This window comes from Anabrus simplex, chromosome 2 (assembly GCF_040414725.1).
Source record: "Anabrus simplex isolate iqAnaSimp1 chromosome 2, ASM4041472v1, whole genome shotgun sequence".
Classification (NCBI taxonomy): Eukaryota; Metazoa; Arthropoda; class Insecta; order Orthoptera; family Tettigoniidae; genus Anabrus; species Anabrus simplex.
Window position 1 is genome coordinate 593,078,606 of NC_090266.1, and position 144,179 is coordinate 593,222,784.

The window sequence follows — 144,179 nt, forward strand, 5'->3', positions numbered from 1 at the left end:
ACTGAGTCAGAACTCCACTCAAGATCCAGTGACCAATAGCATGCAGTGGGTTGCGGACATAAGAGACCGACACCTCTACTCTTATGGAAACTCAGGATACGGGGTCAGGGATCCAAGAAAGCATGAAGGTAGATGAACAACCAATCAAAGAAGCCGCCATGGCGAAAATCACACCGAAACTAAAAACACAACGACATTCTCGGGAAGAAACGCGTAAACCCTACACGTCAAGAGATCTGCGTCTACAAGGGAGTAGAGCTGCAGAAAGAAGATAGTCCCCCCCCCCCCAAACCCTGACCCTTCCACCCGCTTACCACTCTGCTTTCTGCCCGACCAGGAAATGTTACCTCTGATAACGCGGTTGTCAACCTATACCCTGAAGACAACAATACTGAATGGAACACCAGATAGTAAACAATAAACCCACTGGTCCAAGAGTAGGACGCATACTCGTCAATTACACTTCCCAATAATAACTCGGAAGACGACATACAATGGTCACTCTTAGGATCATGCAGCTGACTTACACGATACTATCTCTTAACATAAATTGCATCCAGGCTCCCAGTAAGCAGCTCTTGTTACGGCAACTTATGCGTGAACAGGACGTTGATATTGCTCTTCTTCAAGAATACAACAAAAAGTTCAGTTTAAAAAAAAATATAAAGTCACACGTTGCTCAAACATGATGCAATAGGCCTTTCACGTTGAGCGCCATGATGCACCCGCTCACTTCCTGAGTCCCAGACTAGCATTTATCTCAGGGGTGATCAGTTCGAAAACGATAAAAAAATTATATAAAGAAAATCAAATTATATATCGACGCATCAAATGAACACAGGGATGAACGGGGCATGCAAATTAAGGTTACGGGGAACGACTCATTCATGGATACAAATTTTTGACTCCACAATAGGACTGGGAAGTGACAACTTAAATTCCATGGGCATACTGGACTAACTACAATAAAAAGATATGGAAACTGTTTCCTATTGAAATTGCAATGAGGAGCAATTTATTCACTTATTTTGCATACTACACATGATGACAATTATTACATTGGGACACTTCCATCCTGAAAAATAAATGACATACTACTTGGATTTACCTCACTACTCTGGTAGTGTAAACATCTGGTGAATTCGCCCCAATTGGTTACAGGGGATCGAATTCACATCCGTATGAGTGGACGTTTCACCGCTGGAGATCATCTTTCGGAGACGAAGGCATGACAGTAACTTTTTACCGTCATCTCCTCGTTCCGTTTGGACATGAGACACTTCCGGTATGTACATTCTGGTGAGCCGGACACCCACGGTGGAAATGTTATCGCCTCGAAAAACGGAAATTTATAGTTCGGACCAACTCTAGCCTATTATTTCCAGATTCAAAAACACGCCAGGTAGAGTTCATTAACTCAAAGCCTATTTTAATATTTACACTTGTCAATACGAGAAGACGTGCGGAAAGGTTTATTACTATGCTCTGACCATGAAGACATGTGCCGTCCGTGGGTTATTTACGTATCTACCGCTAACAATCTCCCCGTGAAAACCCAACATCTGGTTCTGAGCAGTTCGACACAGGACGACTGTCCCTATCATATCCTCCTATGATTATTAAATAATATCATTACCATTCTTTATCTGATCATTATCATATTCTGTGACTACCATCAATTAATTTATTATTATCATTAATTTCAATTATAATCCTATATTTGATTATTATCATTTGTCATCCGGGATGATTATATGCCAACCCTTGCCGACGTTTCACGCGAAGGGTCGTTCTTCCTCGTAATTTATCCGCACCATTTAACGATCAGCTTCCTAATAAATATTATTATTATTATTATTATTATTTTTCTTCTTATTGTTGTTATTATTATATTCGTAACAATGAATCATCGCCCATTAAATATCTTAATTTCCTTTCATCATAATTATTATTCTCAAATTACTATTGCAAGTTCTTCATCTTCTGCTTCTTCAACTTTTCATTATTATTATTATTATTATTATTATTATTATTATTATTATTATTATTATTATTATTATTTCACGTTTACACTACCGTTAGCGATATTTATGGTTAAATGCATAAACCTTTACAATTTCAGTCTACTTTGGCACTACGCAATTGATTTAAGACAAGATTCACTTGGAGTATGATTATTATTATTATTAAAAATGGAAAGATGATATTTTAATTTCCACTCTTTAGAATTTAGTCACATATGTTAAATCCCGTTATGAACCACTAAGATCTGCTTTATATCGGTCGGGACAACACGGTATTCGGGACCGTACCTTCAGTTTCGTACTGCCGTTAATTTTATATAGGCACACACGTCCTCCCAAGACACATCTCACAACCTATGGCACATCGCGGCTGGGCAAATACCTCCAATGCCGGCGATTGCTAAACTATTCCTTCCAATTTGAAGTCCATTTCCTTTTATCGGAACTCCTCAAACATTTAATTCATAAATTAATCCTCGGTGCGTGGATTCTGCCACTAATAACACCGGAATATGCATTTCATATCATCTTAGGCCTTGAGATTCATCTATTTCATCATTACAAACAATACGGCTCAATTTATTTCACGCCGGATATTCGTCCCTCATGACTTCCAACTCTAAATATGGGCTCAAACCACTCTGGGCTTTTAACATATCGTGACCATTCTAATTCACGTGCCTCTATCGCTTTTAAACAAATTTTAATGGTTAAATTAAAGTCCAAACGTGAAATCAACAATTTACGTAAAATCAAACTGACTACCCGAATTTATGTCTTTAACGCTGCAGGTCATCTCCACATTGATTATTATATTTGCACTGGCTAACTCACGAAGCACTGTCATTATTATTATTATTATACTTTAACTTGCAAACGTACAAAATATTATTATTATTATTAATTTACTTTCCTTTGCAACTCACAAACATTATTATTATTTCTTTCTCGCAAACACACCGAGCATTATTATTATTATATAGAACTTACAAACGCCCATAGCAGATTGAACATCATTATTATTATATAGAACTTACAAACGCCCATAGCAGATGGAACATTATTATTATGTGTGGAATTCGTGATTATCGTAACCCGTAATCACCCTCGCTATAATACTTCAACTTCTCGCTCTTATTATTCTTAACAAAATATAAAAATAAAAAAGTAGCTTCCTTTTTTATTCTTCTTCTCCTTCTTCAAATATTCTCATTATTATTATTATTATTATTATTATTATTATTATTATTATTATTATTATTATTAGTTTAAAATCTCAAATTTTTCATTTCAACTCCCAACATCATTATTATGTCCAAAATATAAAAAAGTAAATTTTTCTTCTTCTTCTTCTCCTTCAAATATTTTTATATTATTATTATTTAAAAATCTCAAATTTTTCATTTCAACTCTCAACATCGTTATTATGTCCAAAATATAAAAAAGTAAATTCTTCTTCTTCTTCAAATATTTTTTATTATTATTATTTTAATTACCTTCCGTACGCAACACAAATTTTACATCCTCTGGCACTTTCATAATCTGGCTGTCTGGTAGAAAATATTCCTAACTAACATACAAATAATCACCGCAGTGATTGAAATCAAATAAATGGGTTAGCACAAATAGGAATTTAGCACTTGAAATGAACTTAAGTCAAAGTATTACAAACAGCATGCATTAATTGAAAGAAATATATCCCATATTTACATTATATACAACAAACAAATACTCAAATTAATTAATCTAACCCATTATTACGTTAATATAAATTAGTTCGTCCGTCTAACAAAAAAATAAAATCATGGACTCGGGAGGCGGACCATGTTAAGTAACCATAATCAATCTACATTGAACCCCGTTTAGTCGCGATAACATCCCCAAATATTAAATTTGTGTACTCATTCCTATGTAGAATTCCATTGTCTGGTAGCGGGAGATAGGCCTCACGGCCCCATGGTGATTTACTCGTCCATCATGTCGCACAATATAAAATTAACACAGCAAAACACTTCAGTGCGAATACCTATGATTAACACCTTATTAAATAATTTACACTATTTTATACAAGAATACTAATTAAAAAAACACTTATAGGTGCGCCTAGACCCCTGACACTCGCACAATATATTCTTCATATAAGCCCGAAACACACGTCGTGACACATTACGACGAAGTGTCGTTAATTTGAACCGGCGCGTATCGCGTCTTCAACCGGCACTTCCTGGTTTATTTCTAAGCCGTCTTGATAATCGCCTAGCTCCTATAGTTCCCTGCTCGAATAGTTATTCACCGTCTATCTTGAGGTATTTACTTCAGGCTCCGCACACTGCCTTCCAAAGGTACTATCGGCGTTCCGTTAATTATTTATTATTTAATCACGTGACATTTATTAAATTCAACATACAGTTGTACTGATTATTTACACTCGGTACTATGGATAATCTCACTGTTCGTCTTCATTCTCCTAATAACTCACGCACTTTCAGCTCTAACTGACTTCGAATGCGTCCCGAGGTACTGACTTACAGAGTCAACGTGTCAGAGTCTCAACTACTTCATACGACTGACACGACTGGTGACCGATAACAACTGGTGACTGGTAAGAACTGGTGACTGGTAAGAACTGGTTGATGTGAGGTCCCACTACTGGTTATTTATGGACGACATGGTTTCCCGCCGGGGTCATCCGCGGTCATCTCCTAGGGAGGGGGGTTGGTTATCCTAAATTGGCATATGCAGGTGGATTATGATCCCTTGCTTTATCCTACTTAATAAACTGGCGATACACATTCATGTGTCGTATTCTGAACTCATATCGTTCGGTGATCATGGAAATATCACTTAATTCCTGTCCTCTACATTTCGCGCGCTAACTCGGCGTCCCTGATGGCGTGCTCATCTTGACCAATGGCGAGATAGCGTGGGTCATTTCCACGAATTCATTACTTTAATTTATTACGATTACAATTAATCAACATGGGAATGATATCCCAAAAATCCCCTCTATTCAATTATGTGGTTGGAATAATTTAATTTTTTTATCGGAGAAGCTAACTGGAGTTCACTCTGAGTTTTTCTTATGTTGGTTTATCTGCGGGCCTATGATGAATTTTTCCATTGGTCAACACCGCATCGGTTAGTTTAAAATCTCTTCCTTGCAACATGACAACACAAAATGCCTTGAGGCAGTGTAAAATAATGGTACGTCATATTCTCGGTATTGGTGCTGCACCTGCTTGCCATTGTTCCGAAATACCTACTCTTTCACTTCCTTGTAGTCATTATTCTGTTCTTGTGAGCTCTAGATTTAATCCTCTTAGGTTCTGACCAAGAAACATTCTCCCCATAATGACAAGCTTAACTGTGGCGACGGACAGTCGCGATATGTCTAGCTTATGTTGAAAACCTCCCGTCCACACAAAACTGACACTGTATTCCATTTAATATTCCTATATATCTGTATTTATCTTATAAAAAAATCAAATCATGAAACTAGGGCCTACCTCATCCGGGTACATTTTCCTGTTGCTCGGTAAAAATAAATCATGTGATAATCATGAGATTTTTTTTTTGCTACATTCGCATCATACTTTCATCACGATTTGATTACTGCTTTCATTCCTTTTCGATGGTGACTGATCTCGTTCCGCAGATTCTGGTTATTGAGTCTCAGTTCTTCATTCTCTCGTTGAATCAGGTGGATCCTGTTAACAAAATCTTGGACATCGCTGTCGGGCTCTCCGCATTCTGGGCATGGTCTTGCTTCTATTTGCCTATGGATCAGTTGGACTGCTTCTTTCCTTCCGTCTTCTTCTTCATCACCCTCTCCTTCGTCCTCATCGTCTTCTTGGTCATCCTCTGCTTTATTGAAACTCTCTCGTTTTCCTCCTAGCTCCGAGTTGTCGTTCGTCCTCGAATCTAGGGGCGTTTGGATTTAGCTGGCTACTATCTTGATATTCTGGCATCGGAGCGTTCCTTTCCCCGTTGCGACCACTATTAGCCTCCTTCTTCCATTTGTCTTCTAAATATTGCTTGGTCTCCTGATGTAGCTGCTCCATAGTTTGTATCGTCGCCTCTATGTATGGTTTCCCATCGTCTCGGTTCCGAAAACTATATGGCTTGTCATCCTTTCGGTCATGATTTTGGATTGCTTCCTTCCATTTCCTCTTCTTCAGCTCATCGAGGTACTGCTGGGTTTCTGGGTGTCGATCCTCCCCATTTCTACGGTATTCCTCCGTGTAAGGCCTTCGGTTATTCTGATTTCTTCCGTGGGATGGCTGAATTTCGCTCCTTCCATTCCGATATCCACGGTATCCCCTTTCGTCATGGAATTTAACATGCTTCGTTTGCCAGTTGCTTTCCGCAAATCCTCCTCGATTATTCCATTGTCGAGGTCTCCATCCTGGATCATACATCCTCTTGGGTTCTGGATCGGTACTCGTTCCTTGACTTCTAGTACTGATGGTTTTAGTTTCCGTCTGCCTCTCGACGTTATTTATCTGCTGCTCTCTAGGCCTGGGTTGCCTCGGTTAGAGTGATACGTGGTCTGATCTAATTGACGCAACAGAGCTTCCGCTTGTACTGCCGTCTGAATATTCGACGCAATCATCATCCGCTGGACCTCAAATGGCAACTGCTTCCCGATAGCGCTAATGAGTTCTGTCTCAATGACCGGATTGTCTAATTCCCGCATCTTATGAAATTGGGCTACGAAATACTCTGAATATTTAGTTGGGGACGATGTTGAATAACGTCTAGAATACAACTCCAACCTAAGATCTTGCTGTTCTTGGATACTCCAGAATTTTTGCAAAAACGCCTGTCGGAATCCCATGAAATCCTCGAATGTGTATAAGAAGGCCCTGAACCACATTGCAGGTGCTCCGTCCAAAAACTTCTCTACAGTTCGTAAATGCCGCTCCGCCGGAATTTTATTTTCAGTAATATTGTTAGTGATCTCGCGGATGTAGCCTTTAGGGGTTATATGTCCTCGAGCGTCGTATCTAGGTGGTTTGTCGTCTGACGTTTTGATGACGTGGACCACAGATGTCGGAAGGGCATTTGATGATGATGACGATCCATCTCCTACTTCAAACTTAAGTCCGGTCGTATCGGCTTGTGACATGCCTTCCTTTTTATGAAAGCCCTGATTGTCTGGGGTCTCGAACTCTCGATACTGGAGATGGAAGTCCTGAACTGACTCTGGCTGTTCTAACCTGGCCTTGACCTGTTCCAGATCCTTTCTAATTTCTTCCAGCCTTTCGGTATTACTGTCTGACATTTGCTTGGACACTGAATTCTGCCCCGTGTGGACCTTAAATTGTTCCACTATTCTGACCTCTGTATCAGCGATCGTGTGGCTTTGTTCCGCCAACCCATCAGTTTTTCTGAACAATGCTATATTTGCCTCCTCACACTGTGTGAGTCTACGGCTACGATCTTCCGAATTCGTCTTTATATCCCGAATTTCATTTCTGAGACCGGCTACTAGTACTAGGGTACGAACAGTTTCACCTCGTAACTCATCGATTCCCTTTTCGTGCCTGTCCAAAGTACATGCAGTATGCGCACCTTTACTTTCCATGTGGCTTCGGATGATATCGTTTTCCTTGCGACATTCACCCCTCACCTCTTCGATGTGCGCCTTTAAATCTTCGCGGTCGACCAACCTCTGAGCCGAGATCTCCTGAATACTGGCCTTTAATTTCTCCTTAATTTCGTTACGTTCTAGTAACGCCTCATCAATGAATCGGTCAACCTTTTCATTGACACTAATAATACAAGAGTCGATATGCCCTTTCAATTCGTCTTTAGCGAAATGACACGCCTCCTGGACTTGGGACATTTGGTCCCGTAATTCCTGTCCCAGTGAAATTCTGGCGGCATGAACCTCGGCTATTTGTTTCGTGAGTTTCATTTTATTAATTTCGCATGCGGCCTGTACCACATCGACTTTATTTTCCAAAGAAACACTAGCGGCCTGAACCTTGTCCACTTTATTTTCTAGCGCACCATTAGCGGCCTGAACTATAGATGTCAGTTCCTGTTTAGTAGAAACACTAGCGGCCTGCATCTGTTCCGTGAGTTCTTGTTTATTTATAACCTTAATTCGCATTAAGTCTTCCAATGTGATAGCTTTCACCTCTCCCTGTCCTTCTAACTGTTCACCTTGGGGACGCTCCCCACCTTCGTCTGACATATCAAATGAGAAAAGAGGGCCGATCAGCCTCTCATCCTATCGCACACGATTACGACAATTTTGGGTCTAGGCCCTATCATACGGTTATATCCTCGTTAATATTTTCTAAAATTTTAAATTTCCAAATTCAAAACCAAAACAATATTTTTCGCTTTCACATAGCGAATAATTATATAACGTAATTCAAATTTGCATATTAATTGACCTCATGTGTTTGTTATGCCTGAAATTCATATCATTAGTCACTCCAGACTATGACAACAACAACAACAATCGATAATACAACGATGGAAAATTTGAAGTCACCTGTCTTGAAATAATTTACATTTAACTTACACAGTTCCATTATCCTTTTATTAATACTTGAATCTGGTTCTCAGTCACATATTTAGCAAATACAGTATTCCTAATAAATTTGGCCTATATAAAATTCCTGCCCGTGGATAGTTACATTTATGTGGAGTCTCAATAAATCACAATCAAATTTTGATTTCATAGAATAGGGAATTATTAATTTAATGAGCCTTTATAGCAATAAACTACTATTGTATAATTATCAAGTCTAGCCCCGTTCGAAACTAACCTTACTTTAACATGAATTACTATTTGACATATCTAAAACCACTATTTAACTTAACCGTGATGCGGTCAAAATTTAATTAAATATCCCGATTGGGTTTACATTTAAGTTAAACATCTGGGCCTATCTATAATGCAATCGGGCACTGAGCTGGTCGCTCGTGATATCGCCGCTAATACAACCAAAAGTTCAGTTTTTTTTCTTCAAAAATAATATAAAGTCATACGTTGCTCAAACATGATCCAATAGGCCTTTGACGTTGAGCGCCATGATGCACCCGCTCACTTCCAGAGTCCCAGACTAGCATTTATCTCAGGGGTGATCAGTTCGAAAACGATAAAAAAATTTATATAAAGAAAATCAAATTATATATCGGCGCATCAAATGAACACAGGGATGAACGGGGCATGCAAATTAAGGTTACGGGGGACGACTCATTCATGGATACAAATTTTTGACTCCACAATAGGACTGGGAAGTGACAACTTAAATTCCATGGGCATACTGGACTAACTACAATAAAAAGATATGGAAACTGTTTCCTATTGAAATTGCAATGAGGAGCAATTTATTCACTTATTTTGCATACTACACATGATGACAATTATAACATTGGGACACTTCCATCCTGGAAAATAAATGACATACTACTTGGATTTACCTCACTACTCTGGTAGTGTAAACATCTGGTGAATTCGCCCCAATTGGTTACAGGGGATCGAATTCACATCCGTATGAGTGGACGTTTCACCGCTGGAGATCTTCTTTCGGAGACGAAGGCATGACAGTAAGTTTTTACCGTCATCTCCTCGTCCCGTTTGGACATGAGACGCTTCCGGTATGTATATTCTGGTGAGCCGGACACCCACGGTGGAAATGTTATCGCCTCGAAAAACGGGAATTTATAGTTCGGACAAACTCTAGCCTATTATTTCCAGATTCACAAACACGCCAGGTAGAGTTCATTAACTCAAAGCCTATTTTAATAATTACACTTGTCAATACGACAAGACGTACGGAAAGGTTCATTACTATGCTCTGACCGTGAAGACATGTGCCGTCCGTGGGTTATTTACGTATCTACCGCTAACAATCTCCCCGTGAAAACCCAACATCTGGTTCTGAGCAGTTCGACACAGGACGACTGTCCCTATTATATCCTCCTATGATTATTAAATAATATCATTACCATTCTTTATCTGATCATTATCATATTCTGTGACTATCATCAATTAATTTATTATTATCATTAATTTCAATTATAATCCTATATTTGATTATTATCATTTGTCATCCGGGATGATTATATGCCAACCCTTGCCGACGTTTCAAACGAAGGGTCGTTCTTCCTCGTAATTTATCCGCACAATTGAATGATGAGCTTCCTAATAAATATTATTATTATTATTTTTATTATTATTATTGTTATTATTATATTCGTAACAATGAATCATCGCCCATTAAATATCTTAATTTCCTTTCATCATAATTATTATTCTCAAATTACTATTGCAAGTTCTTCATCTTCTGCTTCTTCAACTTTTCATTATTATTATTATTATTATTATTATTATTATTATTATTATTATTTCACGTTTACACTACCGATAGCGATATTTATGGTTAAATGCATAAACCTTTACAATTTCAGTCTACTTTGGCACTACGCAATTGATTTAAGACAAGATTCACTTGGAGTATGATTATTATTATTATTAAAAATGGAAAGATGATATTTTAATTTCCACTCTTTAGAATTTAGTCACATATGTTAAATCCCGTTATGAACCACTAAGATCTGCTTTATATCGGTCGGGACAACACGGTATTCGGGACCGTACCTTCAGTTTCGTACTGCCGTTAAGTTTATATAGGGACACACGTCCTCCCAAGACACATCTCACAACCTATGGCACATCGCGGCTGGGCAAATACCTCCAATGCCGGCGATTGCTAAACTATTCCTTCCAATTTGAAGTCCATTTCCTTTTATCGGAACTCCTCAAACATTTAATTCATAAATTAATCCTCGGTGCGTGGATTCTGCCACTAATAACACCGGAATATGCATTTCATATCATCTTAGGCCTTGAGATTCATCTATTTCATCATTACAAACAATACGGCTCAATTTATTTCACGCCGGATATTCGTCCCTCATGACTTCCAACTCTAAATATGGGCTCAAACCACTCTGGGCTTTTAACATATCGTGACCATTCTAATTCACGTGCCTCTATCGCTTTTAAACAAATTTTAATGGTTAAATTAAAGTCCAAACGTGAAATCAACAATTTACGTAAAATCAAACTGACTACGCGAATTTATGTCTTTAACGCTACATGTCATCTCCACATTGATTATTATATTTGCACTGGCTAACTCACGAAGCACTGTCATTATTATTATTATTATACTTTAACTCGCAAACGCACAAAATATTATTATTATTATTATTAATTTACTTTCCTTTGCCAACTCACAAACATTATTATTATTTCTTTCTCGCAAACACACCGAGCATTATTATTATTATTATATAGAACTTACAAACGCCCATAGCAGATGGAACATTATTATTATGTGTGGAATTCGTGATTATCGTAACCCGTAATCATCCTCGCTATAATATTTCAACTTCTCGCTCTTATTATTCTTAACAAAAAATAAAAATAAAAAAGTCGCTTCCTTTCTTATTCTTCTTCTCCTTCTTCAAATATTCTCATTATTATTATTATTAGTTAAAAATCTGAAATTTTTCATTTCAACTCCCAACATCATTATTATATCCAAAATGTAAAAAAAAAGTAAATTCTTCTTCTTCTTCTTCTTCTTCTAATATTTTTATATTATTATTATTTAAAAATCTCAAATTTTTCATTTCAACTCTCAACATCATTTTTATGTCCAAAATATAAAAAAGTAAATTCTTCTTCTTCTTCTTCTTCAAATATTTTTTATTATTATTATTATTATTTTAATGACCTTCCGTACGCAACACAAATTTTACATCCTCTGGCACTTTCATAATCTGGCTGTCTGGTAGAAAATATTCCTAACTAACATACAAATAATCACCGCAGTGATTGAAATCAAATAAATGGGTTAGCACAAATAGGAATTTAGCACTTGAAATGAACTTAAGTCAAAGTATTGCAAACAGCATGCATTAATTGAAAGAAATATATCCCATATTTACATTATATACAACAAACAAATACTCAAATTAATTAATCTAACCCATTATTACGTTAATATAAATTAGTTCGTCCGTCTAACAAAAAAATAAAATCATGGACTCGGGAGGCGGACCATGTTAAGTAACCATAATCAATCTACATTGAACCCCGTTTAGTCGCGATAACATCCCCAAATATTAAATTTGTGTACTCATTCCTATGTAGAATTCCATTGTCTGGTAGCGGGAGATAGGCCTCACGGCCCAATGGTGATTTACTCGTCCATCATGTCGCACAATATAAAATTAACACAGCAAAACACTTCAGTGCGAATACCTATGATTAACACCTTATTAAATAATTTACACTATTTTATACAAGAATACTTATTAAAAGAACACTTATAGGTGCGCCTAGACCCCTGACACTCGCACAATATATTCTTCATATAAGCCCGAAACACACGTCGTGACACATTACGACGAAGTGTCGTTAATTTGAACCGGCGCGTATCGCGTCTTCAACCGGCACTTCCTGGTTTATTTCTAAGCCGTCTTGATAATCGCCTAGCTCCTATAGTTCCCTGCTCGGATAGTTATTCACCGTCTATCTTGAGGTATTTACTTCAGGCTCCGCACACTGCCTTCCAAAGGTACTATCGGCGTTCCGTTAATTATTTATTATTTAATCACGTGACATTTATTACATTCAACATACAGTTGTACTGATTATTTACACTCGGTACTATGGATAATCTCACTGTTCGTCTTCATTCTCCTAATAACTCACGCACTTTCAGCTCTAACTGACTTCGAATGCGTCCCGAGGTACTGACTTACAGAGTCAACGTGTCAGAGTCTCAACTACTTCATACGACTGACACGACTGGTGACCGATAACAACTGGTGACTGGTAAGAACTGGTGACTGGTAAGAATTGGTTGATGTGAGGTCCCACTACTGGTTATTTATGGACGACATGGTTTCCCGCCGGGGTCATCCGCGGTCATCTCCTAGGGAGGGGGGTTGGTTATCCTAAATTGGCATATGCAGGTGGATTATGATCCCTTGCTTTATCCTACTTAATAAACTGGCGATACACATTCATGTGTCGTATTCTGAACTCATATCGTTCGGTGATCATGGAAATATCACTTAATTCCTGTCCTCCACCTTTCGCGCGCTAACTCGGCGTCCCTGATGGCGTGCTCATCTTGACCAATGGCGAGATAGCGTGGGTCATTTCCACGAATTCATTACTTTAATTTATTACGATTACAATTAATCAACATGGGAATGATATCCCAAAAATCCCCTCTATTCAATTATGTGGTTGGAATAATTTAATTTTTGTTATCGGAGAAGCTAACTGGAGTTCACTCTGAGTTTTTCTTATGTTGGTTTATCTGCGGGCCTATGATGAATTTTTCCATTGGTCAACACCGGATCGGTTAGTTTAAAATCTCTTCTTTGCAACATGACAACACAAAATGCCTTGAGGCAGTGGAAAATAATGGTACGTCATATTCTCGGTAGGTGCTGCACCTGCTTGCCATTGTTCCGAAATACCTACTCTTTCACTTCCTTGTAATCATTATTCTGTTCTTGTGAGCTCTAGATTTAATCCTCTTAGGTTCTGACCAAGAAACATTCTCCCCATAATGACAAGCTTAACTGTGGCGACGGACAGTCGCGATATGTCTAGCTTATGTTGAAAACCTCCCGTCCACACAAAACTGACACTGTATTCCATTTAATATTCCTATATATCTGTATTTATCTTATAAAAAATCAAATCATGAAACTAGGGCCTATCTCATCCGGGTACACTACTGACAGTGAATATTTATGCACCATCGGGCTCGAACGCCAGACTCGAAAGACGGATCATTTTTACGACAGAAATCTTAACCCTTCTGCAACACAACGGTAATATGATCCTCGGAGGCGATTTTAATGCCGTAATTTCGCCTGAAGACCAAACAGGTCAATTTCAGGGCTGCCCTGCTTTAGCTGAGCTGATACAAAGTTTAAAATTGAAAGATACGTGGGAACTGAAGAAACCTCATATTCCTGGAATATACATATTTTTACCACACGGGAGCATCCCACTTGGACCGAATTTACATAAGTCCCCATTTACAAGGAGATCGACGCGAAGTTGATTTATGCCCGGTGGAATTTTCTAATCACAGTGCTTATATTTGTAAGATACGACAGCTGGCTATGGGACCGGCCCGTGGACGAGGTACATGGAAATTAAACTGCAATATTTTGCAGGAGGAGGAGTTACAGGACCAATTCTCCACTGAATGGTCCAGATGGAAACGGCATATCCACAGATGTCAATATATATTAGATTGGTGGTTGATATACCAAACCTCGAAAAATAGGGTTATTGAAGGCATTCAGTTCCGGCTGCTTAATCAGACTACGGACTTTTATTACAGAGGTTTACGTCAGCTCTATACTGAAGATCCTACGAACCCGAAAACGTACCAGCGAATCAAGCAGATACAAGCTCAGCTTTTAATACTGCATAGAAGACACCAAGAAGGTTTGACAATTCGCGCTCGAGACGAATATTATAACAGTGACGAGGCTCCTTCCATAAATCACTTACTTCGAGAATGTCGCAGGGGTCGACAGAAATATATCCATCAGCTTACTACCCAGGACGGACAATTTGTTCAAGACCACCCACGGATACCAGTAATACTTGAAAACTTCTTTCAAGACTTGTATGGAAGAGGCGAAGTAACACATACTGATCACCGACACACGTTTTTCGATGGAATACGTGGAAGGATTCAGCGCCATGACCAAGAAAGTCTGACGGCTGAGTTAACGGAAGACGAAATATATCGAGGAATCAAGCAGATCGCGTCACATAAATCACCAGGAATAGATGGACTGGGGAAGGAATTCTATGTACAGCTCTGGCCAATCATAAAATACAAAATTGTGCTGATACGCAACACCGCCCTGCAACCTGGAAGGAACATCGAAAAGATGAAGAAAGGTCAAATAGTTCTAATCCCAAAGAAAGAAAAACCAACCACAACAGCCAATTTTAGAGCTATCACACTCCTCAACTTTGTTTACAAGTTACTCAATCGATGCTTGAAACAACGGCTCAATAATTTCTTAGCAGATGTTACTTTCAGCCAACAATCAAGAGCTGTTCAGGGTAGAAGCATTTTGAACACTGTCTGTGCCATTCGCGATATGATTAGTAGGTCACTCGTAGAGAATAAACCGAGACAGCTGATCTCCTTGGATTTTGACCACGCATTTGATAGAGTCAACCATGGTTATCTGATCGAAATATTCAAAGCATTAGGATTCACTATTACCTTTACAACTCTGATAGGTAAGATACTGACTGGCGGCTCTTCTAAAATTACTGTGAACGGTTATCTTTCAAACCCTATCACAATGAAACAAGGGGTACGGCAAGGTTGTCCCTTATCAATGATGCTTTTTGTGCTCTCCTTGGAACCTTTTATTACCAATGTATCACGCACCTTTCCCCCGGTATGATTGACATCATTGGCTACGCTGACGATGTCACATTACATATGGATCGCAATGCTGACTACCAGCGTCTTTTCACCGAGCTAGACACTTATGGACAATATTCCGGTGCACATCTCAACTTCCAGAAAATTAAAGTATGCGGATAGGGCATCGAAGCAGGGCCCCAGGAAATGTTCCCACATGGATCAAGATCACTGATGAGATTAAAATACTTGGTATCCTGTTCTCTAATAGCATCCATCAGATGATTCAGAAAAATTGGTCCCTTGCACTTGCATCTGTGAAAAGTATCCTGCAACAGGTTAAATATAAATTCATGGTGTTACAACAACGGGTGCAATATGTCAATATGTATGGTCTAAGCAAAATCTGGTATTTAAGCCAAATTTTACCAATGCCAAGAGTAGGTGGCATCCGTATAGCTTCAACAGTAGGCTGGTATCTCTGGCGAGGATCACTTTTCCGCATCGCAAGATCTACACACATGTTAGCTACATCGGGAGGAGGTCTTGGTCTTATTGATGTACAGATTAAAAGGAAAGTGCTCTTTTTGTTACGGAATCTCAGAATGATGCAAGCAGCAGGAAACCGTCGCTCCAACGACTTGATACTGGAAATGTGTAACCCTGAAGAGATTAAGAACCCGCCAGCATTTTATGATATCCACCACCACGCGCCACATGCACGATATATGCGCTGTGAGATGAGCTACGTTCCACATGATCTCCTCTTATCTCCAGTCATAACAACGAAGAAACTTTATAAGTATATACATACACAGCAGTAAAAGCCCCGAAAATAGTTCGGACAGCGCTGTTAATAAACTGGTCTCGAGTCTGGAGGAACATCTTAAATCTCATTCTCTCTCCAACAATATATGATACTTGGTAAAAGGTAATTCATGATATCATTCCTACAAATAGGAAACTCCAACGCATCCATATGCAGGAAAACGAAGCCTTTTGGTTTTGCCAAGCTCCTAAGGATACAATTCAGCATAGACTGACGCAATGTGATGTCACACAACAGATGTGGAGTGACTTCATAGTGAAACTTAAGTATGTCATAAATCAGCCCAAGATCTATATTGCCTCCGAGTGGACTATTAGACCTACCTTTAGCTTGAGACCAGCTCAGCTAAATAATACTATAGTGCTCCTATTAGGCAGTTATGTACATTGTGTGTTACAAGCCAAGAGACCATACACCTAACAAGAATTATTTGCGGACATCAGTATCAGTGTACACGACGCCCTCGCATCCCCCCAGAAGAAACTATATAATGGGGAGTATATTAATACACTTGTAGCAGTCATCTAACACCGCACTTGTGTTAATAGTTCCTACTATAAAATTTCTCATCTCTGTCACAAGAAGTGTCATTTAATAAGCGAACTTAAACAGTTGTAAACGAGTCACTATGTTATTTAGGTTGTGTTAGTTATTAATTCTTTTAGCTCCTATTGTTGTGACGCCTGGTTGTTTGGTATCTTGGGCTTAGTACACAGAGCGTGTGTATCTGATGGAAATTTTTGCTCATTTATCCCAATTATTGTACAGTATATTGTGTCCGATATCATTTTACCCCACCTAGTCCTTCAATCACAGACTGCATGTGTTTGTTGTTTCCGAATCTCAGTTTTGAAATATAATGGTATTTGCATTATATGTATTGTAATATAGTATGTTGACAATAAGAAAAACGCAATTGTCGTTTGTTTTGCCGGATACGGTATTTTCTTACCGCCGTTTAAAAGTAGATATCAACCAACATGAACATCTAGTAATTTGTATTCTGTATGTCAAATTCTTCATCTACCCTTACTTTTAATGTAACAGAAAACTGTATGTACGATTAAACGGTTTAATCATGCTGGGATGCACTCTATTAGAGTGAAATAATATTAATGCCTGAAGGAATGCTCTGACTTTGATCTGAATTAGTAGCATCTAGGGCGAGAAGCGGAAAAGTGTGGGAAGAGATAAGTTGGGAGGAGCTGGAGATAACGGCGGTCTATAACTCAGACAGGACGTTAAGACCGTGTTCACACTGCCTTTGCCTCAAGAGGACAGTTGTTCCTACATGGCCGGAGATCTAAAGAGGCAATCCTTATCATGATGGATAGGTCAGCTATAGAAGTATTAGGTCAGAATGTTTAACCCTAAATATGTCCGTGGAGCAAAGATAAAATATTATAGTTGTTGTCGGACTCCTTGGCTGCATGATCAGCGCAGCGGCCTTCAATTCAGACGGACCGGGGTTCGATTCCCGTCCGCGTCCGGGATTTCAACTTGTCTGATTATTCCTCTAGCTCGGGGACCGGAGTTTTTTCTGTGGGGAAAGCTCCGGAAGAAAAAGAACAAAAACAACAAAGATGAAATGAAGAAGATTTTAATATTATTGTACAGTGTGTGTGTGTGTGTGTGTGTGTGTGTGTGTGTGTGTGTGTGTGTGTGCGAATACATAACCAACTTATGGTCATAAATTCACACTTATCGCACAATGGCCAGGGAGGCTACGCAATGTTCACGCTACCTTAGACAACTTACTTCTTCCCCAGCTTTGCTTTTAACGTCATGGAACGTATCTTCCACCACAATAACATCAAGATAAACAAACATTTTCATGTGTTTCCTCATTCTCTTATCCCACAGTCTATAATGCATCATGCACTTACGAACAATTTTCTTTATTGTAATTAGAGTCGGACTGCAGCCACTTGTCTTCGCAGCTCGAAATACCCTCATTGCAGTAGGGTTAAGGTGAGTTAATAGACATCTTAGCCAATGCTGCAAGTACAGTAACAATCCTCGTGCATTTTAATTAATATACAGAGTGTGACAATATTCAAATGGCAGGAAAAAAGCTAAAATAATTTAGTTAATGTATCTATGAAAGTGAGTTCTCCGTGGCTCAGCCGGCAGGGGGCCGGTTCCGCGACATTAATGCGTATATCACAGTCATATGAAAAACATAATACCTGCTCCTTTATGGCCTCAGTACCTATACCGTTCATATAACGCTCGCAAATATGGTAGAAATCATTGGCGACAGTGTTAATTCTATTATTTAAACCATGAAGAATGTGTAAAACGATCACAGCTGCGAATAACACTATCCTACGTTTAGGCAGGAAGTACACATAAGCTCTACAACGTGCTAGTTACGCACGACGGCTCGCGGTAGCTGAGGTGGCTAAATCACGAATCACTACCATCGTATCAGCCAAGCAGTCTGATAGTAGGTTCGATTCACTTTATTTTTCGATTACCGCCATTTATAGCGACTGTAATACGGCCAGAGGTCATCCTGTTCCAAAGAGTGATTTTTGTTGGTCCTGAAAAGGACCATTTTCATCCGATGTTACGTAGCTAGGTTGGACTACGACATGATGGTCAGTAGGTAGGAAGTGCGGTCCCTACATACTCGTGTAACAACTGTTCGAAATATTGACCACCTTGGTTTATGCAGATTTCAACACGACGATTCAAAGACATTCTTGCATGTTGTATTACGGTTAAGGTGGAGTTTAACAGCTTGTCACGCCTCGGTGATCAGTTGCTGAAGGTGACCAGGATCTTTCAGGCTCCTGTGCATACACTACCTGCTTTAAGTGACCCTACAGGAATAAGTCAAATGGCTTTAGATCGGGTGATCTGACGGGCTAGTGAACGGGTCCACTCCTTCCTATCCATTTATTTGGATATGAAACATGAAGATGGTTCCGGATGACTACTGATCAGTGAGGTGGAGCCCTTTCCTGTTGAAACCACATTCGTAATCACTCGCGCAGTGGCACGTTCTCCAGCAACTGTTGGAGTTCATCTTGAATAAAATGAGGGCAGCGTGCTCCAGTTAGATGTCCTTCGACGAAATATGGTGCGATGAGATAGTCAGCCAAGATCCCACACCTGACATTTACTCCCCAGTGTACTTGAAATGTCTTACCCTGTCTTACCCAATGGGGATTCGCCGCAATTCTATAGAGCATATTTTGCCGATTCAAGACGCCATTCTTGTGAAATGGTGATTCATCTGAAAACAGGACTGTTGACAAAATGGGTGCATTATTGGTCATCCTGCGTAATGCCCATTGAATAAATGTTACTCTAGCATTGAAATCACGTCCGTGGGGTGGCTAATGTAACTGCAGATGATATGGGTGAAATTTATTGTTATGCAGTATGCGCATGACTGATGACGGCCTTTGTTAGTCTGTTATGCAAGTGTCCGAGTACTAGTATAAGGGTTATTATGGACAGCGTCCAAAACAGCCTCTTCACTTGGACCAAACGATTTAGGAGCATCTCTAACATAAGTTACCCTTCCAAGCGTCCCAGTTGACTGCAATCTTCGTTCAGGATTTCGGAACGTAGTCGGTAGTCGGTAGTTGGTAGTCTTCTTGTCAGGAAAACGCTCGTGATAGAGACATTGCGACTGGACTCAGTACTGCCTTGTTTCCCAACAAACGAACAACATATCAATGTACTCGTCTCTGGATTACATCGTGAGTGAATGAATACGTGCTGTGATGTGACTTGGTAAGTGTGCATAATCATCGTGTGTCAGTTGAAACGGGTCTGTCGGTCAAAAATAAAAAATGCATACGGTTGGAATCGAACCACTGCATTACCGATATTCAGACACATTGTGTCACCGGCCCTTAAGCGTCTCAGACACAAGTACAACATACAAGACGCTCTCCAAAGGATTATGACTCAACTATGGCCAATCGACATCGAAAGAAAATATTCGTGCAAAGTGGTCAATCATGCTTTACAGCGTTCATTTAACTTTTTACCATTATTGAGCAAGTGGCATACATACACTTAAGAAAATGGAAATTGCAACAAATGAAGGCATTGGTCGTTTGTGTTGATTTTCAAGATATGGAACGATGCCTTGTAGGTATGTAAACGATCGAAGTCTCAGACCCATTGGATTGTTGCTACAAGTCTCCCCACGTGATTGGTCGCGGAAGAATCAACTACAGTATAGGGACTCTGGTGTAGCGTAGCTGACTCGCAGTCTGTGCAGTGAAGTGTTCCCCGTCAGACATGCCTCGACGACAGAGAAGAGCACGCTATCAACAACTGTCGCCGTTTGAGAGGGCTCGGATAATTGGGCTGTGTAAGGCTGGATTATCGATAAGGACTGTCGCTGCACGTGTTGGCCGACAGGCATATACGGTACAACATGTATGGCAGCAGTGGTCAAATGAAGATACCCACACTCGTAGACCTGGCACAGGCCCAGCGCAACAGACAACTGTGAGAGAGGATCGCCGCATCATTCGGATGGCCCGGATGGAACCCCATGCGATAGCAGCGCAAATTCGAGCAGCTGTGGCACCCCACGTTACACAACAAACAGTTGGTAATCGCCTGTGTGCAGCTGGCTTACGAGCCCGTGTATCTGCAGAGGGTGTTCCACTGACCCCACAACAGCGACGTGTAAGGCTGGCCTGGTGTCGAGAAAGATCGACATGGGTCGACGAATGGCATAGGATCGACTTTAGTGATTAATCGCGCTTCTGTCTCGCCCACAGTGATCGCCGGAATCGTGTGCGCCGACGTACCGGGGAGATTGGCCGCCCAGATCTTGTTGTCGAGAGGCACACAGGGCCAACACCAAGCATTATGATCTGGGGAGCTATTGGCTTTAATGTGAAATCACAATTAGTGATTGTTGAGGGCACTATGACTGCTCGCCAGTACATTGATAGGGTACTCAATCTAGTGGTTGTCCCTATGATGGCGAACATTGCTAATGGGATGTTTCAGCAGGACAATGCCCGGGTTCACACTGCACGCATCTCCAGAGAAGCTCTCCACGACATCACAACCTTAGAATGGCCCGGCAGATCCCAGGACCTCAGTCCTATTGTGGATGTGTGGGACATGATGGGTCGACAACTGGCCAACCGTCCTCAGCCACCCACAACTCTGGAACAACTGACCAGTGCAGTGCAGCAAGCATGGGCCACAATTCCTCAGGAAGCGATCCAGGGCCTTATTGACTCCATGCCTCGACAAATTCATCAATGTATTGCAGCTCGTGGTGGGCATATCTTGTATTGGTTGTTGTCCAAACTTGCGGTCAGATGTACCTGAAAGTGTAATTATTGAATCACAATCGAACACTCGTCCTGTATGTTCATTTGCAGTAATGTAGCACCACTCCTTCTGGGTGTTGCAATTTCCATTTTCTTCAGTGTATTAATTCGACTGTACTGTCTCCATAAATTAGCAGCAACTCAACATACTCTTCATAGCAATACAGCGTAGAAAATGAATAAGTGTTGTGATGTGCCCCCGTAGGTGTTAATTATTACTTTTCTCCGTTAGACTCGGGAGGGTGTGGATTCAAATCCCATGCTGGCCGTCCTGAAAATGGTTTTCCTCGGTTTCCCATTTTCTCTTCCCTTCTTAATGTGTTTACCCTCCAGGGTTGGTTTTACCCTCGGACTCAGCGAGGGATCCCACCTCTACCGCCTCAAGGGCAGTGGCCTGGAGCTTCAGAATCTGGGTCGGGGGATACAACTGGGGAAGATGACCAGTATCTCGCCTAGGCGGCCTCACCTGCTATGCTTGAAAGGGGCCTTGGTGGGGGATGGGAAGATTGGAAGGGATAGACAAGGAAGAGGGAAGGAAGCGGCCGTGGCCTTAAGTTAGGTACCATCCCGGCATATGCCTGGAGGAGAAGTGGGAAACCACGGAAAGCCACTTTCAGGATGGCTGAGGTTGGAATGGAACCCACCTCTACTCAGTTGACATCCCGAGGCTGAGTGGCAACCGTTCCAGTCCTCGTACCACTTTTCAAATGTCGTGGCAGAGGAGGGAATCGAACGTAGGCCTCACGGCGTTGCAGCCAATCACACTAACCCCTACACCACTGAGGCAGACCCCATTTTCTTCACCAGGCAAATGCCGGGACGGTACTTAGTAAAAGGCCAAAGCCGATTTCCTTCCCAATCATTCCCCCATCCGTCCATAAGGGAAAGTTGCCAAATCAAAGAGCATGCCTTAAAACGAATAGGAAAATATTGATTATTATTATATTCCCCCTAAAATGGAGCATTTCTGTCGTTCAAAAAATATGCCTTACACTGGTTTCTAACCACTACGCTGCCTATACTCACACACCTTATACTCCAGCCGTTAGCCGATTCGGCCACGAAGTCTGCATTCATGATACGTGCTGGAGGTTTAGTACTTAAGAATGGCCGTTCTACCTCGAAAGTTAATATCCGTGTCATAGTCTTCAATGATGTTTTACAGTGTTCATTTGACTTCTTTAAATTACAGAACACGCGGCATAACCTATTAATTCGATCGTATTACGGGTACCCGTTTTATTTCAAGGCGCACTAAATCACATGTTTGTAGAATGGTCCTTAGTGTTTGGCGCGAAAATGTGCATAATATTTTTTGCTTTGCTAGGCCCACGGATCAATTTACAGTGATGTCACACAGAGAGTGGATAGCCTTATCGACCATAAGGAGAAATTTCAAGCTATTTGGTGTTCATAAAACTAAATTATGAGGATCTATAGGTTATACACGTTATTTGGGTTCCCTGCCTACGAAAAAAAGTAAGGGCTGGTGAACCACCCGGTATGTCTCATTAGGAGATACAAAATTTATTAACACTGATATTTAGAGATACACAAAGTCGCAACCAGCGAATGATTAACAGAAGAGAATTTCAAATATCCATGCTCTTCATGCCTTGTCAATCGTGAAATTACCAGCGTTTCACCCCAATGTGACAGTGGGCTCGTCAGTTGGATTGCCACACTTTTCCATGACGCTAGTGGCTAGTGCACCGTTGAGACAGTCCTGAAAACTACCTTTTGCAGGACAATACAGTGACGAAGCACTAGGGGAGTTACCGTCGTTGCGGCTGCGAAAACCGCTATATGAAAATGTTTTGGGAGAAACCGCATCATCGCATATATCATCTAGAGAGTCAATTCTTTGACATTTTTCGCACAACATTGAACGTTAAATGACAGAAACTTACCAACGAAAGTTCTAAGCTAAAATATTTCACGTATCGGTCTTCGCAACTTCAACAACGATATGTACTTCCACTAGGCAGTTCCCTTCCAGGAACCTTGTTCTTGAAATAAAAACCAAAGGTAGGCATTTATGAAAGTGTAGGCACATACCCTATATCCCCTAATCCTCTGTCACTGGACTATCCTACAGAAGGCGGCTTTAATTAATGGCTCAACCGGGCACTAGCCACCTGAGTCTTGGAAAGGTGTGACAATCCAACTGAAGAGCCCACTGCCAACTGGGGCTAAACCTTGGTAATTTCTCGATTGAAAAGGCCTAAAGGCTCGAATATTTCAATATTCGTAGTCGATGAAATTAAATTATGGTTTCCTTCAGGGAAGTTATTTTTTCGTAAAAGAGAATTTATCATGAACGCAAGAGGAGTCTGAGTTCATAGCACCGAATGACAAGCTTAAGAGAGTCTAGGATGTTTTTAAAACTGATTCATTTAAGGTGGTTTCAGCATCGTATTAAACAATTCAGGAACTTAGTGCGACATGACACGTGTGTGTCTGATGCCCATTTATGTCTACTCCTTAGTCCCGTTTCCTGACACAGGGTCGGGGAAGAAGTAAGATGTAATTATGGCATGACATTACAGTCGGATAACCTTCCTGAGGCCAGCTATAATTAAGGAGCTAAATGATATGAAATACATGGTGGTGAATGAAACTGGGTAAGGAATTGGAAGGAATCGTCTGTGGCTTGTGAATAGGAACTGTCCCGGCATTTTCCTGCAAGTTAAAATAGGAAACCACAGACAGACATTCTCGGGACAGCCGACGGTAGGTTCCGAGCCCACTCGTCTTCCGAACGCAGAATTTGGCTCCATACCCGTAGCGCGTTAAGACGTGCGGCCACTCCGCTTGGTCATCTATTGCTGTGTGTATTTGTAATACATTAATTTGGACTATGATCTGGGTTTCTTTAGCCGTGATAGCTTAAATTGAAACAGCTGTAAGTACGCCATGCTAGGAGCAAAACAGCCTTAGTACACACGGGTCCGCAAACGAGTCGTTGTGGAGATAATTTTGAATTGGTGGTTACCAGCCACCATTGACTTGATTGCGTGTAAACGTCATCCTAGTTAGAAAAAGCTACCAATGCAACATAAGAAACGTTATCAGATACTCTGGTAGAAGTGCAGTTGCTTTTAATTAACAAGAGAACAGTATTGCTTAGTATGTTACAGTTACAATGACGGTGCAGTGTACTTATTCGTTGTGTTCAAAGTGTCGATCTGTTATCTTGCTCATTAAAAACAACTGTACTTCTACCAAAGTACCTAATGACGTTTCTAAATGTTGTGTTGGAACCTTTTCCTAACTAGGATGACGTTTATACACAGTTAAGTCAGTGGTGGCTGTAACCATAAATTCCAAATGATCTCACAAACGGCTCGTTTGCGGACTCATGTTTACTAAGACCTTCTTGCTTCTAGTACCGTGTACTTACAGTTGTTCTAGTTTGCGCTATCAATTATGATACACCCTGTATATCCAATGTATCATTCTAACATTCACCAGCAACTGAAGTGGAAAATCACGGAGAACCATTTCTACTCGTACAGTAATCGAAAGTTAACATCTCATTACATTCCTGTTCTCAATGGAATTCCCGAGGCTGAGGCCACAACATCCCTAAAAAGACATACATTCGTGAAAGAACCTAGAGTAGTACCCAGTCAGTTACTACGCGGTGGTGGTGAAAGCCAAAGGAGTGAGTGTGGATGGCCGTCGACTGTGTTTAAGGCAAGAATTTTTTTCTGCCCAGTGCTCCAAAAGAAGCAACAGGTGATAAATCAGCCAAGTAGTGGCAAAGATCATGAATAGCATGGGCAAATAGCAGGCACCACAAATACATTAAGGCAACACCTTTTCATTTGTACCAGACGTATAAAAGAAGTCTGTGAATTATTTTTATGATCTAATTTCTCATCTAGTTCTGTGTAAATACAGTAACATAAGCTTGCGGCTTGATAGGTTTGGAAGTCGTATAACGAAATCAGTTTTTCAGCTTGCTTGTTTGTTTGTTTGTTTGTTTGTTTGTCTGGCTGTGCCTCCATCTCTTGCATTATTAATTACACTGTATAACGATCAATATACAAATATTCGTTTTACCGGTGCATTGTCGATACATCTGTAGAGTGTTAACAAAAATTATACAAAAAAGAAGTCAAATGTGCCAATGACAAGCAGAACTGACAACAGCTTACAAGAGTGGTGGTGGTGGTGTGATTATTGTTTTAAGAGGAAGTACAACTAGGCAACCATCCTCTACAGCTTACAAGAACTTTGATAACAATACTGTAAATTAATTCTTGATTCCAGAGTCTGTTTGAACCCTCAAATAGCACCACCAAAATTATTATTTATGGTGAAACCGCAAAAAAAAAAAAAAAAAAAAGAATGGTGGCGCTTAATGAGGCGTAAAAGGCATCGTGACCTGTGAGGTAGTTTGTAATTGCTTTTCACAGTGGGCCAGAAATATTTATTGCAGCACACTTCGCACTATGAGTAGCAACTTTCTTAATACTCAGAATGTCATTACTCAGTACCGCACATAACTCATCAGCTTCTACAATGAGATGGAGACTTCGGTGGAAACTACATTCCGTGCCAAGACACAGATGTAAATATACTACACACTTAAATAAACACCAACACGTCCAGCAGGTAGGAAAATAGCTGCCATTAAGATTTTTTCTAAAAGTGACAGTTTCTATAATCAGAAGTACAGAAAACCAATAAAAGGAACAAGCCTTATTCATGTTAATGTATACGTGTTTATGTTTAAAGGAGATTCCAAATATCAATTTTCATGTCTGTAACATCTTCAGTTTTTGAGATATACGTATCATCATAAAAGGTATTAAACCAATTTTCTCCCCATTTCGCCACCCTTAATGAGATTTTGCGAAAACAAAAAACACGTATTTCCTTATTTTTAAAGGAGATTCCAAGTAACAAATTTTACATCTGTGAACTTTTAAGTTTTTGAGATACAGATATCCTCATTAAAAATGTCACCCCCTTTTCATTCCCTTAGCAACAAAAATACGTATTTTTTTATTTTTAAGTGAGATTCTAAACACCAATATTTACATCTGTAAACTTTTAAAGTTTTGAGATATAGATACACTCATTATAAAAATTCAAAAATTCACCCCATTTGTCACTCCTGTTTAACCCCCATTAATTGGATTTTCCAAAAAAAGAAAATTCTTCTTCCTTCATTTTTAAAGGAGATTCCAGTTACCAATTTTCATGTCTGTAACATCTTTAGTTTTTGAGATATAAGTCTCTGCATAAAAGGTGTTCAACAAATTTTCCCTATTCCCCCCCCCCCCCCTTAATGGGACTTTCCGAAAACAAAGAAATAAGTGTTTCTTTATGTTTAAGGGAGATTCCAAATACCAAATTTCATGTCTTTAAACTGTTCAGTTTTCGAGATATAGATACACTCATTTTAAAAATTTACCCCCCTTTCCACAGCCTTAGCGACGGAATATCCAAAAATCCTCCCTTAGCGAGCACTTAAATTGTAAAATGAATGTCTTCCCAAAATTTCATTCCTAAATGTCCAGTAGTATTGGCTAGGCGATGAATAAATCAGTCAATCAGTGAAGACAAGTTATTTTATACATATATATAAAACACTAGCAATTACCCGCGGCTTCGCTCGCGTGGATTTCGTAATTTGATCAAAGTAATCGTTCCTCGGCATTGTACTAAAACATTATCTGAAGTTCCTAAAGTATAAAAACTCACCCGGAAATTGAGTTTCATTTACCCCAGAAATTCTTTGTAAACCATGTGTGTCGGATTACGTTTTGGGGCTAATACGACCATGCAACATAGAACTGTACACGTGAGAAACAGCTTTCTCTCACGTCGAAAAATTAATACATGTTTTTTTATTCTTAAAGGAGATTCCAAATACCTATTCCCACATCTGAAATATCTTCAGTTTTTGAGATATACGTAAGTATCCCCATTAAAGAATTCAACCCCTTGATCAGTCCTCTACCCCCTACCCCCCACTCTAAGTGTATTTTCCGAAAACAAAAATACAAGTTCCTTTATTTTTAAAGGAGTTACCAAATACCAATTTTCACGTATGAAACATCTTCAGTTTTTAAGATATAAGTATTCACATAAAAAATAATTCACATTTCACTTCTTTTCACCCCCAGTTAAGTGCCTACTCCGAAAACAAGGAGATACAGATTCCTGTGTTTTTAAAGGACTTTCCTAATACCCAGTTTCTTGTCTCTAACGTGTTAAGTTTTTGACATATAATATAGATATATCGGTAATCATTTTAAAAATTCACCCGCTTTTCCAATTCCTTTAAGTCCTTAACTGGATATTCCAAAACAAGAAAAATACGTGTTTCATTATTTTAAAAGGAGATTCCAAGTACCAGTTTCATGCCTATACGTCTGTATCACCTTCAGTTTTTGAGATAAATGTATACTCACAAGAATAATTCAACTTCTGCATCTTGACTTCTTTCCACCCTATTCCCGCCTTAAGTGGACTTTCCAAAAACAAAAAATACGTGTTTCTTTATTTTGGAAGGAAATTCAAAATACCAACTTTCACGTCTGTAACAGCTTCAGTTTTTAAGATAAATTATCCTCATAAAAATATTACAACTCCTTATTTACATATCTTAAACTCCACTCCCCTTACGTCGATTTTCCGAAAAAACAAATGCGTGTTTCTTTATTTATAGGTCTAAAGGAGATTCCAAATAGAAAATTTCACGTCCGTAATATCTTCTGCTTTTGAGATATAAGTATCCCCTTAAAAGTAATTCAACTCCTTTTTCACCCCGCTTCCTACCCATTAACTTGATGCCCCCGCACCCCAAAAGTGCGTGTACTTTATTTTTAAAGCAGATTCAAAATACCAATTTTCACGTCTTTAACATCTTTAGTTTTTGAGATATAAGTACCTCACACATAGAATTCAAGTAATTTTTCAATGTATTCACCCTACTTAATTGGATTTTCCGAAGATAAAAGAACACGTGTTTCTTACATTATAATACATTATCATTATTGACTGTTATGCCATTCAGCGTTCAGTCTGCAAGCCCCTTTGAATTTACTAAAAGTCGCCACAATCCTCTATTTGCAACTAGTGCTGTGGCCTTATTTAGTTCTATACCTCTTATCTTTAAATCGTTGGAAACTGAGTCTAACCATCGTCGTCTTGGTCTCCCTCTACTTCTCTTACTCTCCATAAGAGAGTCCATTATTCTCCCAGGTAACCTATCCTCCTACATTCGCCTCAAGTGACCCGACCACCGAAGCCGGTTTATGCGTACAGCTTCATCCATCGAGTTCATTCTTAAATTAGCCTTTATCTCCTCATTCCGAGTACTCCCCTGCCATTGTTCCCACCTGTTTGTACCAGCAAAGATTCACGCTACTTTCTTGTCTGTTACTTCTAATTTACTAATAAGATATCCTGAGCCCACCCAGCTTTCTCTCCTGTAAAGCAAAGTTGGTCTGAATACAGACCGGTGTAAAGATAGTTTCGTCTGGGAGCTGACTTCCTTCTTACAGAATACTGCTGATCGCTACTGCGCGCTCACTGCATTAGCTTTGCTACACCTTGACTCAATCTCACTTACTATATTACAATCCTGGGAGAATACAAAACCTAAATACTTGAAATTATCGACCTGTTCTAGCTTTGTATCACCAATCTGACATTCAATTCTCTTGAATTTTTTACCTACTGACAACAATTTAGTCTTCGAGAGGCTAATTTTCATACCATACTCATTGCACCTATTTTCAAGTTCCAAGATATTAGACTGCAGGCTTTCGGCACAATCTGACATCAAGACCAAGTCGGCAGCATTGGCCAGACTGCTTACTACATTTCCACCTTACCGAATCCCTCCCTGCCATTTTATACCTATCAGCAGATGATCCATGTAAACTACGAACAGCAAAGGTGAAAGATTACAGCCTTGTCAAACCCCTGTAAATACCCTGAACCAAGAACTCATTCTACCACCAATTCTCACTGAAGCCCAATTGTCAGCATTATGCCTTTGATTGATTTTTATAATCTACTTTTAATTCCATAGTCCCCAGTATGGCGAACATCTTTTCCCTCGGTACCCTGTGATATGCTTTCTCTAGATCTACAAAACATAAACACAACTGCCTATTCCTCTCGTAGCATTTTTCAGTTACCTGCCGCATACAGAAAGTCTGATTCTGACAGCCCTTCTGTGGTCTGAAACCACACTGGTTTTCATCCAACTTCCTGTCAACGACTGGTCGTACACTCCCTTCCAAGATGCCAGTGAATACTTTGCCTGGTAAACTAATCAATCAGACACCTCGATAGTTGTTGCAATCCTTCCTGTTCCCTTGCTTATAGATAGGTGCAATTACTGCTTTTGTCCAATCTAAAGGTACCTTACCAACACTCCATGCTAATCTTATTATTCTATGAAGCCATTTCATCCCTGCCTTCCCACTATACTTCACCATTTCAGGTCAAATTTCATTCATTCCTGCTGCTTTATGAAAATGGAGTTTATTTACTATCCTTTCCACTTCCTCAAGCGTAATTTCACTAACATCATTTTCCTCCTCCCCATGAGCTCTTCGGAACTCCTCCAGGAAGATTTACTTTTACGTTGAGAAGATGATCAAAATATTCCCTCCACCTCTCCAGTGATTCCCTGGTATCTGTTATGAGTTCACCTGAATTACTCATAACACTGTATAATCCTTTTTCCCTCCCGTCCTAATATTCTTTATGACTGTCCAGAAAGTTTTCCCTGCTGCTTGACCTAGCCTTTCCAGGTTATTACCAAAATCTTCCCATGACTTCTTTTTGGATTCAACACCTATTTGTTTTGCTCTGCTTCTTTCACCTACGTACAAATCCCTGTCTGCCTCGGCCCTTGTTTGGAGCCATTTCTGATAAGCCTCCTTTTTAAGTTTACAAGCTGCTCTCACTTCATCATTCCACAAAGATGTTCGATTTTTCCCATCTTACACACAGTTCTTCCTAGGCATTCCCTTGCTGTTTCTACTACAGCTTCCCTACTACTACAGCATTACTTTGAAAGAAAATTCCAAATACAAATGTTCATGCCTCTAACACCTTCAGTTTTTGAGATACCGGTATAAGTAACCTCATAAAAAGAATTCAACTACTTTTCCACACCAACCCGTTAAGTGATTCACCCCCCACCTCTCCAAATAATTCGTGTTTGTTTCTTTCTAAGATGATTCCAAATGCAAATTTTCACGTGTATAACCTTAAGTTTCTGAGATGTAAGTTTCACCAATAAAAGAATTAAATTTTTTCACTTCCTTTCACCCTCCCCACTTAAGTGAATTTTCCGAAAATCAAGAAACTTGTTTATTTATAAAGGCGCTTCCAAATGCCCATTATCACGACTGTGACATCTTCAATTTTTAGATCTATATATCCTCATAAAGACAGATAAAAACTCCTTTCTCACCACTCCCGCCCCAAGCCCATTTCCCCTACCCGAAAATGCGTGTTTCTTTACGTTGTAAGGAGATTTACAAATACTAATTTTCACGTCTTTATCATCTTTATTTTTTGAAATATAAGTATCCTCATACAAAGTATTCAACTAACTTGTCAATTAATTCACCCCCTTAAGTGGATTTCCCAACGACCAAAGGTTACGTATTTCTTTACTTTGAAAGAAAATTCCAAATACAAATTTTCATATATGGAACATCTTCACTTCTTAAAATATAAGTATCCTCCTAAAAGGAATTCATCTCCGTTTTCATCCCCCTTACCAAGTTGATTCCTCCCCCAAATGCGTGTTTCTTCACTTTTAAAGGAGACTCCAAATACTAATTCCCAAGTCTGTAACATTAAGTTTTCAGATATAAGTTTCTCCAGAAAAAGGATTCAATATTTTTACTTCATTTCACACTCCCCACTCAAGTGAATTTTCCAAAAACAAACAGTACCCGTTTCTTTATAAGAGATTCCAAATACCAATTATCACGACTGTAACATCTTCAGATTTTGAGATATATGTATCCTCGTAAAAGGAATTCATCTCCGTTTTCATCCAGCCCCCCCCCCCCCACCTACCAAGTTGATTCCCCCGCAAAAGGGTGTTTCTTTTTTATTAAAGAGATTCCAAAGACCAGTTTTCACGTTTGTAACATCTTCAGATTTTTTGGTATATATGCATACGTTATCATACAAATAATTCAACTAATTTTTCAATTATTTCGACCCCCCCCAATCCCCGTGAAGGCTCTTTTCCGAAAACCAAAAAATACGTATTTCCTTATTTTTAAAGGAGATTATAAATATCAATTTTCACGCCTGCAACATGTTAAGTTTTTGAGATATACTGTAGATACGCTGATTTTAAAAATTCACTCCCTTTTTCAGTTCCCTTTAAGTGGATTTTCTTAATAGAATATTAATGCTTCTTTACTTCTACAGGAAATTCCAAATACCAGTTTTCAAGTATGTAATATGATACGTGTCTGCGATAATTTTCAGATATAGTCTTTTTAAAAATTCATCCCGTTTGTCACTCCTGTTCACCCCCTATTCATCGGATTATCCATAAACACCAAAATACGTGTTTCTTATTTTTCAAAGGAGATTCCAAATATCAATTTTCATGTCTGTAACAGAGTCAGTTTTTGAGATATATATCTCCTCATAAAAGATGTTCAAACGATGCGTGTTTTTTTTTAAGGGAGATTCCAAATACCGATTTTTACGGCTGTAAACTTTTAAGTTTTTGAGATATAGGTATCCTCATTTTAAATATTCACCCCCTTTTCACCCCTTTTAGCGACGGAATATCCAAAAATCCTTCCTTAGCTAGCACCTACATATTAATGTGAATGTATCCCCAAAATTTCATTTCTTTATATCCAGTAGTTTTGGCTCGGCGATGATGAGTCAGTCAGTCAGTCAGTCAGTCAGTCAGTCAGTCAGTCAATCAGGACAAGTTATTTTATATATATGGATGTTCTGTCCTATATCTCATAAACTTAACAATTTAAAGATGTGAAAATTGATATTGGTAATCTCGTTTCAAAATAAGGGAACACGTATTTTTCTGTTGTTGGAGAATCTCTTTAAAGTGGTGAAACAAGGATAAAAATGGATGGAATACCTTTCATGAGAATGCCTATATGTCCAAAGCTGAATATGTTGCAGATATGAAAAGTGGTATTTGGAATCTCCTTTATAAATAAAGGAAGACGTATTTTTCTGTTTTTGAAAAATCCAATTTAAGGGCGGCGTGTTGAACAGGAGTGACAAAATGGGGTGAATTGAAAAAAATCTTTATCTACAGTATATCTCAGAAACAGCACATGTTTTAGACGTGAAAATTGGTATTTTTATCTCTTTAAAAAGGAAACATATATCCTTCTGTTTTCGAAAACAAACACTTCAAGGGGGTGAAAGATTTGAATATTTAGTTGAATTCTTTGTATGAGGGTACACATATTTAAAAAACTAAAGATGTTGCATAAGTGAAAATCGGTATTTAAAAATAAAGACACACGCATTTTCGGAAACAATCAACATGGGATAGGGGGGGGGGCTGAAAAAGTAGTTTAATTTCTTTTATGAAGGTATATATATATATATCTCAAAACTGAAGATGTTGCAGATGTGATAATTGATACTTGGAAACACCCTTGTAAATAATGAAACACAATCGTCGTCATAAGACCTATCTGTGTCTGTGCGACGTAAAGAAACTAGCAAAAATATAAAAAACGTCTTTTTTTTCGGAAAATTCACTTAACGGGGAGGGTGAAAGGAAATGAAGAAATTGAATTCCTTTTATGGGGATACGTGTATTCCAAAAATTGATGTTTACGGACGTGGAAGTTGGTATTTGGAATCTTCTTTAAAAAAGAAAAACTCACTTTTTTGGGGGGGGGGGAAATCAACTTAAAGGTGGGAGTGGTGGGTGGGGTCTCAAAATTGAGTTGATTTATTTTTATTGGGATACTTATATCTCAAAAACTGAAGATGTTGCTGACGTGAAAATAGGTATTTCGAATCTCCTTAAAAATAAAGAAACACGCACTTCTTGGAGGTAAATCAACTTAACGGCGAGTGGAGTGGGGTGAAATTGAGTTGAATTATTTTTATAAGTATACTTTCATCTCAAGTACTGGAGATCTTACAGACGTGAAACTTGATATTTTGAATTTCCTTTAAAAATAAAAAATGCGTATTTTTTGTTTTCAGAAAATCCGCTTAATGGAGTGAAACGAATTTAAAAAGCGGGTGAATTTTTAAAATGATTACCGGTATATTCACAGTATATATCAAAAACATAACCTGTTACATACGGGAAACTTGGTGTTTGAAAAGTCCATTAAAAATTAAAGAAACATGTACCATATTTCCTTCCTGCTTTCGGAAAAGGCACTTAACGGGCCTGAAAGGTAGTGAAAATGACTTGAATTATGTTCACGAGGATACTTATATCTCAAAAACAAAACATGTTACAGACGTGGATATAGGTATTTGGGATCTCCTTTAAAAATAAACAAACATATAGTGTGTTCGACTTGATGGAAGACTGTCTCTCACATGTGCAGTTCTATGTCACATGGTCATCTTAGCTCCAAAAGGCAATACCACAACCGTGGTTTACACAGAGTTTCTGGGGTAAATGACAATTTCTCGGTGAGTTTTTATACATTAGAGATTTTCAGATAATGTCTTAGTACAGTACCGAGGAACTATTACTTTTATTAAATTAGGAAATCCACGCGAGCAAAGCCGCGCGTTACAGCTAGTAGATCATAAGGTACATAAAATAGATGCTCACACTGGTCTTGGGCAAATGTACTGAGTGGTTGCGTTCTGTTGACACAGTTTAATAGACTATATCGTGAAAAGAGCATACCACAGAGTCGGCAGGTACAGTCCTCCTTTGGAGAGTGGAATCCGCAGGTTAGACGTATCTTCCTGTGGAACCCGTGGACGCCGAAGCGTGTGTGTGTGTAAGTAACGTAGCTAGACGTAGTTAGACCCTCTCTAGAGACTGGTCTTCACTACTTCCGTACTAACTACCCTGGAAACTACTGAGCCTTCTGTCGTCTTTATCCTATTACAACAATCGGTGCGGTAGTACCAGGGAAGCAATATGTGAATTTTATATCCTCCTTGGCTATTGCACATGCCACTGGATTTTAAGCATATTTTGAAACCTGTAGGACTCATTTCAGGTATCTAGCCTTTATGTTTTCCAGTCTGCTTAGGTTTGTTACATTTCACATAAGAATGAGTTACATTTCATATATGAAAACTCGAACGTTGTGTATTATGCAAGGATATATTGGTGATGATCACTGAACTAATATACCATTCCTGATTCCTCTCTGGAATCAAGGAAGAAGTCTATACTTCGAAAGTAGAATATAAATAAATTCTGCAATACCTGTAAATATGAGTGCATCTTAAACGTTTGTAACATAAGTTACCCTAGTTGCCGACTTAAAATATTATAGATACATGGAAATATACGACGAGTGGTTATTGGGAATGAGAAAAGGAAGAAAAGTTTAGGTTCCAAAATAAAAACGGGATATTAGCAGAACAGGACACTTCCCATTAATGTGGTAAAACATGATACGAGCTCTGAGTTCACACTTCTGAATTGAAGTGTAAAAGAAATGTAGGTTTCATCATATACGTAATAATTCTTGTAAAATTAAGAGTAATCTTGCGTTCTATGACAATGGCGAAAAGTATAATTTTTGGTGAATACATTAGGCCGAGAAAGACCAAAATTAAGTCAAGCTTTAGATCACTTACATAAATCCAGTGTTTCAAAGCTATCAGTTCTCTTTTCGTAAACACTTGACTACTATTTCATGGCAAAAAACGAACACCATGAGCAAGTGAGGTATGTCGTAGGCCTATATGGAAGTAATTAATGTGTCATCGCTTTTATTTTGTAACAATTCGCCCAAAATTTTACATTTAGTACTGAAAATAAAGGTAGCATAATTTGATAATAGCCTTTAAAATGTTGGTATAATAATGGTATATACATTCACACCAGTGACGGAAAGAAAATGGTATCACAGTTGCAACGCCTTATCTGAGGAAGTAGTGTCAGGAATCGGAATATAATTATGTGCATCTATTTCGGAACTATATGTTTCATGTCTTCAGATTCATCTTTATGTCAAGTAATCAAAATAAAATCAAACATATTCCCTTCATTCATCAAAACATCCTTTTACTTCACTACAGTTACTTTTACATATTTTTTTAATCCTCCACTTTTCTACAGTGATTCTTAACACCGTTTATAGAACAAAGAACTTAGGTCAGGCAATTAGAGCTAAGAGATCTCTAAATTTATATACAAATAATAACACAATTCGTCATTTCGCTCCGAAACGTTTGTTGGTATCATTCTATCATTAACAATTACTTTAAGAGCCAGTAAAAATTATAGAATTTTACAACTTCCATAATGAACGATATTTTGATGATTTCTTGGACAATGAAATGGCTTTCAATACCATACGAAAATGATCTCGTGGAAGCCACATACAGCCTATTCAGTACGTCCAATCAACTACAAAACTGAAAATGAGCGTTGTGTTTCCTGTGGCTTTTGTATAACTGCCATAACTCATTAGGAGCATTCAGTGGTGCTTAATACTTTGTCTATAATACAGAGTGTTACGAGAAATGTACCATACATTTTTATAACAATTTGTCTTACGTCGCACCGACAAAGATAGGTCTTTTGGCGACGATGTGATAGGAAAGGCCTAGGAAAGGGAACGAAGCGACTGTGGCCTTAATTAAGGTACAGCCCCATAATTTGCGTGACATGAAAATGGAAAACCACAGAAAACCATCTTCAGGGCTGCCGAGAGTGGGGTTCGAACCAACTATCTCCCGGATACAAGCTCACAGCTGCGCTCCCGTAATCGAACGGCTAACTCGACCGGTTACCATAATTGTAACTTTAATTCAATAAATGTAGGAAATTCACCGTTATAGTATAAGCATATGGTAGGCCTATACTAAGACTCCTCAAGTGTTATCTTCCCATACTCTCCTATTAACGACGTGTTCATAAGGAGCTAACACTGTGCATATGAACTACACGTTGGGTGACGCTTTCAACTATAGCCTATAAGCACGTTAAGCTTTCCTGACTTCAAAGTGAGTTTGGGTTCCTCACCAGTCCTTCCGTGAGTTACGATCGGTTACACATGAAAAACCGGCCCTTATATTCTCTTATCTGATGATACGCTTAAGCACTACTTGGCAAGAACACGTACTCTAGAGTAGTATTGCTTATGCACGATTCGGGGTAGTTTCCGGAAGAATATAAATATACAATTGACGTTAACATCAACAGAAGCTGACAAAGTTGTTTACGCACGCCTTGGATACAAAACCTTATCATATAACAGATATCCAGTTGAGAAATGGAGTGGTGTGCAAGAGAGTATGATAAGGTTGGAAAGAATGCACGGAAGAATGAATAAATATGTCAGGCCTGAACTACAGAGAAAGAGATGAAAAGCCACAAAGAGTTAGACTTGAGACGGAGGCACTTACGAAAGGAAAGAGAAGCAAAGAGAAAAAGAACGATTGGCTCGAGGATAGCTACAGTGACGGAGACATGCAAATTGTGAGGATTTGGTCGCATGATAAATACAGAAGCCTTGCAAAAATAACAAGGAAGAGTTTCCAGCCGTTCTGATGTCTTAAAGCGAACGTCTTCACATAAAACGGCATATCACACTTCAATGAAATTCATATGAGGATGAATGGTAATAAAAGTAAGTTTTTATCGGCTGTTATGCTGTTTGTACAATAACCGATAGTTTTTAAAATAAGAAGCATGACATCTGTTAGCAAATTGTTTCACTTAGGAGGCGAGTGAATATTTACTTGTCTCTTAGCCACCATGCTACAAGCCATCCCAAACCACACTAATTCCAGGGAATTTCGTAAAAGCAATGCGGAAGAAATTTCACTTTACTACCAATGACGTCGATCTCGCTTATGTTTCTACATATGCACACATGTATCGCTTTCTATGGAAATGAAACAAAAGGGAAAAGGGGAGATTAAAATCCTGGTATGAAATCTGGTGAACACTGACGGAGCGCGCTTAGACCCGTAATGGCAACTGAGGCAGGAAGGGATATATGGGTATATTATCCTACTCACTGTCATTCTTGGTGTAATATTCCCCGTGCTACCATAATCAACTACAGGCCCCTGTGATATCTCAATTACAGGCTTCGAACAAATCATTGCTGAACCTAACCCTAATTAATTGCAAACACACATTGGTATATATACCTCAGCCACTGAGCCTTCATACCGCGATGTCCCAAGCACTTGAGATGAGACGGAAACGACAAGTACAGCTAACTTGTCCACGCCGTAACAGGTCAAATGAATCACAGACCAAAAGTAATTAGCTAAATGGAATTAAATGGTAACTGCATAGTTTACCAATCATGCCGTCCCTGTGAGTGCAGAGAGAAATACAGTTGAATTAGAGATAGCTGCCGTGCTGTGCTCGGTCCGGAGAATGTAATAGTAGGTCCTGGCATGTAACAGCAAGAACGTCAGAACTGAATAAAGTTGACTACATGGTGGTAAGGCAATGTACCTCAGCGAATTTGATCGCGGCCAGATTGTCGGCGTGGTGTTAGGCAATGTACCTCAGCGAATTTGATCGCGGACAGATTGTCGGCGCTAGACGTATGGGCAGCCACTTGGCTTTCCGAGGACCACCGTATCAAAACAGTACAGTAAGTACGTGGATTCGGGAAAAACTACCACCGCCATGATCAACTTTCTTGGTGCACAACGCGTGATGACAGCGATTGATGTCGGCTAGCTTGGATCATAAGAGCGGATAGACAGGTCACACATCATTCGTCATATGTGTAATGATTGGGTACAGAAGCAAGCGTCCCACGATGGTACCTCTGCTTCAACACCCGTCACAAGGCACATTGACTGACACGGTCAAAGGAACACAGCCATTAGACGCTTGAAGCACGGAAAACGGTCGCTTAGACAGTTGAGTGGAGGTACCAGCCGTTACATGTCAATAGCCATGTACGAGTGCATCGTCAACCAAATGAGGCAATGGATCCCTCTTGCCAGCATGGTACAGTTGGTATCCTCGTATGGAGACTGTTCAGGTGGAATCAGAAGGGACGCCTAGTAAATCTGACAACGTCCCTCATGTACGAAAGTTACAGGAAGTTGATTGCAGATCATCTCAACCGCTTTGTTCAACCCCAGCACTCTGCTGATGACCTGTACCTACAGCAAGAATATGTTCCAGCCCATCGCTCCCAAACAATGGCTGACTGGTTTGATGAGCACTCCACAGATGAATGTAAAGGTGCTTACCTGTACCACGAGTAGCCCCGATCTCAATCCCATTCAGCACATCTGGGGTGCTGTTGAGAGGGGTGTGGACCCTGCTCCGACCAATCTTCATGGATTATGAGAGGCTCTGCAGCGATCATGGATCAGTATGGCTCCCCAACGCTTCCGGTGTCTTGTGGAACACTCAAAATTCAGATTAATCCCGTATGAGTGTAATGTTAAAGATTCTAATGCATCTTGTCATATTTACTACCAATGCAGAGAGAATAATTCATAATTGATATGTAAAATAATAATCAGTACCAAATTATCATATCAGATATATTATAAGTTTCAATTATTCTCCTGACGGCGACATGATAACTGAGTGGTTTAGTCGCTGACTTCTCACGGAGGTAATGGTGCAAATCCCGGCCAGGGGATCTAGGTTTTTGTAATGAAACGTCACGTCCCTGTGGAACGGATTCCACGTAAAACGGAACACGATATAAACAGTCAAGTATAACTACGAACTTGCTTGCTTGTTTTCTTTCCTAGTCCTGTTTATCCTTCCCGTGTTTATTAATTCCAACTATTATTACCCCTAGAATATTGATGGGCGTACTGAGGGCCTAGATGAATTCAGGTTTTAATTACTTTAGAGTAAAATCCCAGGCTGATTGGCTCAGATGACTGAGTTGCTGGCCTTTTGAATCCAGGTTGGCAGGCTAGATCCTGACTAGGTCGGTGTTACTTGAAGGTGGTCAAATAAGTCACTCTCGTATCGGTAGATATACTTGCAACTAAGAAACCTCCTGTGTGACAATATTCCAGTATTTTGAAAGTTGCTTTACGTCGCACCGACACGGATAGGTCTAATGGCGAAACGATGGGACAAGAATAGGCTAGGAATGGGAAGGAAGCGGCCGTGGCCTTAATTAAGGTTTACCTGGTGTGAAAATGCGAAACCACGGAAAACAAACTTCAGAGCTGCCGACAGTGGGGTTAGAACCCACTATCTCCTGAGTACTGGATACTGGCTGCACATAAGCGACTTCAGCTATCGAGCTCGTTAATTCCAGTATCTAGCCGTATCTGAAGACCGTAAAAGTTAGGAGTACGTAAAAACCAATACAACTATTATTACTTTACATTAATCTTCCAGCGTTCGCATTTTAAAATTGTTAGCGTTTTCAGTTTATTTTGTCCTCTAACGTGTTCGTTGAAGACAGGACAAGTAACAGCGTAAGTGACGTAAATGTCAAAAAATCATATTGTAGTTACACTGTTAACAGTTGGTTTCTTGTGTTTTCTACTTTCACGCCAAATACCTCAACTATATCTTAATTAAGGCCACCGCGTTACCGTCCTATTCCAGGTACTCTCTTTTCCCAACGACATCGGAAGATCTGACGATGTTAGTGCGGCGTTAAACAAGTAAAACATAATATGAAGAAGGGGCCTGATTAGTTACTGTTTTTTCATAAAGGCGGCCGATGTGTAAATACCCGGTGAATCCCAGCCTAAAATGTTCACCTAAATATCATGTAGCGTCAGAAAGAATATCCGATATAAGACCTCCGAATAAAATAGAGAAAATGGCAGAGTTGATCTGCTGTCAACTTGTAACATCATCAGCTTACCTGTTGACGCCACTCGTCTCAGTCGTTTTCTACGTGGGTATTCTCTATCTCCAGTCTGCTGATCCGTAATTATTTTACGGCACCTCAGGAACATTTTGCTGGACCTGGCCTAGCCCCATCTCCGACTGATACCTTTGCAACACGACACCGTACCTCGCCCGCATTCAACTGAGTGCTTGCCGGCCTGTGATCGCCGGAACTGTGACGTCAACTTACCCCTCTTAGTTCTCGAAGCATCTAATTTCCTACATGGCCTGCCTTGGCATTGTATAAATACTGCGTCGCGTGGACAGGAATATGGTCGTCGGCTGCAGTGTACGCTTCGGCCTACAAGTGGCCACGGCTGATCCGTGGTCCGACAGCTCTGCACTCCGACCGACCGACCGACCGACCATCCGAGCAAAGAAGGGGTGGCCATGGCTCTACCGTAGCTCTACACCTCTGTATTCGGGAGACGGATAGGAGCTGGTCCCCACCGTCAGCTGTCCTGAGAATGGTTTCCCGTGGTTCTCCATTCTCCTGCACTAAGTGGAATGCCGGGACAGTTCCTTGTATAGGCCACGGCCACCAACCTTTCACATTCTCCGGAAATCTCCTTCACCGTAACAAATCTCCTGGCTTGAGAAAACGGCGCCAACGTCTCAGAAAATATTAGTAGTCTGTCTAAAGTCTACATAGTTCTTATAATTACCTATTTTGGACTCACGCGTTCCTTGAATTAAATGTTCACGTTCCTCCTCTTGTTTCGAGTATAATTACATTTAACTCCCTAGCTATATCAATAGATCTCTCCACGGTCAAGAAAACTTTTGATATCATTGGTATACCGGGCGAGTTGGCCGTGCTCGTAGAGGCGCGCGGCTGTGAGCTTGCATCCGGGAGATAGTAGGTTCGAATCCCACTGTCGGCAGCCCTGAAAATGGTTTTCCGTGGTTTCCCATTTTCACAGCAGGCAAATGCTGGGGCTGTACCTTAATTAAGGCCACGGCCGCTTCCTTCCAACTCCTAGGCCTATCCTATCCCATCGTCGCCATAAGACCTATCTGTGTAGGTGCGACGTAAAGCCCCTAGCAAAAAAAAAGATATCATTGGTTAAGTGTTGTGATAACATATTCTAGTCTACATTGAACATATTTTAATCCCTTTTCTTTTTAATTCACTGTAATCTATTGTGCCGGCCCCGTGGTGTAGGGGTAGCGTGCCTGCCTCTTACCCGGAGGCCCCGGGTTCGATTCCTGGCCAGGTCAGGGATTTTTACCTGGACCTGAGGGCTGGTTCGAGGTCCACTCAGCCTACGTGATTAGAATTGAGGAGCTATCTGACGGTGAGATGGCGGCCCCGGTCTAGAAAGCCAAGAATAACGGCCGAGAGGATTCGTCGTGTTGACCACACGACACCTCGTAATCTGCAGGCCTTCGGGCTGAGCAGCGGTCGCTTGGTAGGCCAAGGTCCTTCAAGGGCTGTAGTGCCATAGGGTTTGGTTTGGTTTGTAATCTATTGTAACTGTGTTGAGGAACAGTAGTAGGGAATGTCCGATTCTAAATCACTTGCGTCAGCATTTCTTGTGCGGGCAATAATTCCATTGTGGAGATTTATCTCCCGTATGCAGTTATCAGACTGTGCCTCTTACATGGGCTTCTGGTAAGTTCACCTGCACACACCCCAGCGTCAGTGGGTAGGGTCTGACACATCCCATTCTGATGAGTCTAGTGTCAGACCTAAGACGAAACGCTGGTTAATAGAGCAAACGCCTGAAAAACCTTACATCTGATATGTTTTTTGACATTTTTTAAATGCTCTATAGTGAAAAATATCTAATTCCCTCCATGGGAATTTAGAATTTTCCATTCCAAAACTCGAAGACTACCGGTACTGACGAGAATAATAGAGGTTACGTTTAAATCAGACAGAACGGTAAATGTGTCACACAGACTTCTTTTAGAGAATAACAGAATTAACTTCAGTAACACTCATGATACGTACAAGAAACATTTTGTAAAAAATTAACATCAGTTATCTGTAGGTAAGAAAGGTGATAAGTTTGCAAAACATGATTCCGTGTCCCACGTGACTCCCAGGTTCCGATCCTGGACAACGCTTGAGGTTCAAAATGAATTCAGCGTTTATGGCCTTTCATCCACTCTACTGCACACCTATATTTGATGTTTTGATTCAGCTTCACTACCACTCACCTCAAGTCGGCACCTTAGAGTTACTGTACATTTCCATGTCCTGGGATATCAACAAACAGAATACTGGAAAAGAAGATATAGTGTGGTGGAATGATGGCTCAAAGACTGTGGATGGCACATGAGGAGTGATCAACGGGGGAAGACCTGAGAGATCAATCCAGATGAGCCTGGGCAGACACACTACATTCATTCAAGCTGAAATGATAGCTATCACAACATGTCTTGAAGAAAATCTGAAAATGAACTATAGGAATAACAACATTTTCATTTGCACGGACAGCCAAGCTGCCATTAAGGCACTAGAGGCAGTCCGGATAATATCCAGAATTGTATTGCCACTCACTTCTCCTGAAGCTCTCAATTTACAACATTGTCAAAATAATGTGGGTACCAGGGCATACAGGTATAGAAGGAAATGAAAAGGCATATGAATTGGCCAGGAAAGGGGCAGAAACACATTTTGTAGGCCAAGAACCTGTATGTGGGATTTCCTACGGACTACCTCGATACTACATAGGAAAATGGGTACAAAGGAAACAAATGGAAACTGTAAAAATACTCAAGGATGCAGGCTTACAAAGGAAGCGATAAAAGGACCAAGCAAGAAGCATACTAAAGAACTGTTGAAACTCAGCAGAGAAAATATAAGATGGGTAAGGATTGTTGACAGGACACTGCCATCTAAAAAAAAAACACCTAGACAATCTAGGGGGGGGAATTAAGGAAAAAACATGGTAGCAAAAGATCTTAGAGGTCGACGCTACTTAGGAACTAATATTTAGAGGCTCCATGAAGAAGAAGAAGAAGAAGAAGAAGAAGAAGGACATTTCAATGTCACCAATTCAGGGAAGTCCTTGTTATTTGGAGAATACTCCAGTCATTATATCCTTTCGGTGTACCAATTGTCTTGATGACACCGAGACACGCACACCGAACTAAGGGAATCCAGTCATTTTCCGTTAAATGTACGAGAACTGTAAACAGAGAAGTGGCAACGTAGTCCAGACATTCGCAAGAGATTTGGCATGCGCTATTAGGACATGGGAGCGGTTATGTGGCGCTGTCGTCAATGTGTAGTGTGCAATTGACGGGCATCCAGTTAGGAGTGTGTTGGTGTGTGGTGTTGAAGTGAAGAGTGTCGATTTCACCGCCCTAAAGCATGTTGTCAAAAGGTGAGCAGCGTTCGTAGTTTAAAATCGATATTGTCCATGGCTAAAAGGCATCAGAATGTTATCGAGGATTACGTGAAGCCTGTGGCGAGAATGCATTACCATATAGGACGGTTGCACGATAGGTCAAGGCGTTTCGTGCGGTTCGAAATGAGGTCTTGGTACACCCTCCGTACTCACCAGACATGGGTCCTTGTGACTTCGACCTTTTCCGAAGTTGAAGGAAACCCTCCGAGGCCGCCGAATTCCTGACGTAGGATTTGTAGTCCGCTCAATGGGGCGCTCCGTCGCTGTCATCAACAGAGAACGCCTCGTCCACGGTTCCCAATGGCTTCCCGACTATTGGCAAAAGGTAATAGACTTTACGGGTGACTACACTGAAGGAATGTAATGCATTTGTAATTGTTCGTTCATTAAACGGGCCGATGACCTAGATGTTAGGCCTCTTTAAACAACAAGCATCATCAGTTCATTAAATATTGCGTTCTCTGAATGGTTCCCCTACTTTATTTACAGCCCTCGTAAGTCACGGGTCAGAGGTATCAGTAGGTTTAACACTGTGAACTTAATTTTGAATGTAGTAGTTCCAAATCAGGAAACCGCCTAGGCGAGAGCACAAGACCGTGTCATCCGAAAAGACATTGATTCAAATCCTGGGCAAAAAGTTGACCAGTTTAGAAACAAAGCTACTACTTTGGAGAGGCACGAACGCTTGGGGTCCATTCAGCCTGCAACACATTTGAGTACAGTGAAGGTGATAGGACATTACAATGTATTTCACTTCAAATATCCAAGTCAGAGTGAATGGATGACTTTACTCTTCTTCTTCTTCTTCTTCTTAATCTGATTACCCTCCAGGGTCGGTTTTTCCCTCGGACTCAGCGAGGGATCCCACCTCTACCGCCTCAAGGGCAGTGTCCTGGAGTTTCAGACTTTGGGTCGGGGGATACAACTAGGGAGAATGACCAGTACCTCGCCCAAGCGGCCTCACCTGCTATGCTGGACAGGGGCCTTGTGGAGGGATGGGAAGATTGGATGGGATAGGCAAGGAAGAGGGAAGGAAGCGGCCGTGGCCTTAAGTGAGGTACCATCCCGGCATTTGCCTGGAGGAGAAGTGGGAAACCACGGAAAACCACTTCCAGGATGGCTGAGGTGGGAATCGAACCCACCTCTACTCAGTTGACCTCCCGAGGCTGAGTGGACCCCGTTCCAGCCCTCATGCCACTTTTCAAATTTCGTGGCAGAGCCGGGAATCGAACCCGCACCTCCAGGGGTGGCAGCTAATCACGCTAACCACTACACCACAGAGGCGGACTGACTTTACTTTTCACTCCTCAAAGGCCCTTTAAGTCATTTTCAGGGTTTCTTCTTCTTAGTTATACTAATTAAATGACATGTGGCCTCCGGAGAGACCTGGTGCAGGTTTTTCAACTTGAAGCCAATGGGTATCCTGCGAGTCTGTGAGGATGAAGCCCTAGCTAGGATGAATCTAAGACGGCAAAACCACCGAACTCCCGAGGCAGGAGAATTATCCCATGAAGCTTAAAACACGCAACCAGGCCAGGAATCGAACCCGGGAATACTGGACCAAATGTCAGCATATTAACCGTTATTCTCGGAGACCGATACTTAGTTTTTCTGATTTAGTCTACATCGTTGCCTCATTCATACACCTTTCCATTGTCCTTAGGATAAAATTAACACAATATTGCTCTCGACAGTGATTTTTGTGATGGTGCCACTGTTCACCTCACTTACTTCGGAGGCATGGTAGAGATAATGGCAGTGTTTGTCCTAATGCTTTGAATCAATCCTTCATCATGTGCTTTCCGTCTGTTCACCCTTGTCATAATTCAACGATACCTTAAATTAATAAATAAACCTACACTGTAAGCTAATGCTCGAGTAGCGTGCCCCTGGCCCATTACCTTGACATTAGAAGTCAGGCTACAGCGCATGTGGCCTGTGGCTTGCGGAGCGTCTTATTATTACTTAAAAGCGTCGTGGCGTTGATGGAAGCATTCGACATACAGGATCCAGTGTCCGGAGTTTTCCTGCAGTTGAGATGCATTCTCCGGTTAGTCAAGGGATCAGTCGACGGAAATTACTCAGTTGACATTCTTTTCGCTTCTAGGACACGTCATATTTATTTTGATGAAAGTTAGTATAAACAGCATCGCGACGTATACGTGCTTCAGGTGAATATAAGCCAGCATTCCACCAATGAAGCAGAAATGTAGTTCAATGACTGTGATAAGGTGTCAAATTCCTACACCTCGATATCATCTGGATTATCATTCCATGACCCGAAAATTGGTTGAACTCAGAATAGTTATAATTGTTATTATTTTGCACATATGAATTAAAAATGAAGTGTCACGCCTCTGTGATACGGATTACACGTAAAACTGAAGGAACCGCGATTATGATCACGATTTCAGCAATCCTGTAAAACTACGAGTAGGCCTATGATGTGTTTATTATTTATCATATTAATAAAGTATATACGGTGTTATATAGGTTACTCCAAAGGTCTCCTCATATTATATGGTCTGGATATTGTGGGTAGTAGTCCCCTTTCATCGACTGCACGCTCTGGTTTACGTTTAAATCTTATCTCTCTACCTGTGGGACTTGAACTTTCTCTTTATCTGAATACCCGGGTACCATCTACACTGCTTAAGGTGTTGAACTGGAAAGAGAAAAGGCTAGAATTGACCGGTGGTGGCCATGGATTTAATTAAGGTGTGAATATGGGAAACCGCTGAAAACCGTCTTAAGAACTGCATGTGATGGGATTCGAACTCATCATCTCCTTAACTGAAGCTCAGACCTAGCCGTTATTATTATTATTATTATTATTATTATTATTATTATTATTATTATTATTATTATTATTATTATTATTGAAGTAAAGGTGTCGAAAGACCCATAAAGATAATTCCAGCGGCTATCCCAAATGACTTTATTTTGAGCTTTCCGATGTATTTTCCAAGTGAATACAGGAATAACTACGTCCTTGTCAAGGAATTTCCTCTTTAAAAAATAAGGGACGTTGTTCTTCAAGACAAGTTTATAGTGGCCTTCCGTGAACACTTCTTGAATGGATGCCACTGACCTGTTGGTTAACTGTTGAAGGAATGAATGAAGGAACGAATAAATAAGGTGAAGGAACGATATTTTTGGCTACTGATCGCACTAACATATCGAAGGACTTCAGCGACGGAAGGATGGAAAACGGCTAGGATTGGGAAGGTAGCGGTCATATCCTTATTAAGGTACATCCCCAGCGTTTGTCTGGTATATAAAGGGAAACCGCAAAAAACCATCTTCAGGTCTGCCGGCGGTGGGATTCGAACCAACAATCTTCCGCTAACTGCTCGGCTAATTGGTGGGTATCAATGAATTTAGAGTAGGCTATTTACTATTATTGATGCATTGGTTGCCAAAGAATTATTATTATTATTATTATTATTATTATTATTATTATTATTATTATTATTATTATTATTATTATTATTATGGGATGAGGGGTGGGTAATTACAAGCAATAAAGCCATTTAAGTTGATAATCGCGCTGTCATAAGAATTGATAGTATTGTGAGTTCATGGTTGAAAGTAGGTAAAGCGTTTAGACAACGTTATAATCTTTAAGCCTATTTCTAGTTCATACTATACATGGGTCATGTGCCGAAATGTACGGAACAAGGACGTCATTCGATAAGAAACTATAAACTTTTAATACCATACTGTGCAATACTGTAATAGTTACGAACAAATTAGTGCCGTCTGCGATTTGAATCTAAAGCAGTGAACAGTTCGGCACTAAACCTGGGATGTACCGGTAATGAACTGAACGTATTGGGAGCCGAAATGAAACCTGAACGAAACCTTCTCACTAAACTACGGCTTGTACGGATATGCACAAAACTGAGCTGGGCGACATTACTGAAACTTTCAAAACTAAACAGGATGGCTTAAAAGGGGCCTTTCGGATTCATTTAGTCTGCGTTTTTCCAGGCATCAAGCATTATTCGAAATATTGTCAACCCGCGGCCTCACCGTCATAAAATGTTCAGGGCGATGACTACAACGGGCTGGGTGGAGCCGTGGACGTAGACATTCCAGATCAACAGAAAACAGCAATGAAAATATTCTATATCGCATTTACAATGAAACAAAGCTTCGTCAATTGTTCCGTCGGCTGTTATGTCTCAGCAGGTTAAATTGCATTAACTGATTGGTACAGTTAACGATAATTATTGTCATAGGTTGCAATAATTAAATGAGGCCAAATCGTTCCAAATTGGGGTTATAATGGTCAACACGTCTGTACTTGTACACGCGAGCACAGAAATGGTGTCCCGGTATAAACAAAACATGGAATACCCCCACCTTCACGCTTAACGCATTGCTGCAGGCAAAGAGAGGCTGCAGGTAGACAGCCCGCTACAAGACTGTTGTGATTGAAAGGGGCACAGTGGTGGATGTATAGCAATACACACACTGTGCCTTCAGCACTACCCGTTCACTTCCTGCCCTCCTTTCCGGTACTGGAGTGGCCTTCGACACTACCCCTTCACTCCCTCACCTCCTTTTCTGTACTGGAGTGGGGCAGCGTTGATTGTTTACGTCGGGACACCATTTCTGTGCTGCATGTACCCCTCCCTGACACGTCGCTGTGCGTGCAACAGTTTCATCCTGATTGACAAACGGAAGCCGACCGGTCTCCTTACAACATCGTAAAGTATCAACTTCCCTTACCGTGTTTAACTTCCTGTTGTATAGCAGTCTAGACCTATTTTAACGTTTACGTGCATGTACTGTAGTTTGAGGGTTGTAAACCCATTTCAGACAGAGAGTCCTGTTGGAGTCCTACATTCACAAATCCCTATCGCACACCCCTGAATGGATTGAGTGCATTATTGTATTAATATTAGTACCAATTTAAGCCTCATAAACAAATCAAATTCGATGAGTTGCGGTTCGTGCGGTTCAAAAGAGATTGGGCACAATATTTCAGGTCTTTCTGTTTAGCAAAATGGTGAGGTACTTAATTGACACCCACATATCCAATTCCATTTTCATTCATATTGTTTATAAAATGTTCTATTTTCTTCACCTGAGTTATGCGAAATCGGGTCGTGGTTGACCCAATTCCTTTACAAGTAATCGGTTCTCGTAATTCATAGTTATAGTTTTCAAATATCGCACCTGATTCATTTCCCTTACTGTAACTTAAAAATCACACACAATTAACACGTGAATATTCACAAAATTAATTTCTAAAACGAATCGAATTGCGACATGCACCGTAAACGAACGTTAGGATAAACAGTAACCCTGTGTTTACTGCCCTGTTATCACTTGTATTCGGTTAAAACTGGCCAACACAATAGCATGGAAAACCGACAAGCACGAAACAAAATTCTGCTAAATTCCTTTATCATAATTTAAAATATATGTTTCTATGCTGTTAGAAGAAATTAAAAGCACTAAATCCCTACATGAACATACATTTAAAAAATTAAACTGCTAGAACATCTCGAATCCTCCAGGTCCAGCGAAAAATTTGTTACTACTATTACTACCAGTAAATGTTTCCAATCCTTCCCTGAAGGGGGAGGCGGGCCTGTTAGATAGTGACGTCCCTCAGGCTAGGAGATTTTTTACAGTGAACGAGATGTTCGGAGAATGTGAGGGTGTTGGAGATAGTGGGCTATACTAGGAAATATCCCGGCATTCGCCTTAGCGCAGGATAATGGAAAACCACGGAAAACCATTCTCAGGAGAGCCAACGATGGGGACCAGCAACTCTCCGTCTCCTAAATAAAGAGGCGTAGAGCTACGGTAGAGCCGTAGCCGCTCCTCCTCTGCTCGGTTGGTCGGTCGGAGTGCATAGCTGTCGGACCAAGGACCAGCCGCGGCCACTTGTGGGCCGAAGCCTAGTCTGCAAACACCGACGAAATTGTTGCATGGACACCACTGGTTTTATTCACTCTAAACCAGTAAAAGCTAATCCCGCAGAAACGTTCCCCTTTTCGGTTTATATTTTTCTCATATTATTTTTGCTTGTAGTTTCACACATTTTCTATCATTAGAAAGGTTTTATTCATTGATGACAAGGAAGTCAATCTTTCTAGGGAAAAAAAGGAAATTCCCTTTGGATCTACCAGACTGCTCTAAAATGTTAACGAAACTCTTACTGTCACCCTCTAGTGGACAGAATATCAATTGTTTGGAGAATTTGTATTATATAGCTGAAGTGTTCGATCTGAAAATCTTTGTGACCTTAGTAAATGTATTTTACCGTAACACCCACCCCCCTCCAAATTGCCTCCTCTCAGAGGTGCAAGGGTGGATGTGGTGCTGACGAATGAGATAGGAAGTCCACAACTAGAATGTGACCATCGCTATGTTGTCAAAGTTCCTTCTGGTGCACGAGAAAGAACTGTAACGCATAAACGATACAAAAGGCATCTATTAAAGAAAACAACTTCATAAATACGTGTTCTCTTCAGTATTTCATTGATGGTAGGCCAAGTAACCGTGTGTACGAGGGTAGAAACCCGTCTACATGCGACCGACCTTTGTTAGGCATAATAGGGTAGGAACTCCGTTAACCGTACTGTAATACTGTAGGCTCACTGACAGTCTGTAATGTGTCTAGACGTGTATAAAACACTTCGAAATTTTTAGACAAATGCCGTTTAGCAAGCCCCCTGTTGAAAATATCAATGTCATACCTTCGAGGGTTTTTACTACAAATCCCGGCGGTACGTCAGTTTGTTTGACATTCTTCCCAACAATTGGAGTCTTATGAAGAAATTACATCCGATTGAGCCCTGTAAGAACCTAAGGGTAATAGATTCACTATTTGAATTGTAACTAAGGATTGTTTCGCGATGTGGGATCGCCGCACCGTTTGAACGCGTAAAAAGGCAAGTGGAGAATTATAAACAAATGTCTGCCGGGAGGCTCACGGAGGGAAGCAAAGGCATGCACCACGCTGATTCAGCTTACATGTGCTGATCTGGCTCGCTGATCCGTGGATGATAGAAGTCAACTGCTCGACAGGGTGCATCGGTTCTTTGCTTGCCAGATTTTTAATTTAGATGTTATGTGTAGTGATTTTCAACATTACACATTCACTAACTTTGTTATAAAAATTCACGTCTTATGAACAACGCATTTATTAAACAAGACAAGAAAGCAAAGGACAGAATACAATGGAGAATTGTGACGGCATCGTAAGTGTGAGTTTTCCTCTTAAATTCAGGCGTTTCCAAAATATCTTGGGAAGAAGATTCGAGTTCCTCCTCCTCCTCCTCCTCCTCCTCCTCCTCCTCCTCCTCATAATCATCAATGGAATCTAAATCATTCGAACTGTCGTGAACTGGAAACTGTTCACTCACGCTTGAGCTGGAATCGTTTCACTTGTCATTTCCTTTTGCTGGATGCAGCTGATGGTTCCTGATTTCGCGAGTCTTCTTCCGGCTGAGGTTCAGTTGGCAAAGCTTCTAGTGGAACACGCTCCTGCGTAGAATGCGATGGAGCGAATGCACTTTCTAGAATGATGTTTGGATTAAATGGATGAATACCTGTTTCACGGAACGCACAGATAACATTTGCTGGGGACGTTGCTTTCGGCCTCACTTTACTGAATATATTGCCCAACACTCGCCTGCCGATTTCTTTATTTTCATCTGCTTTGCTATTTTTGGATCAGTGGAAATGAATTTCGTCATTCCAAGTGGTTTAAACACTGATTTGTTAATAGGTAAGTAGTGTTTCTGGGCAAGCAGAAGAGTCTGGCGTCATGTTCATGAACAACATCGCGAATATCTGGATTAAAATGCGATGACGTTCACTAGAAAAGCAATTACAATTTACCTGCAGGTTGTTACTTTGCCAAATGGCCCAACAATTTCATAAAGGTTTCAGTGTTCATCTAATCCTTATCCGTTATTTCTGCCTGTGTTCCGGGAGGGAGATAGTCTTCTCATTCTGGTTTACGGCGTTGGAGGTTGATGACGGACGGACATTGGATGTAAGTGGATAAACTACTTCCGCAAGACGAAAAATCCTCTGGCAAAGTTATTTTTCCTATGCAGCATTCAAACAAGCTTTCTGTCCTAGTTTCTTAACAGCATCTCCAGAATCAACATGATTGCGTAATTCTCGCCTGGGATATCAAAATTCCTCGATGCTGTCCTGATAGACATTCCTTCCGCAACATCCATCTTCAAATCATCTTCACTCAAACATGCACGTATTTTATTGAGTGAATTAATTTAAAATAAGAAGGAATGTGCAAATTCTCAAACGGTAACGGTTATTTAATAAATGTTACGGTAAAAATTTTGCTAAATTACCCATTTTCAAATTTTGTTTAATCCGCTTTACGCCCTCTCCCACCTAAACCACTCCCCCAACAGAAAATTAGTTGAAATGTCCTTTTACTGTAATACCGTGGGTTAAAAACACCAGAATAGTGTTTAATGCGTGAAAAGACTATATATGCCTAATAAGGCCCACCCGGGCCTTATTTGGAGTACTAAGTGTGGGCCTTATTGTGTGCCACCAGGTTTGAGCGTAGTTACAACACATATACTGTTGGTAAATTTTAAATAAAAACTTATTTCAGTAATTAAACCCATAGCCTTGAAGGGCATAATTTACTCTACTGCTAGACATACTTACAAGGGCACCACTTAACTGAAAGCGTTTGTTATGAAGTGAATAATCATACGTTGCATTGAGGGTTGTTACAAAACTGCCGAAGAAGTGACCGGCGCACGGGGTGCCATGGAAGTAGTTCCTGCCCTTCTCACAAGGTGTCAGGAGTTAACGGAATCGCGGGGGAATTACGTTGTAGTTCCATTTATGACGCCAGGGTGGTGGAGTGGGCCTTATATGGAGCCGGGCCTTATTTAGTACAGATACCTTTTAATATATCGGAGTTTGAAAGGATGCGCAGCGACTCAGCGAGCATGAAATTTCCAGGACCTAAGTGATACCAGTAGCAATGAAATTTCGTGTGGCTTGGTACAGCCCTTGTAAGGCAGAACCTCCAACCAGGGTGGGTGGCATCTTCCTTGTATAGGAAACGGCGTGTTATTGTGATGGAGGTTAGTGTTGTGTGTTGAGTATGAGTTACAAGGATATTGGGAACAGCACCAACACGCAGTCCAGGAGCCAAGGGAATCAACTATTTAAGGTTAGAATCTCCGACCCGGTTGGGAATCGAACACGGGTTCCTCTGAACCGAAGAGCACTACGCTGATCGTTCAGCCATGGAGCTAGATATCTCACAATCAGTAGTGAAGAAACCTAAGAGAATTTAATGACGAGAAGGAAATTTGAAACTGGAATAGGTAGATCGTTAAAAATCTTTAGGATTTGTATTCTCCCAAGATGGTAGTAAACTAAGGTAGATTGGATCAAGATGTAGCTAGGCCTAAATTAGCAAGCTTCCAGTTGTGATCGTCGGGATTTTGCAAGAAAGAAGTCTGCTCCCGGACGAAACTACTTTTACATCGGTCTGTATTCAGACCAGCTTTACTGTACGAGAGTGAAAGATGGTGGAGTGAGATTATGTTATTCATAAGTTGGAAGTAACGGGAATGAAGGTATGAGAATTATTCCAGGTACAAAGAGGTGGGAGCAATGGAAGGAGGGTACTCGAAATAAATACATCAATGCTAAGTTAGGAATTAACACGATAGATGAAGCTGTAGGCCTACTTATAAACCATCTTTGGTGTTGGGGTTATGTGAGACGAATGGAATAGGATAGCTTACCAAGGAGTGTAATGGAATCTGCTGTGGTGGGTAAGAGAACTAGAGGGAGACTTAGGGGACGATGGTGAGACTGGGCTTTTAATGATTTTATCATAAGTGGTGTGAAATTAACCGAAGCCACGGAGCTGCTTGGAAAAAGAGAATTATGGAATGAGCGTAGTCCATTCATGGAGGCTTGCAGAATGAACCATTAAATGCATAAAAGTCCATAACGAAGATGAATGCATGTGTATGTTTGTATAATCAATTGAAAGTTATAATTTGCTTCTGTGGAAAACAGTTTCCGTGAACCGATACGTTCATTATTTCTTCAGAAACTACTTGTTTACAAGCTATTTTTGGCGGAAAGCAGTTTTGCAGAGCAAGTTATTCTGGCGAAGATCGTAATTCAATACAGTCTCTAAGATGAAAATCTGTGGAAGGGCAAGTGTTAGCGCAGTAAAAGGATGGGAGAGCGGATAACGCATCTGGCAAATAAAGGAAACCTGCCGGATACATAAAACGTAGCCATCAAACAATAGCAGACGACGGGAGCACAAACCCGCGACAAGGTATAAAGTGGCCACATCTTGAACTGGTAATGCATTGCTTGTAATTGGCTCGGTTGGCTGCCCTGCAGACAAACCCACAAATGGTGCTGCCGTTACTTTATTAATTCTCCCCTCCCCCATCCTACCTCTCTTTATACCGCAAGCAGGCGCTGCCTCTCAGCCCACGATGTTATTTATACGAGGGCACAGAATGTTTCGGTGTTTGACGTTGTGCGCTTACAAAGTAGTGTTAAAAATGTATAACCTCTACCCATTTACAGAAGGGCTTATACACTAAATATGAATGACATTAACAATAAATCCAGAGACGACAAGAGACAAATGGTTTGAATGCTACTCAAAGCTGCCATTAGTTTCTTTAAAGCCGGGGTACAACACAGGGTCATTAAACGCTAACATCTGATGGATGAACGTTTTATTATTTACAAGTACGGCTCAAAACACATGTTGTGGTGCGGCATGTGGATTGCAAATTACGAAGTTTGGGTCAGCCAACGTTGCGTGCATCTTTTCAGTGAATGAACAATACTACAGAGCTATTGTTGACACAAGACGAGTGGACTAAATAAATGTCCGTTCTAATTGCTAGCGGTGTTAACAGAATTCTGTCCGACTACGCGGCTAACTGGTCAGCGTGCTGGCGTTTGGCCCAAGGAATCCCGGATTACATTCTCGGTACCTGTCCGGGATTTTCACCTTCGTTGGTTAATTTCTCCTACTACTGTAGACGATTGGGTGTTTGTGTTGTCTTAGAAATTAGATTTCATCCTGGGTAAGACCCGTCTGCGTAAGTGCGCACGTGGCTCATGAGCGCTAACCTCGAAAGATCTGCACCAGGACCTCTCAGGGCGTCACATACAATTAATTAATTAATTAATTAAATTAATTTAATTTTATCAGGGGTCGAACCCATTATCCTGGGTAGAGGACTCCAGGAGGAAGTCTATTACGTCAATGAGTTGGGCAATTTAAAAGTCTGACATCTTCTATTAATTATCTTATAATAACTTATGTATTTAGATCCATATTGATGCGACATTTATATCTCGGTCGTCTTGTCAGACAGTCTGACGCCTACACTACTCCTTTATCCAGGCTTAGGACTGGCACTACGGTGTCCGGGGTACACTCTTGTGGCAGAATATTCGCTTCGTTCCCATGATGTTTCTGAGGCTTTTGTTCGTTGGGTACCACACGTTTATAACAACACCAGCACCAGTTCTGTTCACTGCATTGCTGGTGTTACTCAGCCGTTTAGAATTCGAGTGGGCGTCCATCAAGGTACAGCCTCATCACCGTTCCTGTCAATTCTCTGCATGGTCTATGTGACTACAGATATACAGACCACTCTGTCATGGTCACTGCATATGCTGATGATGATGCTGTGATGGCTAGTGACTCTCGGGACAGACGTGATTGAACAACTTGTGAACCAGTGCAAAGGAAGAATCTAATCGGACTGAGGCCTAACCTGTCTAACGAGTAAGACTTACTGTAACACCTGGAATGTTGCATTCAAAAAACGGCACAATTCTGGCCAGTGGAATTCCTCTTGTGAAGTCTCGCATATAGATGTTATATATAAAAGTTATCTTAGTGAATATATTGAATCCTATGGGGCTACTTCCGTTGGAAGGCTGCTCTGAAAAAGTAAATATATAAATAAGTATAGGACTATAATAATTTCGTGTGGCTATTTCCAGCCGAGTGCAGCCCTAGTAAGGCAGACCCTCCGATCAGGGTGGGCGGCATCTGCCATGTGTAGGTAACTGCGTGTTATTGTGGTGGAGGATAGTGTCATGTGTGGTGTGTGAGTTGCAGGAATGTTCGAGACAGCACAAACACCCAGTCCCCGGGCCATTGGAATTAACCAATGAAGGTTAAAATCTCCGATCCGGCCGGGAATCGAATCCGGGACGCTCTCAACCGAAGGCCAATACGCTGACCATTCAGCCAAGGAGTCGGAAAGCATAGGAATATAACACGCCGGTACAGTCAAAATAGATCAGTGCAATAAACAACCATGGTTAGAAACGTAATAATTAGGACCCATTAAATAAGAAATGAAGCGGAATGAAAATGAATATAATGAAATGTTTACGGTGATTGAAATTTAGGTAAAGGATTATAGTTCCCCTCAGCATGAAGTACACAGTTTAAGAATGTGAATCCTACAAATTTTAACTTCAATGATATGCAGCAGAGTTAGAGGTGTTCTTTGCCAGTTCTAAGGACCAACCAACGAACTCCAGAAATATATATTACTTCTATAATAAAATGTCCGACTCGTTGGCTGAATGGTCAGCGTACTGGCCTTCGGTTCAGAGGGTCCCGGGTTCGATTCCCGGCCGAGTCGGGGATTTTAACCTTAATTGGTTAATTCCAATGGCCCGGGGGCTGGGTGTTTGTGCTGTCCCCAACATTCCTGCAACTCACACACCACACATAACACTAGCCTCCACCACAATAACACGCAGTTACCTACACATGGCAGATGCCGCCCACCCTCGTCGGAGGGTCTGCCTTACAAGGGCTGCACTCGGCTACAAATAGCCACACGAAATTATTATTATTATTATTATAATAAAATATCAGAAATCGTGCGACATTTTCCATGCACCCCGAGTAAAGAACCACTGCCATTGGCCGAAACAGATATTGCATGACTCCCATAAATGGATTCCATTACTAATGAAGGAACAATAAAAACTCCTACCGTTGGCCAAATAGCCTACTTCATCCGTTAAGTCGTTTTTAACTTTTTATTTATTTATTTATTTATTTATTTATTTATAAAGTGGCGAAATAAGGGCCCTTGGTTCTATATTACTCTTAACCACATACAATGAATCAATTACAACGAAACCAAAAATATTTCAATTACAGACTGCTAAAAGCTCGACGAGGGGCAGAGAGAATTATTTCTCGGTGGAAATTATTTCTAAAGCCTTTAGAAACTCAACCAAACACTGTCGACGTCGTGCTTGCCTAAATTTGTTTTCGTAACATGCTGTGTCTAAAAATCCTGTTACCGAGCTCGATAGCTGCAGTCACTTAAGTGCGGCCAGTATCCGGTATTCGGCAGATAGTGGGTTCGAGCCCCACTGTCGGCAGCTTTGAAGATGGTTTTCTGTGGTTTCCCATTTTCACACCAGGCAAATGCTAGTGCTGTACCTTAATTAAGGCCACGGCCAGTTCCTTCCCACTCCGAGCCCTTCCCTGTCCCATCGTCGCAATAAAACCTATATGTGTCGGTGCGACGTAAAGCAACTTGCAACAAAAAAAAAATCCTGTTTTCACACGAACCGAATAAACCGTGCCCAGAAATGTCCGCTCTGCAGATTTTGTAACTGCTTAAGAGAAATCCTTTACAGGAGATTTTTCATATAACAGAACATTTCAAGAATTACTTCAAGTTCCCTGAAGACTTGTGCCATGTCAATTACCAACCCTTCGTGCTGAATTAGTGAAGAAATTAACATTATACACTGATCACTAATTCAACATGATAATTTTCATAAGTACATTCATTTCAATTGTTATATTTAACTTATAATCATTTACTATTGATAACCATTATTTGTATTGCTATAATTATTATAATAAATGCAAGCCGCTATTCAGATCCACTGAAGACCTACTAAAATATTTGATAATAATAATAATAATAATAATAATAATAATAATAATAATAATAATAATAATAATAGTTGTTTTTACTTTCACTAACCATATTTCGACGATTTTCGGAGACGCTGAGATTCCGGAATTAAGTCCCGCAGGAGTTGTTTTAAATGCCAGTAAATATACCGGAACGTGGCTGACGTATTTGAGCTCCTTCAAATACCACCCGACTGAGCCAGGATCGAACCGTTCAAGTAGGGGTCAGATGGCCAGCGCCTCAACCGTCTCAACCCAGCTAAAATGTTTTCGTTTTAATGCTACCAAGCGAGTTGGCCGTCCGGTTAGGGGCGCACAGCTGTGAACTTGCATCCAGGAGATAGTTGGTTCGAACCCGACTGTCGGCAGCCCTGAAGATGGTTTTCCATGGCTTCCCATTTTCACAACAGTAAAATGATCGGATGTACCTTAATTAAGGACAAGGCCGCTTCCATCCCACTCCTAGCCCTTTCCTATCCCATCGTCGCAATAAGACTTCTCTGTGTCGGTGCGACGCAAAGCAAATTCTAAAATTTCAGTGCTCATCTGTGATATTTAATTCTTATTCTATTTTACCCTAGGCCTCATGCCTCATTTGCTGGTCTGGATAATTATTTCAACCTAAATTCTTATGCATCAGCACTTTCCATATCGCAAAAAAGAAACTGCTTCTATCCACATATCACGACGCCAGGTATGACCTAGAGCAGAAAATTGTGCTTCACGCGAGGAATGATGTCATCTGATTCTACGTCACAATGGTTAGACAAAGTTACCAGCTGTGACATGATCAGGGTTACCAGTTTAGCCATTACCTGGCTAGACCTGGTTACTTTGAGTATTAAGTCAACCAAACATTTTCGAGAAATATTCTAGGAATATTTTGGACACTATATTTTCTAACTTGGCCATTTCTAGCCATACTATTTCGTCGCTTTTGTAATGATTTTTAGTATACGTATAGATTTTTATATTGTTCGTTTGGGCAATTATTGGAAAACGGTAATTATCATATTAATGATAATAAAAGTAATTGAATATCCTTGTTTCTTAAATAACCACCAAAATTTCCGATTCGAATTTTCTCACATATTCTATCTATCTATCTTGATTATTCAGTTGAGAATGAAATGAAAAATTCCAGGTTGTCACATGCCACCAAAGAAAATTTAAGGAATAAGTGTTTAAACATTGAAAACATAAAATAAAATTAAACGAAATTCACAATCGGCTCCCTCATGACATTGATATTCTCAGAAAAAAAATGTAAGTATAACATGTGAATAAACTTTTAAACACATTTAAAGACTTAGGTTTAAGATTTGAAAGAAGTATTCACAAAACTGAAAATCAGTGGAGAAATATAGGTTTTCAGAAATAGGTAAACAGGTCCTCAAAGGAAGGAATTCTGGCTAGAATATAATCAGTATGAATGTGCTAAAGGAGAGAATACTTGTTAAGACCTAGTCTCGTTTGCTCTTTCGGCACTGACTGTGCCCCATTAAAAAACAGCAGTCGTGCAGATGTTCAGTCAGGTTAACATCGTTAAAAAACTAGGAGACACACTGAGAAAACAAAACCTTATCAGCTATTTTGAGCGTAGGATTTTGACTTAGCCGTACGGAAAAACTGTATAACGTCTCGTCGGAATTTCTGCGATTCGTTTGGAAAAATGGGCAACTTACCTGACATCAGAAAAATCATCGAGCACCCAAAGTGTAATTGATGGGGATGAGGATGGTGTCTATTTTGTTAGGTGAGTTCGACGTCCTCCTTCTCTCTCAGCTTGTACACTTATAAAACAAGATGGGTGTGTGTGAACCTACAGTGTCTTTTTATTTACACTCATATAGCGGCTACATGAAAATTACTAAATACCTATATTTAGCCATTTCTGGCCATTTCGGCAATTAGTTTTACCTACCATTCGTCATCAAGTGTTAGCAGCACTGAACATGAGCAGCACAGATCACACTATTGTCAGTTTCTGGATTCTGTGGCCGTGCTAGACGGGTCGTACCATCTATAGAGGGGAGAGAGAGAGGCAGTCTACGTGCTTGTGTCAGCGTGACATCGGAAGACGTGTAGGAATTTTTATCTGGCGTATGGTGTGTTATTTTTTAACACTCGTGCAATATTTGCCGACTGAGCAGTACCATGCTCTCACCATAGCATGAACAGAATGCGGCCTGCAACGTCACCATTTCTTTGCCATTCCACACGACCAAAGATCCCACATTTTTTTGTGGTGAACGCATAACACATATTTCCTCACAAATCAGATAGCGTCACGATACGCATGAGATCACGAAACTTGATGATAATGTGTTTCTGCCTTTAATCCAATCATGAGCAATCGGCGGGGTGCAAGGCAATACTCTCCCACTTCATGAAAAATGTGGGCTGAAGTGGGAAAATCCACAAGAAAAGTAGGTTGTGTAACATGGAACGTAATTTTATTCAATAGAACAAAAATGCAATGCATAAATTTAATAATAATTGAATCAGTACGGTAGAACATTGTGTCCCGTTTTATTCAGTAGGACAGAATGCGTCTGCAACAGTGAATTTAACGCAATGAGCAATTATGTGACCACAACGGGCGATTAGCCCATGTCATTGATTTCCAAATAATGGTATTCTTCTTCTTCTCCTTGTTCCTGGCCTATCCCCCCATTGCCTGGGATCGGTACGTTGTACACATAACCCATTGGTAAGGGCGGATGCCTTTCCTGACGCGAACCCTGTATTTGCTACTTCTGTTGTGGTTTGTAGCGTTATGTTCTGAGAATAAACGAAAACGAATACAAACCCGCAACCCCGAGATACAAGAATTAACCAGACGAAGTTAATATCCTGACCAGGCCGGCAAACGAACCCGGGGCCCTACTAACCAAAGGCAACTACGCTCACAATTCAGCCAAGGAAAAATAGTGTCATATATGTCTTCGTAACAACACTACATAAAATACGAACCTGTAAATGCAACAATAGGTTTAATGATAATAATAATAATGTTATTTGCTTTACGTCCCACTAACTACTTTTCCGGTCTTCGGAGACGCCGAGGTGCCGGAATTTAGTCCCGCGGGAGTTCTTTTAAGTGCCAGTAAATCTACCGACACGAGGCTGACGTATTTGAGCACCTTCAAATACCACCGGACTGAGCCAGGATCGAACCTGCCACGTGGGGGTCAGAAAGCCAGCGCCTCAACCGTCTGAGCCACTCAGCCCGGCAACAGTAGGTTTATTTACATTCGTATTTAGAATCTCTCATTAACATAAAAACCATCTTTAACCAATAACTAAGAAAAGTACCTCTTGTTACTCAGCAAAACCGTACTAGAGCCCCGCATTTACTCCATATAAAATATTACGTGGGGCATGATTCGCTCAGTGACTCCGCTACTGGCTTCCTACCCGGACGGCCTAGGTTCGAATCCCAGTAGATTGTGGTATGAATTTTTCATCTCAAAAACACGTGGCGTCAGTAACCAAGATGATCCAAATCCAAAAGAAGCCTGGGTGGTTCCAGCGACCCCATAAATAACTGGGATAGGCTTAAGGAAAGAATAAAGGGAGAAAATTGAGTAAATATTAGTAGACATAACTTGCAGTAAATTGATGTGCATATGTTAAACTATAAAATGCCCTAAAACACGTAATTCTGGCTTGAACTTTTAAAAATCACTCAACCCCACCACCATCACTGGCACCTCCACAAACAGACCGCGCTCGGAGCAGCACTCCACTGTTGGCGCCAATGATTCCAATGAGGTAGAGAGAGCTCGTGCCTCTGTGGGGTGTGCCAGAGGATATATATATTTGCTAATTGCTATTTGCCTTACGTCGCACCGACACAGATGGGTCTTATGGCGACGTTGGGATAGGGAAGGCCTAGGAGTGGGAAGGAAGCGGCTGTGGCCTTAATTAAGGTACAGCCCCAGTACTTGCCTGGTGTGAAATTGGAAACCGCGGAAAACCATCTTCAGGGCAGCCGACAGTGGGATTCGAACCCACTATCTCCCGGATGCAAGCTCACTGCTGCGCGACTCCAACCGCACGGCCAACTCGCCCGGTAGAGGAGATATTAGAAGTGGTTTCGGTCAAGGGACGACCCTGGTATAGTACAAATTTGCTGCGGCTAGGCGCTGTTTACATTGCGCTGTAGTATACGTAATAAGAATATTACACACGTTAAAATAACTACTCTTTTACGAGGTTTGGTGACACCGAGGTTCCAGAACCTTTTTCCCGCTGGAGTTGACGTGTCAGTAAATCAACCAACACATGGAATATTTGACAACCGTCGCATACCACAAGACTGAAGCATTTTTTCGTGCTGCAGTAAGAAACAAACGGCAAGGCAAAAATTAACATATTGATCCCAATCCGCATAAAAAGATCCAAAATAAGAACGACTGATACGATTTATACAAATGTCCTCATCTGGAGTCCTCTTAAACCAACTTCAAATGTAGGTTATATATCTTGTAAAAGAAACCAATTGATAAACAGCCACTGCAATTCAAATATTTAGCATATACTAGAAATATGTTTTGTTTATAATTACGATTTTCGGGCGCTTTGACTGGATTGTGAGCGCAGCTGCCTTCACTTCAGAGGACCCTGTGTTCAATGCCTAGCATTTTAGCCAAGTCTAAATAGTTCCTTTGTTTCGGGATCTGGGTGTTTCTTTTCATCTTGTAATTTATGTACGTTTTAAATATTCAAATTATTTCAATTCTTTCTTTAGCTCATCTCATCCACAGCATTGAAAGTACCCAGAAGGTGTCACGTATTGAAACTAAGAGACCAATCTTTCAGCTAAATGTACTAAAGTAAGGTATGCGTACATTAATTCACAGAAATGGACCTGTAGAATGTTACAGAGAACATAAGGAGAGGAGATGAGGCAACTGGACCGAGGCAACATTTTACGTCACTACGCTTTACTCTCCTAACCACAAGCGTTTTTAGCTACTTTCAATTTATCGGTTTCGATTCCTGGCTCTGCCATGAATTTAAGATTGATATAAGTCATGACTATACAATGCCTCGTGAAACAACAGGCGAGAGACCACTTTCGAAGAAGTTTCCGGTAATTTCCCGTAATTTTATATTTCAATTGCAGGTAAATGAGTTGGTAACTACCATTCAGACTAATGCTGCTTCCTTTCCAATTACAACCTCAGTTCGTTACAAATTCACAAACCATTCCAGCCATACATTTGCATTAGAACACATTAAGTCCATAAGACTCTTTTGTCCATGATGTCTCAAATCCCTTAAACGCAAATCACAAATAATTACAAATTATTTCATTACACAAACAAATTCATGAAATTCTTTGTTCTATTCCGGATCATTTAAGAATTTAGCCACTGAGGGTCGAATAAGTGAACTCAAATTTAAAGACTTATTCTGAGTGCTACAGAGTTTATATTTTATATTTAAATTTCAAATTAACTTTTTTTTTGCTATTTGCTTTATGTCGCACCGACACAGATAGGTCTTATGACGACGATGGGACAGGGAAGGCCTAGGAATGGGAAGGAAGCGGCCGTGGCCTTAATTAAGGTACAGCCACAGCATTTTCCTGGTGTGAAAATGGGAAACCATGGAAAATCATCTTCAGGGCTGCCGACAGTGGGGTTCGAACCCACTATCTCCCGGATGCGAGCTCACAGCTGCTCGCCCCTAACCGCACGGCCAACTCGCCCGGTTCAAATTAATTTCGAACCTGAATAGTCAAGTCGAGTATATTCAATTTAGGGTTCAGGTCATGTCCCATTCGACTGCTTTACGATCAGAGAGGAAGGTTAGAGCAGAATTCAGAGGGTGAAATGTTTTCTGCAAGTAGCATCAGATTTGTTGGTTTAAACTAGGGACATGTTAACCCGGTAGCAGCAATCCTTGCGTAACAAGATGCAATCGATAGCACTTGGCTTTCTCGGGCACGTCCCTGGCTGACCGGGACGAGGTACGGTAAACAAGAGCTCCGCCACGGTACACTCTGCTCTCATCAAGACAAGACGCCGTATACAATCTAGCTTCGAGGTTGAGTGCGCCAACGCAGCGGTACCTTCTATGGCTCTGATCCTACCCACAAGAAGATAATTGAACAAGTTCATTTTTAATTCATGTTCTAATCCTCTTAATCCAGTTCTAGGCCTAGTAAGTAAGGGTACTAAGATTTTCAATGCAAGAAGTGCGGATCAGATGGTTTCGCCATAGCCGAGCTATGAGGCGTAATTGGTTACTGGCTGTTCTTCTGTTCTTCCAGATTCGATCCCAGCTGTGCTTGGTGGCATTCTAAGGAGTTTAAATGCTATAACTTTGTGTCATTGGCTTCTGGCAAGTTAAGGATCTTCCTCCTCTTCTCGCCAGATAGGCATGGTGACTTTGATTCTTCCTGGCTTCATTTACTTCAAATTATTGGGGTCGGTACTAGAATTGAATATAGCTATTTTTTATGAACAAATGCCCTTCCTGACATCAATACTATGAGAGAAGATGTGTTTCTGTGATGTTGGTAGTGTGCTGAGTTGTATGCAGATAATAATAAGTAGCTGAAACCCGTCAAAACATGCCGGTCAATGGGGTAAATATTTATTGAAGGATTTCCTTATATACGACATTCCTTGTACTTTATTTCTTGTCAGTTTTATTTACATCACACCGACACATACAAGTCTTACGGCAATGATGGGATAGGAAATTGCTAGAATTGGGAAGGAAGTGACCGTAGCCTTGATTCAGGTACCTACTACCCCAGCATTTGCCTGGTGTGAAATTGGGAATCCGCGGAAAACTATATTTCGGGCTGCCGGCAGTGGGGTTTGAACCCACAGTATACCGAATGCAAGCTGGTAGCTGCGTGACCCAAAACCCTCAACCTCTTTCTCATTGCATTCCTTGTACTTCAAACCATCTACCTTTAGGCACAATTGCAACTCCAAAATATCCCTCTCTTGACATTGCAGCATTTAGCTGATCATGGCTGAAAACCGCCTGAAGTAAACATAGACCTTCACGTCTCTTAAGGTTATTGACCGTGATACAAAATACCGAGCGAATTGGAAATTGATACCTTTTGAAAAAAATGGGAGTGTTTTATCCGATATTGTTAAGTCAATTCGAGGGATCAGAGCTTTGTCACGTTTTATCTTCACTTACTATTTTTTTTTTTTGCTATTTGCTTTACGTCGCACTGACACAGATAGGTCTTATGGCGACGATGGGATAGAAAAGGCCTAGGAGTTGGAAGGAAGCGGCCGTGGCCTTAATTATGGTACAGCCCCGGCATTTGCCTGGTGTGAAAATGGAAAACCACGGAAAACCATCTTCAAGGCTGCCGACTGTGGGACTCGAACCCACTATCTCTCGATTACTGGATACTGGCCGCACTTAAGCGAATGCAGCTATCGAGCTCGGTACTTATTATTTCCAAATGTAAACAATTTTCTTACATTCCTATAAGAATTAGGCCCTAATATGGTTCCGTTTTGGAGCCATTCGGAAACGTTCCGATTTTTAAGGAGCATAACTACGGCTCCAATTTTTAGAATAAGTATGTGTGGAGGCAAACAATTAATTCCAAGGAATTCAAGAATTATGCAGGAATTTGAAGTAGCTAGCTTTCATCTTCAGTATTATTTTGTTGCCGCCAGTGTATGGTTTTGAATTACCGGGTATATGTCCAATGACTTTCAAATTAATTAATTCAAATTAATTCAAATTAATTAATTAATTAGAGAAAATTATATCTTTCTCAGAAGTGTAAGTTTCTTCCTATACAAATCAATTACGGTATCATCATGTGCTTAAATTCTGGCTCGTAGTTCAATAACAATTGATCCGTCAACACCAACGCAGAGGCAGTCGCCATTACCGATTTCTTGCAAAAAAAATCAGCGAATTCCCTTTTTTGCGGTTTTCCCGCATATTTTACGTATGTTATGTGACGTATATTGAAGAGGGGTCAAAGTGGAGATTATTTAATTAAATTAAAAATCAATAATTGTTTGGCGATAAGCATGTCGCAAAACGTACAAAACCTCAATGAAATCTCTCCCGAAGACTATGATTTTCCCACAGGAAGGAATAGAATGTAGTTACCTGTGATATATTTTAGAAGATTATTCACACACATTAATAAATTACTATTGTATTCGCCATTGGGGCTTTATCCCGTATTGACCCGTGCTAATCGAATATCGCCAACTGCCTTGGAATATAATTTTAAATCAGACACCGAATTATTATTTACAACGAGAGCAATATCGAATGTCTTATGCACAGTTCAACAGCTAACCATCAGCTATTCTGTCCACGAAGTACAGGACAGTTGGCCAGTAATACACTGTCTGCGCATGCGAGCTTACCCTCTTCCACCTCCTCTATCGTGCCACATGCCTCAGCGCTCTGGCAGTTCAGGCGGCCTTGAAGTCTGGGGAGCGCTTTGGCCAATCAGAATGCTACATTATTCTCTAATAATTTAAAAATATACGGAAATAAGTGTTTATGCTTTTGAATACACTTTGCAAATCTACAGGCAAATATATATCGTCGGAACGCTGTGCGTTGTCAATCGGTTCAGCCGTTCCCTCAATATCGAAACAAAAATCAACCTAGTGCTTTAAATATATAGACAATAATAATAATAATAATAATAATAATGTCCGGCTCCATGGCTAAATGGTTAGCGTGCTGGCCTTTGGTCACAGGAGTCCCGGGTTCGATCCCCGGCAGGGTCGGGGAATTTTAACCTTAATTGGTCAATTTCGCTGGCACGGGGGCTGGGTGTATGTGTCGTCTTCATCATCATTTCATCCTCAGCACGACGCGCAGGTCGCCTACGGGTGTCAAATCAAAAGACCTGCATCTGGCGAGCCGAACATGTCCTCGGACACTCACGGCACTAAAAGCCATACGCCATTTCATTTCATAATAATAATAATAATAATAATAATAATAATAATAATAATAATAATAATAATGATAATAATATGGCCTCAGATACCATGTGTAGGCATTTTAATTTGACGCCATCTGGTTGTCTGCTCGTAAATGTCAACGTTTCGTTTTACTGTAGGGCTACTACATGCCAGAGTAAACAGAATCTCTCTTGGGTGTTTGTGACTGAGATTTAATTAATTTTGTCCGGTAAACACCATGTATGTCACCAGTGACCTTTTACATGCCGTCATTGTACGACATGGAGTGTCTAATGGACTTTCTTCCGCAATTCAAAAATCCGAAATATGTATACACATACATATATATTTAAAATGTATTAAAAGAGAGCAGAAATGTCCAGTCCCCAGGAAAGTCGAATGAACAATACTCAGTTCAAATCGACGACCCGGCCGGGAACTGAACCCGGGGCTCTCTGAACCGAAGGCCAGGACGCTAACCATTCATACCAGGGGCCATTGTCGAATATTTCTTCAATCCTTGCGTTTCATGTATCGTGGATGTTGAACCAATTCCCACGTCCGAATTGCATTCTTGTGTTAGCCAGCATTCTGCGTATTTGAAATATCACACCCACTCAATGTTGTAACCTTCCTGGTGAAGCAGCGTGGAAGATTTTCTGCTTGCTGACTGCCATGAATTTTGTTATCTGAATGTTTATTTTAAAGCCAATATTCTTGCTTACATTGTTGATGCTGTTCAATAGGAACTGAAGGTCTTCTAAAATGTCAGCAGGTATCACGGTGCCGTCATGGTGTTTAATCGCTTCACGCTGTTTTGATTACTTTATCGCCTGAATCAAAGAAAACTCTAAAATTAGCTTAGGATTTTAAGTTAAAACATATTGTATCCCTTCAATTTTGATGTGAGCTGTTCTGGTTCCGCTTCTTGATGGTGTTAACATACTTACTGTCAAATACAGCGTGTATCACCTGTTGTATCTGCTTAGGCCTATCATGTTTAATGTTGTCGAAATATTTTCATAATTAATAAGCAAGGAAGAATAATTTATTGTTGGTCAAGACATGTCTCATTACACAATCGGATGGGCACCGGGGAGTCCCTAGTTCAAGATTGTATCTAAATCCAGGTTGAGTTCCACTAACGTTGGCCTCTTTCTGCATAATCCTGTGTAGAATTCAGTGAAACATTTCCAGAGCCTGGCTCATTAAACTTACCAACCTCTAATGAATTCATCATTTAGAATTCCATTTCCTTAACAGCCGGTATAAAGTTGGACCTGTGGTGCATAATTCTAACAACCTGGCGTTTCTTACAACCTACAACATCCGAAGTGACACTACTCCACTCCCACGTAGTAAATATACGCTATTAAAATCATTTTATGGAAGTTAGTCTATTTTACCTGATTACGGCAGGTTCCTATTGATGACGAGGAGAAGTTTAGCTTACTGTCTCTCCCTAGCGATGTACGAAAAAATATGGTTAGCAATAAACTTACAAGGCCATGCATAACCTTCGTATAACCTAAAGAGGGTGCTTTTCCATGACGGCATTCCATAGTTTCGTAACTACGGAGAAGATATTAACCGTCAGATATAAATGCTAACTCTAGTTTATTTACTGTCCGGTTATGATGATGATAAATCTATATTTATGACGTAGAATGTGGCAGTGGATATATCTTCGTAACTTTATGAGATCCAGAGTATATTTTGGTCGGAGATGTGGGGGTGGGGATTGAGGCGGGTAAGGCCTATAACAGTGATATTCTTGGACCAAATGGAGCTTTATACTTCAAGAAATACAGAAAGAAAATATGTGTCTCCTCCTCACACCAAACGGACACACATGCCCTTTAAAAGTGCATGCTAATTTACCACAATGTACTGATGTTTGAACTGTTATTACAAACACGAGCATGTGCATTTTTATTAACAAACATAAACATATATATTTATTGTCTCATATTTCGCCATCCTGGGAGAATGCATATTCTGAGTACCTGAAATGGTCTCCCTGTTCCAGCTTTGTACTCCCAACATTACATTCAGTTTTCTTAGGTTTCTTATCTACTGACATCACATTAGTCTTGGAGATGTCAATATTCACATCATACTCATTGCTCTTATTTTCAAGTCTCAAGATATAAGACTGCAGGCTTTCAGCACAATATGCCATGAAGACCAAATCGTTGGCATATGTCAAACTGCTTAAAACATTTCCACCTAACTCAATCCCTCCATGCAACTTTATACTTTTCAGAGATGATCCTTGCAAAATACGAACAAAGGTGAAATATTACAGCCCTGTCTGGCCCATGTACGTACCATGAACTAAGAACTCATACTACCATTAGTACTCACTGAATCCCAATTGTCAATGTAAACGCCTTTGATTGCTTTTAATAATCTACCCTTAATACCATGGTTCTCCAGTGCGATTAACACCTTTTCCCACTGTACTCTGTCATATACCCCCTCCAGATTTACGAAATTTAAACATAACTGTCTATACCTCCCCTATCATCTTCCAATTACCAAGAGAATTCTCTTCCTCCCCAAGAGCTCGGTTATTCGTGACGTCACCAGAAACATTTCCTTTATCGCTGAGATGATTTTCAAAATATTCCTTCTACCTGTCCAGTGATTCCCTGGGATATATCACGAGTTCTTCATATACACTGACTGACAGAGCAAATGCAACACCAAGAAGGAGTGGTTCGAAAGGGATGAAAGTTGGGGAAAAAACAGAGACGGCACGGACGAATAATTGATGTTTATTTCAAACCGATATGCAGGTTACAAAATGCGCACGGCATCGACTTAGTAGGATGTAGGACCACCGCGAGCGGCGATGCACGCAGAAACACGTCGAGGTACAGAGTCAATAAGAGTGCGGATGGTGTCCTGAGGGATGGTTCTCCATTCTCTGTCAACCATTTGCCACAGTTGGTCGTCCGTACGAGGCTGGGGCAGAGTTTGCAAACGGCGTCCAATGAGATCCCACACGTGTTCGATTGGTGAGAGATCCGGAGAGTACGCTGGCCACGGAAGCATCTGTACACCTCGTAGAGCCTGTTGGGAAATGCGAGCAGTGTGTGGGCGGGCATTATCCTGCTGAAACAGAGCATTGGGCAGCCCCTGAAGGTACGGGAGTGCCACCGGCCGCAGCACATGCTGCACGTAGCGGTGGGCATTTAACGTGCCTTGAATACGCACTAGAGGTGACGTGGAATCATACGCAATAGCGCCCCAAACCATGATGCCACGTTGTCTAGCGGTAGGGCGCTCCACAGTTACTGCCGGATTTGACCTTTCTCCACGCCGACGCCACACTCGTCTGCGGTGACTATCACTGACAGAACAGAAGCGTGACTCATCGGAGAACACGACGTTCCGCCATTCCCTCATCCAAGTCGCTCTAGCCCGGCACCATGCCAGGCGTGCACGTCTATGCTGTGGAGTCAATGGTAGTCTTCTGAGCGGACGCCGGGAGTGCAGGCCTCCTTCAACCAATCGACGGGAAATTGTTCTGGTCGATATTGGAACAGCAAGGGTGTCTTGCACATGCTGAAGAATGGCGGTTGACGTGGCGTGCGGGGCTGCCACCGCTTGGCGGCGGATGCGCCGATCCTCGCGTGCTGACGTCACTCGGGCTGCGCCTGGACCCCTCGCACGTGCCACATGTCCCTGCGCCAACCATCTTCGACACAGGCGCTGCACCGTGGACACATCCCTATGGGTATCGGCTGCGATTTGACGAAGCGACCAACCTGCCCTTCTCAGCCCGATCACCATACCCCTCGTAAAGTCGTCTGTCTGCTGGAAATGCCTCCGTTGACGGCGGCCTGGCATTCTTAGCTATACACGTGTCCTGTGGCACACGACAACACGTTCTACAATGACTGTCGGCTGAGAAATCACGGTACGAAGTGGGCCATTCGCCAACGCCGTGTCCCATTTATCGTTCGCTACGTGCGCAGCACAGCGGCGCATTTCACATCATGAGCATACCTCAGTGACGTCAGTCTACCCTGCAATTGGCATAAAGTTCTGACAACTCCTTCTTGGTGTTGCATTTGCTCTGTCAGTCAGTGTATACTCAAACACTATTTATTTCATTTCTCGCCTCTTTCTAAGATGCTTTATTAATGTCCAGAAATGTTTCCCTGCCGTTTGACCTATATTATCTTGGTTATGAGCGAATCCTCCCAACGACTTCATCTTGAATTCAACAGTTATTTGTTTCACCTGTGTTCCCTTCAACTATACGGTTTCCTGTCTGGATCAGCCCTTGTCTGGAGCCATTTCTGATACGCCTTTCTTTTACGTTTACAAGCTGCTTTCACTTCATGATTCCACAAGGATGCTCGATTTTCCCATCCTTACACACACTTGTTCCTAGACATTCCCTTATTGTTTCTACTACAGCATCCCTCTGTGCCACTCATTCTCTTTCTATATCCTGAATCTGCCTTCTATCTCTTATTTGGATTTTTAACTAATGATGTCCACGTACTTCTATCAAATTTTCTCGTCATAGAGATTCTTTTCCGTATTCGTCCGCAGAGACATTTCGCGTTCTCTATCTTAGGCTTATATATACTTAGCTCACTATAGGTCAGATAGCGGTCTGTACCATTAAAAATTGGTCGAAATACCCACACATTCATAACAGAATTTCTGAATTCAAAGCAGGTTGTGGTATAGTCCATTATGAGTCTGGTTCCCCTATTCTTCCATGTTTAGCACTGAATAGCCTTATGCTTGAAGATTGTTTTCGTAAGTGCTAATCCCATACTGACACAGCAGTCCATTAAACACTTCCCGTTCCTATTAGCTTCAGTGCATTTCCTGTATTTACTCACCACCTTTTCGTACCATTTAGTTCTATATCCAACCCTCACATTCAAATTTCCCGTCAGCACTATCATAACTTTGCTGTTGACCCTAAGTACAATGTCACCCAGTGCATCATGAAGCTTCTGAACTACATCCTCATCTGCACTCTTACATAATGTATAGACTGAGACTGTTCTTGTCCTAATTCTTCCTACTACTAAATCTACCCATACCATTCGTTCATTTACGTGCTTATCAGAAACTATGCTGCTTGTAGTAGTATTGCTGAGGAACAGTCCTACCCCACACTGTGCCCTTCCATTTTTTGCACTGTTAAAAGTAAATTATAGTTTTGTGTCTTCCTCGCTCTTTTCCTTTTTCCGAATATCATTTAATACTAACACATACAGATGCATCATTTTTTGTTGATTCGCTCAGTTCTACTTTACTTCTTTATTTATTCCTTTCTCTCTTCCATAAAGCCGATTAATATAGATAGTTCCCTATCAAATTCCATTTTGTTCGCCAAGTTGTTATCAGGATTCCATCGCTGTCAAATGGAAGTTTACTCCGTTACTTCTATGGGTCTGAAGCTTGTTTAAAATGTTCTGAGGTCGGTGAAAATTTTGAAGGAAGATGCTACCCTACTTACACATAGTGCCAGTGAGGATCGCTTCTTTAAAGAGTTAGGTACCACTGGTGGATTGCATAGTTCTAGCCACCTGGGCTTTTGGAATTTCATGACTCAGAATATGTCCGAGATGCCCTCTCCTATTCCATAGAAACTGGTATCCCGATTCTCAGGATCACTTACTAGGCCACTCAGTCCTTGGCCATGGTTCACGAACTAGGACATGACTACAGTAACCAACACTACGAAACACTTTCAGTATTTCAACAATTAAATCATTGAATAGGCACTTTGATTCCCGGAAACATTATCTTACATGAACGCCTGGCATTGAACAACGTAAACTCTGGCGTTCCTTCTTCTTCTGATCCCTCTAACTGGGTTATAGTGGTCAACAGTGAAGTGCAAATTCTTTTTGCAAAAAATTAATAAATATCCCAACCAGCCTATACTCATTGTCATAAATTTACTGGGTAGTGAAACTTCTAATTTCGGTGTCCCTTTAAAGGGTCGCGAGGTCTCAGTTGGATAAGTATTCTGTGAATTCAGTAGAGTTAACTATTCTTGACTACTAAAAATAATCACCTACCTCATGGCTTAAGCAGGTAACTATTCACTTATCAGCAATTGAATTGGATACCGTGATAGTAGTGTATAGAGCCGCTATCGACCGGATCTTGGTTGCGATGCAGCGTGAAATAGACTCTAAGACACACCCGGAAGCTTTGGGAAGACGTGCTGGTCCATGTCCACTACAAAGCCTCGCATAATGCATGGAGATTGGTTGGAAGAGAGACCTGGGCGCGCACATTCCTCTCAGCATAACCCAGTTGTGGTACGAAGGACTGAGCCCGGATGGCGTGGAAGCTAAGCAAGCGTCCACCTATTTGCGTAGTGCTTATCGAACGAATTGCCCACAGTTCGGGAGTGATAGGCAAGTATATAGTCTTGCTGGGTTTACATGTCTCCTTCAGGTAATGGAGGCAAGCAAATGGGTGGATATTATCTGAAGACAGGGCCCTACCTAGTCCCCCAGTGTGGAATATTGGCAGATGTACCAGGGGCCCCACTTTACCCCATATGAACAGGCCCCATACCAGGATACCACCACCACGAGCCTGAATTATACCATTTTGGCAAGAGGACTCCTTTGTCTCATGTGCTTGGCGATGCACTCGTAACCTAATTTAGATGTGTTCCAACTGGTACACCGATTCATCTATCCACGTGACTTCTACAATGTTTCTAGAGTCCAATAGCGGTGTTCCTTACATCATGTCAGACGAAGTACAGTATCTTGTGATGTGCGGTAAGCAGATTTACTTACCCTACTTCATGCGTAACTGTAACTAATTGTTCTCAGGCAAATACTGCATGGGTTTTTCATTCCCAGAGGTAGTTCGAGTCATTGTCTATGCGACTATTCCGGATTTGTAGAAGGGATGTAAAGGAAAGGGCATAGTATAAGTCTCTGATAAGACTACAATCAGACTATGGTACCCTCGCCAGTATTACGTGATTCAAAAAATTAATACAAATCGAAAGAAATTCAGCGCGTTTTGTTCAGGGTGATTTCCGACAAAAGAACTGTGTTACGAAAGTGTTGTGAACTTTGGGAGTAAGGATACTAGCTGCTCGACTAAGCAGTATGTTCCAAGCAGTCAGTGGGGAGATGGCGTGGAATGAAATTAATAGAGTAATAAGGCTGGGTAGTGTATTTCAAAATAGGAATGATCACTATATGCAGATACGATTGGAATTTAAGGGAACAAATTAGGGCAAATATTTGTTTAAAGGAGGAGAAAGGACTGGAATAATTTACCAAGAGAGATGTTCGACAAATTTCCAACTTTTTTGAGTTTCTTTAAGAAAGACTAGGTAACTACTGATCGGGAATCTACCACCTTGGCGACTGACCTAAATGCAAATCAGTGTTGATTGATTGATGAATGAGTGATTGAATATGGTTTCAGTATGTAATTTTCTCAGCATAGTTCTCAGTGTTCAATGCCCTTATAAATGTTGTTGGTTTTACGACGACACAGCAATTTGTGGCAAGAAACTCGAAACACCGTACTTACGAAGGGATGTGAAACATTCCATTGTAAATACTTTCTATTCAAAGTCTTTAAAAACAGTTTTACAATATTCTTTACTTCGCACCGACACAGATAGGTCTTATGGCGACGAATATATAGGAAAGCGGTAGGAGTGGTAATGAAGCAGTCGTGGCCTTAATTAATGTAGGACCCCAGAATTTCCCTGGTGTGAAAATGGGAAACCACCGGAAACCATCTTCAGGGCTGCCAACAGTGTGGATCGAACCGAATATCTCCCAAATGGAAGCTCACAACTGCGCGCCCGTAACTGCAGGGCAAACTCGCTCGGTGAAATATGAAATGAATGAACATAGTCAATATTAGATTTTTTCCATCTATCAGCAATATGAATCGGTAAAGCGGGTAAGGTCACGTTGAAATGAATGGAGAGGTATGGACTACCTAGGTAAAAGGCGAACATGAATACACAGGCTTAGTAGGAAGAAGAAGGTGGAGTGGTCATAGTGGGATTCGTATCCATCTGCTCCCGAATGCAAGTTTTCAGCTACACAGCCCGTATTATGCAGCCATCTCTCTCGGTATGTATGTATGTATGTATGTATGTATGTATGTATGTATGTATGTATGTATGTATGTATATACTGAAACAGGAACCATCCGATTACGCCTGCAATTGCCCGTAATCGAACTGGAGACTGCACGGCCTGTTCCATAAGTTTAAATTTTGGACGTTGTAGTCTGCGATGCAACGCATGCCGCTAGCGAGCTCGGCTGCATCTTGCTAATGCACGACGGTGACGTCACGGAACACGTGGTTTGCACGTCAAAAATAATTATTTAGAAGCTTTTTTCTATCTCCGCTTTCTAATGAGATAACAGCAACTGGACAACGGGATCGTGTAGCTGGCAATAACAAATAGCTTGTACTCAAATTTCAAGTCGGAGGTATTAGGACATTAAACTATAGGGTGATATCCATGACGTTCACGCCCAGGGTCAAGATTTTGTATAAAGGGTGAGCCTGAAAACTCAACGTCACATGCAGCGACCTAAAGCAGAGACCGGTGGATGTCTGTTGCATGACGTAGTACCAGCGAGTGTGATTTAACTTAGTGCGTGGAGTGTCAAGTTCCGAACGTCTACAACTTCAAACTCAGTATCAGCGAGTCACGGCCTAGGTGAGAACTTTGACTGTGACAGTCTTCGTCCACTTCCAAAGGTCTTATTTAAAAGCATTAAAACACTAACATTTTCCATTGCTTGCTTGAAAACACAGTGTCATACCTGGGACATATTACTCTATTTTGTACGGTGTTCTACAGAACTGTCAGTAAACAACATAACTTGCAATTTAATGAGAGAGTTACCAGCTATTTAGGACTCTGTTTATTAAGATTACGTGACCATTATTTCACGTAAGGGAACATATACTGTGCAATTGAATATTAAGACATTCTCGTGTGTGAGATAGAATGTGCAGGCTCTACTTAGACTTCACGAACTGTATCCAAACTTACTGTCGGGAACACAGTGCATTCAGGGTATCGAACTTGTGTAGTTGGACAGTGACTGTTCGATCGCATTATTAAGTGGAAACTTTGTTCACAATAAATGAAATTTCCCTACGAACGTTACACTTGTCAATGATGAACAGACGGTTCTATTACACTGCAAGTGGCGTGTGGAATTTGACGCCACATGCATAGACTTAACCACGCGCATCATCGTGTGAACTTCCGCCGATGGAGACTTGGTAGCTTCGGGGGATACGTGACAATGGTGTTCCGGATCGTCGGGGACATATGGTAACGGTATTCCTGGTCACCGGTGGATACGTAGTACTACGGGCCTATGAGGACGCATGCAGACTGAGCCAGCAACTTCAAAATCCAGAACTGCTTAAAGGTGATATGCATCTGTGTTGTTTAAAGAACAGTAAGTCCGAAATTTGTGAACTGTGACTTCCAATTAAACTTTCAAGTCCAGATGAAAATGAAAACCTACACCCTGTTTTCCAGTCAATGACCGGGTCATTGATGTGACGAATGAAGCCCCCAACTCGCGGCGAGGATAGGAATTGTGCCAGCTGCCGAGGCTTGTCGCACTCCTCTGGGGCAATGATTATCGACTGACAGATGAAATGAAATGATAGTGGAGAGTGTTGCTGGAATTAAAGCTGACAGGGAAAACCGGAGGACCAGGACAAAAACCTGTCCCGCCTCCGCTTTGTCCAACACAAATCTCACAGGGAGTGACCGGGATTTGAACCACGGAATCCAGCGGTGAGAGGCCGGCGCGTTGTCGCCTGAGCCACGGAGGTCTGTACACGGGAACAAGAAAAATTTAGTCGGAAAGAGATGAAGGTGTAGAAAATCTAAAAATATTCAGTTTCACAAACCAGAGGTCCAAATATGTTTTGCTGTAGAATATAATGCCAGTATGAAATGTAAACTGGAAAAGAGTGAGAGTGAGAATTTCTACGATGTTCACTTCCAGGCTGGCAGCTCATAATGGAAACACTCTGACCATTCCCCCCAAAGGCAATTGTGAAATGAGGTGTACGTAACATATTTGTTCTGATTACCCACAGGCAAAATGTCTAAAATTCAAACTACCTCCAACATTATCGGGCATTACAATCAAGTCTTGATACAGGAGAATGTTGAAGTTATTTATAAAAATGAATTAACTTTATCCTCTCTTCTACTGAGAATATCCATTTCACACAGTTTCCTTATGATTCGTTGGATAAAAATGTCTGAGAATTAGAAAATGTTTCATTTTACGTAAGTAAAAATTAAGAAATTTTATAAATAACATACTAGGGGTCCGCTGTTTTTAATGCCATTTATTTTGATATACTGTATTTATCCGTTTCAGGTCAATACATGATGGAATCAGTAGATTTTAGCTTTCGTGTCTCTTTGTCTTTATGTTTGTCTTTTGGTTTGTCTGTTTGTTCCACCATCACGGGTAAACGGCTGAATGGATCAGGACCAAATTTTATACGTTGAGACTAGAAGCAGATTCCTATATGCATATCATTTAAAAATCGCTGAAAAGACTGGGCGTTTATAGGAAGACCGGAAGTTTTTTCAATTTTCTCTTACACTATTGAATATATCTCAACCAAACTTTATATTTTGAGTCTATTCATCGAGGAGTAGGTTTCGAGATACATATCGTTTAAAATGACTCAACAGACTGGGGGTTTATACGAAGACCAAAAGAGTTCCTTTTCTTTCATTTTCTCGTACACTTCCGGTATTGATTATATATCCACCAAACTTCATATTTACAGTCTACTCATCCAGAATCAGGTTTAAATATGCATATAATTTAAAAATCACTAAACAGGATGGGGGTCTAGAGGAAGACAAGAAGAGTTCTTTTCAATTTTCTCGTACACTATTGGTCATATCTTGGCCAAACTCTATACCTCAAGTCTACTGATCCAGGAGCATGTTTCGATATGCATATCATTTAAAAATCACGGAAAAGACTGGGAGTTCGCTCGCGTGGTTTTCGTAATTTAATCCCAGTAATCGTTCCTCGGCACTGTACTAATAGACTATCTGAAAATTCGTAAGGTATAAAAACTCATCCACACACTGAGTTTCATTTACCACAGAAATTTTTTGTAAACCATGTTTGTGGTACTACCTTTTGGGGCTAAGACGACCGTCCGACATAGAACTGTACATGCGAGAAACAATCTTCTCTCAAGTCAAAAAATAAATACATGCTTCTAAATTTTTAAAGGAGATTCGAAATACCTATTCCCACATTTGTAACATATTCAGTTTTCAGATGTACGTAAGTATCCAATAAAAAGGATACCACCCCTTGATCAGTGCTTCCCCTACCAAGTGTATTTTCCGAAAACAAAAATACATGTTTCCTTAATTTTAAAGGAGATTCCAAATATAAATTTTCACTTCTATAACGTTTTCAGTTTTTAAGATATAAGTATCCTCATAAAAAATAATTCAACAATTTTTCACTAATTTTCACCCCCTGTTAAGTGCCCTCTCCCAAAACAAATAGGTACAGGTTCCTGTATTTTTAAAGGACGTCCCTAATACCAAGTTTATTGTCTCTAGCATGTTAAGTTTTTGACATATAATGTAAAATGGAATGGCGTATGGCTTTTAGTGCAGGGAGATCCCAGGATGGGTTCGGCTCGCCAAGTGCAGGTCTTTTGATTTGGCACCCGTAGACGACCTGCGCGTCGTGGTGAGGATGAAATGATGATGAAGACAACACATTCACCCAGCCCCCGTGCCAGGGAAATTAACCAATGATTGTTACATTTCCCGACACTGCCGGGAATCGAACCCGGGACCCCTGGGTCCAAAGGCCATTTATCCATCGAGCCGGACGACATATAATGTAGATATACCGGTACTCATTTTTAAATATTTACCCGCTTTTCCAATTCTTTCAGCCCCTCAATTGGATTTTCCGAAAGAAAAAAAAGTGTTCATTATTTTTAAAGGATATCCAAATACCAGTTTCCATGCCTGTACGTCTGTAACACCTTCATTCCTTTTAGATAAATGTACACTATTAAGAATTATTCAACTTTTCCGAAAACAAAATATACGTGTTTCCTTATTTTAAAAAGAAACTCAAAATACCAACTTTCACGTCTTTAGTTTCTAAGATAAAGTATCCTCATAAACGTATTTCAACTCTTTATTTACTTATTTTCAACCCCACATCCCTTACGTCGCATTTTCCGAAAAACCAAATGCGTGTTTCTTTATTTTTAGAGGAGATTCCAGACACTAATTTTCACGTCTGAAACACCTTCAGTTTTTGAGATATAATTGTACTTATGAAAGTAAAACAACTCCTTTTTCACCCCCCCATTCCCACCCGTTAAGTTGATTCCCCCTCCCCATAAGTGCGTGTTTCTTTATTTTTAAATGAATTTTCCATATACCAATTTTCACATCTTTTAACATTATTCGTTGAAATGAAATGGCGTATGGCTTTTAGTGCCGGGAGATCCCAGGACGGGTTCGACTCGCCAGGTGAAGGTCTTTTCATTTGACACCCGTAGGCGGCCTACGCTCGTGATGGGGATGAAATGATGTTTGAAGACAACACATACACCCAGCCTCCGTGCCAGGGAAATTAACCAATGATGGTTAAAATTCGCGACCCTGCCGGGAATCGAACCCGGGACGCCTGTGACCAACCATTTAGCCAAGGAGCCGGACAACATTTTAAATTTTTTGGGATATAGGTATCCTCACACAAACAATTCAGACCGTTAAGTTGATCCACCCCCCCACCCCCTCCAAAAACGCGTGTTACCTTATTTTATAAGGTGAGTTAAGATTTTCACGTGTGCAACCGTAAGTTTTTGAGATATAAGTTTCTCCATGAAAGGAATTAAATTTTTTCATTTCCTTTCACCCTCCCCCACGCCCCTTAAGTGACTTTTCCGAAAAGCAAAAAACTTGTTTCTTTGTTTATAAAGGAGCTTCCAAAAGCCAATTATCACGACTGTAACATCTTCAGTTTTGAGATATATGTATCCTCACAAAAAGGAATTAAACTCCGTTTTCAGCGCCCCCGCCCCAAGTTGATCCCTCTCCCCCCCCCCCCAAATGCGAGTTTATTTATTTTTAAAAGAGATTCCAAATACTATTTTTCACGTCTGTAATATCTTCAGTTTGGAGTTATATGTATCCTCATGAAAAGAAATTAAACTCCTTTTCCACTACCCCCGCCCCAAGTTGATCAACCCCCCCCCCCAAATGCGTGTTTCTTTATTTTTAAAAGAGATTCCAAATACTATTTTTCACGTCTGTAACATCTTTTGTTTTGAGATATAAGTATCCTCATACAAAGTATTCAGCAAATAATTTTTCAATTAATTCACCTGCATAAGTGGATTTTCCAAACACAAAATATTACGTGTTTCTTTACTTTGAAGGAAAATTCAAGAATGCAAATTTTCTTGTCTGTAACATCTTTAGTTTTTTGTGATATAAGTGTCCCTATGAAAAGAATTCTACTCCTTTATCACTCCACCCCCGACCGTTAAGTTGGTTTCCCACCACCCAAACAAATGCGTGATTCCTTATATTTAAAGCACATTCCAAATACCAGTTTTCACGTTTGTAACATCTTTGGATTCTTTTGGTATGTATATATACATTCTCATACAAATAATTCAACTAATTTTTCAATCCTTTCACGCCCCCCCCCCCCGTTAAGGGTGTTTCCCGAAAACCAAAGGAGATTCCAAATACCAATTTTTACGTCTGCAACATGTTCAGTTTTTGAGATATACTGTAGATACGCTAATTTTAAAAATTCACCCTCTTTTTCAGTTCCCCTTAAGTGGATTTTCCGAAAAAAAGTGTTTCTCTACTTTTACAGGAAATTCCAAATACCTGTTTTCAAATCTGTAAAATATTACGTGCCTGAGATAATTTGCAGATAAAGTCTTTTTAAAAATTCAACCCGTTTGTCACTTCTGTTCACACACTATTCATCGGATTATCCAAAAACAAAAAATACGTGTTTCTTTATTTTCAGAGGAGATTCCAAATTTCAATTTTCATATCTGTAGCATCTTCAGTTTAAGATATATAAGTCTCCTCATGAAAGGTGTTGAACCAATTTTCCCCCATTTTTCACCCCCCTTAAAGGGATTTTCCGAAAACAGAAAAATACGTGTTTCTTTATTTTTAAAGGAGATTCCAAATACCAATTTTTACATCTGTGAAACTTTTAAGTTTCTGATATGTAGACATACTCATTTAAAATATTCACCCCCCCGCCTTTTCACTCCCATAGCGACGAAATATCCAAAGATCCTCCCTTAGCGCCCATTTGGTGGATATGATTGAACGAAAGGCTTAATACCGATCATAAACCCTACTATAAGTACAGCTCTCAAGACGTTTACGAAAATCAGGAGTGAAAAATATACTGGAACAGGAAAATACCGACTGACAGAACTACGAATCACAACCATTCTGATATTGTAATTACAGACAAGGTTGTCAAAGGTCACACATCTGATCGATACCGCAATTCCAGCTCCTGATCACATCCAAAGGAAGATTAGGGAAAAGATTCAATATACCTGCCTCTTGCATATGTCTCAGATACACTACTTCGTTGTCAAGGTTTAAATTCGCCTGTCGAGACTAACTTCTGGGGACAGCTGACTGACTGATCGCAGTATGAATGAGTGTATGCCAGAGGATTATTCACATTAAATATTTTAAGAGAATGTTATATTACTTGCGGAACAGTATTTCATTATAGCTGTAAAAGAAAACTCATTAGGTTCTTATTTAATAGTACGTATAAAGTATTGATATTGTGTATTGATTTGTTATTTCATTCATAGAATTTGCTAGTTTCATGCACTACATATTTTCATTTATTGCAGTATGTGTTTACATTATTGTGATTATACTTGCTTTATAAAATTTGTTCAAATTTTCTTTAATTAAGGGTTTCAATATTTCTCATTACTTGACTTAAATGGCCTTAATTATTTGACGTTTAGTTTAGTTCTTAAATTTAACTTAAAATACCCTATTCCAGTTATTAATTTATGTGTTATTTATTTAAATGAAATTCCATTAATTTCATTTTAACTACTTTAATTATTTTCTTTTTTAGATTTTGAACACAATGTGGTTAAGTGTAAGAGAGGGCCTAATGCCCTAACTTCGCTACTGAACAAGGCATTAATAAAAAACAAATAAATAAATAAATAAATAAATAAATAAATAAATAAATAAATAAATAAATAAATAAATAAGAGAGATCTGGCATCCGGATATAGTTGTCATTTCTCGGGTAGTCGGAGCACTAGGATATATTCTCCACCATGCACTTCACCGGCTAAATCACAGGAAGAATATCTACATTGTGCTGCAGAAGACAGAGGTCGTAGAAACCTGCAACATTATGAGCAATGAACTCAACGAGGATTTGAAGGATCTGCAACTGTAGAGCACCAGGAGGTCAATACTGGTTGACTTGGTTTGGAGAGAAATCTCCCCTAGTATAACTGAACATCGGAGAGGCCGTCAGGGAAGATAGGGGTGACCAGAAAGGGAGGGGATATGATGAGGTGAGGAGGATTGGGGGACGCCACTGTTAGGCGCACGAGGAAGTTTACAGAGGAAAGGGAGACTTATCAGTGGAATACTGAATGGTGGATAATAGGGCATTAAATAAGACTATGCACTGCGTATGGGAGTGTGGTTTGTAGATCCTAACAGGTGGGTTGCAGATAGAGATCTGCTTTCAGATGGCCTTCACATTAACCGCATGGGTACATACAACTTAGGAGATAGGATTAGAAGGCATTTGGGGTGGCACATTCAGGGAAATGGGGTGGACTAGGGAGCGAATTTGAAGGTGGCAGTGGTGGAAGTCTTTCACACTGGGAGGAATGGGCACGCATGGGTGGCTACCAACAGAAATACATCTGACTCCCTCTAATGGCGTATCCGAACATTGTGTTTGTGACTTACATCGAATAACCTGATCGTGTGTTCCTTCTTGTAAATGTGTGCTTAAACGATTTCTGTTGAATGTTGCGTTCTTTTTGTCAGTGGTTCAACGTCGCACTAACACACAGAAGGTTTTCGGTGATGGATGTTTGGGAAGGTAGTATCCAATGCCTAAATTAAGGTTTACCATTTCATCTAACGTGTAACTGACTATGGTAATTAATAACACAGCCTTGCCCGTACGACATAATGGCATTGTGGTCTCCGGAGAGGCCTGGTGCAGTTCTTTCGAGTTGACACCCTTCTGCGATCCGCGCGTCTGACATCGTAATTGATCAATGAATGTTAAAATCTCTGACCCCGCTGGGAATCAAACCCGGGACCACATAGACCAGAAGCCGGCATGCTAGCCATTTAGCAATACCCCAGTCCATTAAACACTTTCAATATGAGAGTTAGTGTTTCGCAAGTTCTTTATGTTCCTTGCATTTCTGACCATCTCGGGGGATTTAGTATTTTTATGTGCACTTGTTTTGTTGATACTGATTGACTTATTTATTGGGTACTGAATTTTGAATCATATACATCAGTGCTTTGTGTGTGGTTGTGCTAAGCTGATCTCTTATTTCAGAGATTATCACCTACTTAATTCAGGTCTGTTGAGTTGTGGTGATTCAGTCGCAGGGAGCATCTGATGCCAGAACTAACCCTCTTATACATGTCCCTAATGCTTTCGTGAAGCACACAGACAGCAGCAACCATTCAACAGTGATCAAATTATCAGTCGCCCAGGTGTAGGTTTGAAAGAAAGGGCAATGTTGGAGTTGTTGCAACACAACTATGGAATGAGTGTTTCAATGAAGAACCTTCTACATCCTGTGCACACTCCTAATTCCTTGTTAATTTACTATACAATAATATAAAGAGTAGTGTTTTAAGGCAATATCGAACTATGTGTTTAATTTGTGAGTTAGAAATGAATAGGTGGCGTACGGAGGGACTCGATCACGGACTGTTAAGGTAATTTCTGGTTCTGAATTGTAGCCGGCTTCTGTCAATTTGTTCGGGTCCTCTGCTGTTTCTCGGGTTTCTTGAACTCTGTGTATGTCTATTAGTCTTCTGTATATCCCTGCACTCCAAGCATTCTGTGTTTAAGTCTAGGCAATCCAGTCTTCTATAACTTCCTCCATGTATATTGCGATGGCTTTGCATTCCTTGATGTAATCCCATTTCGTCTTTGTCAGTATGTTGTCGTTCAACCTAGGGAAATGATCTGCGATATTCAGATAAGTTTTTCCCATTTAATCCGTGATTTCATTGGCCTGTAAATACAGCGCCTTATTCCCCCATTTTCCTTCCAGGTTTTGTACGATTTTCTGGGGCCTAATATTTTTCTGAGGTTTTTTTTGTTCCGATATATTTTGCCCTTATCTCTTTGTTTCCCATTGTGAGATTAGAATTCGGATGAGTGTAGTGATTCTGGCCTTATCACGATGTTGTAGTATCATAGATTCTTTCTGATTGATATTGACTTCCTGTTGTGAATCTAAATACATTGTGCGTCCGTGTAGGCCAATCCATCCTCCTAATCATGCTGATGTTCCTCTCTTTACACTGTCCGTTTGATATACATTCACCGGGCGAGTTGGCCGAGCGGTTAGGGGTGCGCGGCTCCGAGCTTGCATCCGGGAGATAGTGGGTTCGAATCCCACTGTCGGCAGCCCTGAAGATGGTTTTTCAGTGTTTTCCCATTTTCACACCAGGCAAGTGCTGGGGCTGTACCTTCGGCCGCTTCCTTCCAACTCCTAGGCCTTTGCTATCCCATCGTCGCCTTAAGACCTATCTGTGTCGGTGCGACGTAAAGCCACTAGCAAAAAAAAAAAAGATAAACATTCACCCAGATATTTAAATTCATAATATCAATATTTACAGATAAAAGTTCGCAAAATTATGTTATTAAACACCGAATGATATGCTTCGTTCAATCAAATGGATATCTTCAGATTCATTAAAGCGCAATCAAATATCTAGAAAAAAGTAAAGAAAATCATACAAGTGTTGTACGCAGCTGCGTTTACACATCGTTTGTTAGAGTGCTGGAAATGAAAACGGATTTTATTGGCGTTGTGTATTTCCCCTGCACTTGGGGAGCAGCAAGGACGTACACATATGAACTACTGTACTGTATGCGCATGGTAACTCCTTACGGTAAGTATACACGTTTAAGCGACGTGCAGTTAACTTTAGATCAACGTAATGACATGGTAAACGTTGCATAATTGCATCATATTTTAATTTTTAAGCACGTCGTTATTAACTGCAATAAGCAAATATCGATTCACAGAAGCAATATACTTAAAATTAAATTAAGTATGTTATACATTTAAGATATGGAAATATTATTATTATTATTATTATTATTATTATTATTATTATTATTATTATTATTATTATTATTATTATTATTATTATTATTATTATTATTATTATTATACCGGGAGGTACACCTCTACGCCGCACATTTAAGTCTTGCGCCTAAAAGAACTCCTCTTCTGGAGAAATCTTGAACTGGAAACTACACTTACTCAAACCTTTACTCAGAAGCTGTCACTACAGAAATCTAATGAAATTTTGTTATTTTGAAGTTTCCAGTACTGCGTGAATTATTTACTTGTTTTGCTTACCCCCCATCAAGAAGTTTGGACTTTCTTCAACATATGTCACTGCTAATAAACTATGATTATGCACCCTGGTGCGAAGTGGAAGCACGTTTTTGAAGAACTTTTGTATCCATATGTTATTTTGTACTAAATAATGTTCACTCATTTTTGGGTTGGCAATATTGATCTTTTCTTTCCGCCAATTTTGAATTTAGCCAATCATGATTTTCTGTAATTAGTTTTCTGCCTATCACAGGCTTCTTCCTCCATTCTGAGTGTCACTTTTAAATTGGACAAATAAAACCCTGTGGCTGTGTCTTGATTATTCATGAAAGGTCTCGAAAGTTCCCCGAGGGTTTATAAGCTGCGGATTTTCATGTCTCTTTGGCATTTGATCGTCATCTAACGTAGTGTGTGTGTTAAGCAGGAGGCGGGAGGCGCCTTTTTCACGAGGTAGCAGTTCAAAGACGAGGTAATGGCCAATTAACATCTTTATTTCTTGCTAGCTCTGCAGTTTAACCCGAGGGAGAGGTCCGAGATTTTAACTATGTAACATACTTTTCTGTAAATGTAACTTCTGCCGGATTATGTAATGACTTCATAAATCTTTAACCGTGAATCGGGGATAGAGAGTGAGGTACCCTCTCGAGCTCATATTGGTTTGAGGTGACTACGTTTTGTAACTGGTTTTCTTCCTTTCCGTAATGTCTTAAATTTCTTCTTATACGGGTCACGTCCATAGTTTGGAAATAGTCCCTGTTTCATCGGCCTAGTGCCCCTTAGGTTTTAAGAATGCATATTTAGGAGTGCAAGTACACGCCTCCATTCAATTTGTGTTTCGGGCCATTTACTTAACCTGTTCTTTTCCGCTACGGCCCAATAGGTTGGGTACTAGATACCCCTGTTGTCAAATCTTGTAAGTGGTGCCTTGATGGCGAGTGATAGTAATTTTATTATATCGCCTAAAATAGGCTTGGGAAACTGAAAGCACGTCAGCTCTTTTCTTGTGTTGTAAAAGTGTCTCTGGGAGGCTTGATGTTGTGTAGTGGGAGCAAGCGCTCCATGTATTGGGGGAGTTCTGCCCTTGCATAAAAATTGTGCTCCTTGTAAAGTTGAGCTGAGAGCTCAGGAAATGTAAAGCGTGGGGCTTAAAGCCCAGGACTTGTGGAATTCACTGTATTGTATTTTCCTTGACTTGTTCCAAATTTGCTAATTGTAACTGTTATTTGTTGATTTTTTGAAATTCAAAAAATATAACCTTTGTTAAAGTTTTAAATTAACCTTGATATTGTAGTTAGACCCATTCATCCCGGTACCTTCTTTCACCTCTGCTGGTCCACCGATAAACCCTGTAATAATTATAATAACAATTATTATTATTATTATTATTATTATTATTATTATTATTATTATTATTATTATTATTATTATTATTAATATTATTATTATTATTGCGCCTTGTTAATTGACTTTACGGTACTCGGAGACACTGAAGTGCCATAATTCTACCCTGCAGGTATTTACCTGCATACTGGTATATGTACCGGTAAGAGGCTGGCATATTCGAGTACACTATAAACAAAACAAATTTGCATGAGTGTAACTACCGTGGTCAGAGAACCGAAGTTTTTAGAATCCGAATGACAGGGATGTGACTTTTCATTTCAAAACTCTCAGTTGCATTGTCCTTCGAACCAAGTCCCCCTTGATGAAAATTCTGCAACGATATAAGTCGGCTCTTGCGCTTCCATGAACACATTCAAATACCTTCAGTCTGAGTCATGATTGAGCTCGCCAGCTTGATTTCAGAACGCCATTGCCCCGAGCAGTCAGTCTGGTTATTACACTGTGTGAGAAATAAGCTCACATGACAAAAAATTAGTCACCCCAGGATAAATTATTAATATGATTATTAACAAATACATACGCAATTGGGAAATATCCCTGTGGCAATGACCACTTACAGTAGTGTAATAATAAAGTAAACTTAAAAGACGATTACCCAACAACAACAAAAGTAATAACAATAACAACAACGAAAACAAGAAAGAACAACAACTGCAACAACACCTACAACAAGAGCACAGCAATCAATTCCATGGCAAGAAAATATTAGAAGATATACTAGTAGTTTAACATTCTAAATCCAGCATCATAGACAAATTCACACACAACTTAAGTATTTCCAGTTCTTAACACTACGGCTTACAATACTAAATGTTGAGCTTACTACGTAGGTGGATCAAAAGGTTAGTTGCACTAACGCGCCGCAGCAGCGCGCTGTGTGTCACAAACGTGGGCACAGCGGAGAAAGGGACAGACACTGCCCACACATCTGTTAGGCAGGTCGCTGTGGTGTCTCGTCTAGTATTATGTGAATAGCGGCCAAATGCAATGGCGCGTCAACTGGACGTTCGCTCCAAATATGAGGTACGTGCGACAATCCGATTTCTATGGGCCAAAAGGATGAATTGCACGGACATTCATCGTGAAATTAGTGCTGTGTATGGGGAGTCGGACGCACAGATATCACGGACAACCATCGCCAAGGCGGGCCCGCAACGTCCAGGACCCGTGCAAAGGTCAACAGTGTGAATGCGATCATTAGACAGAAGCGGTGCATTAAACTGAGAGAAATCGCGACGCAGCTGAACATGTCGTATGGTAGTGTGTTCGCCATTGTTCACGAGGACCTCGGATATCATAAGCTGTGTCAAGGATGGGTCCCACGTCTTCTCACCGATTAACACAATGGACAACGTTTCCAATCATCCCTGGCATTTTTGCAACGCTATGCCGTAGGCGGCAACGGGTTTCTGCGGCGAATAGTCACAGGCGACGAAACGTGGGTCCACCACTTCACTCCCGAAACGAAGCGAACATCAATGGAATGGGTGCACCCCTCATCACCACAACGAAAGAAGGCCAAGGTTGAACCTTCAGTCGGTAAGGTTATGGCGACAGTGTTCTTTGACATGGAGGGTTTGCTGCACGTGAAATTCATGCCGAAAGGAACGACGATCAACGCGGGGTCGTATTGTCAAACATTGCACCGGTTGCGTAAAGCGATTAAAGAGAAGCGCCGGGGAAAATTGAGCACCGATGTGATTTTGTTGCACCATAACGCAACACCTCACAAGGCCCGCCAAACGAGAGAACTGCTGCAGCATTTCAAGTGGGAGGTCTGGCAACATCCACCCTACAGTCCCGACCTAGCGCCATGTGACTTTCATCTGTTCCGTAAGCTCAAAACGGAGCTCGGTGGTCGGCGTTTCCAGACCGATGAGGTGGTGAAGGCCGCTGTCTCCGAGTGGTTGCAGAACGCTGGAGGAAATTTCTATGCATACGGCATCGACAAGTTGGTTGTGCGTTCGCAGAAATGTTTGGAGTCTCTTGGAAACTATGTGGAAACGTGACGTTACAGTGTATGTCGTTATAGTCGTGTTGCTGTTGTGTAGGTGGTGTAATAAATGGCCATAACTGGGAAGTGCAACTTATTTTCTGATCTGCCGTCGTACTAGCTTAACATTACAACACCGCCATATACAAATTCACACGTACCGTAAGTATTTCAAAATTTTCCACGATGACTTACAGTATAGTGAGCGGTTCTATTACTATTCTCTTAGAATTGTAAATACAGCATGTGCATATACAAGTTCACACATACGTCAAATAATGAAGATGCCTTAATGCTGCAATTTTCATCGCATTAAAATATGAAAACATCACATAAAAAATTTACACAAAATTTACAGAGTACTGGAGTCTATTCCTGAAGCATCTTACATTTTTGGGAAAGGCTCTATGACAGCTGCAGGTAATGCATTCCAGTCACCAGTTCCCCGATTACGAACGGATATTTACAGTAGTTAGTTTCTGCGATCTACCTTTGACTTTATACTGATGATCTGTCCTACATATCTAACAGGGATTTTCTAGTCGACTAACACCCCAAGCATTATACGTGGCACATAACCGTGTTCGTTTCCTTCTAGTACCCTAGTGTCTCCCACCCATGTTTTTCTATCATACTTGACACACTACTTCTAGGATTGAAACCATTAAGCACGAAACTTGCAGCCTTTCGCTGTACCATCTCAAGTTCCTTAACAAGTCCTGTTTGGTATGGATCCCATACGGCTGCTCCATATTCCAGGACTAGCCTACTGAGTGATATATAGCCCTGCTCCTTGGCTGGAAACAGCTGCCCTTTAGCACCCTCATCACGAAGTGTAAGGAATTGTACGCTTTGCTAATTACACTTCCTACCTGCGTGCCCCATTTTATATATCCCTTTACGTAGATTCCTTGGTATTTGCATTAATAGGCCGTCTACTAGAAAAAAGACCTGCACCAGGCCTCTCCAGAGGCCATACGCCATTATTATAGTACTTGCATGAGACATTCTCAACCAGAGCGCCCGGTCCAAAACGATATTGGAAGTCCCCTGGCCATTGTTTCTTTCCCATTCTCATGAGGCTGCAGTTTCGAGAATTTATTTTCGTTTTGTTATTGAGTGTCCACTTATGGAGTATATTTATATCGGCTTGTAATAACCTATTATCGTTATTATTCTGTATTTTTCTGTATATTATGCAGTCGTCCGCAAACAATCTGCATCCACTTCGAATTTCCTTCAGCAGATCGTTGATAAATGCCGTAAATAGGAGTGGCCCTATATCACTACCCTGTATAGTACGCGAAACTTTTCTTGATACCTGAGCTCCCTAGTGCTGAATCGGTACTTGGCATCAAGAAAAGGTTCGCGTACTATACTACCCCCGACGTTATAGAAACATCATCAGAGTATTTACTTTACCGTCTACGTGTGGTTTTTCAAAAATTCCCGGATCCACAGAACCACCCTTTTATCAATTTTTATTTCCTCCAATTTTCGTATCAGAATGTCATGTGGTACTACATCAAAAGCTTTAGTAAAATCAATTACAATAGCATCAACTTGCACACCTTTGTCTAATGACTCCCTAATATCTTGAAAGAGCGACAGCATCTGGTTCTCGCTGGAGAAACCTTTTCTAAAACCCTGTTGACGGCCATTAAACTACGGACTTTTCTCCCATTGTTCTCTTAGATATTCTTAAATGAGGTGTTCCATTTGTCTGCATACAACGGACGTAAGGTTAATGGGTCTATAGTTGTCCATTAGCAATCTGTTTTCCCCTTTAAAAATCGGGACTACAGTTGCTTTCTTCCAGTCGTCTGGAATTTGAGTATTGTTGATAGACACAGTAAATAGTGTTTCCAAATAGCATTGAATAGCTCTACCTCACAGTCTCAGAACCTCCCCAGGAAAATTATAAGGCCCTGTGTCATATTATTTCCTTACGTTCTTAATCCTTTCCTGAATTTTTCTACACCGAGCTCGATAGCTGCAGTCGCTTAAGTGCGGCTAGTATCCAGTAATCGGGAGATAGTGGGTTCGAACACCACTGTCGGCAGCCCTGAAGATGGTTTTCCATGGTTTCCCATTTTCACACCAGGAAAATGCTGGGGGTTGTACCTTAAGTAAGGCCACGACCCACTCCTACGCCTTTCCTATCCCATCGTCGCCATAAGATATATCTGTATCGGAGCGACGTAAAGCAAATAGCAAAAAAAAAATTCTACGGCTAATTTGGAAGAGAGAACAATCCGTGTTATCGATCATGTCTATCGCCAGGTTATTCTACTCATTAAATTCGTTCCAATACCAATGATTTAAGTCGTTAGCTATTAGTAGATCGTCAGTAATTCCCTCACTCTCTCTGGACATTATCATTGACACATCATGGCTGGTTTCTTTCCTTTTCCTAACATAAAAATTATGTTAATTGTTCTGGAGATTTTTCCACCCATTTTCCCTGGAAGAAAGTGTAAATTTCATATATTTTCATGAGCAGCATACATTTCAGAAGCGAGTTCTTTGGACAGCTTGTGAAACCTATTCAGATGCTCCGAACTAAATTGCCTTTCGTTTTACGTTTTCCTTACTTTCCTTTTAAGGCTCCTAATTTTACTATTGTAGTATTCATGTTCTGGGTTCCGGTTTAGTAAAATACGGGGCACAAAGTGCTCAGTGGCCGTATTAATACTCTCAACAAGTTACCCCACATTATGTATATGTGCCCGTCATTTGATGCCCAGATGGGTAATATTTGCCATAGAAACTCTTGGAATTTAAAAGGGGTCAGCTTTACTATCCTGGTATAATTTTAATTTGCCCTCATTATCTACTTTAGTGTTTAAAGGATATACAATATTCAATTCTGCAGCACAGTGGTCGCTAAAATCTGGTATTGCTATACAGCTAATGAATAAGTCATCGGGTCTTACGAGATAAACGTTTAATGTGTTGTTTCCTCCAGTAGGAAAGTCTACTACTTGGTAAGCCCAACATCCTTAATTAGCTTGTTTACCACGACCTGGCTGTAGCCCCTTCCCGTAGCCTCGCCAGACCAGTTTATGTCCGGAAGATTTTATGTTACCTGCAATTTTAAAACTTTTCTTCATAGTGTAGCCTGTACACGTTACATCGGACAGCCTACCGAGTACGGAGAAGTTGTTACTAGACGTCCTATATATACCTATTATTTGAATGAGGTTGGCATTCCTTTGATCTGTGATTTGCACATACAGCATTTCGTGATCCCCATGAACCCATTTTAAGGAACATACTCCGCCAACTCTAGACTCTCTGCCTCTTCCATATACGTATATTGAAATCACCCTGATTTAGTTCGCTACTATTTACATTCGCATTCATCCATGATTCTGTACAAATGACAATGTCAACAAGGTACGATTCAGTAATATTCCAAACTTCAATAATTTTATTTTGCACGATTTTTTCCATTCACCTGCAGTTGTCTTAGGGTCTTACCTCCATAGTCTATAATTCGTGGCTGCTCATTGCCCGTCGTCAGTTCCAGTTGGGAGCCCTCCTCCGACTCCACTCTTCCTCACCCTTTCCTAACTCGAAGGAGCCTCGCCTGTTCAGGTGCAGTCCGTCCCGCGCGAAGTCCCGGTCTCCTATCCAGCAATCCGTCTCCACATACAGCAAGTCCAGCTGCTGACACACCCAGTCCATCTGGTCGTTCAAAGCCGTCACTCTTCAATACAAATATAACTTAATACCATGTAACTCCGCCTCTAGACTTGATAACCGCCTGGATTCGGTTTGGAGGTGAGTCCACAAGCTTGTCCAGATTAAATCGCTCACTGAGGATTTGATCGCGCAATTCCACCGAATTGCGGGGATGCTAGTGTGGGCGTTTTACCCGTTGTTCTAAGGTATCCCATGGATGTTCAATGGAGTTCAAGCCGGATGATTTTGTAGGCTAATCGAGACTTAATAGGTTGGAGCAGTGTTAGTAAAACCAGTCGCATGTGCGTCGAGCCCGACGAATTTTGCTGTTGTCATCTTAAAAAATCGGGATATCAATAGCATACTCATCATGCAGATGTTAGTTGAAAGGCAACAGCTGATCATGCAGAGTTTTTAAATAAACATGCTGGTTCATGTTAGTGGTCGCTTTAGTGAGCGGGCCCAGTCCATGATACGAAGAATACCTCTTGAACATCACAGACCCGCCTCCGTCTTGAATCTGACCTTGCACACATCCAGGATGAATCCTTCATTTGGCCTTCGGTGTACTCGACGAAATGCGTCATTGGTTTACAGGAAGAAAAGTGATTTGTCAGACCTCATTACGTTCCGCCAGTCAGCTACTGTCCAAGTTCGATGATTTCTAGCCCATTGAAGATGCGCAGCTTTATGTGCCTGTTTGAGCAATGGTCTCGTGCGACGTGACCGACTCCAGATGTTCATTACATGCAGTTCCCTTCGCAATGTTCTCTCGCTAATATGTTGGAATGTACCTGCATTCACTGACTGCAGCAATTGCTGTTCCGTTTGGAAGCGAGTTTGATTCACTAGCCATGAAACGATTTTCCGGTCCCTCTCAGTCAGGATCATTATGTTCCGTGACCACGTGTAGTACACCACTGCAAAACACCGACAAATCCAGCAAATTCACGCACCATATGGCCATGGGCGCAGATAATCATGATCGAAATGTTGTCGTACACTGTCCACTTGAAACATCAATGTCTCCCTGACTGCTACTGCCTTATGTTCACCTAGAGGCAGTGCGCGTGCGTTTGAGCCGAGGACTCTTTCACTGTGCCATCTGTACAGACTTAACGATCCGTCTGCGCGAGCGCACTAGGGTAAGTACTTTTTCGTCCGGTGTGCTTGGTAATAATGATTATTCATCCTGGCGATCTGTAGGAGTTGGTGTGCCACAGGGTTCCGTCCTAGGGCAACTTCTATTTTCTGTCTATATAAACGATGTTATGCTGTTGTTTAACAAATGCAGACACCGCATGGACGCTGACGATATACAATAAATAAATGGCGTATGGCTTTTAGTGCCGGGATGTGTCCGAGGTCTTCGGCTCTCCAGGTACAGCTCGTTTGATTTAACACCCGTAGGCGACCTGCGCATTGTGATGAGGATGAAATAATGACGGAGACGACACATACACCCAGTCCCCGTGCCTGAGTAATTAACTCATTATGGTTAAAATTCTCGACACTGCCGGGAATCGACCCCGGGACCACTGTGACCAAAGGCCAGCACGATAACCATGGAGCCGGACGACAATATACAATTATACTGGTACTGTGAACGGGAAAAACTAAGTCACGAAATTAAAAAAAGAATTCAATAGAGACCTTCGGATTTTACGAAAGCATTGTTCTGCTAAGGAGCCAAAATCAGTTGACTGTAAATATTGTAATTTTAAATTCACAGATCCGTTCACAGAAGAAGAAAAGGAGGAACATATAGGCTGTAACGGAAGGTAGAAAATTATGAACCGTACAAAGAATTTATCTTGAAGCACGTACCTAATTCATTGCCTGAAAGGAGGAGACCGCGTGAATGAGGACGAACACTAAGAACAACTTCACGGAATACTTCTTCGAATTTTACGAAATCAAAAGAAGGGTTTCCAATAATTTCTTATCAAAATCTTAGTATATGTGAAGATGTTTTGGGCTCAGCTTTACTATATAAATGAGAATGTGGAATGTTCCTTAGTAAAAATCGGAGAGGCAACCGTTCACCTGTAATAAAACAAACCCCGGTCTTATTCGTAAGGTAAAAAATTATATTGAACCTTAGAAACTGTAAGTTCTCATTAGTGTAGGACATCAACTCAAAGGCAATATTTGCATCGCACTCTGAGTAGAAGTAAATTGTATGATATACACATGACGAGGTGTATGGAAGTAGGAAGATCCGTCCCTGTGTCACTTATAACGTAAAGCCGGAATTTCTGCAGTGATTATAATTGGCATTTTATAAGCCGAGAGAGCGGCTGAAGTTGAAAACAAATTTTGCCGCACATCTGAGAAGAACAGGTAAGTCGAATACTGCTAAACTTAGGGATAAATAGAGAGCCATTGAAGATGACAAGTTTGTACCAGTGAAGTTTGACTTGCAGTCTCTTTTGTAAATACCTTCGTCAGATGTCAGTTAGATATACTGCAGTAGAAAATATGAAAATAATGGAAATAATGGTAGTTCTGAAATGTTGACCTGTCTAATACACTACCTAACAAAGCTCTCACAGCAGGGGACTAAGTCTCATTATTTTCTGACACATTGCAGAGGTCAGAAACGCAATCAACACATTGCCGCTCTCATTAAGCAGCCAGTGGAAACCACTCATTTGGAGGTTATAAAGCATAATTTTTTAGGACAGTGGAAATAGCTGTATGGATGTTGACTCGATACGTAGATTAAGAAATTTGTTCCGCTTTTAGCAATGCAAGACTGGTCGACTATTTATCGGACTCCAGGTTCAAAGGGCCTGAAAGTAAAATCTCCTTATGAAGTTAATAATATGAAGTTTTTGTTGACCTGAAACAGCAGTAAAAATACAAAATGAAGAATAAGAATAGGGATATAAATTGTGTACATGTCAACTTGCTGCTAGTGAAGTGTTTCAAATATTTCAAAGAAAGTCCTAGTATATTCTATTATCGATATGATCACTCAAGTGAATATAAATTTTCACCTGTGCCTGGAAAATGGGACCCAAGATCTTTAACAGGATTGCCGAAAATGCACAGCAATTAATTACCTATAGGTGACATGAAGAATCTTGATTTGCTTAAGTTGTGTCGCACGGTTGTACAGAAAAATTTCATGGCTGTTATAGGGTCCCTCCAATAGTGTTCCACAACTCGCAACTGAGGACATTGTAAGTGATAGTTCGTGTACCGGGCGGATCACCCCTACGCCGCACTTTTAAATCTTGCGCCAATGAAACCTCCTCTACAGGAGAAACACCGAACTTGGAACTTGACTTACTTAAACGTTTGCTCAGAAGATGTCACTACCGTAATTTTGTGCTTATGAAGTTGCCAGTTGTTCTTCAAGAAGTGTGGACATTGTCTCATAGATGTCTCTGCTAAAAAACTATGATCATGCACCCTGGTGCGAAGTGGAGAAACTGTTTTGAAGAAACTTTGTACTCATAAGTGTTTTCTTTACGAAATTTCGTTCATTCTTTTGTAGGTTGGCAATATTTATCTTTTCCTTCCGCCAGTTTTGAATTTAGCCAATCCAGAATTTCTGTAATTAATTTCCTACCAATCACTGGCTTCTTCTTCGATTTGGTGAGTAACTTTTAAATTCTCCAATAAAGTGAGAGGGTGTGGCTGTTTTATTCATGAAAGGTCTCGAACCTTCCCCGAGGGTTTATAAACTTCTGATTTCCACGTCTCTTGTCCATTTGATCAACAACTATTTAAGTGTGTGTATGTGAAGCAGGAGGCGTGTGGTGCCTCTTTCATCAGGCAGCAGGTTTTCGGCCGTTTAACATCTTTATTTCTTGCTAGCTCAGCAGTTTAACCCACGGGAAAGGTCCGAAACCTTTACAATGTAACCTACTTTTCTAAACATTTAATTCTCTGCCGGTTTATGTAAAAAAAAAAATCATAAAATCTGTAACTGTAATTCGGGGATAGAGAGTGATTTACCTTCTCGAGCTCCCCTTCATTTTGGTTTGAGGTGACTACGTTTTGGTAACTGATTTTCTTCTCTTCCTTAATGTTTTAAAATTTCTTTCTTATACGGGTCACCTCCATAGTTTGGGAATAGCCCCTGTTTCATCGGCCTAGTGCCTTTTAGGTTTTAAGAAGCTACATAGAGGAGTGCAAGTGTTCGCCTCCGTTCATTTTGTTTTCGGGCCATTTATTTGTCTGTTTTTTCTTCTACTGGAAGGCGCTGTAGGTTGGGTACGAGATACCCCAGTTTCAATTTGTAAACGAGGCCATGGAAGGCCAGAAAATGTAAGATATTTTTGGTGTTGCCTTGACTATGCTTGAAAAACTGAGGGCGTGTATGCTCTTTTCAAGTATTGTAAAAGTGCCTCTAAGAGGCTTGACATTGTAAATTAAGGACCAAGCGCTCCAGGTATTTGGGGATTTCTGCCCTTTGTAATGTTTGATCTGGAAGCTCAAAAATTGTAAAACTAAGGGCTTGTAGCCGAAGTGTGTTAAAGATTTGAAATCTTGGATTATTTTTCTAAATCTTGTTTTTAAATTACTATGTTATTGTTATCTCACTAAGTGAGAAATTGTTGCTTTTTGAAAATATAACCTTCCATTTCAGTTTAAATTCTTTCTTGACCAAGTGGTTAGACCCATTCACCCCGGCACCTTCTTTCACCTCTGCTGATCCAGCAAACCAAGGTACCAGTTCGGATGAGTAACATTTGAACTTAAAGTAATTAGTTAGTTCGTGTTTTATTTATTAACGTCACTGAAAATAATCAAGTCCAATTTTCCTTCACACCTGCCTGCATTTTATTAATATTTCACATTAAAGTAAACTCGTGTCCTCATCCCGAGGTGGTGCAGCTCTTTTCAGGCACATCACCAATGGAGGTGAACTGCATGTACACTTTCGATCACATAACGGCCCTCCTGTCATTCTTAAACTTCTGGCAGTAACGGGAATGGAACCCGGGCCCCCGAAGTCGGCAGCTAATAACACTAACCGTTACGCTATGGAGGCGGACAATATTTAACATTAAAACGTATTAAATGAACGTAAGTGAATAGCTGCCAAAGTGTTCTTAATGCAATAGTGTCATAATATATTTTTCTGTTCAAAACAGTGATTTTTCAGAACTCCTACAAACCAAAAATTCTCAGAATCGTCTTAATGGACTTAATGAATTTTCACTGTAGGCCCACGTTATATTGGCAATTGGGCTGCAGTGATAATTGATGGTAGAATGAGTACTTGGTTTAAGCTACTTACAGAGTTTAGACATGGCTGTAATCTTTCACCTTTGTTGTTCATAGTTTGTATGGATCTTCTACTGAAAGGTATTAAGTGACAGGGAGGGACTCAGTTAGGTGGAAATGTAGTAAGCAGTTTGGCCTATGTCGAAGACATGGTTTTAATGGCAGACTGTGCTGAAAGACTGCAATCTAATATCTTGGAAATTGAAAAGTAGGTGCTATGAGTGTGATATGAAAATTAGCCTTTCCGAGACTAAAGAGATGACACTATCTCAGAAGATATTGAGGTGATGAAAAAGTAGTGTAAGTCCGATTATGAGCCCCTTGGTACCACTACTGAAAGTGAAAACTGAATTTCTATATCTTGAAAAGTTCGCGAGTTATTTAAGGAGGACAACTCACAGTACCTGAATATCCCTGTCCGTATGTACAGAAAGAAACAAAAGTATTTGGATATCGCAAGCTTTTCGTAGAGTGAGATTATACACATCGAGTGCTTTCAATTAAAACTTTGTATGTCCCAATAATATTCCTACCCATTATACTCCTTAAGAATGGTCACGCATTTCAGTCACTTATTTATACGCAGTCCATCAGAATAATTTCCGTTGTGTTCATTTTCCTATGGAAATGTGTAAAGAAAAATTGACCTTACCATACCGTATTGTAGGTATGTTGTTTAAATGGCGAATTTACGCACTCCTTTAGTATAATGTATTTCAAGTTCATTTTCCTTTACACATTAGCATAGGAAAATTGACACTACGAAATTATTCTGATGGACAGAATATAAATATAAATATGTGGCTGGGAAGCGTGACCAGTCTTAAGGAATATAATGGGTAGGAAGAACATTGGGACATACGAGGTTTTAAAAGAAAGCCACCGGGCGAGTTGGCCGTGCGGTTAGGGGCGTACAGCTGTGAGCTCGCATCCGGGAGATAGTGGGTTCGAATCCCACTCTCGGCAGCCCTGAAGATGGTTTTCCGTTGTTTCCCATTTTCACACCAGGCAATGCTGAAGCTGTACCTTAATTAAGGCCAGGGCCACTTCCTTCCCATTCCTAGGCCTTTCCTGTCCCGTCGTCGCCATAAGACCTATCTGTGTCGGTGCGACGTAAAGCAAGTAGCAAAAAAAAAAAAAAGGAAGCCATCGATATGTAAGCTTTAATACGCAATCATACAATGTTATCGGGCACTTATACCTTCATAAATCACCGATGAAATAAGGAAAACATAAATAACAACAATAGAAACTACAGGTAAATGAAACATGGTTCCTTGCTCTCGCATCAAAAGTATTCGAACACTGAAATTTCCAGTCAAAATACACACACTTCATCTTACTACACTGTTATTTCAGTACTCTGTTGACATCCTCTAGCTTTGATTATAGTTTTAGTATGCGTTGTATGGAGTTCACGTAATGTGCAGTTACTCAACGGGAATTAGCCAGCAAATCATCTTCTCTGTTTTCTATATCTCTCATTCTTATGTTCTCCTCCAAAAGGCTTCATATATGTTCAATAGAATTAATATCAGCTAATTGGAGTGGACTGTATAGGTATGTGGGTGTGTTAGACAACAGCCACGGTTTGACATCATAAGCGGTATCCTTGGGGTCATTGACTTGCATAAAGTCGTCAGTCATCCCCATTACTCCCGTACTGGCTGGTAGTTCTTGTTTAAGGGTTTTCAGGTGCATTCTGAGGTCCAATACACCTTCAATAATTTGCAGCTTCCCCACACTGAGTGCAGTCATGCAGCCCCACACACATACAAAGCTATCTCTACGTTTAACACTTTGATATACAGGGTGTTAGGTGTATACGTGCAGATATTAAGCTAGTCGGCAAAGAAAAAGACATATCACAATATATGCTATGTACTTTTTACCTTGTCCTATTAGTTTGCCCATAACTGAACCAAACATTTCAGGACCTAATGTGTTTTGAACGGCCGTAGCAGGATATGCCGGTTACGTCATTCTGTCCACGCGTAGTGGAAGTACAGTAGCAGAATATAGGGCTTGTTGAACCTGTTTCTTATCGCAGGCCAACGCATGTTATTGTGCACTTCCCCTAAAGGCTTGGCAAGTAGGAGAGAATGACTCACGTGCCAGCCACTTGCTGTACTTGAAAACCGGTCTAGGGTACTCTGTATGAAATGTACACAGAATCCTTACAGTGACCTCGAAGATACGTACCAGCACATACATGCGAATCAAGTATTGTGTAGGTGTGTGTGATTCATAAGACGTCAATGGCAATACTCAGTGATCCAAGCTGACAAAATGAAAGGAAATAGTTAATAAGTAAATGAAAAATGAGCGCAACATTTCGGTGCTGTTATTGCGACAGGCTACGATGAATTTCTGACAATAGACAATGCGAGTTGTCTATGCTTATTCATAAACTTTTCAGGTCAATGAAATGACGGTGGACACTGAAAGAAAAGGCTGTACGTATTCAGTCATATTGTTATTAATGAGACAGATTTCAAAAACCGTAGTTGCAACCATGCGTGAACATTGCTCGAAGGAAAAATAGCTACTGTGGATTTTTTTTTTGCTAGTTGCTTTAAGTCGCACCGACACGGATAGGTCTTATGGCGACGATGGGACAGGAAAGGGCTAGGAGTGGGAAGGAAGCGGCCGTGGCCTTAATTAAGGTACAGCCCCAGCATTTGACTGGTGTGAAAATGGGAAACCACGGAAAACCATCTTCAGGGCCGCCGACAGTGGGGTTCGAATCTGCTATCTCCCGATACTGGATACTGGCCGCACTTAAGCGACTGCAGCTATCGAGCTCGGTCTGCTGTGGAATTGCCGCCGGGCATTTCTAATAGAAGGCTTATTCTTCTTTTTCCTAATCTGTTTACCCTCCAGGGTAGGTTTACCCTCGGACTCAGCGAGGGATCCCAACTCTACCGCCTCAAGGGCAGTGACCGGGAGCGTGAGACATTGGGTCGGGGGATACAACTGGGGAGAATGACCAGTACCTCGCCCAGGTGGTCTCACCTTCTATGCTGAACAGGGGCCTTGTGGGGGAATGGGGAGATTGGAAGGGATATACAAGGAAGAGGGAAGGAAGCGGCCGTGGCCTTCATGACGTTACAGCCCTAGCATTTGCCTGGTGTGAACATGGCAAACCACGGAAAACCATCTTTAGGGCTGCCAACAGAGGGGTTCGAACCCACTATACCCCACTCATGAGCTGTGGAACATCTCCATTCAATAGGACAAGGCGATTTCCAGCACCGGTTCTAATTAACATCTGGATGGGTGTAGTTGGAGGTCGGTTACATCTTTTTATTAATTTTATCTTGCTCCTGTAGAGGCAGTACGTTACTGGAGCTTTCAGAGGATGTGTCGCTTCGACTACGCCGAACCACGTGGATTTTACACGATGGTGCGGACATTTCCTCAACGGTAGACAGGACGATGTGGAACTATCAATTGGCCAGCCCTTATTCCAGACCTTATTCCAGTGGATTGTTATGTCTGGCGGGACATGAAACACAAAGTATACTGAACTGAAGTAACCACTTCGGATGACCTCTGTAAACATATTTTTTCGGCACCAGAGGATATTCTGAACAACACAGGTTCCTTGTCTCGAATGCGTCTGCATTCGGAGAAGTGAAGCCCGCATAGAAGCCCAGGGTGGTCACTGTGAACAATTGCTACGAGTTTCGCTTTGGTATGTCAGATGTTACGCCATTTCTGCACCGTAATGGCTTGGGAGTGCAGTACAGTATCGATATAGTATTTTGAGTCCCGATAGTTCGATATTCTCATAAATCCGAGCAGTGAAATTGAAGTACCGGTAACAAAAATTATAAATCGAGAGTTTCAGTGCGCGAGTGACTTGTACGTGCCGAAAGCTGAACACAACACAGGGAAGACGTGCTTGTTAAAACTCTAGACATTGACCTTGAACGCATTTTGGCAGTTCCTCAATTCTACCCTGCATGTGGTTTTGGTTTTTTACGTTTGTTCGAGCAATTTATATTTTGTTTCTTATTCACTACGAGTTAAAACAAAAGGCACGCGCTTTTAAGGGGTGATGACGTTAAAACAGCAATCATCATCATCATCACCATCATCATCATTAACACGTATAAAAATTCAATAAAATGCTTGTGTTATATTCATCACTACTGAAATAGGAAAAAATTCAATCAAATTAGTTATTTCATTCCCAGACCTCGTGGAGGAGTGGGTGGGCCTTCAGCTATGCGTGTAGCTCATGGGCCATGTAGTAAGGAAGTAGAGTTGTGAGGATGATATAATTCAAGTTGGACGTATGTCTTGTACATACAATAAATTGAATTGAATACGTTAGTAAATATGCTTGTTGTTTAAAGGGGCCTAACATCGAGGTCATCGGCCCTGTTAGTAAATACCTGACCGCGCAGAGAGATAACCGCAGCAACAACACGGACCCCAGAGGAGGCCCGCAGAGCACCCCACCCAGGACAGAGGTCCCCCCAAACACCCCGTTTATTGAGTAAATTTTCATGGTACAATGTTGACATACATACATACATACATTGGTAAATAAACAAACAAACAGAGAGAAGTGGTTGGCCTTGAACTTGCTGGGCCGATTGAGACGAGTTCTTAGTCCAGTTATGTGAACAAAACAAGCACTGAGGTCATTAACCATGCTACACTCTTAAAGGCTACAGAGCACATTAAAGGTGATGTATCACAAGGTCAAACTTAAACATGTAACAGAACGTAAGATGTAATTGTGACACATGAGAAACGAAACGCAACCCGGGCTGGGAAAACAAACACAGATAAACGAAATAAACTAAATCTAAATAATAAAAATAACAATAATAATATAAAAATAACAATAATATTAATAACAAAATATCAAACGTGAATAACTAGTATACGACTTAAAAGGAGAGTAAAAAGAGGAATAAGACGAAAATATGAACAGGTGAATAATAATAATAATAATAATAATAATAATAATAATAATAATCAGACGAGGAAAAGAGTAATAAGAAGTAGTTCAATATGAGTAGTAGCAATAATAATAAGACTGAATAATAATAATAATAATAATAATAATAATAATAATAATAATAATAATAATACCGGTAATGTTATTTGCTTTACGTCCCACTAACTACTCGTACTGTTTTTGGAGGCGCTGTAATTTAGTCCCACAGGAGTTCTTTTTACGTGCCAGTAAATCTACCGACACCTTCGAATACCACCGGATTGACCCAAGATCGAGCCTGCTAAGTTGGAACCAAGAAATCAGTGCTTTAACCGTCTGAGCAACTCAGACTGGCCACTTTTATTTTGATAAATTTATTAAGCACTGCAAAGGAAGCAGTACGTTATACTTTATTTTACCATTACACACATGCTTTTCGTTTGTAAGCACGAAATAATAATGTAATTTTTTACGTCCTAATAATTACTTTGACGGATTTTGGAGACGCCGAGGCGCCGGAATGTTGTACTGCAGGACTTTTTTTAATGCAAGTAAATCTACAGACACGAAACTGGCGTATTTCAGCACCTTCAAATACCCCCGAATTGAGCCTCCATCGAACCTGCCAAGATGGGATCAGAATACCAGCGAACTATCGTCCGAGGTACTCAGCCCGGCATTAGAGCTTGGAATACGTTGGTCGTGCGGTTAGGGGCGCGAAATTGTGAACTTTCATTGGGGAGATACTGGGTTCGAACTTCACTGTCGACAGCCCTGAAGATGGTTCTCCGTGGTTTCCCATTTTCACATCAGGAAAATGCTGGAGCTGAACCTTTTTTAAGGCCACGAACGCTTCCTTCTCACTTCTACACCTTTTCTGTCCCATCGTCACCATAAGACCTATCTGTGTCGGTGCGACGTAAAGCCAATTTTGAAAATCATTATATTTAGGACATTATACAACTGTCGAGATCCATAGTTATAAACGATGAGAAGTATTTTCTGGGCAGACATTATTGGCGAGTAGTCAATAATAATAATAATAATAATAATAATAATAATAATAATAACAATAATAATAATAATAATGATAATGGTATTTGCGTTACGTTTACGGTTTTCGGAGACGATGAGGTCTCACAGGGGTTCTATTTACGTGTCACTAAATCTACCGGCATGAGTGTGACGTATTTGAGCACATTCAAATACCACCGGACTGGGCCAGGTTCGAACCTGCGAGGTTGGAGTAAAAAGGCCACCACCTCAACCGTCTGAGCCATACAGCCCGGCAGGAAGCACGAAATGTAGGTACGTACACCGGTAGCAGCCTTCAGCTGTTATCGTAGTTCAGTTGCTCGTAAACATAAAACCAGTTTGGCAAGTATATTACGTAACATCTCGTTACAGTAGTACATTTGCTCTGAAACATAAACAGAAACCGGTTTGGCACGGGTGGCGCGTGACTTGCCTGTTATCAACGGAAAGCTATTCATTCACAGAACAAGGCATACTACCTATTCTAAAAACATCGTACCCCTTTGCTTTCGAAAATAACTTCCGCTGATTACTAAAAGTTTGATATATAGTGGTTCGTCACATCGTTCTCTATTGCTACAAGAAATATCTGCACGTATACACCTAACACCCTGTATATTTTGAGATTCCAGTTCAGCGTTCGCTTTCCTATATACTTTCGGCTTTCCATCTAACCACGCACATAAAATTTACTCTCATCAGCCCATATCACCTTTTTTTCCAAAATTGTTCAGTTTTATACTGTTATTTCAAAGCAAATTCATGCCCTCTTTTCCCGTTCGTTTAATTCACCTCGAACTTTTTCCGACCGACTCACTATGTGACACCTGTGTTGTGTAGTTCAGCTGCAATCTTGAAGCACTGAGACAGCTTTTTTTATAGATCTTATAATAACACGCCTATCGTATGGTGTGAGGATTTGCGGACATCCCATTCTGGGTCTATTTTGGATGGATATGTCCCTGCCGAATTTTTCTATTACATCGTGAACAATTCAACGAGGTATATTAATAACTTGGCCTACCTCATTCAGAGATTTTAATTGATTATACAGAGGTCGAGTCACAAGTTTCGCGAACAGGAGACAACACGGAAAATCTAAGATATGCATGTGGAAACGTACAGTATGGACTTGTGTATGATGCCACTACATGGTGTATGTAAACAACAATGTGGATCTAAGCATCCCGCCAAGTTCAGTGTGTGAGTGAGAGCGTCACAAAATGGAAGTCAACAAGCAGGAGCAACGATGGTATATTAAAATAGCAGTTCTCCACGGCAGAAATGCACGCCAATGCCATGCAGAGCTGCGGAAAGCATTAGGTGAATGACTATGATCTAATCCCTAAAGTCAAGAATCCATTACGTGGATAACGGTTTGCTAACAAAGAGGACATCGTAACAGTTTTTCGGAGAGATAAATGCAGCGAATGGTATTCAGCGCCTGCCCCACCGCTGGCAACGCACAGTGGAAACCTTGGGTGATTATTTCGAAGGTCTGTAACCACTGGAGACCTGTCCTTTGTACGTAGTCTTGCTGTCTATACCATTTTTCTTTCTTTTTAATGATATTTGTTCTTGACGTCGACCTCTGTAGATCTTTTGTCACTACTTGCACCATATGACACGAGCCTGCGTGTAATTGTAGTTGCGAAAGTGTAGAGTGTTGGAAGTGAGGAAAGGGATGCTAAGAACGACACGAAAACCCAGTCCCCAGGCCACGGATATTAATCGTTTACAATTGAAAACCCCTGATCCGGCCGACAATCGAACCCGGGGCAGCCAGGTGACAGGCGGACGCGTTGCCCCCTACACCGCGGGGCCAGACTGTCTATATCATAACACAAACAAAGTTAACCAATGGCCTGTGTTCTGTCACTTTCCTACGAGAATCTCCTGAAGTCAGAATTTGTCTTCAGGCACTATGCACTGAGATCGATAGCTGCAGTCGCTTAAGTGCGGCCAGTATCCAGTATTCGGGAGATAGTGGGTTCGAACCCCACTGTCGGCAGCCCTGAAGATGGTGTTCCGTTGTTTCCCATTTTCACACCAGGTAAATGCTGGGGCTGTACCTTAGTTAAGGCCACGGCGATTTCCTTCCCATTCCTAGGCCTTTCCTGTCCCATCGTCGCCATAAGACCTATCTGGGTCGGTGCGACGTAAAGCAACTTGCAAAAAGATAAAGAAACAGACACTGTGTATAAGTACATGCCCTATATTTCCAAATGTATATCTTAGATTTTCCGTGTTGTCTCCTGTTCGCGAGAAAAAAAGTTGCCATGACTTATGACTCCACCCTCGTATAGCTTTACATTCAATTTTCATTCATATTTTGTTATTTCTGCTGTTGATTTCACAGCTCTCCTGATGCAACGTGTCATGCTACTACAGTAATCCTGAGGGTAAACACGGGAGTGACGACACAGCTCTCCTTCATTACGTGCCCGAACTTCATTTTTTTTTTTTGAGAGTGGGACAGGCCACCTTATCCAGTTGGTGTTTAATATTTAAAAGACATGAAACAGACCGGTAAACAAATCCCGTTAATTTTCGGAATTAAGTTCACTAGAAATACATCCGACCTGCGGAAATTTACTTTCTACTCATAGGAGCTGAAATATTACCTTTTATATTGAAAATGCCGAAGTGTCCGAACACTATTGATTCTTACAATATGTATGTAATCAATATTATTATTATTATTATTATTATTATTATTATTATTAGTGCCTCCGTGGCTCAGGTGGCAGCGCGTCGGCCTCTCACCGCTGGATACCGTGGTTCAAATCCCGGTCACTCCATGTGAGATTTGTGCTAGACAAAGCGGAGGCGGGACAGGTTTTTCTCCGGGTACTCCGGTTTTCCCTGTCATCTTTCATTCCAGCAACACTCTCCATTCTCCTTTCATAGCATCTATCAGTCATTAATAAATCACTTTGGGAGTGGCGACCCCATCGTACTAATAGCCTGTATCTACTTCATTCATTCCATCCCTGACCCGGTCAATGACTGGAAAACAGGTTGTAGGTTTTTATTTCCATTATTATTATTATTATTATTATTATTATTATTATTATTATTATTATTATTATCACCGGGCGAGTTTGCCGTGTGGTTGGAGGCGCGCGGCTGTGAGCTTGCATCCGGGAGATAGTGGGTTCGAATCCCACGGTCGGCAGCCCTGAATATGGTGTCCCGTGGTTTCCCATTTTTACACCAGGCAAATCCTGGGGCTGCACCCTAATTAAGGCCACGGCCGCTCCCTTCCAACTCCTAGGCCTTTCCGCTCCCATCGTCGCCAGAAGACCTATCTGTGTTGGTTCGACGTAAAGCCACTAGCAAAAGAATTATTATCAGCTAAATCCCGGATTCAGATCAATGTTAATGCTGTAAAATGAAATGTCGTATGGCCTTTAGTGCCGGGATATCCCAGGACGGGTTAGGCTCGCCAGTTGCAGGTCTTTCTATTTGACGCCCGTAGGCTACCTGCGCGTCGTGATGAGGATGGAATGATGATGAAGACAACACATACACCCAGCCCCCGTGCCGTAGAAATTAACCAATTAAGGTTAAAGTCCCCGACCCGGCCAGGAATCGAACCCGGGACCCTCTGAACCGAAGGCCAGTACGCTGACCGTTCAGCCAACGAGTCGGACGCTAATGCTGTACAAAATATTTACCAAGTGCAATGCAGAGTGTAAAATATTATAAGTATAATAGTATAAGTGACTTTAAGTAATACTTTCCGTTATGCAGTATCTTCGCCCTCGTCGCTGATTTATGAAGATCGGAGCTCGTGCAGCCAATATAAAGTGATTTTAAAGGAAACCAAGGACGCTTCCCCCACTTCCTCTCGAAATGATGGAGTGTTTGTTCCTGTGATCTAATACACCAGACTATCCAGCCAATATGAAAGCCCACCGCGCTACACAAGGAGCCATGCGTCATCTTTGAGGGCTAAGCTCCCCCATATGGATCACGGTCGAAAGGCTAAGAGAGCCTCCCGTCGCACGCCCTTGCTTGCGGCTACCGTTCCACCGAGATAAATCTCGCTAGACCACTGACCCGCTGGCTGTTAACGCTGGGCTCTAATATGCAACTAGAGGTCATGCCATGCCAACAATCACGATACTATCACTCGGCACTCACCTAAATCTGTCTACTCTCAAGTGTGCCATATTCTAGAAAGCAATAGACGCCTCCCGCCACCCAATCTTAATTAAAACGGTGGAGGATGGGGTACTCCCCTAGCACCAGGCAGTATGGGGATGGTAGCTATGCTGCTGAGTTACTCACTTCCCTTCAAGCAGCTATAATCGAAATATTTTATTTTTATTTTTATTTTTATTTATATGATTTGCTTTACGTCGCACTGGCACAGAAAGTGATGTGAGTGGGAAGGAAGTCACCGCCGCCTTAAATAAGGTGTGAAAAAGGAAAATCACGGAAAAACCATCTTCAGGGCTGGCGAAATTGGTATTCAAACCCACTACCTCCCGAATGCAAGCTGATTGCTACGTGACACAAACCTCACAGCCACTTGCTCGGTAAGGACAATATCACATCGCTGTTTTCTTTATTTTAATGATAACAAACACTTTATTTACTGAGAGAGTTGGCTACGCGGTTTTGGCCAGGTACCTGTGAGATTATATTCGGAGATAATGGGTCCGAACCCCACTGTCAGCAAGGCAGAAGATGGCTTTCCTTGACTTCACATTATAACATGCAAATACAAGGGTTGTACCTTGATTAAGGCCATTGTCACTTACTTCACACTTCTCGCGCTGTCCTATCCTATCACCACCGTAAGATCTATCTGTGTCAACCCGACGTAAAACTAATTAAAAAAAATCAACTACTTAAACGCGAGAAGAAAATACGTTATTAAGAGCGGAAGTGGGCTAAGTTAAGTTCACGTGGCACATTCAATTGCTGCCTTTTTAATTAATTAGTTTACCTATTCAACAGTATTCACCGCAGTGGAACCATTCCTCGAGACTGGTTCAAATTGACCTTCGTAATATTGCCTAAGAAAGCCAATGTAAAATTCTGGAATGAATATAGAACAATTAGTTTGATGAGCCACGTTCTGGAAATATTCCTAAATGTCTTGGATGGGACAATTTATCATAAATGTGAGGAGAATATCGGAACCTCACAGTTTGGCTTCAGACATGGTTTTGGTACTAGAGAGGCATTATTCAGTCTGCAGGTATTAGTCCAACGGTGCCGAGACATCAATGTCGATGTTTTTGCTTGTTTCGTCGACTGCGAAAAGGCCTTCGATACAGTCCGCCATGATGAACTTATGAACACCCTTCGAGAATTAGGACTTGATGGGCAGGACGTCCGTATTATTGGTAATCTCTAGTGGAACTAGAGTACTGGCATAAGAGTTGATGGTCGTGTCTCGGAAGAAGTCTCAATTATGATAGGAGTTCACCAAGGCTGTGTTCTTTCCCCTTGCATTTCAACATCTATTCAGAAAATATTTTTCTAGATGCTCTCTACGGAAAGCCTCAAGGAGTTGTGGTTAATGGTGTCATCATAAATAACATCAGGTATGCCGATGACCCTGTGCTACTTGCAACCAATATCCAGGATCTACAGGAACTATTTAATGCTGTTACTGAAGTCAGGAGCGCAATGGGCTTGAGGCTTAATGTAAAGAAGACCAAGTGGATGGTTGTAAGTAGGAAAGAAGATGGCATTCGAGGTAATCTCACAGCAGCAAAGGAACAGATCGCGGGAGTGTCAACGTTCAAATACCTGGAATGTCACATCAATGATGACTAGGATCTTACTCACGAGATCCGATGCAGAACTGAGCAGGCCAGAACTACTTTTCGGAGACTTAGAAAACTTTTGACAAGCCGTGACCTTTCCATTACACTACGGACACGACTACTCCGGTGCTACGTTTTGAGCATTCTGTTATACGGCGCTGAGGCATGGACACTAACTGCAAGAAGTTGCAAGCATTTGAAATGTGGACGTACTGAAGGATGCTGAAGAGACCTTGGACAGCTAAAATGATCAATATAGACGTTTTGCACCGTATGAACAAAGAACCAGAAATTCTCACTACCATCAAAAGAAGGAAGCTAGAATACTTTGGTCATATAATGCGGAACAGTAAATATCACCTTCTGCAAGTAATACTCCAAGGGAAAATTAATGGAAAACGTGACCCGGGGAGAAGTAGGACATCATGGCTCGGCAACTTAAGCCAGTGGTTTGGGGTGACAAAGCTTACTCTGTTCAGAACAGCTATGAACAAACAACAGATCATACTATTCATCGCCAACATTCTGCGAGGACATGGCACAAGAAGAAGAAGAAGAAGAGGAAGAAGAAGAAGAATGGCCACAATTACACTCTATGGATAATAATAATAATAATAATAATAATAATAATAATAATAATAATAATAATAATAATAATAATAATAATAATAATAAAAGAGGCGAATAAAATAGGTTCCTCCCTTCCCCTAGTTTCGGAGCACCAGAAACTGAGGAGAGAGTATCAGTTTAACACTAACTGTTCAGATGCCGTATATGATTTTTCCAATCTGTTTTATGTCGCACCGACACAGATAGGACTTATGGCGACGATAGGATAGGAAAGACCTAGGTGTGGCCGTGGCCATAATTAAGGTTCAGCCCAAGCATTTGCCTGGTGTGAAAATGGGAAACGACGGAAAACCATCTTCAGGGCTGCCCACAGTGGGGTTCGAACCCACTACCTCCCGGATTCAAGCTCAAAGCTGCACCCCCCTTACCACACGGCCAAGTCGCCCAGTATGTATATGAATTTAAATTATTCCTTATTACAGTTATTTGTTCCTATTAGCACATTATATTGAACCGCATCAAATATGCTTCAATTTATTTATTGCAACACTGTGACATAATTTTATTCAAGCGCTCACTATAGTCGAGGGCAATGAAGGAAGGAATTCTGGTTTACCATGCCATAGGCTCTGAGAACCCCGTAGCGCTACAGTAGGGATGGATTCCTCTAGATGGACCTCAGTCGCAAGCCGTGATCTCGAACATGTAGACCCCATAGCTCCGTACCCACGTGAAAAGCAAACTTTGGAGGGGGGGAGATTTGAACGGGGAGATGCACTGAACATTTGTCACAGGTTGACGAACTTCTCCTTTCCAGGGCTGGAATCACCTGAATTTTAATCAATTTATCCACCACTAAGGTAAATTCTACAGATCTGACACCACACGTAGTTAGTATGACAATTATAGAGTAAAAGGAGCTGATAGAATTATTTATTTGTGCTAAGCTGAGATATATGCGTATTAACATGAGCATCTGGCGAGCTCTCAAAAAGGAAGAGGGTTTGTTTGTTCGTACTTTACCTTAGAGCCGGAGACCTTGTGAAACTGTAAAGGCTGAGCAGTGAAGGGAAGCGGTCTCCTATTGCATTTTGAACGCCGAGTGTTCATATTTGGTGGTTATTCTCTTATGTGTGATTCGTGCTTCTTTTCGTGTGTTTCGGCTTGCGCGTGCCCGTATTTGACCTAACACTACGCTTACACTAGTCTCTAAATTTTTAATATTTTTTATCGTAAGTCTGTATGTTGTAATATCTTTTGGGGAATATTTTATTTGAGTTGGAATGCTTTATTTTCATTTCCATTGCGGGCGTTTAATATAATATTTACTATATTATTTGTGTAAACCCTAAATTAATATTAATTTAACATTTCAACAATGTACTGGTAACGTTGGTTAAATCGAGGGTCTTGGACAGCCCTAGTGCGAGAGATATGGGGTCGGGTTCTTATCTAATCGCCTATTGTTGATTATCTCTTCGTGCTTGGCTGTTATGTAACTTTTATTATTGCGGATTGTCTCGTCTGCGATAACAGCTTCTTGTGTATTGCTCCGTGATTATTACTATGAAATGTTTATCTTCTTAAACCGTGTTCGTATTTTGGTCTCAGTGATGTGAAGTGAACTGCCTCCTTCGTTTTAAATATGTCTTTGGTGTTCTATTTATTGCCCTAGCTTTCAATGGCTTTTGCGATTTAAAATTATTTTAAATTTTGGCTATTTTCCTAATTCTGTGCGAGCGTGTGTGGTGACATTATGTCGGTAATTGTGTTCTGATTTTGTTTGTCATGAAAGGCTGTGTGACCTTCGTTTATGTGGGTTTTGTGGGGACTTGCTTCCACTGGGTGCTGTCAAAGCCCTCTATTTGCCATCCAACCCATTTTTCCTGTGTTAAATTTTAAATTCCATTTAATGTTGATATATTTCAAATATGTGTTTATCAATGGTAATGATTAAAGTAAGCTGATGCATCAGTATATTTTTATGGCGATAGAAAGAAATTATTTACTATTGACATAAGTGTATTTACATCTATGTTTTTATTTAATGAATATTTATTATACTCCCTAATTTTTCGTTATTTGCAAGTTTCACTTCATATTATTATTTCTCAGAGATTTGTAATTTTTCAAAGTTAAATTGTAGTGTAAATATTATTTATTAATTCTATTTTTATTTTAAATTTCTTGAAAATCTTGGTGTCGTTTCTTGGGTGAATTGCTTCGTAATTCCTTGGAATCCCCACCTCTCTGTTTTTTTTAATTTTATGGGTAGGTTCCAGCTCTCTTCCTTGCTTCCTTGTATTTTTGATGTTATTTTCTGAGTTATTTGCTCTATTTTTAAATTGTCCTGTGTGCGCACTTCCCTATGACGTTCTCTTCCGAACGTCATTTATTATGATCTTTGGGGGTGTTGCAATGGCTTGGCTTTACAGGCATCGTAAGATCTATGAAGGGAAAAACAACACGGGACGTGGTCACTATTTAAATGAATTGATATATTCTTGAAGGAACTCAGGAGTGCCAAGACTTCGCCCTAAATTAAGTTTCTATAACGTGCCAGTGTATTAACTGACACTAGTATCTCAAACTGAAGCTCTTTCAAATTCCAAATACCGATCGATTGAGACAGGATTCGGTCGTGCAAATTTTAGCATAGAAGGTATAGAAGGCACGAAAACAATTACGATATCTCGATGGTCACCTGACAAAGATAGAAATGGAGTGAATTGTGAGGCCTTTCATACCAGATCAATTGTACCTAGGGCTTGTACACTATGCAAGCTTCACAACTTCACGTTCAGTTCTAATAGATCAGTGCACTGACACCATTAATGTTCAGTATGGTCTCGACTGCTTGAATGTCACCTTAGTCATCTATTCCTGAGTGGTGCACTATGGTCTTCTTATACCTTTAGATACAGTCAACGTGTGGATTTATATACGGGGATCGCCTTGGGCTCCAGAGGACTCGGGTACTATCTCCGAACAGGTCAGGGATTTTCATCTGAATTTGAGGACAGTTACGGGGTGCACTAAGCCTACGTGAGAAAAATTCAGGAGCTATCTGACGGTGATATAGTTATGCCGATCATGAACGTCAAGAATAACGGTCGAGGGGAATCGTGAAATCCTACGCTATGAGCAGCGGTCCCTTGGTAAGCCAAACCCACCAGAGTAGTAGTGCCATGAAGTTTGTTTGTTTCTTTGTTTGTTTGTTTGCTTGATTGTTTGTTTGTTTGTTTGTTTCTCTGTAGATCTTGTCGGCCGGTTGATGTATCCGCGCTGACCTGTCTAATGATCAGGGAGCACCTGCTCCAGACGCTTTTGCTCTAAACAGCTTACCATCAAGTGAAAGCCTCACATTCCTCTGAGACTGAAATAAGACGACTGGTTCCATTAATTGACCTGTGAAACCAGTCCTGACATTTACCGATAAACAATGCTGAAAAGTGTCTTAGTTCACTTTGTGAGGGTGTACTGCTGCCTATGGATTGGTTTTGTGAAAATTAAATAGTCCACTTAGAGTGATATCCGCTTCATTTCTCAATAACAGTCTCAGTGGAAATCTTGATTACGTGCTCAGTCATTTATCCAGGGACACGCATTCATTCACGGCGACAGGTAATGCAGTGGCAAAAATTATCTACGTGGATTCATTAAATCTTTACAAAATGTTTAGTGAAGTATCCTCTCCAGCATACAGATATCACGTTCCTCTTTAATTGGATCTGGGGGTTGGTTTGATCTCCACACAGCCTACGTGTTACAATTGAGGAACTGCCTAACAGTGAGATAGCGGCACCGGTATAGAAAGCCAAGGACAACGGCCGACAGGATTCGTTATGCCGACCACACGTCACCTTGAAATGTGCAGGCCTTCTGACTGACCGAACGGTCACTCGGCAAGCCATGCATGGCCCTTCAGGGCTGTTGCGCCATGGGGTTTGTTTTTAGTTTTCTTATCTTCATTAAGATAGTAACTAATTCATTCCCATTCCTAAATCTTTCCCATTCCTTATGTCATATAGAACTTACTAAGAGCAACATTAAACGACCAGAACAAAAGGTATATGCATTTTTGGGTCGCATAGCTTGAACTTGCATTCGGGAGATGGTAGGTTCGATTACCACCGTCGGCAGCCCTGAAGATGGTTTTCCGTGGTTTTCAGTCGTTGTCTGTGGTGTTCCATTTCACATAGGGTAAATGTTGGGGCTGAAACTTAATTAAGACCATAGCCGCTACCATCCTGTTACTTTCCCATCCTTGCGTGGCCGAATATCTTCGATAGTTTCCTGCGACGTCAAACTGTTAGCGAGAAAAGAAGGATGTACCTTAACAGGGCGTATATTTTCATGCGTCTCGACATAAACCATCACCATATCAAGATAGACTCCGTTTGAATAGCTTGCCTCGATCCACAAAATCTAACGTCGTGGTGAAACACTTTCAAGAGCAGCAACACTCTCATAACGAACGTCCACGACGTGCTTGACAGATGAGACCGCCAAGTACAAGACTGACCGAATCCAAATTTGAGAAAAAATGAGTTACGCACGCAATTCAATATTTGCTGAAGTTCTCTACATGCTAACATATTTGATTTGTAGCTAACTTGTCTGATAACGCTTCCAGAGAGCCCAGAAAGGACAAAGTTCTTCAGATCCACGATGGTGGTTTACATAAGATTTTCCTAATCTATGTTAGAAGTTCAAACAAACTTCTCTTATCCAACATTAGTAATGTTGCCATTATACAGTTGCGAATAAAACACTGTCTGTTTTACCGATCTAATTTATTTTAGGATGGCCCAATTAGCACACACACAAACTGCATTCAATCATGAATACCCACACTCCAAAACACAGTAGGTAGTCCGGCTCGCCTGTTTAACCTGTGATTGACAGCTCATCTAACTTTCACTTTCGCTCATATACAGTCTCCGCGCACAGCAGCTGCATGCATACAGATACGAACACAGGGCTAATGGCCATCACAACACACGACTATTCTATTCCGGGAAAAGTCCACCACTCTTACGTTCAACACACACCTGAGATGTGCAGTACTCCCGACTGATAAATCATCTAACTTTCACTTTCGCTCGCAACTCCAGTCACCCCGCACAGCAGCTGCAGGTGGACAGATACGAACACAGGGCTAATGGCTACCACAGCATTTGACAGTTTCTCTGGAGTTAAACTGTTCAACTGTTCAACCATTACAACCATTACTGTCTGACTGTTCGCGGCTAACTTCCTTCTTATCTCCTGATGACGAAGTACTAGAATATTCGGGGCTCGGCTAGAGACGGAACATACGCGTTGAACCCTCCAGAAGGCGCACAGGAAAACCAGACGAAGAGAGCGATAGAGGCGAGGCAGCGACATGGATTGGGCCGGCTGGGAATTACCCGGTCTGGCTTAGTCATCCCTTCCAGAAAATATCGAAAGTGCCTACGACGGGGCTGGCACGTAACAATATAATGTTAAAGTCAAAACTCACCTTATGAAAAATTAATAAATACATGAATCTTAGCATTCCTTATTGTATTGTGGCAGCACTATCAGTTCCATGGTGTAACATACAGTCGTGTAATGGTAGAGATTTCTGTTTTTTCGATTCAGGTTGAAAGTGGCAGACCAAAAACTGCAACCAGTCAATTTGGATATCGGTGTGCCTGTCAAGAATGAAAAATTAAAACATACAGTTTATTCATTGAAAAGAGAAATTGGTGAATGTTGGGAGGAAAATGAGGATCTTACATATTCCAAAAAACTACTTTCCCATAACAGTAGCGGAAATTACAATGAAGAGAATATACATTTTGCACGAGTTGTATGAATGAACAAGAGAGTTAAGAATTTAACATTAAAATCTTTTGAAGAAAGATATGAATGTTGACAACTGACAGTATTTTAGAAGATTAGTGTTAAAATAGCGCAAAATATTTAGAAAAAGTAGAAGTTTGTTCTGGGACGAAAATTATAACAACAGTTGATATGAAACTTGCTGAAATATGCTGTATAACCAAAATATATGATAGCCTCACCAAAATTTGTGTTATGCACAGATGTCACATGCAGAAGTTCTCTTATTCAAAACTTAATATTGATTTGCCCGAAATTACCTGAGTATGATTTCTGAGATTACGCAGCAATTTTTTCAATTTGCACGATTTGTTTTATAGGAAATGAAATCACTTTTCCTGGATAAAGAAAAATTTGCACTCGACAGCCTCACATATTGGTAAGGTACTTAAAAAGGTGGAAATTTCAGCTGTTAGCAGTGCTTATTATACTAATTTTTCTAAACCCATAGTAGAAATTATTCATGTTTACGGATCTAGATAAAGAAATCTGGTAAATATAAATGAACATGGGAATGTCTGTCTGTTAGGTCATCAGCCCAGAGGCTGGTTGTATCCTCAAATAGCACCACCAAAGGTTATGAGGTTATAAGGAAACCCCCAAAACCAATGGCAGCACCAAAATGAGGCGTACTAGGCAAGATGAGGAGTGAGGTAGTTTGCCATTGCTTTCCTCACTGGGTCAGAAAGTACTATTGCAGCACGACTGGCCCTATGAGCAGCACCTTTCATAACACCCAGATACACTAGTCCTGCTCTGAATGTCATTACTCAACACCACCCATACCACAGCAACTTCCATATTGTCACAGCCATGGATGTTGACTGGGACTTCGGTGGAAGCTACACTTCACTCTGGCCTGTGCCAAGAGATGGATGTAAAAGGACTGTATCCATCAAGAAATGACAGCAGGCAGAGAACATAGGGATAAGTAATAAATAAATTGTTATTTTGTGCAGTGGAGAGATGAGCAACTCCGATTTACAGTCTTCTAGATAACATAGCCAGGTGCATCAAGGAAATAAAGTCATCATGAAATGCAGCTTTCTTCCAGGCGGGTTTTTACATTATTTTTTTGATACTGGAGTGTCGAACTGATTAAAGATATGTGCACGAAGGTTGATGACGGCATTACGGCTTTGTAAGGTCGGTATCAATGTTCTCGAGGAAAAGAAAAGACAAGGTAAACAACTGATATGGAATCCATCTCTTGACCGACAGCCCTAAATGCAGATCAGTAGTGAATGAATAATTCATTAAGGGATTGACTGAACTTACTCGTAAAAGCGTTTGGCAAATTTTTTTTTCGTAGTCGAAGAATGTATTTACCTAAATGTTTAACCAGCGTCACATTTGGTATTTACCCGACAAAATTAATTAAAAATACAGCCGTCGGCCCCCATGAGATATCCGGTTTACTCTGCCTTTTTATATATTATGACAGAGTATCAAGGAAGAAGTTGTTAGCCGTACCGAAGGATTATGGTATTAATGGTATATTATGAAAAGCAACGTACGCAATAATGTTGACTATTGGGCTAGGATGAAAAATGATAGAATAATAAGTTCTTGTTTCAAGGTAGTTACAGGGGTAGGAATGTTCATAGTTTATATGGATCATCTGCTGAAAGTCTTAACAGCAGACTGTTCCGAAAGTCTGCAAATTAATATCTTGGAACTTTGAACTATGTGCAGTGAATGTGATGTGAAAATTAGCCTTCTCAAGAATAAAGTGATGTCAGTAGGGATGAAAACTGAGAGAATTACATTTCAGGTTAGGAATACAAAACTGGAACAAGTAAATCACTTCAAGCATTTAAGATGTGTATCTTTCCAGCACGGTACTATAGTAAGTGAGATTGAAGTAAAGTGTAGCAAAGATAGAGCAGTGAGCACACAGTTGCGATCAACAATATTGTATTCTGCAAGAAGGGAGTCTACACTCATTTAAAACTATCTGTTTTCAAAACCACTTTGCTTTACGGGAGTAAAACTCTGGGGACTCACTACATCTTCTTCATATGTAACAGACATAAAAGTAGCGGCAGTGATCGCTGGTACAAACAGGTGTGAACAATGGTAGTAGGGTAGTCGTAATGAGGAGATAAAATGTAAGTTAAGAATGAACTCAAGGATTGAAACTGTATGCATAACCTGGCGTCGTAAGTGGAGTCATGTGAGGCGAATGGAGGAGGAAAGGTTAGCCAGGATAATAATAGACTCCACTGTGGATAGAAGAGAAGAAGAGGGAGTCCAAAATGACGATGATTTGATTCAGTTGCTAATAATTTAAAGATAAGAGGTATAGCACTAAACAAGGCAACATAACTAATCTATCCCTATATATAAAAGAACATGTCCTGACTAACTGACTGACTGACTGACTGACTGATTCATCATCGCCAAACCAAAACTAATGGGTATAAAGAAATGAAATTTTGAGGATACATTTGTATTACAATGTAGGTGCTCGCTAAGGTAGGATTCTTGGATAATCCGTCGCTAAGGGGGCGAAAAGAGGATTGAATTTTTAAATGAGTGTATCTACATCTCAAAACTTTAAAAGTTTACATATGTAAAAATTGGTATTTAGCATCTCCCTTAAATATAAAGGGGCCGATGACCTTCGATGTTAGGCCCCTTTAAACAACAAGCATTATCATCATCACCTTAAATGTAAAGTAACACGTATTCTTTTGTTTTCGGAAAATCCCACTAGGAGCGATGCAAAAGGGTGAAAAAGAGGTTGAATGCCTTTAATGAGGATACTTATACCTCAGAAACTGAAGATAATTTAGACCTGAAAATTGGTATTTTGAATCTCCTTTAAACACGTATTTTCTTGTTTTTGGAAAATCCAATTAATGGAGGTTAAACAGGAGTGACAAATGGGGTGAATATTTAGACATGTTTAAAATTAGTGTATCTACATCTAAAAACTTCAAAAGTTTACAGATGTAAAAATTGTTACAGACGTGAATATTAGTTTTCAGAATCTCCTTTAAAAATAAAGAAACTCGCACTTTTTTCGGAAAATGGACGTTAGGGGTGTGGGGTTGAAAGAAAAGTAAATAAGGAGTTGACATGTGTTTATGGGGATACTTTATCCTAAAAGCTAAAGCCTTTACTGACGTGAAAGTTGATAATTTGAATTTCCTTTCAAAATAAAGAAACACGAATTTTTGTTTTCGTAAAGTCCACTTAATTAGGGAAAGGGGTTGGGAGGAAAGAATTGAAGAAGAAGAAATTGAATTATTTTTATGAGTATACATTTATCTCAAGAACTGAAGGTGTTACAGACGTACAGGTATGAAAACTGGTAATAGGAATCTCATTAAAAATAATGAAACACGTATTTTTGGTTTTCGGAAAATTTAGTTAAGGGGCTGGAAAGAATTGAAAAAGCGGGTGAATTTTCAAAATGAGTACCGGCATATCGACAATATATGTCAAAAACTTAACATGTTAGGGACAAGAAACTGCCGGGCTGAGTGGCTCAGGCGGTTGAGGCGCTGGCAGTCTGACCACAACTTGGCAGGTTCGATCCTGGCTCAGTCCGGTGGTATTTGAAGGTGCTCAAATACGTCAGCCTCGTGTCGGTAGATTTAGAGCACGTAAAAGAACTCCTACGGGACTAAATTCCGGGACCTTGGCGTCTCCGAAAAAATAAAAACCTAGTTTATGGGACGTAAAGCAAAAAGATTAATTAATTTGAGACAAGAAACTTGGTATTTAGCAAGAACTTTAAAAATATTTTTTCGACTTGAGAGAAGTCTGTTTCTCTCATGTATAGTTCTATGTCGCATGGTCGTCTTAGCCCCAAAGGTAATACCACAAACATGGTTTATAAAGCATTTCTGACCAAGCTTGATAGCTGCAGTCACCTAACTGCGGCCAGTATCCAGTATTCGGGAGATATTATGTTGGAACCCCACTGTCGTCAGCCCTGAAGATGGTTTTCCGTAGTTTCCCATCTTCACACCAGGCAAGTGTTGGGGATGTACCATAATTAAGGCCACGGCTGCTTCTTTCCCACTCCTAGCCCATTCCTGTCCCATCGTCGCCGTAAGACCTATCTGTCGTTGCGACGTAAAGCAACTTGCAAAAAAAATTTAAAAATATCTGGTGTAAATGGAACTCACTTTTGGGGTGAGATTTTATACTTTAGGAATTTTTTGATAATGTCTTAGTACAATGCCGAGGAACGATTACTTTGATCAACTAACGAAATCCACGCGAGCGAAGCCGGGGGTAATTGATAGTATTATATAAAATAACTTGTCCTCACTGACTGACTGACTGACTGACCGACTGAGTGATTCATCATCGCCGAGCCAAAACTACTGGACATAAAGAAATGAAATTTTGGGGATACACTTATATTGACATGTACGTGCTCGCTAAGGGAGAATTTTTGGTCATTCCGTCGCTAAGGGGGTGAAAAATGGGGTGAATTTATAAAATTAGGGTATCAATATCTCAAAAACTTAAAAGTTCACAGACGTAAAATTTGGTATTTGGAATCTCCTTTAAAAATAAAGAAACACGTATTATTTTTTCCGGAAATTTCCATTAAAGGGGGTGAAAAAGAGGGTAAATGGGGTTGAACACCTTTTATGAAGTGACTTCTATCTCAGAAACTAATGATAATATACACATGAAAATTGAAATTTGGAATCTCCTTTGAAAATAAAGAAACAAGATTTTTTGTGTTTTTGTATAATCCGATCAAATTACCTGAGACACGTTATAAATTACAGATTTGAAAACTGGTATTTGGAATTTCCCGTAAATGTAAAGAAACAAATATATCTTTTCTGAAAATCAACTTAAGGGGAACTGAAAAAGGGCGTGCGTTTTTAAAATTAGCATATCTACAGTATATCTCAAAAACTAAACACGTTGCAGACGTTAAAATACGTATCTAGAATCTTCCTTGAAAATAAAGAAGCACATATACTTTTGTTTTCGGAAAAACCCCTAACGGGAAGGGGGGGGGGGAAGTTGAAATATTAGTTGAATTACTTGAATGATAATCTATATATATAAAATAGCTTGTCCTGACTGACTGACTGACTGACTGACTGATTCATCATCGCCGAGCCAAAACTACTGGACATAAAGAAATGAAATTTTGGAGATATATTCATATTACGATGTAGGTGCTCGCTAAGAGAGGATTTTAGGATATTCCGTCCCTAAGGGGGTGAAAAGGGGGGTGAAGTTTTAAAATGAGTGTGTTTATATCTCAAAACTTTAAAAGTTTACAGATGTGAAAATTGGTATTTAGAATCTTCTTTAAAAATAAGGAAACACGTATTTTTTTGTTTTCAGACAATCCCAATAGGAGGGGTGAAAATGGGTGAAAAAGGGGTTGAATGCCTTTAATCAGGATACCGGTACTTATATCTCAGAAACTGAAGATATTACAGACCTCAAAATTGGTACTTTTGATCGCTTTCAGAAATAAAGAAACACATATTTTTTGTTTTTGGAAAATCCAATTAATGCGAGGGTGAAAAGGGGGGTGAATTTTTAAAATGAGTGCATCTATATCTCAAAAGTTTTAAAGTTTAGAGATGTAAAAATTGGCATTTAGAATCTTCATTAAAAATAAAGGAACACGTATTTTTTTGTTTTCTGAAAATCCCAATAGGAGGGGTGAAAAGGAGTGAAAAGGATGTTGAATGCCTTTAAAGAGAATACATATATCTTAGAATTTGAAGATATTACAGACCTGAAAATTGGTGTTTGGGATCTCCTTTAAAAATAAAGAAACACGTATTTTTTGTTTTTAGAAAATCCAATTAATGGCGGGGGGGTAAAAGGGGGGTTATTTTTTAAAATGAGTGTATCTATACCTCAAAACTTTTAAAGTTTATAGATGTAAAAATTGGTATTTAGAATGTCCTTTAAAAATAAAGAAATACATATTTTTTTGTTTTCGGAAAATCCTAATACGAAGGGTGGAAAAGGGTGAAAAACAGGTTGAATGCCTCTAATGTGGCTACTTTTATTTCAGAACCTGAAGATATTACAGACCTGAAAATTGGTATTTGGGATCTACTTTAAAAATAAAGAAACAGGTATTTTTTCGTTTTTGGAAAATCCATATATGGGAGATGAAAAGGGGGGTGAATTTTTAAAATGACTGTATATACATCTTAAAACTTGAAAATTTTACAGATGTAAAATTTGGTATTTAAAACCTCCTTTAAAAATAAAGAAACATGTATTTTTTTGTTTTCGGAAAATCCCAATAGGAGGGGTGTAAAAGGGTGAATAATGGGTTGAATGCCATTATTTTAATTAAGCTACTGATATCTCAAAAATGAGGATGTTACAGACGTGAAATTTGATATTTGGATTCTGCTTTAAAGTAAAGAAACACGAATTCTCGAAAAATCCAACCAAGGGGGGGGGGTGAAAGAATTGAAAAATTGACTTAATTGTATGAGAATACTTACGTCTAATAAAAACTAAAGTTGTTACAGACGTGAAAATTGGTATTTGGATCTCCTTTAGAAACAAAGAAAACCGCGGTTTTTTTGGGGGGGAATCATCTTGGGGGGCGGGATTGAAAAGGAATTGAATTCCTTTCATGAGGTCACACAAATCAAAAACTGCTGAAGTTAGAGTCGTGATAATTGGTATTTAGAAGATCCTTTACTATTAAAGAAACAAGGTTTTTGCCGGAAAATTCAATTGGGGCGGGGGCAGGAGTGTGAAAGGAAGTGAAAAAAGTGAATTATTTTTATGGGGATACTTATATCTCAAAACTGAAGGTAATAGAGGTGAACATTGGTGTTTGGAATCTCCTTTAAACATAAAGAAACATGCCTTTCCGTTATTTTTGTGGGGGGGGGATGTAAATAAACTTAACGGCGGTGGGGTGTAAAAGGAGGTGAGAATAGTTGATTTTACTGTTCATAATGTACTTATAAGGAGCCTCCATTGCTCAGGTGGCAGCGCGCCTGCCTCTCACAGCTGGGTTATGTGGTTCAAATCCCGTTCACTCCATGGGACATTCGTGCTGGACAAAACGGAGGCGGGACAGGGTTTTCTCCGGATACTCCGGTTTTCCCTGTCATCATTCATTCCAGCAACACTGTCTAATATCGTTTCATTTCATTTGTCATTCATTATCCATTGCCCCAGAGGAGTGCGACAGGCTTCGGCAGCCGGCACAATTCCTATTGCCGCCGCCAGATTGGGGCTTTATTCATTCCATTCCTGACCCTGTTGAATGACTGGAAACAGGCTGTAGATTTTCGATGTACTTATTCTGATCATAAACCGATCATTTTTTATCTTTCCTGGGTTCGTTTTCAAGAGCCATCTTTTTCTTCGGAGAACGTTCTCAGATTACAGTAGGTTCTCCTGGCATATAAATAAAAATTTAAACACCTTTGAAATAAACGATAGGAATGAGATTGACCGTCCAATTGTTCACCTCTATAATAAGGTCAACAATGCACGGAATATGTCATTCGTATCACCAGAAATCCCGCACACTTGGCTACGCGCGACAATGGTGCTGGTCACATTGTTAACAATGACAGTGGCAGCAGATGTAATTTATCGCCAAGTAGCGGTCTTGCATCTTGCTATGGGGTCCAGAACATCTATAATAATAATAATAATAATAATAATAATAATAATAATAATAATAATAATAATAATAATAATAATAATAATAATAATAATGTTCTGGACCATCGTCAAATGTGCAGACCGCGCTGGAAACGGGTTCTGGACGGGTAATGACTAAGAATGCAGTCCAGCCGCGGGTTCAGTACCGCCAAGGCACCCAAGAGGACACCACGGTGGATCTCCTCAAGGATTTGATCCATAATAAAAATTCTTATAGGAAGAGATGGCAAAGATTTAGGGACCCAACTGACCGGGTGGAATACCTGGACCTAGCCCGGGAAGTACGAAATCGATTGCTGGAAAGAAAGATTGAAAAATGGGAGGAAACTTGCCGTAATCTATTAGAAAACGAGTCAGATCGCGAATTTTGGCGGATTCTCTCAGATAACCAGTCAGATCGCGAATTTCGGCGGATTATATATAAAACAATAGGCATTCAATTATAAATTTCAGTATAATACCGTAGCGAAGCACGGGTATCTTGCTAGTATAAAATAACTTGTCCTGACTGACTGACTGACTGACTGACTGATTCATCATCGCCGAGCAAAAACTACTGGACATAAAGAAATGAAATTTTGGGGCTATATTCATATTAAGATGTAGGTGCTCGCTAACAGACGATTTTTGGATATTCCTTCGCCAAGGGGGTAAAAAGGGGGGTGAAATTTTAAAATGAGTGTATCTATATCTCAAAACTTTAAAAGTTTACAGATGTAAAAATTGGTATTTAGAATCTTCCTTAAAAATAAGGAAACACGTATTTTTTTGTTTTCAGAAAATCCCAATAGGAGGGGTGAAAAAGGGTGAAAATTGGGAAAAATGGGTTAAATGCCTTTAATCAGGACACCGGTACTTATATCTCAGAAACTGAAGATATTACAGACCTGAGAATTGGTACTTTTGATCTCTTTTAAAAATAAAGAAACACGTATTTTTTTGTTTTTGGAAAATCCAATTAATGGGAGGGTGAAAAGGGGGTGAATTTTTAAAATGAGTGAATCTATATCTCCAAACTTTTAAAGTTTGCAGATGTAAAAATTGGTATTTAGAATCTTCATTAAAAATAAAGAAACAGGTATTTTTTTGTTTTCGGAAAATCGCAATAGGAATCGTGAAAAGGGGTGAAAAAGGGGTTGAATGCCTTTAATGAGGCTACTTATATCTCAGAACCTGAAGATATTACAGACCTGAAAATTGGTGTTTGGGATCTCTTTTAAAAACAAAGAAACGCGTGTTTTTTGTTTTTGGAAAATCCAATTAATGGGGGGTGAAAAGGGGGTTATTTTTTAAAATGAGTGTATCTATATCTCAAAACTTTTAAAGTGTATGGATGTAAAAACTGGTATTTAGAATCTCCTTTAAAAATAAAGAAGCACGTATTCTTTTGTTTTCGGAAAATCCCAATAGGAAGGGTGTAAAAGGGTGAATAATGGGTTGAATGCCTTTAATGAGGCTACTTATATTTCAGAACCTGAAGATATTACAGACCTGAAAATTGGTATATGGGACCTCCTTTAAAAATAAAGAAACACGTATTTTTTAGTTTTTGGAAAATCCAATTAATGGCGGTTAAACAGGAGTGACAAATTGGGGTGAATTTTTTGAAAGACTATATCTACAGAATATCTTGGAAACGTAAAATGTTACAGACGTAAAAAGTGGGTGTTTGGAATCTCCTGTAAATGTAAGGAAACATAGGTGATTTGTTTTTGTAAACTCCACTTAAGGGGAACTCAAAAGGGGTGAAATTTTAAAATGAGAATTTTTACAGTATATCTAAAAAAACTTAACATGTTACAGAAGTGAAAAATGGTATTTTTTATCTCTATTAAACATAACGAATCGTTTATTTTTAGTTTTCGGAAATACCACTTGGGTGGTGGGGGGTGGGTAAAAGTGACTGAAAATGGTGTTGAATTCATTTAATTAGGCTACTGATATCTCAAAAATGAAGATGTTACAGACGTGAAATTTGATATGTGCAATCTGCTTTAAAAGTAAAGAAAGACATATTCTCGGAAAATCCAATGAAAGGGAGGGGAGGGGGGTGAAAGAATTGAAAATTTAACTGACTTAATTGTATGAGAATGCATACATCTAATAAAAACTAAAGTTGTTACAGACGTGAAAATTCGTATTTCGATCTCCTTTAAAAACAAAGAAAAACGCGTTTTGGTGGGGAAACCATCTTGGACGGTGGGAGTGTAAAGGAGTTGAATTCCTTTCATGAGGACACATACATCAAAAACTGAAGAAGTTAGAGTCGTGATAATTGGTATTTAGAAGATCTTTTACTATTAAAGAAACAAGTATTTTTTGCGGGAAAATTCACTTGGGGGGGGGGGGGGAAGTAGTGTGAAATGAAGTAAAAAGTAAATTATTTTTATGGGGATATTTATATCTCAAAACTGAAGGCAATAGACGTGGACATTGGTGTTTGGAATCTCCTTTAAACATAAAGAAACAAGCCTTCTTTTAATTTTTTTTTTTGGGGGGGGGTTGGCGGTAAATAAACTTAACGGCGGTGGAGTGTAGAAGGAGGTGAGACCTATTGATTTTACTGTTCTTAATGTATTTATAAGTATCCTCCGTTGCTCAGGCGGCAGCGCACCGGCCTCTCACAGCTGGGTTCCGTGGTTCAAATCCCGGTCACTCCGTGTGACATTCGTGCTGGAAAAAGCGGAGGCGGGACAGGTATTTCTCCGGATACTCCGGTTTTTCCTGTCATCAGCCATTCCAGCAACACATAATAGTAATAATAATAATAATAATAATAATAATAATAATAATAATAATAATAATAATAATAATAATGTTCCGGACCGTCGTCAAATGTGCGGACCGCGCTGGAAACGACTCCTGGATTGGTAATGACTAAGAATGCAGTCCGGCCGCGGGTTCAGTGCAAAGATTTACGGACCCAACAGACCGGGAGGAATACCTGAGCCTAGCCCGGGAAGTACGAAATCGATTCCTGGAAAGGAAGATTGGAAAATGGGAGGAAACGTGCCGTAATCTAATAGAAAACGAGTCAGATCGGGAAATTTGGTGGATTCTCACAGAAAACGAGTCAGATCGCGAATTTCGACGGATTATATATCTAAAACAATAAGCATTCAATTATAAATTTCAGTATAATACCGTAGCGAAGCACGGGTATCTTGCTAGTATATATATATATATATACACAAATCTAAAGATGTTACAAACGTGAAAACTGGTATTTGGAATCTCCTTTAAATGTAAACAAACACGCCTTTTTGGGGGGAATCAACTTGGTAGGGGGGTGAAAACGCAGATGAATTCCTTCTACAAGTATACAAACATCTCAAAAACTGAAGATGTTACAGTCGTGATATTTCGCATTTCGAAGCTTTTTAAATAATCGGGTACTGTATGTTTTTGGAAAATTCACGTAAGTGGGAGTGTGAAAGGAAGTGAGAATAATTAAATTTTTTCTCTAGACAAACTTATATCTCAAAACTGAAGGTTACAGACGTGGAAATTGGTACTTGGAATCTCCTTTAAAAATAAAGGAAATCATTTTTTTGGGTGGGAGGAAACCAACTTAATGGGCGGGTTTCGAGTGAAAAGGGAGTTGAATTCTTTTAATGAGGATACTTATATCTTAAAAACTGAAGATTTTACAGACATGAAAATTCGTATTTCGTTTCTTCTTTCAATGTAAAGAAACATGTAATCTTTTGTCTTCGGAAAATCCACGTAAGGGTGGTGAATTAATTTAAAAATTAGTTGAATTTTTTGTTTGATGATACTTATATCTCCAAAACTAAAGATGTTACAGATGTGAAAATTAGTATTTGGAATCTCCTTTAAAAATTAAGTAACACGCATTTTTGGGGCAAATCAACTTGGGGCGGGGGCGGTGAAAACGGAGTTTAATTTCTTCTTATGAGGACATATACATCTCAAAACTGAAGATGCATTTGGAAGCCCATTTATAAACAAAGAAACAAGTATTTTTGGTTTTCGAAAAATTCACTTAAGGGGGACGGTGAGAAGGAGGTGAAAAATTTTAATTCTTTTTATGGAGAAACTTACATTACAAAAACTTACGGTTACACACGTGAACATTTGTATTTGGAATCTCCATTAAGAATAAAGAAACACGTATTTCTAGAGGGGGAGGAAATCAACTTAACGGGCTGTGGTGAAAAAGGAGTTGAAATCTTTATATGAGGATACTTATATATCAAAAACTGGAGATGTTAGAGGCATGAACATTTTTATTTGGATTCTTCTTTCAAAGTGTTCTTTTGTCTTAGGAAAATCCACTAAAGGGGGCTGAATTAGTTGAAAAATGAGTTGAATTTTTGTATGGGGATAATTATATCTCAGAAACTAAAGATGGTAAAGACGTGAAAATTGATATTTTGGAATATCTTTTAAAAATAAGGAAACACGCACACTTGGGGAGGGGGGAATCAACTTAACGGGTAGGAAGGGGGGGTGAAAAAGGAGTTGAATTACCTTTATGGGGATACTTATGTCTCAAAAACTGAAGACGTTACAGAGGTATTTGAGATCTAATTTAAAAATACAGAAACACGCAATTGTTTTTCCGGAAAATCGACGTAAGGGGTGTGGGGTTGAAAATAAGTAAATAAGAAGTTAAAAAAATTTATGAGGATACTTTATCTTTAAAACTGAAGCCTTTACAGTCGTGAAAGTTGGTATTTTGAATTTCCTTTCAATATAAAGAAACACGTATTTTTTGTTTTCGGAAAGTCCACGTAAAGCGGGAGAGGGGTGTGAAGAGTATACATATGAGTATACATTTATCTCAAAAACTGAAGGTGTTACAGATGTACAGATATGAAAACTGGGATTTGGAATCTCCTTTAAAAATAAAGAAACACGTATTTTTTTGTTATCTGAAAATCCAGTTAAGGGGCTGAAAAGAATTGGAAAAGCGGGTGAATTTTTAAAATGAGTACCGGTATATCTACATTATATGTCAAAAACTTAACATGTTAGAGTCAAGAAACTTGGTATTTGGAACGTAATTTAAAAATACAGGAACATATACTTTTTTGTTTTCGGAGAAAGCACTTAACGGGGGGTTAAAAGAAGTGAAAAATAGTTGAAGTACTTCTTATGAGGACACTTATATCTCAAGAACTGAAGATGTTACAGATGTAAAAATTGGTATTTGGAATCACCTTTAAAAATAAAGAAACTTGTATTTTTGTTTTCGGAAAATACAATTAGATGGGGGTGGAGGTGGTGAACGACTGATAAAGGGGTTGAATTCTTTTTATGGGGATACTTATGTATATCTCAAACCTGAAGATGTTACAGATGTGGGAATAGGTATTTGGAATCTCCCTTAAAAATGAAGAAACGTGTATTTATTTTTTCGACTTGAGAGAAGACTGTTTCTCACATGTACAGTTCTATGTCGCATGATCGTCTTAGCAACAAAAGGTAACACCACAAACATGGTTTAAAAAGAATTTCTGGGGTAAATGTAACGCAGTTTTTGTTCAAGTTTTTATACTTTAGGAATTTTCAGACAGTATCTTAGTACAATGCCAAAGAACGATTACTTTAATCAAATTACGACATCCACGCGAGCGAAGCCGCGGGTAATTGCTAGTTACAAATAAAGGATTGTGGGGGCGTTTAAGTGTGCACAGAGTCTTGCAGACTGAACGCCGAATCGCTTAGCAGTGTACAGTGAAGATATATACTTGTGTATGAATATATAGCATAAATAAAACAATATTATTTTGATATATTTCTCCCAATAATTATGCATCTAAATTTTACTTAATTTTCTTGAAATTTGAATGTTTATTCTCACTTCATTTGAGTAATACCCACTCTTAGTTCGTTTTAGCCCTACTTTCGATCGGTGCTCTTTCACCCGGTTTCTCCATATAAAAGGACCCGGCTTCCAGGAAGAAACCACCAGTTCCAATTGCTACGGCGAGCAAGTACCACCGCCGGCTCTTTGTTCGAGCACTGACCTTACACTACGTGACTTGTTTTAAATACTCCACTCGAGATCAGTATCCTTAGGAGGGACATCACTTCTTCGTAATAATACTACTTTAGCCGGTTAGATAAGCACCAAGTGGACGTTTTAAATTTATTGTTTTTGAACTCACCTTCCTGAAGGAAATTTCGTGAACAACTATTCAAAAAATTCAGCAAATAAAAGTGGTAACGTATCAGATATGAAACGTGTGTAACCTAGAGTATAGTGCTCTAGCTACTAAATGTCAAAGCGTTTTAATAACACCTTTTCTTTTTTTTTACTCGCAAATATAACAAAATCTCCACTGTGTAACTATCAGAGAATTTCCTGTGCAAAGTCTTCGTCTTTTCAGCATCTTCGTTCAAGTTTGACATCGTGTCAACATTATATTGTAGCTTACAGCTTACTTTGCCACCTTACAGTATAATAGGACAGTTACTGTCCTACTTTCCATTTTTTGTAATGAAAGTTGAATCTATTTGTTATATGTTAATAAATTTAACCTTCATGTAAAACTTGAACGAAGATGCCGAAAATATGAAACCTTTGGATAGGAAAGTTTCCGATACGGGAGATTTATGAATGAAAAGAGATATAAAAGGAGAAAGATGTTCTTAAAATATTACGACTTTCTTCTATGAAGCTTAAATTTATTAACAAAGATGGAACTAGTGTATCAAGGCTTTGCCTTCTTTCTGTGTTTCCTATTGGTTCTACGTATAGTTTGCTCGCATGTAGTACTAGTGTACCTTGGTACAGCTTTGAGTAGCTTTCCACTTTTACTAGACTTTGCTCTAGTTCTTTCTGTGTTAATTATTCCGCACTAATCTGTGGCCTTTTAGGTTCAAGGTTTTGCACTTTTGTCAATGTCTTTACATTGTTTGTCAGTTCAGCAACTTCAATTTTTGTGAACATTCTTGTTTAATCATTTAAAGCTATATTGTACATGAGCAATCCAATGATTTTCAACAAAGATCCTATTTATAAACCGATTTGTGGATTAGGCTTAGCTCCCCAACTCGTTAAATTCCTGTTTTGGATTTTGTTAGCAATTAGTTAATAAATTTGTAATATTTGTTGATACCTGTGGTCTCCTGTCTTCAGCTTACCTTATCTTTTAACCTTACATTCTGAGCCCTATATGTAAATCGCCCTGCCCCAATATTTTCCATGGTGCTGATACGCGGGAGACAGCAGGTATATGTACTTAATATACAACTAATTATGTTTGTCACTGTTTTAGCTTCCCTTCTTTTGAACAATGGACCGGTAGCCAGCTTTTCTGTTTGATCACTCGTATAATGAAGCCCGCAGCGGCCCCGGGGATCTTTGCCGTAACGACGTCATTGGATTATGAACTTATTCGCGCTCGTGCTGCTTACAAAGGTCAACTGGATATTTTTCGTTAATTCTCATCTTCATAGACAGGTGAGGTCATTGATATTGAGAACTTAATATAAAGTTTGAAAATTATGAGGCTGTGTATAGTCGTTTTGACGATACACAGACCAATATTGAGATTCAATGTCCCGATCTAGGTAGATAGGAGGTGGACAATTTATATTTTGAAGAGTATGCTGAGGCCGTACAGATAATTCGGTGGCTCAGTCATGCACTAAAACAAGAAAAAATGTAAACTCTACTCAAAATTCTGTTATGCAAAGACCTACAGAAAAATACGTTTAGACGTGCTTAACTAAAATGAAATTGCCTCGTTCTGATGGAAGTGAGACGCCTTTTTCAAAATTATTTGATTCACTTCTAAATAAAACTGAATGTCTACATTCATCAGTCCAGGGCTCAGCTTCAAAGCTTATAGAATCTTTAAGCTGTACTGGTGTTAATTATCGTATAGCTTTATATGTGTCGAATGCATGGTATGGCAATCCTCGCCTGAAGATACAACGCCATATGCTTATTTATATTGGTACTTTCAAGGCCCGTAATTCTACACGTGTTAATATAGCTTTTGGCGTGTCAGGAAAACGAGGTGAAATTATTTACATTCGCAGGGAACTTTACTCAACGTCTTCAGAAGAAAATCAAAATATTTTCTACTCCACCTAAGTCTAGAGAAAGTAGTATTCAATCTATTAGTGCGCAAACAGTTACGTAGAATGCACCTTAACTAGAGTCTCCCGTGCTTTGTCATCTACTGCTATTGTAAAAGTGCAACATTATTAAGGACAATGGAACAGACGAGATTTTTTTTTAGAACACGCGGAAGAATGTTCTCTGCGAGACGTAACGAACTTCACTTTGCTTTCCCGACACGGAAAAAAGCCCAAAGCTATATTGTCATGACCGCAAGTCTTTTCAATTTGCCTGCCACCAAACCAGACAAATTACAAGCACATAGGGCACTACTGGACGCAGTAGAATTACATTAAAGACTTCAGCTAATTTGAATAAACATATTCAGCACCGGTCACGTTTCTAGTGCATGTAATATCTTCTAAATTTCATCATATTACACATAAAACTGGGGAATTGGAAATTTTATCAAGCAGCAGTAACCTATAGTTCCGTAAAAATCAAAGCAAAGTCACCTCCGTACAGGCCATGGAGAACCTTGGAGAAGTGGAAGGTAAAGGCTTCCACCATTCTTAACCTCGGCACGTGATGGGGTAGAGTGGTTTGCCTTTGCCCCAGGAATTAACCTGGTACTCATTTTTGGTGTAGGCTGAGTGAAGCTCAGGGCCATATGCACCTCCGGAAGTGGAAATCTCGTTTCTTAAATTTTACGAATCCTTGACGGGGATTCGAGCCCACTTCCTTCCTGTCGAACCGAGCACGCCTTTACTATAGTTCCTTAGTTCAGCTTATTAAGAAAAGATGACAGATTCACTCAGCTGTTACTTATCAAATAAATAGTCGTAGAAACAGTTCAATTAATAAAGTACATTATACCCATAAATCTTCCAAATTTATTATCTGAACTTTCCCAACATTCAGGCTTTCATTTCATAAACAGGATCATATAAATGTGTCTTATGCCCTGGGAAGCACGTTTTGTATTCTTGTCTTAAGTTTAAGGCACTGTCAGTAAATGAAAGGCAAAAAAGCTGCAGGAAAATTGACGCTGTTTCAATTGCTTATCTGTAAACCACCTCGCTCTAGTACGCAGTGTGGTACGAAACACCACTCTTTGATACATAGATCTAAGAGCAACAATTTTCTAGATCACTTAAATCTAATGAATGTAGTACCCAACATATTACACCGCAAAGTTTTATGCAGGATACATCTCCCATTAGAGGCTCTTAAGTATTATTAAGGCTCGGAAGTTGAGGAAAAGACATTTTTTACTCGAGTGTCCAAAGACGAGGCCCATTGTAATATATGACGATTCTAGGTCATTGTAGGCAAGAAATCACTGCGTTTTATTAGTCCCTTTTTGCCTTTTCCGATGTGTTCTCGGCTGATTGGTCCTTAGTTTAGTCTTTATCAGGTCGTAACGGCTTTTTTGCAACTTCACCTTCATTCGGCTACATTTTTACTGCTCATTCTCAATTAGAATCATCATTCGTTCGTCCATCACCTCTAACATCCTTTCTCTAGTAAATGCATATATTTGAACCATATCTGAAACGAGATAAAATGAAGTGAAAAATGAAACTAGTGCATGAAAAATACTAGGTGTACCAAATTGTGCAAGATATGTGAAAGGGACCGATGACCTTAGGTTTCAGTGCCCTTTAAACAACAATCAGATATGTGAAATATTGAAAGGAGAACATTTTTATGCGAGTGGTTTTGAAGAGCAAAATCTCACTTGATTCAAGTATGAATCCATAACGTGTGTTGATGTGGAGAGAATTTTCTTGATGTATCGCAACGAGCTGTCTGAAAAACCGACGATCCTTTAAATCTTTATTAAGAAAAGATGACCTTGGAGAAGTGGAAGGTAAAGGCTTCCACCATTCTTAACCTCGGCACGTGATGGGGTAGAGTGGTTTGCGTACTGGGTACGTACAGTGCTGAAACAGTTCATTCCAGCACATCTGCTACGATTATCAGATGCGACTAGATGATTTCTGCCATCTAAGCGTTGCATTATGTGCTGTAACATCGAGCATCCACGTAAATAGGGACCACCACCACTTCTTCCCCCGTATGCCTATGCGGTAGTAGGAGACGTTCTCATCCATTTTCCGTTACTGTGGGAAGAGGACATTCTTTGAGAACACGATTCTCTCTGATAGTCCCAGTCCCTCCGTAGCCACGGCGGTTCAGCTCTTGAAGAAGTGTCATGTTTGTGAACAGGTTATCAAAGTAAAGGCGGAACGGCAGTACTTTGATGTCCTGTGGCAGTTCATCAGCATCATGGGAGCTGCACATTTACCGTAGGCCTTTTCGTATTCAGAGTTTTCTTTTGGATTCTTTCCTTGATAAATATCAAAATTGATAAGGTATCCAGAGGATGTATTCAAACACCAGACTTTGTAACCGAAACGTATCGGTTTCCCACTTATGAATTGCTTGCAGCCATGCCTGCCAAAGTATTTTACCATGCAGTCGTCGAAATCGAGATTGTGCTCAGGGCTGAACATAGAAACGAATCGCTTTTTCAGAAGATCCATAAGGGGGCGTAATTTCCACATCTTGTCATTGGGAACTGGCTGGGTGCTATCTGCACAATGAATAAATTTACACATAGCTAAGAACCTGTCTCTGCGCATAGCATTGACAACTAGTTCATTGCGCAAGTCCTCACTTGCTTCCCAGTACGAACGTTTACTGGGAACAGGGTTGTAACCAGACAGCAACAGAATAGCAATAGATACTTTCATTTTCTCTAGCAAGAAATTAGGATCAGGGGAATTTTTAAAAAGTGCGTACTTCCTTGATTCTTGCAACAGCAGTTCAATAACTTCACCATCAAAGAAAGTTTCAAAACACTGCACAGGGGATTTATCACGAAACAACGTGTAGTCGGGTTCTGGAAAAGCACTTTCTTGATTTAGTACGTTACACTTATTCCACGAGTAAATGTTTGTTTTCTTCTTCTTGGCAGGAGTGTCTGCTTGTTCAGCATCATCTGTTGCACATCCTCCCAAACGTACATTATTTGTATACACAATTTTGCGCCTTGCTGGATAGTTGACGACCAGTTTGTCAACTAAACCACCACCATCTTCGTCACCTGAATGTTCATCAGATGGTACGTTCACTTCAGGCGGTTCGATGAATATTCCCTTCACCGTTTCCTCTTCACTGTCATCAGCCTCCAGAATATCGAGGACTTCCTTTAGAGTTATGTTCCTACAAAAAATCAGGACATGTTTAAAGAAAGCAGGCTATTTACAGTCTAAACGTACATTTTACCTATATTATGGACTAATAGAAATGTCTGATACATTGGCAACTACCGTAGGTATGTTTTCGAGCACCGTTATTGAGATGTAGAAGCGAAGGTTAGGGCACAAATATGCCGTAAAACAACATATAATAGCAGTGGGAGTAGGAGAAATAACTTTTAAAATGTTAAAACAGAGACCCCTGATAATATTCTAGCTCATTACATGTGTGATATTTTATGAAATCGAAAGCCACCGCTAGAGCCTAACGTGTTCGTACGATCACGCTAAAAATTCTTGGCATATAATATAGTAGTAAGAACATTTTTCCTCTTGGAAATTATCCAGCATTCAATATGATTTATATAAAATATATCGGAGCAGTTTTCATGGGCTAATATGTGTGAACAGGACTAGAAAACAATTACTTACTTGAAGCACGCATCCATTGTTGATCCTCACAGAGGCACACTCCAACTCACAATGCAATAATGCCGCCAATTGAGAACTATAACATAATATATCGATCAGGCTGAGTTGCCAGATGTACGTCAAAAGAGAATAAAACAATAATTAGTAGATTAAACCCGAAGGATTTGAAAATATACGGTATTATTTAAGGCATTGCGATGCGTGATCGTATGATCACGCACGGCGTTAATGGGTTAAGAACCTGGAGATGACTGTTGTGATATACTACAGAGCCAACGGATGTAAGATCTCCGAATTGTAATTTCTGTGTGGTTAAGACAAATATGATTCCAGTTATACTAATTTCAATTTTTTCTCCAGGGTGTCCATTGCGGGTTCGCTGAATTCATTCTAGGTGGAAAAAGGTATTTCATTCTAAATTCTGCAGGTTCGTTTTTAACAAATACGGAATTCCTATTATTATGTTAATCTACAAATATATAATGTCGAAAGGAGAAGTATTTCACTCGTATATTATTGTACTGTATGTTGCATAGCTCCAGAAGTTAGCATTTTTAACATTATATTCTTTCATTAAATATGTAATTAAAACTAAAATTATGAATGAATTTTGCACGCTTTTTTACGACTTTCTTGCCAGTTTTAGGTCCTTTTTGGTATTTTATAGGTCTTTCTGGGGAAATTTACAGGTCTTCAACTTCTGACCCAACCGGGCGAGTTGACTGTGTGGTTAGGGGCGCGCAGCTGTGAACCTGCATCCGGGAGATAGTGGGTTTGAACCTCACTGCCGGCAGCCCTGAGGATGGTTTTCCGAGGTTTCCCATTTTTACACCCGGCAAATGCTGGGACTGTACCTTAATTAATGCCACCGCCGCTTCCTTCCCATTCCTAGGCTTTTCCTATCCCATCGTCGCCGTAAGACCTACCTGTGACGGTGCGACGTAACGCAAATAGCAACAAAACTTCCGACCCCTAATTATTATCTATACACGTACAAGATTCTCAAGGACAATTGACTTTTGCTAGGTGCCCGCCGGATAATGCTGCCACACAAAACTTCACCAGCATGAATCTAACACATCGTTTATGTTTGAAAATATCCCTACTGTCATAGAAGTTATGGGCATTAACAACAGTAAGAGCTGTTTTACTGATTTCGTCAGAGTCTGCATTAAGGATTCGCTAGAAGGCAACGTCTCTTTCAACATAAATTGCTTAGCCTTTGATGTTATAGGCAATAATGCATCTGCTACGTCATGTAACTTAAGTGATTGGGCTATCCCCCATTTATTTGAACTAGCGGACGCAGCTTTTACCAAACGTTCTCGTGTCAACGTTCTAGTAAGTGCCGATATCTTTTGGTGAGTAGGCCCTAATACTGTCCAGGAAATGTCAAGTTAACCCTGATGTTTTTGCACGTCAAACCGAGTTACGCTGGATTTTCACAGGGCAACTTTCCAAAAAAACACGCTGTACATTGCCACTTGGTGACTACGGGCGTAGAGCTAACCACTCTACTCCATCAAGTGCCGAGGTTACGGATAGTGGAAGCCTTTACCTGCCACCCCTCCAAGGGCCTTCATGGCCTGTACGGAGATAACTTTGCATTTTCTTTACTTGGTGACTACAGGTGTTCGATCAAATTTAGGACAACACACGATGAAATTTATGAACGCATTTTTCGAAACACAATCTCCCGTATATTAGACGGCAAATTCGTTCTTCATCTCCCACGTATTCCCAGTCCTCGTGCGTTTCTAAATTCTAAACTACATGCGCATTCAGCGGAGTTGAATTTCGGAACTGAAAGTTTGCTTGAAAAAGAATAAACTTACTTCATATACATGGAAGAGCATGAAGCCTTATGTCATACGGAAGTGGTCCAAAAAATATTTCCTTTAAGCTGGGTATTAATTTCTTTTGAGCCTTATAAAGAATTTCGTATAAACCTCCCCCCAGCTTGATCGTGCTTGTGCACGAAAATATTGGATGTTTAAGTATCTATTGCATACACAATTCTGGATTATTCGTTGTTCGCAGGACTGTATTGAGATTTGAATAAAATAATGTCGCAGTAAAATTTCCGGGTTGAAATTCGATGTTTTATTATTCACAAATTGGACTTTAAAAATATTATGGTTTTTAAACTCACCTTTGTGAATGAAGTTTTATGGATTGCTCTTCTAAAACTGCAGCAAGCCTAAAAGGTATCAAATATGAAACTTTCCGGCCTACACATTTTTAAGAGCTGAATATCCGAGTCTTTTAAGAATATCTTCTGTTTTGAAATTGTGCATTTAATAAATCTTAGCAATCTTATTTTCAGAAAGTGTCCTATATAAAAGTTTCGTATTTTCAGCATCTAATCGGTGGCCATTTAGACTCAAGGATTAGTACTTCTATCTTCTTTAAATATTTGTCAGTTTAGTCAGTCAGTCAGTCAGTCAGTCAGTTAGGACATGTTATTATTTATATAGAGATTAGAATAACCGATTAATGCTATTCCGTAGGGTACTCTTTTTACCGTCTATGAGCAGCCATTAGGTTACGAATTTGTTTTGGTGCCGAACCGAGGAAAGTGGTAGAACACGAGAAAGAAATCACAAAGGATTAACTACAATTGTTGATACCCGGGTCTTTGGCTGAATGGTCAGCGTTGAGACCTTCGGTTCAGAGGGATCCGGGTACGGTCCTTTGCCGTGTCGGGGATTCTAACTGCGTCTGGTTACTTCCCCTGTCACAAGGACGGGTGCTTATGTTTGTCACTCACACAGACGAAACACACCTTCCTACCAACCACCACAACATCATCCCTCTACATAGCGTTTCGACACATTCCCTCTCTGGCTGCAGACTGTCCCGGAGCTCGGCCCCCACTCGCCTTTTATAGCCGATCTTGGCTGGCGTGTAGTGGAGGAAAAGCACCGGGCGAAGCCCGCGAGCCAAAGAGGGAGAAAAGGCGACGGAGTCGATAACTCTGGCTCCGCCAGTGCTTTATTTCTAATATACATAATAATAAACAAAGAAATACATGAGATTACACATGTGGTTTAAACACATATAATAAGAGTACAAAGGATATAACCGTAGAAAAAGTAAAGAATATAAGAAAACAGGCTAAGTTCAGATAAGTAACCTGGTCTGTAGCCGCTTGTTCCCATTGTTGTGACGAACACTTTCCACACGTGTTTCCACAGTCCGGGTGTTCTCTGGGGCTGGTAGGCCCGTCAGGGAACGTAGTAGGATGCCTGCCGGCGACGGTGACGGGTCCCGTAGTTGGCGGCGGCGCTTCCTCTCCCGAACCGAGGACTTCATGTTGGTGCTGTTGACTTGGTCCCCCGAGTGCCACGGCCCCGTCCTCTTCCTCGTCCGCGGCTGACCGGGGTCGGCCGAGTCGTCGGTTGAAAGGAAAACCCTTCCGGCATCCATGCCAGGGTTTCTGATGTGGCTTGATCTAGCTGGATAGCGTGGGCCCATCCTCGACTGGTGGCCACATATAGTAGATTCGCCCTGGTGGCGAAATACGTCCGTTGAGGCCCGTCCAGAACGTCCCACGCTGACAAGCCCCACAGGACTGATTCGATGTCGTGCTTGTCTCGTCCTGATGGGAGCAGGAGTAACTGCTGCTCTAGGTGGCGTGCAAGTTGAAGAACCTTGACTGGATCGGGATTCAACCAACCCGCTGTTACTTCTCTGGGACGTAGTTGACGCCAGACGGAGGGCTGCTGTTGTTGTAGTTGCTGAGGCTGTTGTGGTGGGTCTGCGTTCTCCATGACTGTCTCGTCGTGCTCGTGCTGTGATGCGTCGTCGTATGACTCGAGTTGATCCAGGCGTTGTTGAAAGGTTGTCTGTTGAAGCGACAAATTCTGGACCATCGACCGAATCTCTTGTAGGGCTTGCAGTGTTGTCAAGTCGGTCGTTGCACTGGCCATTCGGGGTGTGTGGCCGTTTTCCTCTCCGTTGCGGTCGGCTGAGGTGCCTCTGCTCCGTGAGCGTGTCTTTGGTGCTGGAGTCCGTTGTTTCTGTTCAGGAAAACTGTCTGGAATTGTAGTCTGTTTGGACATACCCAGCTGAGGCGTCTTGAGTAGCACCTAGTTGGCCTACTCTTGGGATCAGTCGATAGTAGTTGTTGCCCTTTCCCTCTCTGGCTGCAAGAGGAGGTGTATATTGAAAGAAGCAAAAACACCTAGTCCTCGGGTTGAAGGAATTAACCACACACGGCTAAAATCCGTGGCCCAGCCGGGAACGGAACACGGAGTGCCATGAACCAAAGGCACCTATGCTGACCATTCAGCCAAGGAATGAAAGCATATTTAATACTTGAATTAAGTCAGACTCTTTGAAGTAGAACTAGTATATTTCCCTTGAATCTAGACGACTTAACTTTATATGCATGTTGACGTTAGGTTACCGTGTTGCTTGATATTAGAATCATTTATATCTTCTATGGTTTTGTAAAATGCCGAAGTGTGTGTAGCTTACCAGTCCAAAGCGCTTGTTCATAAATTCTAGATCAGTCTGCCCCTGAAAATAAAATCTGAACTAAACCCTTAGTCCACACAGTCCAACATGGGCATTTGGTCACCTATAAATACTGCTGCACAGCCAGATGACGCAAGTCACTCCTACAGAAATTGCGGGAATTTGCAGTCAGTATCTACACCGGAAATACCGCTTGTATAAACAGTGGTGCATCAATGAATTCACAAACATATGTAAAATATTAAATGCAGAATTTATAAATCAACATGTACGCATTCAGAACTCGTTTCCAGCGTTCCAACGTTCTCTTTACCACTCAGCACTGTTGTCACCGGATCGACAAACTCACCACCCAAATACATTAATTTTATATTTTGTTTCTTCATTTCATTTCTTTTAATCCACACATGCTACACGTTTTTCTTCATGTATTTTATGCTCTAACAATGTTATATCTGAGTTGTGCGATAATACTCTTAAAAAGGGTTTAAGAGATTCCGGAAAAACTTATAAAAGCAAGAGGGGTACCTTTGTTCTTGGGCCGGGCTGAGTGGCACAGGGGGTTTAGGCGCTGACCCCAACTTGGCAGATTCTATCCTGGCTCAGTCCGGTGGTATTTGAAGGTGCTCAAATACGCCAGCGTCGTGTCGATAGATTTACTGGCACGTAAAGGAGCTCCTGCGAGTCTAAATTCCGGCACCCCGGTGTCTCCGAAAACTGTAAAAGTAGTTAGTGGAACGTAAAGGCATTATTATTATTATTATTATTATTATTATTATTATTATTATTATTATTATTATTTTGTTCTTGGAAAAGTAGGAACTGCAATAAATAATGGCATGTGTCCTCCGAAGAGGCATGGCGCAGATTTTTCGAGTTGTCACTGTATAGGCGACCTGCGCGTTTTTGAGAATAGGGCCCTACATATGTTGAATTCTAATAACAATAATAATAATTTCTTTTGGCTATTCCTAGCCGAGAGCAGTCCTTGACAGGCAGACCTTCCGATGAGGGTGGGCGGTATCTGCCATATGTAGGTAACTGCGTGTTATTGTGGTGGAGGATAGTGTTATGTGTGGTGTGTGAGTTGCAGGGATGTTGGGGACAGCACATACACCCAGCCCCCGGGCAATTGGAATTACCAACGAAGGTCAAAATCACCGACCCGTCCGGGAATCGAACCCGGGACCCTCTGAACCGAAGGCCAGTACGCTGACCATTCATCCAACGAGTCGGACAAAATTCTAATTATGAAAACGGCACCCACACATACACACCCAGCCCCAGAGCCATTGGATTTAACCAATGGAAGTTAAAATCCCCGACACTGCAGGGAATCGAATTTCGGACCCCTGGACGAAACGCCTGCACCCTAATCATTTAGCCGTGGAGCTCGTCAGGAACTGCGATATCGATGAATGTCCTGGTGTAGGTTGTGGTTTCTTTAAATGGGAAGAGATAAACTGCAGGTTCGGGTAATTTTGTTATGATCGGTGGAGTGAAGTTTGAGTCAATCACGGAGACATATAGAATATTATGCAAAAACAAAGAGTGGAAAGAGTGCTGCACTCTTGTAAGCGAACCCACCCAACCCACTCGTACATCTGAAATAGCTATTGAGAAGTCAGTGAAAAAGGGACACAAGATCCTAATAACGTCTTATCGATTGTTTCATTTTCCAAAAGATGACTTGGGGTCTCTAAGAGCTCGGAGGAGTCACAATAATTTGCGACCTTCTGATACATGTACAGTACACTGAAGAAGACGTCGAGAGGATAACAGCTGCTGAAACCTGTGGACATTTCATTGTCCTTCCTTCCACTGCTTTACAACAGGTCTCTTCCAGCGGAGAAGGAAAATGAAGAAGGTTTTTCGTATAAGTTGGCATATTCCACAGTATTACCACTTCTGTTATCACAACTTGCTCAGTGAGCGGCTAAAACTGTCATGCTGGGCTCAGCACCCACATTTTGTTTAAAATAAATGAAATTTTTAATTCGTTTTTTGTTAAGAATGAAACCATTCTTTCTTCGGTCTCAACTCTTTTAATACAACGTGAAGCTTTCCAGTCTGTCGAACATGGATGTAATACTACTTATAAAATCTGTTCATTTCTACAGGTATAATAACCTGTTCTAAATAGTATATGCATGGCTATATACATCTTTATGTTATACGAAAGAACGTTTGGAAATACACTGACTGACAGTGACAATGCAACACCAAGGAGGAGTGGTTCGAAAGGGATGAAAGTTGGGGAAAAAACAGAGACGGCACGGATGAATAATTGATGTTTATTTCAAACCGATATGCAGGTTACACAATGCGCACGGCATCGACTCAGTAGGATGTAGGACCACCGCGAGCGGCGATGCACGCAGAAACACGTCGAGGTACAGAGTCAATAAGAGTGCGGATGGTGTCCTGAGGGATGGTTCTCCATTCTCTGTCAACCATTTGCCACAGTTGGTCGTCCGTACGAGGCTGGGGCAGAGTTTGCAAACGGCGTCCAATGAGATCCCACACGTGTTCGATTGGTGAGAGATCCGGAGAGTACGCTGGCCACGGAAGCATCTGTACACCTCGTAGAGCCTGTTGGGAGATGCGAGCAGTGTGTGGGCGGGCATTATCCTGCTGAAACAGAGCATTGGGCAGCCCCTGAAGGTACGGGAGTGCCACCGGCCGCAGCACATACTGCACGTAGCGGTGGGCATTTAACGTGCCTTGAATACGCACTAGAGGTGACGTGGAATCATACGCAATAGCGCCCCAAACCATGATGCCTCGTTGTCTAGCGGTAGGGCGCTCCACAGTTACTGCCGGATTTGACCTTTCTCCACGCCGACGCCACACTTGTCTGCGGTGACTATCACTGACAGAACAGAAGCGTGACTCATCGGAGAACATGACGTTCCGCCATTCCCTCATCCAAGTCGCTCTAGCCCGGCACCATGCCAGGCGTGCACGTCTATGCTGTGGAGTCAATGGTAGTCTTTTGAGCGAACGCCGGGAGTGCAGGCCTCCTTCAACCAATCGACGGGAAATTGTTCTGGTCGATATTCGAACAGCCAGGGTGTCTTGCACATGCTGAAGAATGGCAGTTGACGTGGCGTGCGGGGCTGCCACCGCTTGGCGGCGGATGCGCCGATCCTCGCGTGCTGACGTCACTCGGGCTGCGCCTGGACCCCTCGCACGTGCCACATGTCCCTGCGCCAACCATCTTCGCCACAGGCGCTGCACCGTGGACACATCCCTATGGGTATCGGCTGCGATTTGACGAAGCGACCAACCTGCCCTTCTCAGCCCGATCACCATACCCCTCGTAAAGTCGTCTGTCTGCTGGAAATGCCTCCGTTGACGGCGGCCTGGCATTCTTAGCTATACACGTGTCCTGTGGCACACGACAACACGTTCTACAATGACTGTCGGCTGAGAAATCACGGTACGAAGTGGGCCATTCGCCAACGCCGTGTCCCATTAATCGTTCGCTACGTGCGCAGCACAGCGGCGCATTTCACATCATGAGCATACCTCAGTGACGTCAGTCTACCCTGCAATTGGCATAAAGTTCTGACCACTCCTTCTTGGTGTTGCATTTGCTCTGTCAGTCAGTGTACATGGAATACAAATGTTTTCTTTACCATATTCAGAAAAGGTTGTCATATTAATACATTATGCTGATTTAGAGGTAACATATCTTCTCTGCAATAATAAGGAGATGTAAAATTTTACTCTTCCTTGCTTTTCAAGCTCCTTATTACGTCACTTAAATTTTGTTTTTCATTCCTTATGACACTAGATGCAAATTTATTGATTGCTGAAAATGTATCAATATGTAGATTTATGGTTCCAGCATTGAGCTTCATAATATTATTTGGCACAGTATTAGGCTTGATAACCTGAGCCCCGACATATACAGTAAGAAAGGCAATTATAATATTATTAAAAAACCGTATGGTTTTAAACGCAGCTCTACTGATTTCTTATTTGGTCATGATATATTTAATTGTTTACTGTATTTTTAACACCATCACAGATATATAACGTTGGAAACAATTCTCATCACACTTAAAACAGTTCATTCGTCGTAGAAACGTAACTAA